This window comes from Diadema antillarum, unplaced genomic scaffold (genome assembly GCF_040938485.1).
Source record: "Diadema antillarum isolate AM-2024a unplaced genomic scaffold, OU_Dant_1.0 seq00001234_RagTag, whole genome shotgun sequence".
NCBI classification, from domain to species: Eukaryota; Metazoa; Echinodermata; class Echinoidea; order Diadematoida; family Diadematidae; genus Diadema; species Diadema antillarum.
The window spans coordinates 577,850-714,389 of NW_027272022.1; the positions used below are offsets into that span (position 1 = coordinate 577,850).

Sequence of the window (136,540 nt, forward strand, 5' to 3'; positions counted from 1 at the left end):
ACAATGGTCAGTTTGAACCAAAATTGCACAAATGGATAAGGACGTATAATTGGCGTGTAATATGAGGAACCCACTAAAAAGCAAAGCTTGTAGGATGTGGGTTCCAAAAATGTAACAGGCTTTTAGTACAGTATATCAATTTCAAAAGTGACGTAACATGCAAAAATACAAGATATCGAGAATATTATAAAGTTTACGGAATGCACAAAGTATAGTATTATGTTTTTGACTAAACCTATGGTTTAAATGCTATAAAAGTAGCAAGTTAATCAAACTACTGAAGTCATCCGAGCGAGGCATCATTTGAGTATGCAGACATTTCAAATGGTTACGGCAAAATAATTAAACATAGGATTTTAGAAAATGGGCTTTGAGATTTTGCTTAAAGGAACTTAAAGAACTTGATTGCAACCGAACCGAATCTAACTCATTCCAGAAAGAAGGGCCGGTCGATGTTATTGTCTTGAGGGCTAAAACTGTACGAACAGGGGAAAAATAATAGGATTCACTGTGTCTTGTAGGGTAAGTATGAATATCATTGTTTTTAACAAACATTGTGGAAAATATACATGGAAGATCACCAGTATTCAACTTATACATAAAAATTCCAACATGATACAAATACAAATCAGAAAGTTTTAACAGTTTACTTGAAACAAACAATTCATCAGTGTGATCAAAAAATTGTGCACGATTTATAATCCGCAAGGCCTTTTTCTGAATCAAAAATAACGAATCGATTTTAGTCTTTGAGCAATTCCCCCAGGCTAATATTCCGTAATTCAAATAAGGTAATAATAAAGTTGTATAAAGAGAATGCAATATTGGCTTTGGGAAGAGATATTTCAGTTTGTGAATGACTCCAACATTCTTGCACAACAATTTGCATAAATGATCAACATGTGCCTTCCATGAAAGGTTACTGTCAATATAAATACCTAAAAATTTTGTTGAATCTATTTGGTTTAACTGTAGACCGTTCACTAAAACTAAACCTGGAAGAGATTTTATTGTGTTACTGAAGACCATATAATTGGTCTTATTTATGTTAAGCGACAACTTATTTGCCTGAATCCACTCAAATACCAGCTTAAGTTCATTATTCAAAGAATCGAGCAAAACATACGGATCTGAGTGAGAATAAAAGAGACTAGTATCATCTGCGAACAGAAGAAAAGACAGCAGAGAGGATGAGTTCCGGAAGTCATTGATATATAAAATGAATAAAAGAGGACCTAAGAGGGAGCCCTGTGGAACACCACAACAAATCGAGTTTATTTCAGAGTCGTGAGTATTTATGGAAACAAATTGAGATCGACCGGTAAGATAACTTCTGAACCACTCCAAGGCCTTTCCACGAATACCGTAATGATTTAGTTTATACAAAAGAATTTCGTGATCTATTGTGTCAAAGGCCTTGGAGTAGTCCAGAAACAGACCGACTGTATGCGACTTTGAATCTATAGCTCTTACAACTTTCTCAACTAGTAGTAATATAGCATGGGTGGTTGCATGTTTTTTCCGAAATCCGAATTGATTATCAGCTAAAATATCACATTCGTTTACAAATTTGATTAAACGATTATAAACCACCTTCTCAAGTAATTTAGAAAAGGAGGACAGAAGCGATATAGGTCGATAATTTCCTAACTCATCCTCTCTGCCTTTCTTATAAATCGGGATAACTTTAGCAATTTTCATTTTAGTGGGAACAATACCTGTTAATAAAGATAAATTCAAAATGTGAACTAATGGTGATAGTATTTCATTTACAATACATTTCATAAGGTGATTAGAAATCCCATCATGACCTGTACTCTTTTTGGGGCTAAAAGAATTGACAATATCTACGACCTCTGTTTCAAGTACTGGGAGAAAAAATAAAGACTGTGGATTGGAATTAAGTAGATAAGAATGAAAGGGTCTGTGTACAGATGAAATGTTGCGGGCCAGATTCGGACCAATATTAACAAAAAAAGAGTTGAATGCTTCCGCAATTTCCACATCATCTGTTAAATTCTTCCCTTCACAAAGGATATTATCAATAATACCCTTATTTACACGTTTATGAATAACACTATTTATTACTTGCCAAGTTGATTTTGCATCTGACTTGTGCTGTTGAAACAAAGAACAAAAATAATCCTTTTTTGCTTTACGCAATAGGGACGTAAGAGTATTCCGATATTTAATGTACTTTGATTTATTCAAAGCTGTATTACATGATTTATATTTGTAAAACAGAGTATTTTTCCTATTTATGGATCTGAGTAAAGTTTTTGTTATCCAAGGTGAGCGCGGAACTGTTTTGTAGTTTCCTCTTTGATTTCTCAAAGGGAAATGCAAGTGATATAAAGGTACCAAAATATTCATAAATCTGTCATACGCTTCATTCGGATCATTAGAGTTAAAAACCTCATTCCAATCAATTTCGGATAAACTTTGTTTAAACAGCTGGATATTATGATCGGAGAACACCCGTGATTGCGATAAATTTTTACACACCTTTTGTTTATACGATTCAGGTATAGTAGAAATTGACGAAACAATAACGGGAAAATGATCTGATATGTCCGTAACAACGATACATTGATCGACATAATCATGGCTGTTTAAAAATATGTTATCGATCAGTGTTGCGGAAGCTCCAAATAATCTTGTGGGCTTGGTGATACAAGGAGTGAAAGAGGATGATACCATAGTATCAAAAAAATCACGTGTTTGTGGCTTACCATAATCAAGCAAGTCTAAATTAAAATCTCCCATTATATACACGTGTCTGTTGCGCAAATAGGGCGAATCTAAAATGATTTCTAAAGTTGAGATGAAATCAGAATGATCACAGTTTGGGGGCTTATAAATTTCTCCTATTAATACGTTTTTACCACCTGGCATACTTATATCAATAAAAATACTTTCAATGGAATCAGACATATAATTCAGCTGGGTTATCGTTTCAAATTTCAAATTGTTCTTCACATAAAATGCCACACCTCCACCTCGTTTACAAACTCTGTTATTTGTTACCAGTGTGTAACCATCTAATTGTATGAGGGAAGTGAAATTTTCAGCCATCCAAGTTTCACATAATCCCAGAACTGAAAGTTTTACATTCAAAGTGTCGAGAAATAATTGTAATTGATCAAAGTTTTTAATCAAACTCCTTATATTGTAATGCAAAACTGAGAAAGTATACTCCGCTCTGAAAGACTTAAGCTGTGCTACATGTTGCGGTAGAATATAACTAGATGTTGTTAGTTTCGGATGGAATGATGCGTCATGGCCATCATGAATGAGGTCAAGATCAGGCATATCATCATTAAGAGTATTGATATCATCAATACCGTTGGATACGTTACCTAACATTTTTAACAGACATACATGGGTAAGATAATTAGGTGGTGTAACATTGCTTGGAATCACCCTCAGAAGAGAATACAATAACATCAGAAATCACGGTTTGGTCAACCATTTCGTTACAATGTGAAATACATATATAAACGCACACAGTACAAGTATCGCATGGGTGCCTTGGCACCATCAGAGCCGTAGTGAAATGCACTCGACAGTATGCACATGTTCCAAAAGAGAAAGCATGAGAAAAATGCAACTTTGAACTATCAATGAACTGACTACTCGATTTCCACAAAAATAGACTCAGTATTAAGAATACAGTAGCTGAGAATACATATGACTTTTTAAAAAAGCCGAGGGCGAGAAGATTAAGGAATAGTAACCATTTGTTTGGTGTGACCGATAAAAACCTACAAAATTGGACTTGGGGGAAAATGGAGGGGAACCCCACCACCATCCGGTTCATTAACAAGACAACAATCACTATGTAAGGGAAAACGACTGGATAAGGTTTGAGCTGAGGAGACATGGCATAAAATTGAATGCTTAGTACATGATAAGTCGCATGATGCGTCGCACGGGTGACTTGGGAATACCAAAGCTCAAGTACAATGATCTCGACAAGACCTGATACAAAAAGGGAGGCATGAGAAAAATGTGGCGTACAACTTTCAATGTAATGAATTCTCGGTTTACACAGAAACAGACTCGGTGTTGTGTATACACTGACTAACGCTATGAATAAATGGAACAATATGATGAAAGCAAAAGCTACAGAATAATGGAACGGTAAACGCACATCTGGTGTGCCTGGTATAATGACGTAAACAGAACTACAGGACTAGAGTTGGGCTGGAATGAAATCCCACCACCACCAAGTTCATAACGTGGCACCAAACCACATACCAGAGGAATGCATTAATTTACATTCGCTTTCCGCTTGTTCTATACCCACGTATAAAGCATGTTCTGACATGAAAAAAAGAGAAAAGTCGGCAATGATATTCAGACAACAATTCGGCGCAGGATTTATACGAATACACAAACGCATGATTTTAATCACAAAATTTCTCTCGTGAAGGTGCCTATCAAATGCCAGCAAGCAAAAAAAAAAAAATAATAATAATAATAATAAAAAGCATGATACTGAACCAGGACTTAGATTATCATGATGAATTTACAACCAAATGAAAAATCAGATTTGTATTATTTACTACCATACACATTAGACAAGTTTAAGAGAACTAATCTCTGTATGGTTCCCATTTCCTCGTACCTTTCTCCTTGCAAAACAAGACTACGTCGGTGCCAACGACGGCTATCTTCGTTGACAGGTTTTTTTCCTTGCGAAGTGTGAACGCAGTGTTGGCGAGCTTGCTCCGTTTGGCTTTTAGGGCTGGAGGGAGATCAGATCGGACAGTGATCCTCTTTCCAGTGGAAGGCGTGTTTCCACCCGTCTTACCAGTTGATTCGAATGCCGTGAGCACGCGGTTTCGCTGAGTCATGTAGACGAATTTGGCGATGATCGGTGGGGGTCTGTCGTCTCCCTCGCGCTGCGGAAGTCGATGGACGTTCACAAGGCTGATGGCATCGGCGTCATCCTTGGGAATGCCGAGGTGAGTGAACGTGTGTCGAATAACCGCGTCGACATCCTCGTTAGCCGTGGTATTCACACCGTAGAAGAGGAGATTGGCCTTCCGCTGATAAATCTCGGCAGCCATGATCTTCTTTTCCAGGTCGGCAATTCTGGCTTGAAGCTTAGCTTCTACCTCCGGTATTTTGACGTTTTCAATCTCTAGGACTCTTGCCGAGTTGTCTTGCACAGCCACTTGTAGATCATTTACCTTCTGGTTGACCGCAGTTATGTCCGTATGCATTTGCTCGAGTTTGGCACACACTCTGGTTTCCGAATCCTTGAGTGAGCTCATGACATCAGCGAGTGTGAACGTGCCTTTGTCACCGGCTGCTGCAGTGGTGGCTGCGCGTTGCTGTGCAGGGCGTTGGTTATCGTTCGGCATGGCTGTTTGGTGAGATTTGCTTCTCAAGTTGTAGGAGTTTTCCATCAGAAGCGAGCAAAAATTTGGTTTCAAATGTTCTTACACCTGAAGTTGAAGTAAAGACAGTTCAGTAGATACGTTCAGTACATACGTTTGTAGTTGCTGGCTTCTCAAAGTTGGCGAAGAGCCAGTGGTGGTGGGAGAGCTCAAGACTCATGCGTCCTCCATGTTCGCGGTCGTTACGTCATCTTTGATATTTCATGATCTCTTTCGTAAATTTTTGGATCAGTGTCACTAATTGTTAAAGGAAGATTGCTGAAAGTTTTACATGCAATGTTAGATGGACTGTTTCGGATAAAAGAGTGTTTTGTTTTTCAAAAGATCCGAATTGATAACTAGCGTGGTTAGAGTTGATGGGGCAAGGTCATTCAACAGTTTAATATAGGTTAAGGCTTGCTTTCCTCTTCATTCCTCTTCTTTCCTTGAGTTGATCAACCTGTAGGGGAGAATAAAAGTTACCCTTTTTTAACGGATGTCAACACCTAGCATCATTAGGCATCTGTTCTTAATGACTTGCAATCGATTTAGTTGACCCTATTAACCAGTCCCCCAGATTACGATACAGTAGTCTAAATGGGGCTGAATTAGGGTTTTGTTAAACAATTGGGAGATATCCTCACCAATGTACTTTCTTATACGCTTGACTTCACGAAAGACTTTGAGCAATGTTGAGCGTTTTGCTTCTAACGTGTTCAATTTGTGGAGTTCAATATTGGGTCTTCATCGAGAATGACCTCAAGATGTGTGCATTCTGAAACTCTTTGCAGAGATGTATTTTGAATAACAAAATGAACATTCTAATAGAATTTCGCAAATTCATTTCAGATCCAATCAACCTAAACTTTATCTATAGATGTTTAACTATAATTTTTTTTACATGTGAACTACGTATAAAAGGTGGTTTTAGGCCATTGTTTATATCTTTTCAAACAAAACGGGCCATTCGAAGCAAAATATAAGCATGCATTTATAATCAACAAATAGGGAAAGTGCACATTTCTTAACAGAATTTTATAACAGGTTTATCATATGCGCAAAGTACATTTCACGCTATACAACTTGCAACTTCATTTTTTATGTCTGTAGAACATCACACTTCAGTGAAAACAAGGATGGGCAAAGAAATCTCTTTATTACTCAGTGTTAACTTTAGAAGTGGGAAAATGGCATGTTTCTGCAAGTTAAGTGGTTTTCTTTTAACGTGTTGTGTGAACATGTTAGCAAAGAGGAATGGACAGCATCAGAATTGGGGAAAAAATGTAAAAAATTCATTGACACCGGGTGCCTGGATGTTCGACCAGAGTTTTCTTTACTTTGCCATTTTGCCTTTGACCTGAGTTAATTTTTTTTTCTCACGTTTGATGAACTTTATCTGCTTACTCTATTAAATTCTACACGTACCATCTTCCACTCCAAACCCTGCATGGTACTACCTGGCACTCTATGCCAGCGAGGAGTCCTATCTAACAGCCAGAAAATACTTATCAAGATATTAAAGCTGTCGCAATTCCCACGCCCGAGAAGATCATCACCAATATTCCACATTGAGCGTTCCTTGCTCCGAGACTGTGAACTCTGTTTGAAGGTTTTCAATATTTTAGCTCCCTTTTTCATAATTTTGTTCACACACGTTTTGATATCCCATACGATGGCAGTGCATTTGCTCATGTCAATAATTAGCATAATACATTATCCCGAATTATTTTGGAATTCATCGGTTTTCCAAGAAGGAAGTACACTGATTCATATATATAACACATCGAGAACACCACGAACATCCTACGATAACCCAAGCAGACATGCGCATGTGCAAGGAATACCTGTTTTCGCGCTTGTTTCAGTTACCAACAAAGTACCGTGAATTAAATTTAAACTACTTTTCAAATTCTTTGGTGTACACTGATTGGCATGGGCAAGTTTTATGAATAAAGAATACATTTCGTTTAGGAAACAAAATATATATGGTACCAATTACACGCACCCATAAAACGCACTGGAATGACAATTTGAAATATAACAGAACCGACAGTCCATGCATTAAACACTCCAAATTGTTTATACCCAAGTGGTTCCATACTCATCTCTCCTGTTCTTCTTTTGCTTCAATGTCAAATACCAAAGCTTCACCGTGTATCATTCCAAAGTCATCAATATGTGAGCGGAAGATTCCTTTGTAAAGAGATATTTACAGCTTTATAAACAATTCACCAACTTCAGGATAAGGAAGAGAACTAGAATAATAATGATATGCAAAATACATTACAAGCCATAAGCATGAATATGCAAGTCAGTATGATTTCTGAGATATGGGGGTAATATTACACACAAGAAAACGCAGAGAGGTGACATGAATATCCCTTTTACACATAAATATTATAACATGGAAAATATGACTCGTGTCTTCAAGTTTAATAAATGTTTAAAAAAATTCACTATGTTTCAAGTGTATTTGAATAATAAGAATGTGGAATGAAACGCATTAATATTGCTGAAAATAAGTTCATTGACATCTGGTGCCTGGATGGCAGACCGTGGCTTCTTTCATACGGCCATTTTGTTTTTAACATGGATTCTTCCACATTCGATGAACTTTGTCTGCTAATACCAAAAATACTGCACGTAACCACGCCAAACCCTCCATGATACTGCCTGGCACTCGGTGATAATGATGAGTTATACAGCACGAAAATACTTTATCAAGATATTCAAGCTGTCAAAATTCCCACGCACGAGAAGTTCATCGCCAATATTCCACACAGAGCGTTCCTTGCTCTACGACTGTGAATCCTGTTGAAACATTTTCAGTATTTTAACTCCTTTTTTAAACATAATTTATGTCACACACGTTTTGATGTCCTATGATTACAGTGCATTTACTAATTTTATATATACATATATAAGTACATATTACTAATTAGCATAATCCATAAGTCTGAATTATTTTGGAATTCATCGGGTTTCCATTAATGAGTGCACGGATTCATTTGCAGGAATCATGCTACAGTTTTCAATTGCGTAAATGCATGCTACACATCGAGAACACCACGAACACCCTACGATAATCCAAGCAGACATGTGCGTGTGCAAGAAATACCTGTTTTCTCGCTTGTTTCAGTCCACGAACAAAATATCATGACGTGAATTGAATTGAAGTAACTTTTCGAATTCTTTGGTGTATTTGGGCACATCGATTAGGCTCACTGATCGAAGGTTTGTGAATGAAGTACTGTATACATTTCGTTCAGGAAACAAAATATATACCAAATTACACAATAACATGAACAGTCATAGTTATGATTTATTGTATCATGTCATGTCGAACGTGTGGGGGGATTCACCCTGCAAACGCTGCTTTTTAGCATTGCTCTTCATTTCCAGCGTTTCTGTATACTTACAATATTCTGTAAACTTATCTTTTATCATGCATTGTGATGTAATTCATGTATTCAATCTCGAGTCTGTAAAATATCTATGTGTTTCAGTCGGAAATGGGGAAAAAATGAATGAATGAATGAATGAATGAATGAATGAATGAATGAATGAATGAATGAATGACTAAATGAACACGTACCTACTTGAATGAAATTTGACATCTAACAGAACCTATATATATGCATCTAACAATTCAGATCGTTTAGACGCAAGTTTAGTGGTCTTGGTGGTTAATGACTTATCTCTCCTGTTCTTCTTTTGCTTCAATGTCAAATATCAAAACTTCACTGTGTATTATTACAAAATGTGAAGGGGAAATTCCTTTTTAAAGAAATATTTACAGCTTTATAGACAATTCACCAACTTCAGGATAAGGAAGAGAACTAGCATATGATATGCAAAATACATTACAAGCCATAAGCATGAATATGCAAGTTAGTATGATTTCTGTGAAATATTTCACACAAGAAAACGCAGAGAGGTGACATGAATATCCCTTTCGACATAGATATGGAAAATATGACTCGTGTCTTCAAGATTAATGAAAATAAAACAAATTCACTTAATTGGTTTCAAGTGCATTTGAATATTAAGAATGTGGAATGAAACGCATCAGTATTGCTGAAAATAAGTTCATTGACATCAGGTGCCTGGATGGCAGACCAAAGCTTCTTTCATGCCGCCATTTTGTTTTTCACATGGATTTTTCTACATTCGATGAACTTTGTCTGCTAACACCAAAAAAAAAAAAAAAAAAAAAAAAAAAAAATGCACGTAACGTATTCCACGCCTAACCCTCCATGATACTCAAACGATACTTATTTCATCAATCTTTGAGCAATTCTATTCTCTCGTCCCTTATCTGTACAATTATGTACTGCTCAACTCTTATGTAAGGATGGCTAAATGTTATTAGCATCATAAAGACATGTCTTCCTCAGAGAGTGGCTAATCATGATGCCATAAATGATTGCGAATATAATACAAATTGTCCTCAGTCTCTAATAGCGATAAGCCCTCGAACCAGCAATAATGCCGTCCCGAATTTGGGTTTGCGTGAGAAGGCTAGGCGGTCAAAGGCCTACTGCGCCACCAGTGACGACAATACATCGTATTGGTCTTTAAATGTACAGCAATTACTTACGCGGTGATAATGCAAGTGGGACTATTGATAGGTTCCGTTCATGGTTTGTACCATTTTACTGGTTGGCTACAAGTTGACTACAAGTCGAGCGCCCTATGTCAAGATACTTTTCTACTTGCAAAAATGTCAGACTATAAATTTGTAAAGACTGGCAAGCTGAAGTTGAAAGGAAGTTCGTCGGACCACAAATCGTGAGTATATACACTAAACGAAAGAGGCATTTAAAGGATGGGTCGTTGGCTTTTATCGTTGTTGCAGCAGATTGTTAACAACAGAGATTGTATTCACAGTAGTCCGACCTACTGAAATAAGCGTTAGTGCTTTTCATTTCCATCGAAATGATTCTGAATGCAGTACTCCAGTAGAGTAGCTAGCTGCGCATGCAAGGAATCTGTGAAATTGACATGGTGTCAAGCGAATATGAGATTGGTTTTTTTGTTTGTTTGTTTGTTTGTTTTTGTCGTTGCAAATTTGTGATTGACCAATTATTACCTCACGATTTGGTCCTTATTTGGTTTTTATTCATGGACATGGTAGGTATATTGCCTTTAAAAGTTTAGTTTATCTTCTCTTCTTCAAATATTCTTTACCGATGATGGCGATGGGAATGATGTTTCATCCACTTGTTTCATGCTTTTTTTGTGCTTGTGTTTATACTTATACATTTGATTACAGCTCAAAGAAACACAAGAAAAAGCGCAAGAGGGAACATGAAGAAGAAAGTTCAGAGAAGATGAAAGATGCCGAGAAGCATGGTAAGAAAAAGACATGATCAGTATTGATTAATGTAATGCAATTGCACAATTCACCAATAAATTCAATTTGATCACAACGGCATCTGGTCGGGCTATTTTAAGACCTAGATCTGTAGAGGGTCTACACTGTATATGCTATTGGCCTGCCCAGCTCCTGCAGACCACACAAGCTCCTAAATTCTGATTTCAGATTGTGATGGAGTTTGATAGTGTAATAGTGCAGTAAAATTGTTATACGAGGGAGAAAGTATCACTATCAGTGGACATGTAATGTGCTTTATGGTTATTCACTGCAAGTGTGAAGTATTTGTTGAGCAGAGAAACTTGTGTAGTATATGCAAACTGATACCATAGATTGCCCTCTGTTCCTTTTATGAAAGTGAAAATTATTTATTGTCACTACAGTGTATTTAAAGGGTATCATTCTCACCATTTCTGCTCTGTACATGTATACTTTATGAGGCATTTTTTTTTTAACAGATGAGATCCTTAGATTGATATATAAGATAGGATTGCCAGTTAGACCAAGTAGTATGATTTAATGTAGGGTTTGTGTTTCAAAAATGTTTAGAGTAAGAGTTATAACATCACTAGAGTAAATATTTTACACAAGGCAGTACCGGTAAACATGTGGAATTTTTCATCTTCTAAAAATACATATAAAGGGCTGTCCTTTTTTAGGTGGTGGGGGATGGCATATGAACATTATGTGAAATCAAATTTTGTGTCTTCGCTCCTTTTCATTCATGAGTGTCCAAGTTGTCATATTCCCTAATAATTATAAACTTGGAAAGTCAGATATTTTTATATATGTTTCAGAAACATTACAGAAAAGGATTTTTTCCTCTTTGATCTTCACTTTATGTAAACACATTTTGAAAGATAGATAACGAACTTTTTGAATGCAGATATACCATATAATTATCATCAATTATTGATATCAATTTGCATGCACTCGGACACACACAACAATGTATTGTAATCATATGTATCTCTCTCTCTGTCTTATAGTGTACATATATGAGATGACAAAGAGGAGAAGTAATGCATTTTCATGTCCAACAGTAATATTTTAGGCATGCAGGAATACAGTCAACTTTGCTTTAAAGGGATGGTACTGTTTTGGTTGAGAGAGGGCTTGAGATTTCCATTGTTTTTTATGATGATGTTTTGAGATAGTGAGTAACCTTTTATGAAATATGAAAGATCATATAATTCTCAGAGGAATTTAAAGTTTATTTGATGAAAGTTGGTTTTGAAATGGCTGAGATATCCAAAACGAACCAATCCTAATAAAAGGTGGGACCCACCTTTTATTAGGATTGCTTTGTCTCACTTTGTTTTTGGATATCTCAGCCACTTCAAAACCAATTTCATCAAATAAACTTTAAATTCCTCTTAGAATTGTATGCTTTTTGACATTTCATGAAGTGGTTTCTAAGTATCTTGCAAAATTAAAAGCTAAATTCTTACCTCAACCAATACTATACCATCCCTGTAAGTCGACCTCCCATAAGTGGAATAATTGCCTGAGTTGAAGGTCTGTTCAATTCTCTTCTTATTATTTGATTTTCATCCCTAATTCAAATTTTCTCTAGGTCAAAGTTATTTCTTCAGTCCAATTATGAGACTTAGGCAAGGTTGACTGTACAAGGTATACACTTTACACATCTTATATATATACATACACATTGTATACACACACACACATACACATAATATATTCCTGTTTAGAATCTTTCTTTCCACCTTGTCTGTGGACACTTTCATAAATATGATATGTATACATATACAGTGATACACATATGTGTGTGTGTGTGTGTGTGTGTGAGTGTTAGTGTGTTTAGAGAGAGAGAGAAAGAGAAAGAAAGGTGGTTGAAAGAAAGGTTGTGAATAGGAATTGATAAAAGACTCGCATATTGTGACCAATCCTTCATCTGACTGAATCTGCCACTCTGTTCTTTTGCTTCATAGGTGGCTGGTGGACTGTATCCTCATTTTCTGGGATCAAGGGTAACATTGCCATTGAAATGGGACCTAAGACATTCATCTACTCCATGGACAATGGCCTCCTTACTCTAGGGCCTCCTCACAAAACAGGTGACATTGCTTGTATACATCTTATGCTCTACTAGTAGATAGCGTGCTCTCATAGTATTACCTCCGTGAAGGGGAGGAGGTTATGTTTTCTTCAGTGTTTGTTTGTTTGTCCGTGTGCAAAATACTCAAAAAGTAGTGAACAGATTTGGATGTTGTTCTGCAACCTCATCTGATGAATTCTTCTCAGAGTACCCTTCTTAACTCTTTCAGTAGCAATGGCAACATGTTTATACACAAAGTCAATAGAATGTCAGTGAAAGTAAAGTGATGGTACTTCACACACTTTAAAGGACAAGTTCACCTTCATAGACATGTGGGTGAGTGAATACAGCAATATTAGTAAAACACATCAGTGAGAGTTTGAGAAAATCGGACAATCCGTTAAAAAGTTATGAATTTTTGAAGTTTCTGCTCAGTCACGGCTGGATGAAAAGACTGCTATAGCTTGTGATGTCACATGAGTACAACGATATAAAGAAAGAATAAAGAAAATTCAAGACATTTCCATTTTTCTCGCATTACAAAAGGACACTTGACTTCTCTCTTTCAGAAGGCAGGGGGAATAATATTACCCTTAACATACCTCAGTAGCAAGTTGAAGAAATGTGCACTTTATTCAAAAAGTAAAGTTTTGTGAAATTCTTTTTATTTTCCGTATATAGTTGTACACATGTGACATCATACACTGTAGTGGTCTTCTCTTTCAGCAGTGACTGCGCAGATACGTGTACTTAAAATATTCATAACTTTTGAACGTATTGTCCAATCTTCCTCAAACTTTCACTGATGTGTTCTACTAATATTGCTGCAGTCTCTCAATCCTTATGTATGAAGGTGAACTTGTCCTTTAACCCGTTGAGGACGAGTCCCGAGTATACTCGGGCAGGTGTCTATGGGAAATGCGTGTTGTAGCAAAATCAAACCGTCCTCAACGGGTTAAGGGTGTGTGCTGCAGCATTATCAGTTCACAGAAAAAAGCCCCCCAACTTGATTGAGTCATGCAGTTCAGTTTGAGTCATGCAGTCGGCATTTCAGAAATGTTGATTCATGCTTGAAAGAATTTCCCATTATGATTATTGAAATGTTTTAATGAGCTGAGAGGCAATTTTATCAATATGAGAAGTGGTCATATCACGATGGTGCTGTTCCAGTAAAAATTTACAAGCTACCTGTAAGAGTTCAGTTTGTCATGTGCATTATTAACCCAAGTAAATGAAAATTTCCTTATGTCTCTGAAACACATTTGCACCAACAATCTTGGTTGTTTTATGATTCAAGACTCAATAAGAGAAATTTGATTGATGACTTCCATCAAAAGTATAAAGCAAGCAGAATGACAGTGTAATTGGTGATAAGCTGACTTAAGAAGAACCTCTTTTATCAATCTCCACAGCTGAAGAGGGGCCTTCCCAACCAGAACAGCTGACAGCCATCCAGATATCTGAGAGCAAGGTGGCCTTTAAGACAGGATACGGCAAATATGTCTCAGTGGATGAAAAGAAGAGGGTAGTTGGGCGGTCCGAAGCCATGGGGCCAAGGGAACAGTTTGAACCCATCTTTCAAGATGTGAGTGTAGATAACAATACTGTACTTCTACTGCTGACCATGACTACTACGGTATAACCGCTATAACTACCACATCTGAAAAAGAATAGTTATACTTTGGAATGATAATGACGTAATAACCATTATAAAAATGACTGATTCTCATACTCCTACAGTGTACTTCTCCAGACTGCTAATGATAATAGTGATGTCTATGATAATGATGATAATTATGTACACAGTGAGACTGCCTGTCATATTTTCTAAATTATTACTGGCCCAACATTGAATGAAATAATTGAGCAAATATTGACAAATGTGTATTATCCTGAGGAGGTGCTTAGGAAACTAGTTTCAAATCTACAATTGAATTGTTTTTGTTTTTGTTTTGTTTTTGCTTGTTTTTTTTAATGCTTTTTAACACATTTTGTGACGTGGTAAGAACCATCAAAACTCAAACATATTGATTCTTTTCCAAGGTCTTTTTTTTTCCTGTTGAAAATGATTGTGAGCAATATGGTGTACCATGTTAATGAGTGCTTGTGATATGTTGTCTGTTTTTTGTTTTGTTTTGTTTTGTTTTTTGTTTTTTTTTTGGGGGGGGGGTTTGGGGTTTTTTTTTTGTTGGTTTTTCACTCAAATCTGTGATCACTCCTTTGATAATCTATCATTCCTGGGTTTGTGTTTCTCTGTTGTCTGCAGGGGAATCTGGCCATTCTTGGCTATAACAACTGCTTTGTTTCCTGTGACGACGAGGGAGACTTGGTTGCAACCAGTACAACTGCAGGGCTGGACGAGATGCTTGTTGTAAGATTTCATCTTTATGGCTCCTTTATTTCCTGCCACAATCAACATATTCCCTTTACATTTTAGACAATGAGAGGAAAGGTGAATTAGCAATTCAGTAGAATGGCTCCGAAAGCTTATTTTTCCATACCTACAATGTACTTTTGAAGTATATATGTGACCGTGCACCACAAAACGAACAAAAAGTCGCACACACTGATTTTGTGTGGAGACTGAAAATAGGTGAAATGGGTCAACTTAACCAATCTCGACTTTTTCATATTTTCTGAATGAGTAAGTCTTCTTCTACATTATGTTACAATTTGGGATCATAAAATGGGCAGGAAAGTGTGTTTTTTAGCAGTTTATCTTGAACTTTTTTGGTAGAATAGTGTGATTAGTTGTGTTTTTAGAGTCCCCTTTTCATTTCTGAAAAACCTTGAACACGCTCTTCACTTTATACTCAAATAACTTTTGAAAGGATGATGTTACTGCTTTGAAAGTTGGCATCAATTATGAACAGAATGTGTTGATACGGCACTCTCAATTTCAGTTCAATATGATAATCCCGTCATTGTTGTTTCTGTGGTGATTTACATCCTGTTTTTTGTCCCATTCGCTGCACAGCCAGCACGGCTTGGTACAGATTTAGCGCTCGAATAGACACTGCACTTCAGAGCCTCTTTTCTCAGTTCACACTTTTCCTGAGTGTGTGATTTCTTTCCAGTATTTAGATAGGTTAGGAGAGTCCATTTGATTTGAGTTATACATCATTTTAAAGCTTAAAGTCTGCTCTTTCAGAATATGGTCTTAACTAAAAATTCATGTCTGGCGACTTTTTGTTTGTTTTGTGATGCAGGGTCACATATGATTGTTTCTTTTTCATTTCCTTGAGATGAATGTATTTGAAATAAGTGGAATTTAGTGCAATGATTAATGTGTGAAATGATAAAGGGTAGTTCATCACTGGACACAAAAATTCAAAGGAATATACTGTTTGTAGATTCTGTTCAGTTGACCTCATTGTGCATCGATGAGATCTTTTCACAGAAATCAGTTGTGTCTGTGTTTACGTGAGCATATAATGAATGAAGAGTGCAAATAATTTTTTTACCACCTGCCTTGCTTTCTGACAAATTATGAATTTTAGAAATAGTTTTGTTTTTATCTTCTTTTAAACTGCTTGATGCTTTAAATGGATGTTTGAGTAACTTGCACATGTATCAATATTTCATATCGTTTCTGGTATTGTGATCTTAGATCAGGAGTGACGCTCCCTTGATCAAGAAGAAGAAAGATGACATTCCTGAGGAAGAGAAGGGTGATATGAGGTCATGTGAAGTTAGCTACGTGTAAGTAAATGCAGAGGAGCATCTTGGTCCATTGCTGTGACAGTCTGTATCATACACTATTGTCAAGGTGGATGCATTTTGAAGCTTGATTGTCATGCAAAATAGATATGCCTCCCCAAAAAAAAAAAGAGAAGAAGAAAAGGAAAAAACCTGCATTCGTGGTGATGATGATGTTTTGAGTAAAAATTCATAAACATCAGACCACTTTATGAAAACCTAGAGACCACTTGTTCATGTAGTTTTATTGTGGTCATGCACATTTAATTGTCATAAAAGATAATTTATTCCACTGTGGGATCCAGGTTCGAAGTATATGTGTGTGTGTGTGCATCTTTTTTTTTTATTTCTGATAGATGTGCTTACTTTGTATGTGAACAGTGCATACCAATATATGATGATACATACTCCAAGTGGGCTAACATGAGTGTGATTTTACGTACCACTATTGTTCTTAAGATTCTGAAAATGAGTGAAGTTTTTTTATTTGTGTTCCTATGGAGAAAGGGAATATTCTTATCATGATTCTCCCGATTAGTATGCTTGGAAGAGTATATGGTGAACTAGAGGAAGTTGAATCTGTTAGGGCTAGGGAAAATATTCACATTATCTGTCATATTTAACCATGTTTGCAAAGCATTAATTCATAGCTGGTGTGAAAAATGAGAAAGTTATCCTTTTATGGTATGTAAGAATCTCACCTTCTCAATGATCTATATGATTTTTTCTTTTCTTTTGTTTTTTGTCTTTTCTTCTTTTTTTTTTTGTCTTTTTTTTTTTTTTACTGCAGCAAAAAATTCCAGAGTTTCCAAGACCACAAAATGATTATCAATGAGACAGAGAGAAGCGGGCTGACGAAGGCGCGGGAGAAAGGAAGACTTCATGAAGCTTTGTTAGACAGGTGAGCAGAAATATGACCACTGATAGCCTTAAATGAGCCAGAGGCTTCAATGCTATATCACCTGAACTGCACAGGGAGTGTTGGATGGGATGGGATCGGGTCGGATGCAATGCGATGCAAAGTGTAGGAGAGATGGCAGCAAGAAAATTGAGCCAATATTTTATGTTTTCTATTGTATAATTCCAAAATTAAGAGAGCCACATGTTTTATAGGAATGAATTAATGATGAAATAATAGATGCTTCCTGGCTGGCTTTGTCTCTGGATTGGGATAAAATTTAGAGTTTGGAATCTGCTTAACCCAATGAGGACGAGTTCCGAGTATACTTGGGCAAGAGTCTATGGGAAATGTGTGTTGTAGCAAAATCAGCCTGGCCTCAACGGGTCAAAAACTAGAAATTTTTGTGTGCATTTTTCGCAAATTTTGCGAGAGCCAAGAGTTACTAAATTAAAATGCACACAAAAGTTCTTGCCTACACTATATGCATTGCATGATAGTGCAATTTGCTAAAATTTCTTGCCGCAAAAAAGGTCACCCTCTACAATTTGTGAAAATTTCATGCCGCAAAAATTTCATGCTTTAAAGCAATTGCTAAATTTTCTAGGTAGCTACATTGTAGGTAGCCTATTAGAAATGTTGCACATGCAAGACAGGACCCATTCAGGCTTAATAGTAATTATCATTTTACAGGGAGCATGGCACTGCCCAAGGCTTTACATTTTACTGCTGCAGTGAGTGCCAGCCATGCTTGGTCTCTTGTTATCTGAAATTACTGAGGGGGAAAAAAGCTAAATTGGCAGGCAGGGTTCTGGTGATGACTTACCTGTACCAGTTTGATTCAACTCCAAGCATGTAGGAAATATTTGAGGGTGGCAGACTTATCAAATTTCCTCTTACACAGCATTTATTAAATGAGCCTTTTACAGTAGTTAACTGTTATCGTCAATGTACAGGCAATGCAAGTGTGTGTTGAATTATACTAAAGAGCTTGTATAGATGTGTATTAATAGCAGTACATATTCATACACATCTGTGTATAGAAATATTTTTGTCGCACAAGTTCTTTGCAATGTCTGTCATCACAATCCTGAGTTCACTGATTTGACTGTTTGAACCTAGATTTTGTTTCATGTTTGCAACATCCTCTTCTCCACTGTCCATCTGATTAGGAGAGAGAAGATGAAGGCAGACCGGTACTGCAAATGACCATGCTTGACCCTCCGAGTGCATGCAGCTGGCCCTCTGCTAACCATCAGCACAGTTCTATCACCTTGTCAGTGCTGGACACCATCTTTCCGTAGACAGCGATCAAAACATTGACTCACTAGAAACGTTATTCCAGGCCAAGTGATAACTCTTGTCATTTGCTGAGGTGGTCAACTATCCAAAAAAAGAAGAGAGTGAGTTACAAAATCATCCAGCCCAGATGCTCAGGCATTGTAAGGGAGGGAAGTGGCATAGGTGTTCGAGCTTTTATTTTGCCTGGTTGCTACCACATACGAGTGTGATTGACACCTGATGCATATTACTGCAGGCTAATTAGAACCTCATGAAGCCTTGCTGTGCACAATTGTTCAAGGAAAACTTGTGTTTCAGTCAGCAGTCAACCCCTCATGTATAGTGTGTGAGGGTATATCGATACATTTAATTATATGGTTTAAATAGACATCTGTAAGATCTGATGGTATTGCCTGTAGAAAAGGTATTGAACAAATTTCATGTTGACTTGCGGCACTTTTACAAGCTACATTTGTATATCTTATGTTTGTGGTCAACAGACCATTTTAGATTATCTAAATGAAAGAATTCTTATATTTTTTGCAGGCCCTGGTGGTAACCTATTTATTTGCATTGTTTTTGTTGAATACACAATGCAATACTAGGAAGTCCAATTTACATGCAGTTACTGGTATAGCTATATTGGGCAAGTCATAACAAGCATGGTTTTTAGTAAGGAACAGATCTAGTATCTACAGGCATGTAACACAGACAGAAATTACTCTGTATGTAAAATATTCTGGTCTATTGCTCCACAAAGTAGGCAGAAACATAAAGCCTGCATGGATGTGGGAAGGTTGGCAGTCCTATACCAAGGCCTTGCTGCTACAATGAAGGTTAGGAGAAATTTGTTGTACCATTCATTGAGAATGTTAAGACGCTGATCTGTCACCCGTGGTGAGGGAAGTCCACCAGCTGAAGGTCAGATTTGGTGATGTACAGCATGAATCGAGAACAAGTGTTTGGCAATTTTCTCCATACAGACATTTCTCGTATCAATTTATCAAGAATTGATGGCATACATGTGTGCATGCGACTTCTGTTATCAAAGTCCTTGGGACGGGCAGTTTTCTTTCGTTATATCAAAATTTTGTTATGGCTAAACAGTAAAGTATAGTCAACCTTACCCAAATTGAATCTATTTGGACTAAAGAAATAGCTTTGACTATTCAAAGAGAAAATTCGACTTACAAGGGATTAAAATCAATCGAATATAAAGAGAAGGGACTTGAAAAAACCTTCTACATAGGCGAGGTCAACTTCAGCAAGGTTGACTGTAAGTAAAAAGATAAAGATGATGATTTTGGGAGGTGAATTTTTATTTTGTCTGAACAAGAATTTCATTGTAACCATGTTCGTTATAATGGGAGCTTAGTGCACTGTGCATGTACATTTTACAGATCTATTCCACTAAAGTCTTGGGGGGATGAAGTTTTGAATTTTGCACGATTATCGGCACTCCAAGGCAGATATGGATTCAGACCAAGCCGAGAACATGGCAGCAGAATGTGTAACTAGGAGAGTTGACTGCTTTAAGGGAGTACTGTATTAGTGTGTTTATCTCTTGCTGTGTGCCATTTTGTGACAGTAATCGGAATGAAATGTAAATGATTGTACATACACTGTCTCCTACTGAATTAAACATATTATTTTTAAAACATCAAACTGATTTTCAATCGTGACAGAGCTGTTTGGACTCATTTTCAGTAGATTTGTGTCAGCTTTGTAGATGCTCTTTGTGATAAAAGATACCGTATAAGCTGTTATCTTTGTGAATTTTGCGAATCACAGTCTGATCACGAATTTCACAACACACACAAATTTTGCATTGCGCTAGGGTAATACGTGTACCTGTAGTGCATTTACGATAACATTGTTAATTCACGAAAACAGCATCTTGCATAAATGTCTCTGGCCTCCTCATTTGCGAAAATACCTGTACGCGAAAATAACAGCTTATACAGTATTAGCTCAGTTTCATAAATGGTTATGTGGGTGTGAAGATGTATGAGGTGTGCTGGAGTACAGTGGAGCAGCTTAAGTTGGGCAGGCTGAATTGTTCTGTTGGGGAAAAAAAGTGGGAAAAACAAGGTAAATAATTGTGCGTTTTTTGTTGTTGTTGTTGTTTTTTTGCAATGAATACACCGAAATTACCTGTACGCGAAAATAACAGCTTATGAAGTTTTAGCTCAGTTTCATAAATGGTTATGTGGGTGTGAAAATGTATGAGGTGTGCGTGAGTACAGTGGAGCAGCTGTAAGTAGGGCAGGCTGAATTGTTTTGTTGGGGAAAAAAGCAGGAAAAACAAGGTGAAATTTCTTTTCTTGCAATGAATACACCTTGAAAATCAAAATTGTCATTTATTTCCTCTGATGTGAGGCCATAGAAGAGGACGACGACTTGGTGGATTCAAAATTCTATCTTGGGTGGCTTGTGGGAGGACATTTCAGCCTCAATATGGCTGCAGGAATATTTTCCAAGAAAGTGTGCTGTTGATAGTACATGAAGAATCTCTTGATTCTTGGTGTAATTTTAGTGTCACTGTTGTGTTGTGAGAATGGGGTTGGTAAGCTTTACAATGTACGAGACAGAGTGTGTTTGACAGCATTATACTAAATGTACATACTATATCATACTATCCATACACATGTAGCTGTGCGCATTTAGTAAACTTGAGTCGAAATTTTTTTAATCAAAATTTTGCCACAGCTTCAAAGACAATTGGATATATTAAATAATTTTTGGACTTTTGTTGTTATGCAATTTTTACTTCATTGTGATGGAACGTACTGTACTTATCCATGGATGCCTTCTTTATTTTGCTGTTGGTTTATTGTAGTTCAGATAGCCGAGGGCATGGCAATTTCACAAGGATGTTATTGTAAAGGCACAAATGTAGCAATCACTGAAAACACGAGTTGAATACTGCAAAAAGAGGAATGTTTGCGTGCATTCTAATTTTGCGAATTTCGCGAGTGCCAAAATTGGCGAAATTAAAATGCAGGTGAAATTCTTTGTCTACACTATATGCATTGAACGCCAGTGGCAATTCGCGAAAATTTCATGACGCGAATATATCATGTATTACAGTACATGAACAACCTATGAATTTACACTCGAGCTACTGCAAAATACACATGTATAAATTATACAGGTGTACACGTACCTGTACATTGCATACTGTACGAGCTGAAATTTTCGCGGTGGTTTTATTTTCGCGAATTTCGCATATCGCCTTTGAACCGCGAAAATAACAACATGCAAAAATAACAATGCACGAATAAGTTAAGTTCAGTTAGACCCTCGCAACTGCAAAATTAACAACACGCCAAAGTGTCCTCCAAGTAGCAATTCGCGTAAATATCTGTACGCGAAAATTTCAGCTCGTACAGTATGTACGTATTATTGTCTGGAGGTATGAAAAAAAAAAATCTCTGCAGAAGGCATCAGTTTGGAATCAGGGTGTGTGGGTGTGTGTATGTGTGTTTGTGTGTGTGTGTGTGGGGGGGGGGGGGGGTGTTTGACGTACAAGTTCACAAAAGAAGCACATCCTACATGCAACACCTTTCACTCTCATATAAACACTCCAAAACAAACGAAACAAACATACAGACTAAGATGGAGAGTGAGTGAGAGAAATGTATCAATCCTTCACTCTGCTAGGTCCATACACCATCTGCAAGGACTGACCTCTAACATATTTTGAAGTGAAAGCAATTACTGCTCCTGAGAAAGTCATTATGAAAGAAGATTGCCAAGATAATGCCTGGTCATTAGCAAATCATCAAGCACAATATGCAGCCTTTCAATAATTATCCCTTTAACAAGGACATGAAATGCATTGTAATAAGGTTTGTTTACATAGCATCCGACATTTTCATAAAGTAGACTGTGTTTACAGGGTGTGAAAACCGTAACCTTACCAATACCTTGGACAAGCTTCTCACAAGAAATTACGCACTGGTATCATTCACTGCACTTCCCACAAGTCACTTCTCAAGCAGCCTCGCGCTCACATGTCTTACGGGTATTTCAACAAGGCCCATGGACAATTTACACTGTACCTACATGCTTAAAGGATAACAACAGTCAACTCTGCATGAAGTTGAATCTGTACTGATTGGAGAAAAAGCTTTAGGCAATGCAAATGTATTTGACTTACATGATGCCATCAACATATACTTATCATATGTTTGTCTGCAAAATCATATCAACTCTGGGAAAAAATGATTTGCGCTACTTCTGTGTACATTATGCCAAGTTGACTGCTCCTGTCCACTGTACACTGTACAAAACTTTTCAAATATCGGCTGAGAACCAGAAGGGCATTTTGTTGTTGTTGCTGTTGTTGTGTTGTTGTTGTTGTTGTTGTTGTTGTTGTTGTTGTTGTTTTTTTTTTTTTTTGGGGGGGGGGCGGTGAGGAGTTATTGGTATCACATTGTAGAGCTTTATCTCCTCTTCATTATGGTGTCAATCTTGAATTATTTTCATTTTCAGTAAAATGATAAAAATCAAAACCACAAGGGCAATGTTTTACCCAATTTTTAGAACAATGTTCACAAACATATTTACTTTTGATTATAAAAGTAAAGTTTTTATTTCGTGAAAACTGACTGTTTGGTTTTTATTCATGCACATATCTTAAAGGAACTGTACAGTACTGGTTGAGGTGGGGATTCATGTTGTGAACATTCTTAAGTGAGATGAGAAACCTCTTATAAAATATGAAAGAGCATGTAGTTCTAAGAAGGATTCAACATTTATTTGATGAAAATTGGTTGTCAAATGGCTGAGATATCCAAAAAAGTGACAATAATAAAAGGTGACAGGCCACGCCTTTTATTAGGCTCTCTTTGTTTCACCTTGTTTTTGGATATCTCAGCCATTTCAAAACCGATTTTCATCAAATAAACTTTTGATACCCCTTAGAATTGCATGCTCGTTGACATCTCATAGAGTGGTTTCTGCATATCTCACAAAATGTTAAAAGCTAAATCCTCACCTCGACCAGAACTGTACACACCCTTTAAAATATGATAGGACCCTTCTGGTTCTCAGCTGACAATATGTTTCTTTCACGCTACTGCTCTCATTCCTCCAGTCAAAATCCATCAGGGCTTCCTCTTTCAGGCAGCTTCTACCATCTCCAAGAGTCATATAAAGACAACAACTAAAAAAAAGAAAAACACTGCCACGGTCAAGATATTACCAGGAGTGCTGCGTCAAAGACTGATTTATTGATAACCAGCTGACGAGGAGTGTTCTGACAGAGAAGTTGTAATGGTCAATTGCTACATTCTGTGTGTTGCTGTAAGAGGTCGGGGGTTTGTGGAGTGACACGGGACTGTCCAGTCTAGTCTTCACTGTCGACATTCACGGTCTGCAAGCCTGCACATAATGAAGACAGCAACAGGGAAAATGTGTAAGACAGTACGTACATAAACACCTCTGAAAGAAATGACTAACTGCATCATGAAAAACACATGTTCAAGACAGAGGGATAGCAATGCTTCTATGGGGGAGTACAAAAACAAGAACTATGCACATCTATCATTGACAACCTGATTGTGTGTGAAGTGTGTAGAAGTTTGTGATAGCACTATAAGGGTGAACTACTTTAGGGAGTATTTGATTGGACTTACAAACTTTTTAAACGTAATTTCATGTAACAATAAAGACATAAAAACAGCAGCACGCTAAATGAACAACATGTTCAGTTATAACAGAAAGTCAAACAAACGTGATTCTTTGGGATCTTCTTTCAAATGCACAAAATAAAGTGTGCCAGTTAAGATAACATATCGATGCGAAGAATTCTTAAGAGTGTGCAGCCCATATACAGTACAAAGGAAGTTTCTGCTTAGGGATTCTGTTTCCACGTTGCTAAATCATGTGTATAGTAGATAAAGGACTGAAGTTTTAACCACTTGTAAATTTTGGGCAGCTTCTCACAAAATGAATTTGAGGTGTGCAAACCCAACTTCCACTTTCAAAGTTACAGAATATATTTAATGGGGGAAATCAAAGCATTTCCTTAGCACTCATCAAACAATAATATGCAGTATTCTGAAAACCATAACTTCACTTTCGTTCTACACTTGAAATATTAGGACATGACATTCCACACAAACTTTCCTCCCATTTGTGTCCTCAAAATCTTATAAAAATTATCACTTAGATTAATGACACATCACGTCTTCACCGATCAATATAACCATTCAAGACTTCAAAGGGCATTTGTAAACTTTGTCTGAGCATGTGAACTCTGGAGCACGCAGTTACCTTTGAATGTGGCGACCTGTACATGTGTGACAAGGGTGTAGAGCTTGTGTGGGGAGTCCTCATCTTCGTTCCTCTTCCTGGCAAGCCTCACCCTGACCCTGTAGGGGACACTCCTACAGAGTTCCAGGAAAGATGGAGAAAGTGTAAACACATCATTATCCTGACCTCTGGCCTGATTGAGACACAATGATTTACTGACAATCAACATAATTTGATACAAGCTTAAATCTCACTCTTGGATCATCAGTCTGAAGCAGATACATTACAATGGCTTAAAAATCAATGTCATACAATATATCTCTACAAGACTGGCAAAAAACTTTATGCTTTGTTCAATTCTAAAGACAAACCACCACCAAACAGCTAGCTTTTGTATATCCTGGTATGTCATTAATACCCTGGCTATATGGCTATATGACATCATGTATTCAAATCAGTAATCGGTACAAATACACAGTCTGGAATGCCCTATCTACAAAGCTTTTATCATACTCATAGGGAGGGAAAACAGACTTACCTCACTCCCTGAGACCAAATGTGCTTGTTCAACCTGGTGTCGATCCTGACATCTTCCGTTCCCATCATCTTGGTGGCAAACTTGCGGATCTCCTTGATGGCACGTGGAGCCCTCCTCTTGAACGTTCTGAAAACAAAACAAACATTAATCTGACCATGATCCCATTGAATACATTCTACACTTTAGTCGGGCAATTGCCCACATGGTATTTAATAAGCAAAATACAATGCATGTATCTACATATCAAAATGCTTTTGAACAAGATCAGCCCCCCCCCCAAAAAAAAAACAACAACAACAACAACAACCAACCAACAAACACAGAATGAACACTTCAAAACAACACTATTTTATCTTCTGTCCTTACAACAGCTCACATTACCAACTTGATTCAACATGCCAGCTGTGCACTTTATCATGCCACATTATGTGGTCACAAAATACCTTAAATTTGTATTAAGACAAAACAAACAAGGAGGACAATATTTTCATTTGATAATGGATTTCACACTTACATGCCATGGATTCTCTTGTGAAGATGAACTGTGTAGTCACGAGTGACCACCTCATTAAGGGCAGATCGCCCCTTCTTCTTGTCAGATCCCTTCTTCGGCATCTGTAAGAGTCAAGAATTGAAATCAAAATTACAATTTTTTCAAAGAAAAATAAAAGTTGGTTGAGTGGGCTTACCACTTACAGGGACTGTACAGTACTGGTTGAGGTGGGGATTCATGTTTTGAAAATTCCTAAGTGAGATAATGAGAAACCTCTTGTGAAATATGAAAGAGTATATAATTTTAAGAAGGATTCAATGTTTATTTGATGAAAATTAGTTTTCAAATGGCTGAGATATCCAAAAAAGTGATAATAATAAAAGGCAACGGGCCACGCCTTTTATTAGGATCTCTTTGTTTCACCTTGTTTTTGGATATCTCAGCCATTTCAAACCGATTTTCATAAAACAAACTTTTGATATCCCTGGCATTGCATGCTCTTTGACATATCATAGAGTGGTTTCTGAATATCTTGCAAAACGTTAAAAGCTAAATCCTCACCTCGACCAGAACTGTAAACACCCTTTAAAACAGATTAGTGAGTTATGCTCTCTGACTTTTTAAATTTTACAAGCCAGGCAAGGAAGGAGTCAAGTCTCTATTGTCAGTAAACAGTGTTACATTTAGTACAAGTTTAATAGTAGTTGTACAAGCATGGTAGATCTATGGAGTAGATTCTATATTCTGAAACTTTTCTTAATGTCTTAGTAGTGGTAAGAGAAGTGCCAAGCTGGGTAATTACAAGTTGTATCTGGCAAAATTGTGAAATAGGCCACACACAGGGTTTTCTGGCGGCCCCCTTTGGCCACTAAAATCATTGACTTTGAAATATTGGTAGCCCCACAAAGAAATGTAGTGGAAAAGTAACAAGGAAATGTAACAATCTGCTTTGAATCTTAGTTGCCCAATCGGGCCACCAAAAGATATAAAATGTAGTGCTTCTTGAAAGTTTGGAAAGGCCACCGCCGATGTCTACCCGTGTTAGGATTAGGTTTATTATAGGGTTGCATCTAAAAGAAGTCCTTCTGGCTGCGTTCACATAGAAGTATACTATTCGGGTATTCGGGCTCGTTTTTCGAGGGCACGCGAATAGCTTGAATCGAACGATAGGATTTCCTCACACCGGTTCACATAAGAGGGCACTATTCGAAAGTACCGAATAGCTGCGAATAGTATAGCAAAGTGGGAATCGAGCTTGTTCGATTTTCTTGCAGCGTATACCGTCTCTCGTTTATGAAATAATGACAATTTTGGTCTGGATTTGCCCTTAGCAAAAATAAGCATGTACATAGACTGACATTCTGATGCAGTTTAGAAATTGTTAATAAGATTTGCTGGGATGTAGGAGGAAGAAATCCTCACTGCATGGGATGGTGAGTTGACGGTGCGGGTGATGGTGCACTCGGTGCCCAAATAGCGAATAGCGAATAGCGAATAGCGAATACCAGGGATGCCAGTTTTCCGGCAATAGCCGGAATTCCGGCTTTTTCATATTTTGGTGTCCAATTTCCGGCTTCGTGATATTATTTCCGTCTGTGTGGGAAAGCCGGAAAACATGAGTAAGAAACAAAGAAAGAAAGAAAGAAAAACGAAAAAATATGATCATCTAAATTTACGGGACATTCACTTTCACGATTTCCGTAGTATGTTTCGCATATACTTGGGCATGAGAATATCACAAAACGACTGTCATGCAAAACTAGCGTGATGTTGCTGCTGCTAGCTGGGCCATGGGACATGCAACACGTGCGATGATAGCGATCGAACAGTGTGTGGTGTTTCTATGCGATGTACTATGTGCGGTCGCGGTGCATGAATCATACACAGCGCTGAGACGGTGTGGTGAGTCTATTGAGTCAGCTGAACGAAGCAAAACTACATATTTTACGGCACTAGGACTTCTTTATTTTTGCTACAAATTCCTTTTTTTTTTTCTAGAATACGACCACATTATTGTCTGGAAAGCGTTATACCAGCACATGCGATCGCGATCGAACAACGTGTGGTGTTACTATACTGCGGTGCATGGATCATGCTGCGCTCTCGCTGTAGCTACAGCGCTGAGAGAGTATGGTGAGTTGATTGAGTCAGCTGAATGAAGCAAAACTACGGAGTTTACGGCACTAGGACTTCTTAATATTTTTGCTACAAATTCATTTCTCTGGATTAGATTTGAGGGAAGAAGAGCCCTCAGAAATGCTCAGATTGCACCAGAGAGCATCTAAGAACCCCAGAGCTTCCAGGGCCCTTGAGCGGGCCCTGGACCCCGGCCAAAGGGACTTCGCGCTTCGCGCTCGTGATGTGCGCTTTGCGCACATCAGTTTCGTTCACAAAAAAAAATTTCCGGCCCAGAGCAATTTGCCACTGGCATCCCTGGAATACTTCTATGTGAACGCAGCCTTAGAGAATAAAAGAATGAAAGAAAAGACAAAGGTCAAGTAGGAAAGACGAAATAGGGTAAGCCTACCAGTATATGGTCACCTACCGGACTTCAGATACTCATCACTAAATTTCGCCGTCAAAAATGCAGAATCAGCTCAACTTTTCAAAAACACGAGGATTAAGCCTAGTTGTGAGAGTCAGGGTTGCCGAAAAAGCGCTAATAATTGAGAACTACTGTATACGCTATAATTTTCGCGTACATAAATTTTCGCGAATTGCCGCCGTCACACATTTTCGCGAGTGGTTAAATTCGCGATTGGGGGACCAGAGAAAATATGAAGTGGCAAAGAAAGTGTGAATTTTCAACTTACTAGCAAATAAGAATGATACTAGTTATACACTGCATGAAAAAGACTTGCCAAACTCTGCAAACTAGTAAGTTAGAATTCAACATTTTTGAAGTGGTTAAGTCCATCGCGCTAGATTTCTGACAAGTGGTCCCCTTGCGATAATGGATTGGCTCTCTACAGTATTCGTAAGTAGACGTGGACATGCGTAAACAAGCTTAGCCAGTATGATCTGTTCGGTAAGCCGTGACATGGTATACTAGTACTGAAATGTTCGTATCATCAAGGCAAGGGATTCATTTTGGAAGGTAATATTTTCGCGTGTTGTTAATTTCGCGAATAGCTCCCGACTCGCGAAATTCGCGAAAATAAAACCCCCGCGAAATATATAGCGTATACAGTATGCCGTTCTATTGCGAGATTTCTTGCTTTGTAATATCGCAAGCTCAGAGTGTGATGGTATCCACAAAAACGCAAAAGAAAAACAAACTCTCTGTAAGTGCCAGAGCAGCACTTTCACTAAATGTACAGGGGTTGAATGCAAGAGTCGACTTGCCAGAATTCGGTCAACAATGGGTGCCGCAACGTCCCCGGTGCAATTTTGCACCAACAGGGTACGGCGCAGCACATTTTTCAGTGGCCTTGAACGCGCATTGACATTAGACATGTATACTTGTATTGCCTAACCGAATTCTGATCGCGTTGACCATATTCTGGGGGATTATCAAGGTGAAACATTTTGGGATTTGTGAAATTCTATGATCATGATGTATTTAACAAAATAAAAATTGAAATAAAAGAAATTTGATATTATCGTCTAGTTTGATAATATACTTTACTGCTGTAGATACAACTTTTTATGAATTATTATAGTTTATGAAATATTGCAAAAAAGCTTAAATGACCCTATACTGCATTTCGCGCAATCAGAAACTAGCGCGAAAATAAAAGCACGCGAATAGTTTTGCTTGCCACATGTTCCTGTGCGTGATGTCTTGATTCCGCGGAATTAAAAACACGCGAAACTCTTCTTACCCGGCCAAGCGCGAAAAATTAGTCTCGCGAAAATATCCACTTTTACAGTAGGGTAAGAGCACCAGTATTCGGTCAGCTACCGGTATTCGGTCACTTATCACTAGTCACCATCCAGTAAGTTCAACTGTCACAACACACGCAAATCACATCAATTCACATACTTGCACACTCATTCACAACAGAAAACTCCCGTAGCCCCCTCCAAAAATTCATCCAAAATCCCAAATTTTACCGTCAAAAGTGCAGAATCAGCGCTACTTTCAAAAAGCGTGGGCGGATAAGGCCCAGTTTTAAGAGTGCGGGTGGCCGAAAAAGCGAAAAAAATCGAGAAATCGGCCTTTCTCTCGCAGGATTTTTTGCTTATCACAAGCTTGGAGTGTGATGGTATCCTCAAAAACACAAAAGAAAAACAAAATTTCTGTACGTGCCGATACAGTGTCTCAATGTACAAGGGTCGAATGCAAGTGCCGAGTCCCCAGTATTCGGTCACCAACAGGCGCCGCAACGTCCCCGATGCAATTTTGCGGCAATAAGGTAGCGCGCGCGCGCGTTTTTCAGCTGCCTTAAACACGCATTGACTTTGAACGCGCATATCGCGTGACCGAATACTGGAGGCGGTGACCGTATACTGGGGAATTTTCAAGGTGATACATTTTGCGATTTTGTGAAAATCTGTGTGATATTTAACAAAATAAAAATTGAGATTAAAGAAATTTGATATATTTCACATACATTGCTGTAGACTTGATGTATGTATGTATTACTTAAGTATGAAAAATATTGCAAAAAATCTTAAGTGACCGAATACTGGGGATGTTACCCTACTGGGGGTTTGTACACCTATGTGCTAATGCCAAAGGCAATAGTGCCATACTATGTAAATTGGTCCCACCTCTGTGTGTCAATCACGCATAAACGCCAAGTTGAAGTAAGTTTATGCAAATTAACTACCGGTATCAAAATTCTATCTGATCACACAGAGTATCTATGAACACGATTGTACGAACCTAGGACGAGTAGATCCGGTTTCTAAGTGTAAGAAGTTAGAGCTCTAAATCTACTCAAGCAAACACTAACGAGTAACGTTAACTGTTAGCGACACTGCTCATGAAGCCTTGAAGGCAACTCTCAGTGCGAGTGTTCGCTACATACATGTGAAGGCCTAGTACCCCTGCAATGTGTACGCGTGGGACTACATAGCACTCCGCCTTTGCAAAGGTAAATGTGGTAGCTTTTTTGAGAGATTATTATTCATCAAGAACAAAGTAATCTTGTAAATAGAGTTAAATTTGTATGAGTAATATGTTTAACAATTTGATCTGGTGTAGAAAGCAGCTCTGCACTTCATAGCTGTCAATATCTCATGCACAAAACTCTCGACCATTCTTTGTAGAAAGGATACGTCGTAGAAGCATACAGAGGTTTACATGTAATGCTGATATTTCATAATTTAATTGTAAATTTCCTGTAATTTAAAATAACATGATGTTATTCATCACTCAGTAAAGTGTCATTTGAATGAAAGGAATGTCACAGAACAGCATTTTATCATGAGATCACACAGATTTCGTGCGATATTAGGGACAGTTTAGAAGCCTCTGTTACCTCGAAGATACAGGCAGGAAAAAAAGAGGTCGATAGAGGGCGCCAGACAGCCAAGTACGAGATTCCCATGCCCACTTGACCACCAGAATGTGATTTCAACGCGTGTCGCTCGCTTAATCCCAACACCAGGCATGGTGGTAAAATGCAGTAACTCCTATCGCATTATTATCATGTATGTAAACAAAATAAGACAAAAATCTATGTCTCAACACATTATATAATACAAGGCTCTGTGGTATATCATGCGTATCCTTACAAATTGTTTTATTTTGATTCAGTTACATGGGAGTACAGTTTTTTTCAGGCCCTATTTATTTATTTATTTATTTATTTATTTATTTATTTATTTACTTATTATTATTGTTATTATTGTTATTATTATTATTATTATTATTATTATTATCATTATTAATTGTTTTTATGTTTAAGATTTGCCAGCTATGAGCTTTTTTTTTTTTTTTTTTTTTTTTTTTTTTGGTAACACTGCTTTCAATAATAGTATCATTACATTTTTTTTTTTGGGGGGGGGGGTTGAATAGTCAATTTGCTTTTTTTTTTTCTTTTTCAACCTTCCCCTTTAATCTATGTCTGAGAAATGTCATTTCTTCCTAGCCCAGAAGGCTGTTTTCTGTTTACTGTGCAAATTCTTTAAGGATTTTTACCTGTTTGTCATAGTTTAAACACTAACCCTTTTTTTTTTCTGAAACAGCTGGATTTTTTCATTGCTTCTTGTCATTTGCTCAATTCAGCAGTTTGGGATTGTGGTATGCCACTGGCTTCATTGTACAGTTTTGTTGGCCTGGTTACCACCCGCTTCGAATTGTCATTAATGTTTGCAGAATGGTTTTTTGTTTTGTTTTGTGTTAATGGTTGTACGAAGGGGGGGGGAGGGGGTGATAGGATTCTTAATTTGGGGAGTGTGTGAGGGGAGGGTTGGGAGAGTAAAGGGATCTGTTTTGTAACTATGCCACTTTTTTTGGCGGTGTGATCATGAGTTTGTAAATTGTGATTTGATATCGTGAAATATACAAGGATTTTTACATAGTTTGCATTTTTATGCAAGAAATTTTAAAAAGTACAGTTATGAATATTTTATCATGATAATCAGTGGCACATAAATCTGTAACGCTGAATGCGTCTGGAAGGGATATAGGTTAGGGCGGTCCGCGGACTACAGTTATTATTTTAGTTAACTTGCCCAATGCCTGGCAGCCCTGTCAGCTGGTGCATTCAGTATTTGGGTATTTTTGTGTTGAATGTTTTGAGCTTTGTAATTGATTATGTATTGCATGTTTTCTGCCAAATTAGATAATAATAATAATAATATTGTTATCATTATTATCATTATTATTATTATCATTATCATTGTCACAAACCTATAGCAGCGAGAACAAATATTGTTTTAGCTGTAGATGTAGGCCTATGTTACAAATGTGTAATTTCTATTAAAAAAAATCATATAAAATATGATGAAGTTCCAGTAAATGCTGACAAAATTGTGTTCGTTCTGTCAGGTGGGTATAGGCCTGTTGCAATTCCTCCCCGTCACTCCCCCCCCCCCCCCCCACTGCCAGTTATACTCCGTAGTTCCCACAAACCTAACAACAGTAAGTTGTACAGTGGTACCAGAATTTGAAACCTAGGCCTATGTCTTTACTTGTAAAGTGCTTCTTTAGCGCAAGTGTGCGCGAGTTGTCAAGCTGTAACAACATGGAATCAGTCCTCTAGTTGCGGACAGTCACGTGACAGGTGATCCTGTTTTGGTCTAGATGGCTTTTAGGGTTCATGGTGGGGGGGGGGGGGGGGGGGGAGGCGCTAACAGCTAAGTGGGGTTTTTCTTGTTTATCTTAGTTTTTTTCGTTATTTTTTGATTCGCTGTTAGACCTCGTTTGAAACTGAATTGCTTCTCTTGAGGGTGACGCTTAGCAATTTTTTTACTCGACTTTTATCTCATGGTGAATCCCATATTATTATGATAATGTTGATGATGATGATGATAATAATGAAATAATAATAATGATAACAATAATGATGATAATAATAATCTTTTATTTTATGTAGCCTATATATATATATATATATATATATATATATATATAAATTATATATATATATATATATATATATATATATATATATATATTTGCACTGTACAATGGTGAAATATTCCTCTTCCAACCTTCTTGATGTAGTCCTACTAAATATATATATTTTTTCAGTTTTGTGCTTCTGTATGTACCCTGGTATGCACGTAATGTTGGAGTGGTTCAGGAATTAGGTACCTTACTAATCGCAGACAATTTGTTTATATCAATGGCCATACATCTGTTATGCACGATATCACTTGTGGTATACCGCAAGGAAGTTTACTTGGACCACTTTTATTTGTTCTCTATCAGTGATACAGAATTCGAGCATTCTTTCCTTTTTATTATTCGCTGTTGATTCAAATGTGTTTTATGTAGCTCTTATCGTGAGTTATTGATTGATACTTTGAATATCGAGTTGATTGAATCACTTTACTGCATAAGACCTATTATAATAACAAATTGTCAATTAATCTTCAAAATACTAGAATAACTCTTTGGAAAAATTATCCCGGAACATTTTCCTGGATAATATAGCCATAGCAGAAGTTTCCTCAATTAAATTTTTAGGTTTGTTTCTTGATAATAAGCTCACCTGGAATTTGCATATTGATTCAAGTTGCCATATTATTTCTAGAAATATCGGTGTAATCAATAAAGTTAAATGTTTTATTGTTTGTTTGTTTGTTTGTTTGTTTGGTTTATTTCTGCATTTTCGTTCTCCGAATACAATTGCAAATGAAAACAGAATGATACAGATAACATACAAATCAATACAAAAAAAAATATCATTTGCGAAACAACATCAGTCTGAAGTGACATATGAATCAAAATAACATAAAGGAAAAATCAATACATGACAGGGACCGTCATCATAAGCATAGCTTGACGTGGATGAGGCCCTATCTGAATTTGTGATACCAATGTAATACAACACCAATTGTATATGTACTCATAAAACTCTTAATCTTAATACACGAATTGGATATTATTGGATTTATTGATTCTTGTATTATCATTGTACATGTACATACATGTACATGTATAATGTACATACATTGTTGGAGCCATACATACACATAAACATCAGTTGTTAACAAAATGTTTTTTTCTTCATTGCCTTTACACAATGTACAACAGAAACGTATCAGCTATACAACTGTACAATGAATGATACAGTAACGCTACAGCTTAAACGTGGCTTAAATGTTATTTTCCCCAAAATGTTTTATTAATGTTATACTCTTCTTTGATTTTACCTTATTTGAATTATGGCATTCTCGCCTGGGGTAACACTAATATTCCTCGTATCTAGAAAGGATATTGTTATTACAGAAAAAAAGCTCTTCGTATTATTTGTAGAGAATCGTGGAGATGTCAAACTAATGACTTATTTCATCAAAACAATGTTTTAAAAATTAAGGATTTGTATTGTTTAAATTCAGGAAAGTTAAACTATAAAATAATTCCCTTCCTATTGTGTTTGATTCTATGTTTATTCAAAATGAAACTGTACATTCATGTGATCGATACATTAAATTTCATTTACCATTGCCTAGGACAATTTTTACAAAATCTATATTCTCCTTTGCCGGACCAAAATTCTGGCATTCCCTTGATAGCAACATAAAAGAAGCTCTAAGCTTTAACACCTTTACTTTTAAATCAAAGATTTTTTTATTATTATTAATATTCTTATATCACTGGGGACGTGTATCTTTGAAAGCCGCAAATTAAATTCATTGCTTTAACGTTTTTAACTTTGTGTGATTTATTTCAAAATCGTTGTGACACACTAATTATACAGTCCATATCTCGGTTATAGTCTCATGTGCTTTGGCATCGACCCTTGAACTCTTCCTCCTTTGCTCCTTTCCCTATCCTCCTCTTTCTGTTCCTTTTCTGTCCTTTGACCTCCTGTCTATTCTTTCCACGCGTATGTAAATAGAGAGCTGATTTGTTTCTGTCTGTGTGTGCGTTTGTGTGCGTATGATTTGTTTTATGTTCCCTCTTTTTCCCAAGCATATTATGTCTTATCATTTCATTTGATTATTACTACTATTTACTACTCACGAGGGGACTGCATTCTACAAGCTAGGCTTTTTAGCAGTCCCCTCCATTTCCAACTTTTTTTTTCTTTGTTACGATTCAGTTACAATTTCCCCATGCATTTCTTTATTTAAAAGTATGTTTGTTTCAATGTAAAAAAATGGCCTGCATTTAAATCTCATTTGAATATGCAAATGTCATATTGTGTACTTTCGTCGGAAATGAAATAAAATGAAATGAAATGAAATGAATATGATGATGTTTCATCACGGCATAGACGTATTTAATAATTCCTCTATGATAATAATCATCTGATAACTGCAAACATTTTTTTTTTAATTGACACGGGGAAACACTTGGTTTACACTAAACTGACAGGATAATGAACAAAATTACCTACATCAATGGGGTACAAGTGGTAAGATACCGGTCCCATAAGTGAAATTAACATACCGGTATAGCTAGACTTCAAGTGACCTCCACATTTTGAAAGACTTTTTAAAATATTGTATATCTTGTAATCAACCTAACTTCTTTATTTGCTGTCCATATATAAGAACGCCCTGCCGCTATGGTAACTGATAATATGATATTTTCTTTCTATTTGTTTGTTTTCCTTGATTATGTGTTAATTCTATTTCTAAATTGTATATCCGCACTGTAAAAACATCGGTGTTAGATTTAACACCATGGGTGTTAAATCTAACACCGATCAAACTTCAATAGAGGACCACACCCGCAGGTGTAGAAAATGTATTGTGACGGTGTTAAAAAGTGTTCGCCTGGCACTTCGTGGTGTTAATTTGACACTGATGTGGCTGATGATATTTTTGACACTGCGCTAGTTAATTCAATAATGACACCGCATGGTGTTGATTTGATATTGGTGGTGTTAATTTCAATGGTATAACACCCGTCCAGCTTCAATAGGGGACCACACCTACTGGTGTTACTGTGGTGTAAATATATTTACAGATTTTTTCAAAAATCAAGTACTTTATCGGAAAATTCTTTATCGTCTTGTTGAAGTTCAAAATTAACAAGAAGTGCAGTAACTAAGAAACTATTCAAAAAACAATTTTAAATTTTGAAATGACACCCGGAGGTGTTAATCTAACACCATGAATGAGCACCGGAAATTTAACACCAGCTCGGTGTTTCATATTTAACACCGGCCTTTTTGCAGTGCGTGGTTGAGTGCTGACGATGAAATGAATCTTAAATCGCCAAAGATGGAAATTAAAAGCGAATCAATATATCGGCCCCGTTAGTCATTGCGATTGTCAGTAATTGCACAGTGACTATATACGAACTTATAGTCGGTGTTAGTTACCACTGCACAAACAAGAAACACATTATTCTTGTGACTCATCATACAATTATTGCAGATCATGTTCGGAGAACGTTATTCTTTCGAGACTTCCCTTCAGCAGTTCAGGATTTTGCCTTTTCAAACGCCATAGTCGACGCCATCGTCATGGTAACGGGGTCATGTGCGTGACCTCAGCAAGACACTAAGCAAAGAAACAAGACTGATTGTCATTGAACGAGGTGCTCAGTACTTCTATGTATGCATTCAGTCAATATCAGTTCGGTGTTCATAAAGAGCGTCTGGTGCTATCTATTCTGCGTTTTATCCCAAACGGGAATGTGTGAGATCACTCCAAACGAGTTGTATACTTCTAAAGATATAAATACAAACCGAGGACGCAGTATCGACCGCGCCTTCGCGAAGGCAGGGGGTGCCAGAAACTTGTAACTTTTATGAACCCGTTTGTGGGTGGATCGATAGGAACAGGGTGATTCCTTTGGAAATCTTTACCAGCGCCATAAATCGACCGAATCCCATTCTCATTGCGAATAGATTTTCTTCCCCTCTGCCCGGTGGCACGGCAAGCGGTGGCTGCTAAGCCGATTCCGATCTATCGATCGTCGTGGCTATGAATAAAAGGTGTATACTCGACCAAAGAATTATTTATCGCGAAGGTATTCATCATTTTGTCTTGCGCGTTCAGTGGAGGTATGATGATAATGGGCATAGCAACACGAATTAAGACAGTTTGTTGAAGTGCTTGATGCGACAAGGGGCTTCCTCTTTATAAACTTTGTGTGCTCAGCAGAGAATGTGATATCAAAACCGAAAACTCTCCAGTATTGAAATCAACTGAAGAGCAACATAATAGTGATAATGAGAAGGTGAGTAGATTACCGTGCAACATTGTTGTATCTCAATATGATGGCTTGTCATTGATACTACACAACAGTACAGCCATTTATGAAAATTAATCTATCATTGCTATATATCTTGCTTTATACCGGTATAGGGCACAAACATGGGATTGTAATGGTTACTCCAGTTAGGGATTTGTGTTAGTTTGTCTTTTTATGTCGGTGTTTGAGTGACTTTTCTTTATTTGTTACTTTATTTGTTTTGCACGTGTGTGTGTGTTGTTTGTTTGTGTTCTGACCGATAGCAACACTTTGCGTTACGTTATGAGCAGTCTGGAAGAAAATTTTTAGGGAAGTCAGCAATAAAATTACCAAAGAATGAATGATTTCTGGTAGTGATCTGAATCCCGATTTTTTTTTTTAATGGTTCAGTATGAATACGAGATAAGGACATTTTTACAATTCTAGTGCGTGATTCGACCATCTCTGGCAAAAAAAAGAAAAAAAAAATAGGATAACCTCATAAGAAGTTCTGAAAAAAAAAGAAACTGTGAAGAGTTCAGTATATAGCGATATATGTATTACTTTTTTAAAGACTTCACACAGACGCTGTTAAGATTCTGCATATTATTATTATGGCGATCTAGACTTGATGATTGAATTCATGTTCATAATAGGGTTCCTGAGGGGGAAAAATGCCACAACGTCATATCGCATGACGCTAAGAGGGAAATGAGCTGTGTTCTCTGAGCACTGTATAGATGCTTTTGATTTGATATCGAAAAAATGCTCGGGATAGAATTAAAAGCTTTTTATAGGCTTCAAAATCGTAACTTACCTAAAAGAAGAAGAACTCAACAAACAGTTATTTGTAATTGATACAGATCCACGCAATGCACGCAAGTCAAGGGGTGACACACTGGTACGTCTCACATGCTATTACGTCCTTGTTGCTATGTGATATTGTTTATAAGCTCATATTCTTTCATACAGACCAAATAATAACTTGACGTAAAGACCTTGGCAAACACTACAGTATTTGTATGGGAATCTTCGTTTTGGGCCTAAGAATATACGTTTACACTGATATTAGTACGAGAGGACACGGATTACCCAATTGAACTTTAGAAGCCACTATAGCTTGGGCCTATTTGAGTTAATTCTATTTGCTTTTCTCTGATTCCTTCTGCAGCACAATTTGCCACGAAGACTTAAATAGAGTCCATAATGCGTCGTGTAATATCATGAGCTTTATTTACACTCTGCCTGTTCTTTACCATGCCTGTTTGAAAATGATATAATAAAATGGTGCAATTGCTGTCTCCGGATTACACGCTTTAAAGCAGGCACTCTTGAGAACGTGGTTCAAGTTTCAAGTTTCAAGTTTCAAGTTTATTTATTCATTTGTCTTTCTTCCAACAATAAGCAATATAACAATACATAACGATAACATTGACACTTTCTTTCAAGAGTATATAGGAACAACAACAACTAATACTAAAATTTTTGCAAATACATAAGTATATGATTACATGTACATGTGAAATGATAAAGAAAGGGTAACAAATATTTTGAGAAAGGCAAACGAGGAGACCTTAGTGAAGCATAGCTTGTGAGACAAGGTCCCTCGGTAATAAAAGAAAGAAAAAAATACATTGTGTATATATACATATATGTATACGTAGTGGGAAAAAAAAAACAAAAAATACACAATCTCAAACGAAAACAGGGAATAGACAAGGGAGGCTATGCGCAATGAGGTAAAGGGAGATTATTTACATAAAACAAGGGTAGGAATGAAGGGAGGGGGTGGAAAGGAAAGATAAAAAAGGGTTATGTGAGACGATAAAATACATACACAAACACACACACCCAACAAAAACAAAAACAAAACAAAAAAACAAAACAAACAAAACAAAACAAAACATAACAAAACAAAACAAAACATGACAAGAAGACAACTGGGTTTCAATGATATTGGGAATGTGTCAATGTCGTGTCTTTCTTTATTGTTTCACCTCTCTACCTCTAAGCTGTATTCACACTTTGTTGATGGATATTTTCTGATGGTTCTGATTGGGATAAACCCACTTGCAATAAACATGTACTGTATACCAAGACGAATTTTGCGGTCATAAAGATATAGGTTTGTTATGCAATGCATAACATAAAAACTTTAAATGCATATTTCTAAAATGAGTTTGCTTCGCATAATTATTTACAGGTCTTGTAACAGTGCTTAAATATATGTTTAGAAATAAGATTCATGGCTTGGTGGTGTAAATCACTTGGCATATACGTTCAGCCATTTGATGGTAGTGAATAAATAGGAACAACTAAAATTATATTCCCGATTTCCTTATCTATGAACGTGAGGAACAAGTCATAGGAATTGATACATAAAACCGGCTTTCTGGAAGAGCAACCTTTATTAATGGAAATGAGACTATCATTTGCTAATGTGGACAATATGAAGTAGGCTACACTGTCAACTTTTCATTCTTATACAGGTCCACGATGGGGGTATGATATTAATCAACAACTGAGCCAGACGGGCTATAAATTACGCAAGCAAGTGGTAGAATTCGAGGCAAGGGAGATGAATTCGTTGAGTGTTCAGCACCCAACGATGTCGACAATGACGCTGCAGCTGCCCCAGATCGACGAGAGGTCGGCCACGCGCTCTTCAAGGAGTAGAAGTCGATCTCGCCGACCGTACCCCGAGGTCGACTCGGGGGCGTACAGGGCGCACTTTCGGCGGTGGTGGGAGGACATCGGTAAAGAGCAGCATGACAGAAGTGAGTTCCTTTATTTTCTCTCTACCATCTCCCCTCTCTCCCGCCCTTTATACTGCTCTCCTCTTTTCTCCCCTCGTTCTCCCTCTCTTTTTTTCTCTTCTTTTTCTTGTTCGAGGACGATACATTGTCGACCATGGTCTCATTTGCGTGCATGCGTTGGGGGTCATGGCATGAGAAGAATTAAGCCATGAACACATTCAATGGTGTTTGGGTAAAGAATAAAGGCTGCGGTCATTTCAATCACTGGAATGCGAACAGTATTAAAATAAAGCTGTCACACGTATTTTGTGCTACCTACTGCTAATACAGTACTGTTTCGTATGATACTTCCCTAACAACAAAATTTAATGTTAGCGCTTCAGACATGATCAAAGCCCTATAAAGGCCTATGTCAATGAAGTTAATGAGACAACAAACAGGCGTTATCAAGCTCGCACTTTCAGTTTCTAAGTGTTAAAGCTTCGTAGACAGGACTATCTTTTGAATTTGAATGAAGTCCAAAGCTTTGACTAGCCATATCACAGTTGATAGTTGTTGTTTGTTTGTTCTTTTGCAAAATATTTCAAACTTTTAAGCTTTACGTTCATAATCCATTGCGATGTCCAAGATACGACTTGAATTACCAACGTCGTTATGAAAATTCATCATCTTGCGTTTACAAAGTTCGAGAAAGAAATGTAATGCGGACATCCTCACATTGGGTGAGATGGACTAAAACTTTGCCTCCTGTAATTAGCACTCCCCGTATCTATTATGATGTATAGTAGTTGAAAGTTCGTCAAAGGAGTGTAAAAATAATGACGTAATGATGACCTCAGAAATTATCACGAATAACCTAAATGTGATACCTTCTCCTCCCTCTCCTGCTTGGTATGCCAACCACCCAGAGGAAGACGCCATGGATACCATTGACAACCGGCTCTTGGAGGTACATGAGATGGTCACGCCTCGCAACGCAAAGGCGGGAACCATGGGCAGGCTCCAGACCCCTCTCAGGAACAAAGTCAGGGTGAGACAAGCGAGACAGACAAACAAACAGATAGACAGACATACAAACATATAGAGTGAGAAAATGAATACAGACAGGGATACTGATGATGATGATGATGATGGTGATGATGATGATGATAATAATAATGATAATGATGATGATAATGATGATGATAAGGATACTGATGATAATAATAATAATAATAATAACAACAATGATAATGATAATAACATTGCTAATATTACTATCATTGCCATTATTGTGTCTATTACTATCGTTCTTATTGATATAGTTACTACTATCATACTTCTACCATACTACTATACTATTATCACTATATATCACCATTATCAGAAATGATGGTGATAACAATAATGAAACTAAACCACTACTCCTCCTCCTGGTATTATGGATAACTTTTCGTTACAGCTGTGACAATGTCAATGTCGCTAGTAATTGATTATCGTTATCATTGGATAAGGAAACATCTATAAGAAATGACAATAATGTGAAGAAGATGTAGCTAATAGTAAAAGAGCGAGATGAAGGCGGAGGAGGAGGTGGAAGAGGAGGAGGAGGAGGAGGAAGAGGAGGAGGAGGAGGAGGAGGAGGGGGAATCAAACTGGACGGATGAGGGTCATTGCACTAATATCTTTGCGTGACTGATTGTTTGTTTTGCTATTTTTTTTTCCTTTCTCTTCCTCTCTCTGTCAGGAGTTCTCAATCATGACACCGGGTACCTTCAAACGCTTCAGGAGATCAGATCTACAAACAAAGGTATTGATGACTGCATTATTAATATTCATTAAAATCATTAAGCTCGTTAGGATTAACTCTTCTCTAATCACCATTCATTACCGCTACCGGGCTTTATTACCAAACTGTGACGGAACGTGATTCGAACGCTAAAGTTATCGTGCTTTGAATTGGAGTATATTCACATGCTTGAGTCAACGATATAATGCTTGTCAATGCAGGGAGGCGGGAACACTTATTTCTCCTCATCTACTTTCTTTTCGCGGTTTCACCCCCAACACACAGTTCCATCCTGCCGCCATGTTCCGCAACGCCATTAAGTTGGTGCTGATTGCTGTTACCATATATCGGCGAAGACGGAGGTAAGAAAACTGTAGAAAAAGTATAATCTGCATTGAATGTCTCTCGTAACGAAAAGTTATATCTATAACCTTTGAAAGAAACTAGGGGACTGCATTATAATAGTAGAAACGCTTCATGTTCATACCTTATCTTCTCGAGTGTTAAGCGATATCATGATGTTCCTTTATGCAGTAACTTAGAACAAGTATCGAAGGATCAGACAGTGATCCGAAACAGTTAAGAATGAAGATGGAATGATATTGCAAATTTCTCACATTGAAAATGAACAATCCGACAAACGTAACGATCATGAAAACCGAGCTATATTTCGATATTACTGTGTTATAACTCATATCACTGATGAAGCTGTACCTGGTAATCAACATTACGACAGTATTAGCTCAGTTATTGGTACCTCTGCCAGTACCATCAGCAAGTTTAGATAAAGAGTTCTCCAGACACATCCAAAAGTTGTATTTACCAGTGACAGTTTCGACGAATGCCAATGACGTGTTCAAGCATAGTGGTGATAATATCGTTCAAATTATTATGACAGCATATATTCACACAAACTTGGCTGATAAGATTAACTGAAGGATTTTTACTTTGTATTACATAACAACCAGCCTAAAAGAACCTTGTCATACGCGAATTCTGAGTTGTACACGTGTATATAAGCAATACAGAGACCGTTGACTGATTTTAGTTGTACGATAAATAATGTGAGAATATAATAAAGATTCTGGAATTAAAAAAAATCCAACAATTATACACAATCGGACAAAAAAAAAAGATCCTTTTTGCGATTATTCACCCATGCGTTTTGGTTGCTGGTTGCTGGTTTCAGAAGTGTGCACGGATATTTTGTTTTGTTTTATATATAATTGTTACATTTTCCAAAGTTTCTCGACCCAATATTTTAATGGAATAAGTAAACCCTAAAAGAAACGGTGCTTATGTCATTGACATTGATTAAGAAGCTCTGTCCATAATCTTGCATCTCTCTTTTATATATATCATAATAGGTATAACATTTATGACATTTTCCTAATACGTCTATTACACTTTGCTGCCATTTATTGTAGGTATGTCCAGACCGGGCCGGTACGTGGTCCGCTGGACTCGCACGTGCAGTCTGACGACTACGCCCACTCATGGATGAAGGCTAAAGCCTCGGGAAATACCAACAAAAACCCTACAAAAACAGTGGTCAGTTTCCCCTTTGGTTCATTAAATTGACCTCAAGGAAGACATATATACATTTGGCCTGCAACATATAGTTAAATAATGACGAAGTTCGATGACCTTCAAGTTTTTTTTTCAATGATGGAAGATTGAAAAAAAATAAGTGTGTCAATGACAGTAATGTAACCGTAACCAAAGTAGTTTATTGTTTACATCAAAGTGTATCATCCTATATAGGCCACCAGAAAATCTCAAATCGTCAAGGTGACCTATCTGTGGGGGCTGTTCATTTTAAAATGGATTCTCAGACGTTGTGTACGATGGATACTATACTATACCATATTTTCCGGCCAAAAACAACGGTCAGAGTTTTGTTGAATCAGTTCAAGATGAACAACGGCAGAATGAAGAATCTCATTTTCTGATAAGAACCAATCTTTATTATTTCATTACCTATTCCTGTTATATCAAAACTAATTAGTCAATATTTCGCCTCTTAGGCTATTCTGTTGCTTGACAAAAAAACCGAATTTTCATATTCCCATTAATCTTTGATGCAAGATGTAGATTTTAATGAAAGGTATTTCCTTTTGTGAAAGTGGATTTTTTTTTCTCTCTTCTTCTTGCAGATTGGTACTGAATTTCAGTGTCACTTCAGGACGCAGCCAAAATACAGAACACAAGAACAACTCGAAAGGGTATGATCAATGTGATTAAAGACAACTTACGTCGTCTGGTATTTGTTATATATCCTAAACACACAAGACACCGAGTTTCAACCATACAAGACAATCTGATAAAATATTCAATGGACAAGGGATAATTATCAATCATGCATATCTAGGCCCCCCAAAAAATCCACAGCGAAATCAAATATGACATTCTTTCACCTATATGCTAAAGGGAGTGCACCGAGTGTTTCCTGGAACTTTAGATCAAACAGATGACAGGAATTCGATATGAGGTCACTAAATATGTTTAAAAAGTATATAAGACACAACAACAATGGTATATTTACATATTTGTCTCTCCCATTTTTCCTTTTTCTTTTCAAACCAGAGCCACTACATTGAAATTTGATTCATAAAGGAGAAATGGTTACTCGAAAGCAATGGACTATGTGACCTTAAAAAACGACTGCAATTTAGATTCCAATTACCCCTAAACCGAAAGAAGTGATAATGATAGCACGAAATATCATATCAACGACGTCACTGATGTACATTCTAACATCGTTACCACAGCTTACGGTGATTTTAATGACAGCAATAGTTGAGATTAAAGTGTGATGATGATAATGACAATAATATCGATAGTATTGACAATAATAATATCAATAAATTATGATTACAATATCACGATGCAATCATCGAAATAATAATCAGATAATGATACTAATAAGAAATCAATATCAAAACCTTATTGCTGTTGGTGATAGCATTACATGCCTGTTACGTATAGCACCTGCTGTTTGCTATACGGTAGATCGCCCTAAAGCTGCGTACGATCAGGGCCTTCCAGATGTTCCCCACCAAGGTCGAGAGCGAGCTGTGCCGTCGAATCGGCTACGAGTGCTACGACGACGGGAGGGTCCTGGCCTACCAGGGGAGCAAGCCGCATCGATTCTACTACATCATATCGGGCCAAGGTGACAAATTAGCATCAAAGGAAGATCATGATGACAACAGAATTGATTAGTATTTCAAGGAAATATGTTTATCACTAACTATCACTAAAGTGGTACGAGATGTTATAACGATGATGGCAAAAAAGAGAAGAAAATTAATAACGATGATTGTGCTGCTGGCACTGATTGTTATGACTGTCAACAAAGAATAATGCTGGTACAGTGCTTACAGGAATAGCAATCATATCAATTTGAATGATAACTAAGTGAAATATTCCTTTATTATAGTCACGAAAGTGAAAGTATAAAGCAAAGAGACTGTGACAAATCATTTTTTTTTTCATTTTGTCCCCATTTTAAGTAGAGCTCAGTAATGTCATAGGCCCCTATAGTATTGAAATTTGTTAGCATTTAAGCATTCTTGACTATCATAACGCATATTGTAAACACCATTATCTAGCATCTGCTTTTTTTTTTTCTTTCTTTTTGTAATCTTGGAAAAAATAGTTCGGTTACTACGTACGTACAAACTACAAAGCGGGGAGGTGACAAAAGCACTGGGCACCTTGAAAAGAGGACATTTCACGCGGGTAAGCACAATTATCACTATAGTATCATATAATGTGTTGTGCGTGTGCGTGTGTGTGTGTGTGTGTGTGTGTGTGTGTGTGTGCGTGATGTTGAGCGTGCCTTCGAATTCATGCATTGGACATTAATCGGAGTTAACTCCAAGAACTTTTAATGACTTTATATTCAGTACATCACCTTTTCGAAACAAATTGTCAGCATTATTCGTATCAAAGTGTTCTCCTGTGAAATCATTCAAAGCCTCTACTTTCTAGACTGATCATTTTTTCTTTTTTTATACCTAGGAGTATGGAATTTTAGGGAGTTACCGAAGACGTTCGAGTCTCCCAAGTAGAAAAGAGATACATCATGTACATTGCTTCATTTCTCTTTTTTTAACTTCAAAATCAAGGTGGATAGCTTCTAACTATTTACTGCTTTTTACAATCTCTGATGAGTGTTTGTTGTGCCTAAATCTGTTGAGAATAATTATCACTCTCTCAGAACTTTGAGAGTGATAGACATTTAAAAAATGATATAAAAACAACAACAAGGCCAAAAACAGCAAACAGACAATCCCAAAGTCCTGCGTTGGTTTCAATGAATCACAGTATTTTTAAATGATTTTGTAAAGTCTGCACCAAAGCCATATCTGCACCAGGAATCACCGTGTTTGAATATATAGAGACATTGTCAAAAGCAAAACAAATACAAAAACCGGAGTTCCTGATTTCAATGAATTCACAGTGTCCCTGTATAATGGATCTCCTGCTAATTTTCGTGTCTTCATCTAGAATCTCCTTGTAGAGATTATTTCATTCCTATTCGGGCCTACATGAAAACGCGATATGTTTCCCCAAGTCTGCATCCAGGCTACCTGCCTTTCTTATAACACGGTTTTATGAACCATGACCGAGCAAGAATTGGACTACCTCCTTTCCTTTTTAAAGGCATAATTTACCATTTGCAGATGAAACAAACACCCAGCATTAGTGCTTCAAAATAGTTCTAAAATGTGCGTTAGGCATAGAAACAACCGATGTGAAAATTTGAACCAGTATAATCGATGTGATGTATTTTTAAACATGCAAACTGTGAACAATAGTTAGTAATAGTAACAATAAAAATGTTTCCAGACTAAACCGTCTACAGGTATGGTTTAATGAGAAAAATAGTGATATCTCCTTATATTCTAGGTTTTATTGCAAATATGTTATCCCGGTAGGATGTTTTGTGATACAACTGACCTGCACATATGCATCAAAAGATCTTGAATATTCTTTAAATCACTGCTCCCAAAGGTAAACAGGACCTTTAACCTACGTGGCACCTTATATCTGTTAAAGGATGTGTACAGTTCTGGTTGGGTTGGGATGAGAATTTAGCTTTTAACGTTTTGCGAGATATTCAGAAACCACTCTATGAGATGTCAAAGAGCATGCAGTTCTAAGGGGTATCAAAAGTTTATTCGATGAAAATCTGTTTTGAAATGGCTGAGATATCCCAAAACAAGGTGAAACAAAGATATCCTAATAAAGCTGTGCATGTCGCCTTTTATTATTAGCACTTTTTTGGATATCTCTGCCATTTGAAAACTAATTTTGATCAAATAAACGTTGAATCCTTCTTAAAATTACACGCTCTTTCATATTTCATAAGAGGCTTTTCATCATCTCACTTAGGAATGTTCAAAACATGAATCCATACCTCAACCAGTACTGTACAGTCCCTTTAATTTCAAAATAATATTCCCCATCTCTTGCAGCGGGAAGATTTAGAAAAGTGCGCCCCAAGCCAATGTCACATGGTGTGTAAAGGAAACCTGGAAGTCTTGATCCTGGAAATTGACGTGAGTTCACCAACAACGAAGAATTACCATTACCATGTTGTTTGAAATCATGGCATTGTATCTAGTTGATTAACACTTGAGCTAATTAATTTGAAATAATTGATTTTATTCCTAGTTCTTTCATTGTATTGCATATTCATTTGCATTTGTTTTCATCGGGTCACGGACATGGTGAAAAACTGCCTTTGTCTGAATCTTGTTGCGTGCTAAATAAACAAACGAAACGGAATGAAACGAAACGAAACCTCAAAATAGACAATAAAGATAAATCGCAACATAAACAACTAGTATATCAATGACGGATCGGTGTTTGCGTTGGTCTTATTCCAGCCAATTAATAAAGATGACTGGCTCAGTTGACTATGATGTATTGGGAAATTAAACACGAGGACCTGAAGTCTGGAGGGAACGCGAGAGAGAGAGAGAGAGAGAGAGAGAGAGAGAGGGAGGGAGAGATGGAGAGAGAAAGGAGGGAGCCATTGTAGACGAGGCCAAAATTATTGGAAGGGTAACATGAAATACGTTATTACATGGTCAACTCTCCCTTTAATCTGTATCTGGTCGACAGGATTGAGGGTTTACTTCCTATTGTAAGCCACGCGCTTGCAGCTCCATAGATAGATAATTTCGTAGAAGCAATTAAAAAACACATAAACAAGATAGTAATCAATACCCATCTCATGGAAGAAGCCGAGCTATTGTTAATTCTGTTAAGACAACATCTATTTGATTAATAGCAAAGTTTTAAAGTTGGGGCATTAGTGCAAGACTGAAACGACTTATTAGCTTATTTTGATCAATGAAACACAAGCACAAACTATGCTCCGGTCAGTTTGTGCCTTTTCATCTCAAAAACAACCAAAGAAGCAACGACTTGATATAGATAGAAATAATCAACAAATTATCATTCTTGTCATTAATATCGCAGGATTTCCTTTACCTCATTGATCCACCGGACCCCCCTCCACTCGGTTTCCTCAGGTAAGATATTTCTATAGTGTCATTTGATTGGTTATCTTTATGTTCACATATCTTTGGAAACTGCTGTTTTGTTAGATTTCATAATTTGCTGATAAAATTTGGTTACATTCCCTCTATACAGTATATTATAAAAATACATTCAGATTTCCACATTGATAATTTTCAATTATGATTAAACTGTCTGAATGCTATTTCAGGGTCTAAAGATATAACATTTTACCTGTATTTGGCAGAAAACCCCATTCAATTTGGTTAAGTGGGCAAAGAGAAATGTGGATTGTTGTAAACCATGTCATGGGTCTGTTTCTTCAAAGTTTAGCACTTGGATGCTCTTGGAACTGCATATTATATGTGTGAACACAATGAATAGAACTTGGAGGACAGGGATTCCTGACATGCTCTACAAAGATCCTCATTTCTCTTTGACCACTGAAGCAAATCGGATGTTGTTGTTGTTGTTGTTTTTTTTTTTTTGGTAAAGTGTGGGTAATGAATTATATTTTCATTTCATGAAACTGCATTTGAATTAAGTCACTATTTTTAAAGTTATCGTTGCGGAAGGTCCCGTTATAATTTTTTTTTTTTTTTTTGGGGGGGGGGGGACATAAGGTATGTTAACGTGAACGTCAAAGAGAAATTCCTCTTGTTTTGATGGCATCTTTAAAAATAATAATGATGTACTACTATACATGCAAGCCACTGATTTAAGAATATATATATCCACTGATATATTTGAGAGTCTACGACACGCCATTAGAATAATGGTGTGATATTGAAAGAGATCATAACATGTATGCTTTCGTAGGAGAATCTTGTTCGAGAGTTCCCCAGTTTAGGTGATGACACTGATTAAAATTGCTGCAATTTTCCTAAAGGTGTCGATTATGTAATAGTTGTATACATGTACCAGCTACATGAAAGAGAATACAAAAAGGGAGACGAAATATCAAGTGATTATCATTCACGCTGAGCGTATACGGTATAGCACTAATATAGGTTAAATATTGTTCTTTTCTTGAACAAGACAGTTTCAAGGGGAGAGGGTATACTACATACATAAACAACTACACCCATAGATAAATGTTCTGACACTATCTAAGCACTTATAAAATCATGCCAGGCATTAGATCCACTTTACTTTGTTTTTAGACACCCAAGATTTCAGAGAAAAGGCCATTAACAGGCCCATAACTAGAATTTTTCAGGGGGGGGGGGGGGGGTTAAAAAAAGACTTTAGCGAAATTTTTGGTGCCACTACCAGTCCTTTTTCATTTTTTTTCAAAAAGGGGGGGGGGGAGTTCCGCGAATCATTTTTTTCTTTTTATTTCTTGTATCTTTGGGGGCTGCTGGCAAACCCCCTGAACCCCCCCCCCCCCCCCTAGTTGCGGGCCTGATTAAATCGGAAGATAGGAAAATTTGGGCTGTGTGCATCAGGGAACTACAGAAACCTTGTTAGAATTGAAGTGGCGCAATGAGGCCTAAATTGCATGAGGGAAAATGTATGATATTATGCTTTTTGTTTGTTTTTAAAAGACCTTATAAGAATTGAATTGGTGCAATAAGACATAAATTGCATATGGAAAATATTATGTAATAATGTTTTTTAGTCTATGAGCATTTTATATAACCCGAAAGGATTTCAAAATTCTTCATTTCCTTGTAAAAAGATAATTATTGATTATCAACATTTTACAAGGATCGCTTTTCACTTGTTCACTTTTTATGTTCATGCTCGAACATGACGAATGTGTAAGACTGACCTGAAAATATTGTGAAAATTGAAAGATATTCTTTTATTACTTTGACAGCTGTCATTCGTGTTTATGTTTTGATAATGAAATTTCATTCAGTGTACAGTTGAAACAAGAAACATTGCTATCAAATGGGCTACAAAAAAATAAAATCGTATCGATCTCAACAGTGGCATGTTTTTGGTATAATGTTTATCGAGTTTGTGTTTTTTTTTTGTTTATCAACCAGGTCACTGCCAATGTTTCAGGATTTTCCTGTGGAGGAATTTCTCAACCATCCCGATGCAATACGTTCCAAATATTTCCCGTAAGTGAACTACACTCTAGTACCATTATATACCTTTCTCAAAATCTACTTTGGACTTTGATATCATATCATATTTTACAGATTCCTTGTGTTTACCTTGAGTTTCATATCCACGCGATGTCCAAATATCGTGCACGTTTATCACTGCTGATACATTAAATTTTCCTTCCGTTGTTTTCCACGATTATCATTGCGATGCAATAATACCAAATTAATTAAAGAATTAATCAACTTACGAGTCAATGAACAGATCGTAAATATCTACCTCAGGAAATAGCTGTGGAATATGAGAGTTGTGCATTGCTTGTTATCCTGTAATGCTTACAATCTCGAAGATTAATTGATGTAGATGACAAAAGCACTGTCAGTAATAATGTCTTGGAGTGTATTTACGACCTTCTCGTGCTTATGATGGGTCTGAAAAAAAAAAAATCCCATGGAAATGTACTTAAGATATTTGGAGTGGCAGGTTCCATAAAACGTAATCGAAAAAAAAGAGATTTTACAGAACTGTCAAGGCTCTATGAGTTCATTTTAAGGGATTACTAAGCAATATACAAGTATGAATTACCAAGTAGGGCCTAATTCAGAAATTCATTTGAGGTACTTGTCAATATTCATCACATGTGTTGACGTTGTCTGACACGTGCCAGACCCTCTTGTAAAGACGAAAATATAATGGGCAGTAACTATCAGAGGTAGCGTCTTCATACGATGTCAAGACGAACTCCCATTGATTTCTAGTTAATGATTAAAAATCATAAGAATCTTGGGGGCCAGACAAAGGTTTAAAACAATAATGATGATAATAAATTACAGCCCGCGCCTAGCATCAATGTGCCTTTATTTAGGTTTAAATTCAATCTGTTTAAAGGTCATATGCAAACTTAAAGCAAACACAATATGGTAATAGCATAATGGCCTATCAATATTGCCAAGAAGTTATTAGACGTAAATATTAAATGATGGAAGACAAGCGATTGTGTTAGTTATGAATCACTTTCATGAAAAATGTGCACATGGTTTCTACAGGCCGAACAAGATGGTGTGTGAGGACGCAAATCGCACCAAGTGGCTTTACCTCGTCATGTCGGTAAGTAGAAAAAGAGGGTGTAAGTTCAAGTGAATTAATGGAAGAGAAAAGGAGGAAACGGAAAGACTAGATGTATGGAGACGATTAGAGGGTAAAGGGAGGGCGGAGGAGGAAACTGTGGAAAAGTAGGAGACATTTAGAGGAAAGAGATAAACAGGAGGATGACGAAGAAGGGGGTTAGATGGGAAAGAGGAACAGAGAGAGTGAAAAGAACAGATGGAAGAGGAGAAGTAGTGGGAAGGAGAAGAAGATGAAAAGCGTAGATTGGTATAATAACAGAGATGGAATGTATTGGTGGGAGGATGGGAAGGAGAAGTGGAGGAGAAATAGAGGAAGAAAGTGGCGGGGAGTATAGGAGCTATAGGTGCAGAAAAAAATGTAGCAGAAGTGCGGGGGGGGGGGGGCAAGAAAAAAGACGGGAAGGTAGAGGGGAAATATTAGAAATACGGTGGGGAGGAAGAGGATGAGGAAAGGGGAAAGGAACAGGAAATGAGGATAAAGAGCAAAATGCGGGAGAAGGTAGGAGAGAGGGTGGCAGGTGCGAAGAGGAGTGGATGAGTGTACGTATAAGGCAAAGGAAAGAAATGGAGGGGCAGGAAGGGACAAATTGGATGATAAGGAGGAGCGAGGAGGAGGAAGGGGGAGGAGGATGACGAGAATGCAACAAGCTGGAGTTGGAGCAGGAAGGGGGGGGAGGGAGGACAGTAGTTGAGATGGAGATGGGAGGAGGGGAAAAGAGGAGGAGGGATTAAAGAGGAATATGCCAATGAAAGAAGCGTGATTGCCTCTGACAAGTTAGTAATTTGAGAACGTCATCTCACCGGTTTCTTCAGAAGGCTAATTATAATCTATTTATGTTTTGTTTATAGGGGGAATGTTACTGTCTACGCAAGCAGCTGATCACCAGTGATGATTTCAACAGTACTCAACCTCTCGTAGGCGGGGGTCCGCTGGGGGAGAACAAGCGTCAAAGGCGACCATCGCACGCAAACGGTACCCGCAGCCGACAAGCTGTAGACATTTTACAGCTCGGTGCTTCGCCCGAATCAATATTAAGAATTGAATGTCGATATTAATTACAAGCAGCGGGGCGGAATGTTTTAAGCAAAGCCGGGACCGACGATGAAAAAAAAAAAAAAAGACTCGACATTTTGAGTCCAAGTGGCACAGGATAAGTACCCCCTCTTCCCTGTACAGGTTGCTTGGTGTTACAGAGAATTAATTATTTACCAAAACTATTTGGAGTGGGTCATAAGGAAAGGGTGGAGGTAGAAACAGAACAAAGATAGACAACCAAGCAATACAGAATCAAGTCTCATAGACTTAGAAATGGAAATATATATATATATATATATATATATATATATATATATATATATATATATATTGCAGATAGCAAAACACAATGTTAATTGTTAATCAGAGAAAATCAATGTAATGACACAGTATACTGTTTTCATGCTTGTATTTCCTTTTCCTCTCCACAGAAATGATCGAATTAAGTATCGCTCGCTACGTAGCAAAACGACGGAGCAGTATATCACATTTACCTGAAGTAAGCAAACCATGTTTAATCATTTAATGTTTAATCTTCGCAGCAACTGCACAGAAAGAAATGTGAGAAAGAAATGATTCAACAAAAATTCATCAATTACAGCTATGAGCGCTTTAACAGCATCAAATGGTGATGCATTAGAATTTGCGCAAAAAAAAGAATTAACGTGTAGCTTCATCCTCATAAACATTTGTCATATCAAAGTGCAATATAATGCCTATCATAATCATTTCATACAAAATTATTCTAGTCTTAGCAATATGAAGACTAATGAAAGTTTGCTACCTTGAAGCCTTGTAACACCGTCTGTAAAATTATTGACTAGACCAAGCATATCATGATTTCTATTAAATTGTTATATCATGATGTCTTTCTTGTGGGTGCTGGGGGAGGGTAGGGAAGTGTCTATTTCGTTATTTGATGGACATCGTTATCACAAATCGCTATTTTGGTCGCTATTTAAATCGGTAGTCATGGTTATACAATACAATGCACTCCCGTTATGGCGAATACAGTTATAACGAAATTCTCGTTACAACGAAGTAAAAACTCAGGTCACCAAACTATCAAATATATATATATATATATATATATATATATATATATATATATATATATAAAATATATATATATATATATAAAATATACATATATGTATATATATATATATATATATATACATATATATATATATATATGTATATATGTATATTAATATATATATATACATATATATATATATATATGCATATATATATATATATATATATATATCTTTACACACTCAACACTTCGGTTATAACGAAATTTCGATAGAACGAAAGAAAACGGTCGGTCAGAATTCGTTAGAACAGGAGTGCACTGCATTAGAAGTGTTATGTAATCGAAACCGTTCCCATACTGATTATTCATAAATTGTTGCTTTGTTTTGTTTTGTATTGTTTTTGTAAGACGTTTTGATTTGACAATATGCTGTATAGATCCGTACGTCTCTGGCTGAAGATGTTTCTGAGAAGGGATCTGTCAACCCGCATGGCCAAACGATCGGTCTTCCCTCACTCTCGCGGGAAAATACCAGATCGATATCACCGGTAGGTACATACCAAAAATACTCCGGTTTTCATTTTCGATCTCTTTGTTACATCGCTAAATCCCCAGGCGATCCCAAAGAAAACTTCTTCCGGACTACTTTCTCAGCACTATTACTCATTAGACGTTCGAAAATTGAACGATTACCGCTGGGAAATTCTGTAAGGGGAAGAGGGGTAATAATTCTGGGATTTCTAGGTGTCTGCTTGTGAATAATGTTGCGAGGTTTATCTGGCCATTATTTTGGTGATTATCCACAGATGACTTTGCACGTGATGATTTCCACGTCGTCACTGTCCTCAAGAATTCAGTCATCTCCTGGAGTTCAATATATGCAAAGCAGTTTGCACCACTTTGAAACTTGAGCAAGCAGATTACACGAGACGATATGACCCTATTTGTCGAGGTAACACAGGAATTGCATTGGGGTTCTTGTGCAAAGCTGTACAAAATTGAATGGTACATTTTCTCTTCAGCTGTGTGTCGAGAATAGTAGTCACGCAAGCAGATTGGGTTTGAGGAAATCTATAAAAACCATTATCAAATGTCACCATATTTTATAATAAATGCGATCATGAAGTAGCTTGCCTGAAAGAGGCTGCAAAGTAAAATCAAGGGATTCATCGATGAGAGGCACTTTTTTGATAGGAAAAAAAGGCGATTTTTCATAAAATGATATAGGCCTAATCACTTGAGGGCGACGAGATCAAGTACCACTGAGACAGTCATTTCTCCTAGTCTGTAGAAAACTGAGAAAATTTGAATGTTCTGTGACGCTAAGGGCAGGAGGGGCTTTGGCATTTATAATTTGCATTTCCTTCATTTTTCATATTCTAGCACGGGAACTACGCCCATCGGACTAGTATGTCCTATGTAGACCTCCCTCCCCTTGCCCGCAGCGGCCTTCTCATGGACGAGCAAGAGGGACGTGTGTCACCCAATAGGCAGACGACGCATTCCCGCCAGCGAAGGAATAGCCTATTTCTCACTGAGCGAAGTCGCACGGACGCGTCGATAAGCCGAGCCAATACGAGGGAGCGAAGTCGGAGTTATCCCGCGGGAAAACGGCATCGGGACAGGAAGAGAGGCGTCGAGCAAAAGCGACCCGTCTTCCTACAGCTGGGGAAACTGCAATCGGGAGAGATATTTGTGAGTGTCCCTCGGGGTCTCTCACCCACCTTACCCTTGTTCAGTCGAATACATAGCTATATTTGTATCCACCTTCTCATTATATTTTGTCCCATTACTTCTAAAAGCATAACCGAATTTCGCTCTCTTTCTATTCTCTACTGTTTCTGATTTGCGTTTCATGTAGGCTACTACCAGTGAGACACCACGAGTGTTTTTGTTTTTGTTGTTGTCATTCCTGTTGTGAAAAATGACATTTTTAAAGGGTAGTCATCGGACACTTGATTTTATCTCTGTTTTCTCGATTTTTAGGGCTTGAACGAGGTCGCGGGAACATTACGCGTCGAGCCGTCAGGAGTCAGTGTGGTGAGTTTACACTAGCGGTCAGTTTTCAAATCTGTTAGTCACAATGAATCTCGTCGTATGTCAAGTAGGAGGGGAATATAATTGACAGTTGGCATTTAGGCCTATATTCTTAATAACTGTTAATTTTGTGCGCATGTGCATTTCTAGTAGATGGTCCCAATTTTAATTTTCTGAATTGTAGATATTTAGGTATAGATACGTGTATGTCCATTATACTACCTTGTTCGAAATGGTAATAATGTTATGTAATGATGAACTATAATTCTCAAGAACGAGACTAAAAAAATCCAAAACATGCAAAAGCCAAAAGCATTAATAAATAAAAGCATCCCAAAACACATTTTAGTACATAGAGCATCTGGAATAGCTCTGAATAGTGTTTGATTGCATGAAAATGCCCACATAAAACATAAGTATGTTAGGATATCAACACAACGCTTAATTCAACTTGTATCTGATATAAGGGCAAATGGTTTAACGGCAACATATAGATAATTTGACACCAGGTATTTGATATCCGCAAGTCTAAAGTCTATTCACATGTTTTCCCATCTATACTGCTCAGGTAAGTGGAGGAGCGGAAGTGATCGCGATCAGCAAGCGGTTCTTTCGCCAGCACGCCGGGGTGCTTACGCTGCTGAAGTTGGAGGGCATGGTAAGTATAACCCAGTGTTCAAAACTTAACGTCATTGTCGAAGCCCTAAATGATTTGGCATGCTCTCACCGCCTGCTCTCCAAGTCCAGGTGATACTATCTGACCTCAATAAACTTTTTGGAGTGTTCCTGAAGAAGGGTTTCTTGTCTTACCAGGCAAGGCTGATCCTTATACGTATAGATCACAGTCAAGGTTTCTTCGTTCCTTCAATAAAGTCACAGATGTTCCCCAGTCACTTTGCTAAGCACATTGTCCTTTCTCCGACCTTACTAATAAAATCATTGTATCAGTTTTCCACTGGTTTTTACACCCTCATAATTGCATTTGTCAGATCTTGCGACGAGTCCCTTTGTCCATAGTTCTGTGTCCTAACGAAATATTAATCCCGAAGGCTTCTCTCGATACCCAGACCTTGTTGGCGCCATTGTGCCACCTCTTGTTGGTTTTATACCAAGGCTAAGACAATTATGTAACTCTGCATTTTCTAAGTTATGAATATCATTATGTATACAATGATGATAATGAATGTAAAACCATACAATGTGCATATTAGATTGTGACGATCATCTTTGACATGTGTTTGACGTTTTTGACACATTCGATGCTTTTTATGCTACAGATTGGACCTTTTTTTTAAGACCCACCAAACGATATTTTGGAAGTTTTAACTTTTTTTTTTAGTCGAGTAAAGTACACTGTGCATGCATACTACACGAATGCCTGGGTCCCATATCATAAAGCTTGTTATCAGTAACAACTGCCACATTTTTATGACAAATTTTTCTCTCAGCCAATCACATGCAAGTATTTCAGTAGCTTATAACAACTATCTATCGTAACCAGTGGCTGATCCAGAGGGGGACGCATCGCGCTCCCTCTTTATTTGTAGTTGAAAAAAAGAAACAGAAAAAAAAAGAAATGAAACCCGGAAGTAGCGCCAGAAATATTGTCCCCCCCCCCCCCTTTACGGAATTCCTGAATCCTCCCCTGGTAACTTGTTATTGATAACAAGTTTTATGAAACGGGATCCTGATATTTTTTTTCTTCAGTTTTTGCTAACAGTGAAATGCTATATCGCCTATTGTTTCGACAGTTGCAGGAATTTGTGTCCGAGGAAGACGCCAAGGATCTGTTGGAGGATGAAGACACGTGGAAGAGGTACAAAAAGTCGATGATGGACATTTTGGCCACGAAAAAGGCCGAGAAAGCCAAAGACAAGAGAACGACTCGAATGAGACTAAACCCTCTGGCCACTACAGTATGATGACATCATCTCCCACGTGATGAACGCTATAGAATCTCTACAGGAAGATCCGTTTATAAAGGACGCAACTGTCGACAGCAGCCGGTTAATTAATGCCATGCTATTGGATACTGGATTTTTTGGAATGTTTAATTTCCTGCTTGTCAATCACGTCAGAACCAACAAGGTCGACTTATGGAAGCATGAAACCGGACATTTTGCAGCCTGCAGTCAGGCACGATACTCAGAATTCTGCGCCTGTCCATAATGCGCAAGATTCCTTCATTATGAATATTATAATTACCACACACATCATGCAACGCGATGTTCGGAGTGCCGGCATGGAGAAAGTTTTGATGATAAAGACACCAAATCGATACAAATTTTGTTATGAAACTTGAGCCGTGACACTGATTTTTCTCCTATCCTATAATGACCCAGCGTATCTAAACATAATAAGCATGATAATCAATTTTTAGAAAAATAACTTGCGTAATTCTGGTCAGAATGTATTAAGCAAAATATCTTAGGCTCTATGGGAGGCGTATAAAACTGAGCCCGTGCCTGACTGTCCTGTAAAATATGGCTTCTTAGTGACGTTAGTCGCATTTATAGGTTTCACCCCCTAACATAATGAAGGAAAACCGCTAGGCAGTGACTTGAAAATGTACTTGGCTATGACTGGAAGCTTTTTTTTTATCCGGAACAATGAACGAATTAAATATCATCTTGAAGAACAGGTAGACTTCATTGGAAACTTTAATAAGCTCTTCTTTATACCACTCACGCTATATGATAGCAAATCACCGTGTGACCATGATAAATGACCATGTTTGATTTTATGTCCGGACTATAACGTCAGTATGTCGATTAACATAAATCCGCAAGATAGTCATTACTTTCCCACACTTATCCTCCCACTTGCCACAGTCATAATATCAGATGTTCGTTATTTATTCTCATTCTTCGTTCTGTGAGTGTCAGCAGACTGATTGCATTCTTTGACAAGTGGAATATTTCATCAAATGTTTATTTCATGTCAGGACTTTCTTGATTTCATTCTGTTGTTTAAGCAAAATTAATGGAACTTATCTCCGGGATATCCACTTTCCCCATACCTTCACCCCTCCCCTCCCCTCCCCCTCCCCCCCCCCCCCCCCCCCTGCTCATGAGATGCATCATTATAACGATATAACAATATACAGCAATCATAGGAATTGCTATCACCATGATTAATTTACGAATCCGTTTCTGGAAGGGTACGAAACCGCAAATTAATCCTTTGAGTTTCATCCTTTGTTGCTTGCTGTTTTTTGTTTATTCTTTTACTTATTTATTTTTTATTGGGGGGAGTGGTCGTTTTATACATGCCATTGACACTAGGTTTTGATGGACAAACAGCAACTACACAACCATAATTCATAACATGTTGTCTGTCTCGGGTAAACCAAAAACAACAACAACAACAACAACAACAGCAACAACAACAACAACATTAAACAAAACTAAAACCAGTGCATAAATGATTCTGTATTTGAGGTCGAATGAAAAATGTCCCTAACTTACCAGTTACATCGTTGGAAGAGGTAGATGAAAAAAAAATCAGATGTTGAATATACTGGTGCGGAAAAAGCAAGAAATTAATGGTTCATTTGAGTGAAATCTAACATTTTTTTTAGTATAATATGAACTCTGAAAAAGTCATATTACCGAGAAGGCCACTAAGTTACGTCAAAACAGAAAGTCGAATTCTAATCACAGATTTTATCATTCCCGTTTTTTCGTCATTCCTTTCCCCTGTTCCAACAAAGAATGCTGTAATTTGTCTTTATTGTGGTTGGACTGTGTTAGTCACTGAAACGTGGTATGGTCAACACTGTAATGGGACTGACACATCCCGTGCAAATTCCAAGTGCTTTCCTATCCGAAACGTGTAAAGTGCAATGACTTTTCCATATTTTAATTATCGGCTGGGTAGTATTACCTTTCTACCATCTATACAATTCTTGAATATCTGTGCTGACGACATGACTGTGGTATGATAAGAATTGCTATATTTTCTATGTTTATGCCATAAAGTGGAGTTTGTACACTGGTCTACTCAGGATGCTGGCTTGTAATGTTTCCCCATTCGATATCAGAAACTTATCGACGTTATACCTTTGTTACTTTCTAGCAATTGCACGATTTATTATCTTATGTGATTTTCAATTAATATCTCGTTAGTACGTAATGATATGTTTCCAATGCCAAATACGTCAGAGAAAGTGAATGAATACCCAAGCCATTACTAACCTTTTATATTACTCAACATGCAGCTGAGCCTTGAGCTAGATACAAGTAATTCTAAAGCTTCATTAATTTTACCACTTCAGCATGTTCAGGGAGTTCCGTTCGCTGAGATTGAGTACTATCATCAACAGTTCTCAACAACTACTACATAATTGACTTCTCTTACTCAAGTTATTTGCAGTAAACCTTACAGCTTTGAAGAGATTTGAGAATGTAAAAATGGAAAAAAAATAAACATAGGAAATGAAAATGTCTGTGCAACATACATTAATTTTCACCCCAGAGCAAGATTTGCCTGTGATTTATGTTTCAATATCTACATGTGTAATTGGAATTCTGAAAACCGTCAAAAGGTGAGCGGACTTCTTAGTCTCATAAATCAAATTGAGTAGCAATTCGTTCCCTTTCGGCTGGGCCATTGATGAATCCAAAAAATTATAAACATAATACGCATTTTGTGCATTTCTAATGTCATATCATCATTATATTATTTTGTATTATGTCCTGAGGAAAAAAACAGCAACAAAGATCGTGTACTGAAGACACTCAAAAGTTTCACCTTGACATAGTGACGAGTATTAAATACTGCCAAAACCATTCCATGTACCGGTAGATAAAGTTTGTTATTATTAGAATATGGGAAGAACTAGGAACAGTGAGGAAAATGAGACAGAGAGAGAGAGAGAGAGAGAGAGAAACACACACACACACACACACACACACACGCACACACACAGACGGGGGAGGGAAGGGGAGAGAATATGGACGAATCCTTCTCGGTATTCATTATGCGAAATATTTTCCTTCGCTTGTGTGACATTACGTACGATGATATTACTAATGCTCGTCAGTCCTTTAAAATCTCAAAACTATACAACATTTTGTACGTGTATCATCTAAAGCTTCCACTATGTGATAGACATAGACTGTGGATGACCACTGAAATGTATGTTTGCTATTGCTTTCATTTCTTTTCTTTCTTTCTTTTTTGGCAATCTTCTCCGCACTTCAAACATGTCAGTTAATATGATATACATTTTTAACAGCCAGCAGCATAATGGACTCCAAAAATGAACACAAACAAGTACAAACACATTGAAATCGAACATTCCAATTCATAAAAATTGTTTATTATAATCAACATTACGTCCCTAAAAATCTGAATTCCTGTCGCGATACCCGTTAATATTCGTACCGCTTTCGCCACTTCTTCCGGAGCGGAGAATACAGGCAGAAAATCTGGTTCAGACCGTTTAAAGGGGGGTGGAGGTCTTTTGACGCGAACAGTCACTGGTGCTACTAAAAGTCAGAGATTGAAATTTGCAATATGGCATGGCATGGCATGGCGGATTAGTTATTCCATCTGCGCTCTGCGCTCTCGGATTACCCACCAAAGCGACTGTAAACATATTCAAATATATTCCGGCCCACAGCTCATCGTCCACAGTGCTCCTGTCCTCGTGCCGCCCGGGTGAAGCAGCAGTGGAGCTTTGCAATGATCGTACCTCACGGCATTCTTCAGTCATGGGTAATTACGGCCGTCGGTGATTGGAATGACTCCTGATATAGACAACCCCCTCCCCTGAGGGGGAGGTAAGAAAATGTTTCTTGAAGCAGAAAAAAAAAACCCACCATAATAATGTGTGCTGTGCGATGAAATCGGGAGTTTAACAGTTTAACAGGAGTAGAGTTTGTGTATTGTATGTCTTGGCGGACTGTTATAACATAATGTGAGAGAAAATCTTAATGGTTTAGGAAGACATTAATAGACACATAAATGGTTGGAGGGGGTTTCACTATTTGTAAACTTTGTTACGCTTACCTCTAACAGCAATTACAATTCAAATGAATTCATATTTACTTCATATCAAATTACTGAACTATCAAACAATACAATGATAATGATAATAATCTCGGGTAGCACCTTCCAAAAGCAGAGTGCTTGTCTATAGCAAGGTGCACCCTTTCTATACTCATTAATAAGATTATGACAATTAACGTGTATATGAACAAACAATATACATCACCAGATACGACATAGAATATCCTTGAATAACATTTAAACATATAGAATTAAAAAAAAAACTATGCCAGTACTCACTAAAATGTGGCTTTAAGTTCTCGCATCTAAAAGTCAGCAAATAGTTTTCGCAAACGCTGAACTTGTAAATTCAGGAATTATTAGTGAGTGTGCATTGATGTATCAGTGAATCACATTAGTTATTTTGTTTCTAACGGAGAATGGAGTTCAAGTGTATGTAACCGCACGCAGTACTCAACGAGAGCTGTGTTGCTTGACGAAGAGGCCAAAAAAGAAGAAAAAAGAAAAAGAAAGGGGGGGGGGGCGGGTAAGACTAGGGATAAGGAGCTTCGCAGAGGTATCCGTTGATGGAGTTGTCAGAAATGCACCCTGCATACTTATAATCGTAATGAGCGAAGTACAAGACGCTCTGCACTTGAGAATTGAATTTGAAATAATACGTGCTCCGACGACTTGACCGCTTCACGTTTATTTTCTATTTATCTTTTTGTTTTTGTGGTGGTTGACGTTGTGTCTTTTATTGCTGTTTTCTTTTATTGTTGTACTGTACTGGTCACCTACTTGGCACATCGTACCCAATGTCTGATTACATCCTCTGTTGACATGACTGCATGAGAGCCGGTTTTCTCAACACTTTGGTATACTTGGTTGCCGGATTTCCACAAGTTGTGTGGAAGATTTCTCGTAACAAAGTGAGATATATCACAAAGCTTTGCAGAAGGTCGACAGTCTGAGGACCGGTGTCGGATTGGGGGGGGGGGGGGGGTGGGGGGGGGGGGGAGGGGGAGATTTAGGGGGTTTAACCTCCCCACCTCCACCCCCACCTCCACCCCCACCCCCACCCCATCCCCATGTGTGCAGACCCACACAGTATGTTCCTAATAGTCTGTCTCAGGCTCAGCCCAACGGCCAAAGATTAATTGAAGAACTTTTTTGTTTTGTTTTGTTTTTTATTTTGCTTGTCATGACCCATCGCCATTGGGTCAGCCCACCTTAGCAAAAAGCTGAATCCACCTTTAAGGAATTGTGTACCATATCAGGAAACCAACGTCGGTTTACTTTGTCAGGCTTTCGTCGTGACGTGTGCAAAGTACAAACATAGGTACATGCATTTTGTACAGGGATACACTTTTTATATGAATGCATGTGTTATATGTGTCCTTATTTGCGGGGGTACAGAGAACGCGCGCGCACGCACACACACACACACACACACACACACACACGCACACACAAAGAGTACTACACTATTCGCTTTTATATTTCGGCATGCTTGTGGGCATAGAATACAACAGGACGAAGCAAATTTATGAGTGAGTATAGTATATACAATTAATATTACTACACTTGATAAAATTGTTCATGCTTAAAGCTATACCTATGGATTCTATGAATACATACAAATTCTTGTTATATATCAACATACAATTCTAGAATTTCTATGTACTCATACCCACTCAACTCATAGGTATATACATTTCATATGGTTTTACTGGTCACATCTGCTCACATCTTGCGATTGGAAATATTATCTAACATGTCTAAAGTGACTCCGTGTCGGTCCAATGGGATGACGCTACCTAGCTATACAATGGCGCCTCACCTGACTCGGAAAACAACAGCCACTAAAACAAGGATTCTAAAGGTTTCAACACTATCTCCGCCTTCCTCCCAACCGGTGCACTCCCCCCACCCCCCCCCCCCAAAAAAAAGTGTCTAACTATAATTTACGACAGTAATATCAACAGTAGTCATACCTTATTAACTACCTTATCAACAAGACATGCTCCCTGCTGGAGAGTATACCGGCCCTCAAAGTTTATTGGAGTAGGCAATCCTTCGTAAGCATATTTCTGTCATATATTTTATTGAAGCGTTGCGTGTCGTATTTTCAGCGTGCATTATAGTGTGTGTGTGTGTGTGTGTGTGTGTGTGTGTGTGCATGTGTGATAACTAGTGGATTTCTATTTGTGTCATTTTATAGTGCCCGCACATGTATTGAGTGTGTGTGTGTGTGTGTGTGTGTGTGTGTGTGTGTGTGTGTGATTGTGGGTGTGCTGGTGTAAGGCCATCGATATTGAATTATTTCGTGGAAGTAGACGAAATATGCAAGGTGCAACCCAAATGTGTAATGAGGAAGTGCATTCTAGATTACAGTTTCTCCAAGTGAATGGTGTATAGTAAGAAGTGGTCGAGAGGTAAATGTCCGTTGGTCGTAATTGTCGAAGGATTTTTTTTCCTTACAAGAGAGCCGCCATGTGTTTGTTAATGTGCGTCCGTATGTGTGCATGTATGTGTGTATTACTCTGTCTGTCTTTTTTTTTTTTGCTACCGCTTAGGGAAATTTGTTGTTGTTGTTGTTGTTTTGCAATTTTTTTCTCTATGAGGGGATTGCATTCTACAAGCTCTGCTTTTTAGCAGTCCCCTCCATTTCCAGCAATATCGTTTATGCATTTACCACAGTGACGTAACAGCTATTTGTATTCTCTGTTGATAATTTACCTATATTTTTCTTACAATGTTATTCTGTTCATCGCATTGTGGTACTGATTTCATGGCGTCTGTGTATATGAGCGTTTCTTTGGATTTCTTATTTGTTTGTTGGAAGTGAAATAAATCAACTTGAACTTGAACTTGAAGGATTTGATTTGAGGTAGTCAGGAGTTCCTTGGGACAGGGATGATGTGCGCGTAAAAAAGTGCGACCAATCAATTTGTAAAGTTTTGGTGACGCCATCGCTGGATAAGACAACTACATTTTGTGGACAACGATATAAAGAAAATGTAAAGAAATGTCAACATATTTTCAATTTCTAATAGCATAATGAAAGAGCACTTGACTTAACTCTTTTAAAAAGTAGGTGGAATAATAATGCCCTTAACATCACCATGCCAATAACAATTGGAAAAAGGAATATGCACTCAATTTTCATTTAAAAAAATTGTGGCATTCTCTTTATACCTTTTTTACGCCGTTTTCCATACGTGACGTCACAAACTGTAGCATAGCCCCCTCGTCCAGCGATTGCTGCACCGAAACTTTAGAAAACTTTTGAACGGATTGTTCGAGTTTCGTCAAACTGTCACCGATGTATTCAGCTGATATATGTATTGCTGCATTCACTCAATGCACTGTATAAATTATAAATATATATACACACTCAGCAAAAAAAGTAAGTTCCCCCCTTACATTTTTGGATATATCTCAAAAAGTCATTTAGGGATGTTCATAATTCGAACGGGAATGGATAGGGAATTTCATTACTTATAATATGAATGGCATATCATTGTCACCAGATATCATTATTGGTGTAAAAAATCGCACTTTATGTCAAAATGCAGGGGAAAAAAAGTTGCACTTTAGGCCATAGGGAGCATATTGTATACATTTCTTATGTAAGTTATCAAATGATCTTTTTAAATTGTGTAATACTTAGGAATTTCTTCAGGTACAATGTGCTTCCCTATTAAACAGATGTTATGTATACTTTTTGAAAAATAGGCCTTCTCAATATGAAAATATTGGTAGAAGCCATGTGATTTGCAATTCCAATTTAGGTTGATCACATTCATGTGCCTGTGGGCATTTTGCATCATGCCCTCAAGTTGTAGATCAGTTTGCTGAGGAAAATGGCATCGAACGTATGGAGTGGCCTGCAAGATCCCCTGACTGTAATCCAGTAGAGAATCTTTGGGATATCATTAAGTGGAAAGCGAGCAAGAAGGTGAAAGATGACACTTCACTGCAAGAATTTCAGCGCATCTTGAAGAGAGCATAAGCCAACATTGAGCAGCGCCAAGTACAAACTTTAGTTAACAGTATGAGGAGGAGATGGCGGCTGGTCATTGCGGGTGGTGGACATATCAATTATCAAATACTTCACTATATGCTCATGAAAAGAAGGAGATAGAGAAATATGCAATAACCCATGCTTAAATGTTCAGAATCATGAGTGATTGTTTGATTATTTGTGTTAAAGTCATTGCAAATCACTAAAGTGCAACTATTGTTTCTATGCATTTTGACATAAAATGCATTTTTCACAGCAATAATGATATCTGGTGGCCATGATTTGCCACTCATGTTATGAGTAATAAAATTCTTTATCCATTTCCGTTTGAATTATGAAAATCGGTTGAATACTTTTTGAGATATATCCACAAATGCTAGGGGGGAACTTACTTTTTTTGCTGAGTGTATATATAATATATATATATATATATATATATATATGCCCATATCCGTACCTAGTGCAGGTTTTGACAATAACTTTTTAATCTGGTGGCGCGTTCGGGCCACAAAACCTTATTCATTTGATAATTTCGGTGCCCTCAAAAAATGTAACAACAGGAAATAACAGGAAGTATTGAATTTTATTTCTATATTAGGTGCCCGATCGTGTCACTAAAACATAATAAAACCCTTGTGAAAATCCGATGGCCCGATATCAAGTTTTTGCGGCTCCGGGCCATCGGGCCACCTCTTAAGTCGAGCCCTGACTAAAGGCATAATCAAACATTATGATATTGCTCGTAAGCACATGAGATTACGCATGTCCCTATCGCTTGATTTCATCTTCAGCAGGCAACCGCTATTTCTACAACTACGATGTTCAAAGGTCGTGTAGATGGTTAATGATTAACCCAACGCCTTTGTTTGTACGAGAACGTTGAATAGGGCTTCCACGTGTTGGCCGTTGCACACAACAGGCACTTCCATTGATGCAGCGTAGAAGCATGTCTTGCAGTCTCGATGGAATTCGACCTTCGAGTATAGCTCACCAAGCAATCTTCCCGAAACATTGCTGTGGAATATATACTTGTGCAAGCTTTATCATTAACTTTGGTAAAGACAAAGTACAACAATATAATCCAAGGCTGCCGCCAAAAGTCAACAGCGCTTCAAAATCCTGTAATGGTCCTCTGAGTTAGTTGCCCTGGTAATGGCGAAATCAGTATGTTTCAAAACATTTTGCTCATAATAGTTTCATTCCGTCAGACTATTCGTTGCATCTTGCCATTATGCTGTGGTAAGCCTTACTCCTGTGTATTTCATCTTGTAGACAGGTAGTTTTTCGACATATTGCGATCACAAAGGGGATAGATGATCATGGAAACAAAATCTGGAGTCTCAACGTTCCCGTGGAAGAGGTACGTCGCCTACATTCTCGTGCTACTCGTGTGTGTTTGTATCGTGCTGAACGAACAAGTTTCCAAATCGCATCAAAGTGGTCCCTTGATCGCCCAAAAGGAATCCAGATTTCGTCTGCTATTTCGATATCCCGATGAAAAGGACATTGGGCCGGAAGTGACTCTCGTGACATCGAGAAGCGACGACCAGGCAAGAGAGAGTCTAGGTCAGGGAAAACCACACGACTACGATCGAACGATATCGGAAGAATCGTGGCAAGCAGCAGGCGGTGAGCCTCGTGGCAACGAACGCTCCGCAGCAAACGTCAACGATTACGAGGAATCGATCGCAGATATCTGGCAAGAGCAGGATGACAACCTAACTTGGCAGAAATACGAGGCTGAGTATCAGTCTCTGGAATGGATCACGAACGAGAAGGCATTTCAAGAATGGAGGTATGTAGTATCTGCCATTCCTATATTGGTGTTTCTGTTATTGTCTGTAGGTCTGTAGAACATAAATCAACATTTCCCTACACGCCTCATACCGTTTGTTTGATTAGCGATTTCCTTGCTCTGGACCTATAGGCATTCGATATTTGAAGTCTTTCACTCTGTACATTATCTTGGTTTCAAATATGAATCATATCAAGTTACTATTTTGATTCGTGGATGTATTCATCAATGATAAGATTAGAGGAGACAATTCAACAACGCCACCTGAACCACAACCAAGAGAAGTCATAAAAGTTACCATTAGCTCTTACAATACATAATTACAAGTATTAAGAGATTAAAGAGTCGGTTATTGGTCCGAGGTTATTGGGCCTCGTATTTGCATCATAATTATGTTTTGTTTTGCAGAACTGGTCTGGAGATGTATGGAGTAGATTCTCAGAAGAACTTTCTGGTCACGCACGATTCCGTGGGGCTGAAACAAGTTCTACCCTTCTATCTCACCAGAGAGCAAACGTACTCTGTAAGCGAGTACTTCCTGAAACTAATTCCAAAGGTATATAAGGTCTATTGTTTTGAAACAGTAATATTCCGTCTTCCTTTTGTAAGAAATTCCTGTCTGATAATAATGAGTGTGAAGTTGATATCTGTGTTAGTCTATCAAAGTTGTCTACTTTGGGAGATTAGCATTAAATCATTTACAATATTTCTGTATTCACTGTATATCTAAATTTAAAAAAAAAAAACCTCTACATCGACAAGAAAACATGTCAGCCATCGTATATTTGTTGTACGGCTCTGAAGACAATGAAAAAGAATGTCATTGATGAAATAATATGAATAATATGCTATACTTCTGACAAGTATTTAGAGGAAACGAAGAAAAAGTAAGCTTTTTCATATTTCCAGATAAGAGAGAATACAGCACTTGGCATTGATTCTTTATCGTGTAAATAATGCTTGCATACCGTTCAGAAGAAAGAAAGCGACTGTGTGGTTATAACGTCAATTCTTTGTCTGGTTCTCTTGTATGATAGGAAACGCCTTATATTGGTCCAACCCTGGGAAGGTGCGCGGTTGTCGGAAACAGTGGGATTTTGGAGAAGAGCGGTTGTGGAAGAGCTATCGACTCAGTCGATTACGTATTCAGGTTAAACATCAATACTCTGCGGAATCATTTAATCCATCCCATCCATAACTTCATTTTTTCGTTTATTTCCTTCTTCCTTCCTTCCTTTCATCCTTCCTTCCTTCCTTCATTCGTTATCTATTCATTAGCATGTTAATCGTCCATCTATCCATTGTTAATTCATCTTCATCGGTTCATTTATCTATTTAAGATTCCATGACTTAATTCATTTAATCTCTTCATTAGGTCAAACAATCATTCATTTGTTTATCCATTCATTCGTTCCTATTTTTATTAGTTCGTCCATTGGTTCATCCATTCAATCAGAGACGTTGCCACTTTCCAAGTCAATGAACCCATGTCATCTACATATATATCTATTCATTGTATGCCACAAACTGTAAAATGCTCGCGTAGTTAATGCCATGGGCATAAAATCTTGTGTCAATACACAAAATATGTGTCGTCGTAAAATAGAGCAGTGGAATAATAACAGATGTACGTATGCAAACAGACACATACAATGACACCGACATAATATTACAATGTACGTACGATTCTGCACATGCTAGATGAAAGAAAGATGAAAACTAATAGTTGTATATTCTGTATAGTAGAACCTGTGCGAAAAACACTAACCCGTTCAGGTGGCAAGTTTTATATGCTCGTTTTTCACAAATTTGCAACATTCCAGCAACAATATATACTTCAGGGCAAAAAGAGCTTAGATGTCGCTTCGGACGACGAGATAATGACACGAATCAGCTAATTGGAATCACAACAGTGGATAAACAAGAAAGCAAGAAGTAGAAAAGCAGTTGAAATAAGAATGTGATAAAACAGTGTACGTACACATACAGTACGTGGGCAAGGCACGATACGTTTTCGGGCACCGTCTGATTTCAGTGCAGTTATCAGTATTCACGTGACTTTGTACGTGTATTATGTACGTATATATATATATATATATATATATATATATATATATACACTGTAAAAACATCGGTGTTAGATTTAACACCGATCAAACTTCAATAAAGGACCACACCCACAGGTGTTAAAAATGCACTGTGATGGTGTTGACAAGTGTTCACCTGACACTTCGTGGTGTTAATTTGACACTGTACCTGGTGTTATTTTGACACTGTACTGGTGTTAATTCAAAAATGACACCACATGGTGTTGATTTGATATTTGTTGGTGTTAATATCAATGGTTTAACACCCGTCCAGCTTCAATAAGAGACCACACCAGCTGGTGTTACTTTGGTGTAAATTTATTTTCATATTTTTTCAAAAATCTAGTATTTCAATGTAAAATTCGTGATCGCCTTGTTTAAATCAAAAATCAACAAGAAGTGCAGTTACTAAGAAACTCTTCAAAAAACAGTTTTTTTTTTCTTTTTCCGTCTTTATTTTGCTTCTTCACAGATTAACAGATACAGAATTTTGACATTGCTGCATATATAAGTACCGTATAATGTTTTCTTTTTTGCAATGGTAAAAAAACAAATTGTAATACAATGCAAGGGGGAGGCTAAAAACTCCCTCATTTATACCAAAAACAAAGAACCGAGTCCACTCAGCTTGTTGGGCTCAGCCACAACCCCAACATATTCTCAGTCATGTTTCAGGGATGATTTAATCGTCCCTGCAAAACTTTCCATCCCCACTTGTCTACAGGCCGAACAAGCCAGTCCAAACAGAGTCTATAATCATATTGATCATGACAAGTGCAGAGGTTTGAAAATCTGAGTTAAAAATGTAATTGACTGTAATTAGAATTTAGGAATGTAACTGAGCCCAATTGCAAAAAACAGTTTAAAATTTGGAAATGACACCCAGAGGTGTTAATTTAACACCATAAACGAGCACCGAAAATTTAACACCAGCTCGGTGTTTACTATTTAACACCGGACTTTTTGCAGTGTATATATATATATATATATATATATATATAAACCAAATATCCTATGAACTTCTATTAAGGTCTATTTAGTTTCTCTGGTGTCAAACTGGACAAGAAACTTTCACAAACAATATACAATTCTACTCAAGAATGAAAAACATACTTAAGAAAATTAACACTGAGAATATAAGATTGAATGAAAACAGCCATCAAAGGATGTGAAATTATATTTACATTTAGACCGATCATATATATATATATATATGTATATATATGTATGTAATATGTATATATGAATGTGGTTGGGATTATGTGTATGTGCATCTACTCATACGTTTATGATGCTTAGCAACCTTGACTTTATTATAGAAGAGAACTCAATCACGTCTCACCCATACCGAGAAATATCGTGTCATTTCATTTTCGCATGGGTTCGCAAAGTTGATTACTACGTGCTAAATGTCAGCTGTCGAGCAGCACAAATCGCACAAGTCCACGAGCTCAGAAATGCAATAAGTGCTGCGGGAAGTTCACGTCTGTCTTGCCCGCGGGCACCGGCAGATGCACCCATTGTCCGTATTATACGCTTGGCCGTGACTCTTCCTGAGCGTATCATTCGCGAGAGGTGTTTACATTTTAGCTTTCAATGTTTATAAATGCGTGGGACTAAGACGTGGCACGTGGCGTCTTGACCTTCTCCCCCTTTCCCTTTCATCTCGTTATAGGAGGCAAAGACTTACCCTCATGTCAATGCGAGGTTTATTTTGTTTAAAGCATACCTAAATTATGGATGCCTTCCTCGTTGAAACCCACTGGGGAGTTAAATTTGGCTGGATCGCGCGGTGGGTTGGAAATGCCCTGTAGACGGGCACTGCATTTCGGACACTTTCCTAGCAAAAAGGATTTCTCTTCGTCGTGATTTTTGAACAACCGTGCTGTAGTAGATGCGGAGGAATATATTCGCAAAGTTCACTTCTTTTGCAACTCTTTCTCTGTTGTTATGGTTTTTCCCTTTCTTCACTTCATTGCAATTTTGCGCAATAGACCTGAAATGTCGAGAACAACCAAAATCTTTTATTACTTCACAAGTTAACGCCTACTAGTATTAGTCACATGCCTTGAGATTGCACAGTCTCGAGATCAGTGTAAATTGTTATGCTACCATATCTTATAATTCACAGATCAAACTGGAGATTATTCCGTTCGGATCCAGTAGAATGTATAAACATGAAGCATAGGTATATAACATTGGTATAGACACAATTACAATCTTTATCAACTATTTTCTATATCAACTGGAAAGCACTGCTTAATGTTGTTACGAAATATCAAGCGCAATTATACTACTCAGCGGTAGATGATCTAGCAGTTTGTGCTTGTCGTAAGATGATGACGGTAGTGATGTCCTTTTTATACATGTCCTTAATCCGCGGCGCCACTTTGACACACGGACAAGCAGGAAATAAACGTGGACCGGATTATGATGTTTATCTTTCAAGGGTCTCATCCTGTGTATATAAAAAAGTAGCCAACAAAGACTTTGGCTGCTTCCAAGGGAGGAGAGACCGAACACAAATATGGGAACGTATATATAGACCCTGAAATGACTGTGGAATAAAAAGATGCAGCGACTATGGTGCGATGGGGAAATGGTATAATTACCACAGAGGTGGAGGATTTTAAGAGACCCGGAAGTGTGTGGAGAAGGGTGGTGCGATTGAATCGATACATTCGAAAACCACACCTAACTCAGCCTGCTAGAATAGATTTATAGAGTATAATACTACATACGCCTACGAATAGAATCCCCATCAGCGAATTGTTATGTGTATCGAAGCGTACGCTTATCTGTAATGTTCGACTCCATTCAAGATTCTTCAGCTGTGTGTGTACTTACATAAAGATCAGTATAAAATTCGTTACGGGAATTCTCAAACATTTTCGCACTATTTTTGCAAAGAAAACAATTATGTTTACTGGACCCAGATACTGGAATGACCTCCCGCAATATATTACTTCTTCCTTATCCTTATTCACCTTCAAACGCAAACTAAAACGGCTATTACTTAGTGGATACACACTACCCGGCTCTTAGCAACATTTTTTTAATACCCCCAGTCTTTTGTCTTTGTCCGCAGCTCCAAGTTATTTAATGATACCGTTATAGCACTTTTTTTGTAAACACGGCGAAATATGTACAGTCTCGTTTAAGCGATACTAAAGTATTCATGTGGTTCGATAGTTCGTTCTTAATACTGATTTTGCACTGGTACAATTTAAGTTGGTCGAGATAAACATGTCTGTTCTCCGTATAATTTCATGCCTATAAATTCGGGAACCTACAGTTTTTGCAAGCATCATTGCTTTTATGTAGGCCCCATCATATTTCTGACATTGATTTGTGATATCCTCAGATGATAATGACCATTTATATTTGTGTGTAATGTTTGTTTGTCTTTTTTTTTCAAACATAAGATATGGTTGTATATATTTTGTACTTTTGTTTTATTGTCAATCATTTTGTAATCCCATCACTGAGAAAGTGGAAATATGAAATAAACTTGAAACTTGAAATATAGGCCTACGAATCTGGCTAGCGTTCCCATTGCACGAATTCCCACACTAACGGCTTTTTTAAAAGTGCTGCAAGAAACGAGGCTGTTGAACTTTTATGAAGGATTGAAGGGGAAATTCAGTCTAAATATAAGTTAGTATGGTAAGAAAGAGTAAAACATTACGAGTTCAATGGTATAATTTTGATGAAAATCGGATAAAAAAAGGAAGTTATGATATTTTGAAGTTTCGCTCTTTTTGAGGGAAACAGTTCTTGAACAGTCAATATGAATATGCAAATGGAAAAGTGAGCATGTCATCCCCTCACAACTTATCATATAATTTGTACATAAAATTTTGAAATTTCCAGTTTTTAATTCAAACACAATTGTGCCCGAAGCTCAAATCCTCGTATATCTAACTGATCACTATTCTGAAGTTATTCAACAAGGAATAACATCATGTTTCAGACTTCAATGACAGAAACATTGAATTTTCGTCATTTTTTTTGTACACGATCAATGGAAAATATTGTGATGATATTGCATGGTTTGTTCACTCATTTGCATACTTATATCCACTGTACAAGAACTGTTTTGCAGATATTAGCAAAACTTCAAAATGTCTTAACTTCCTTATTTTTCATCCGATTTCAGTCAAATTTTTACCGTTGAACTCGTAAGATTTTACTCTTTCTTATCAAATCAACTTATATTTGGACTGGATTTCCCCTTTAACTGAAAATAAACTGAAAATTATAGCCTTTCATTATGGAAAGCACGTTTACATCACGATATGGTAAGAATAAAGACTTGTAAAACCTTATTCATTCTTCATCTCCAAAGTTTCAAAACAGAATTGAGACTGTAGATATGCAGGTTTACTCTTCTGCAGTCAAATACATCTCTCAATAAATGTTCACATCGAGTTCATCTAAATTTCCTCTTTTTGTTTCACTAGATGCAACGTTCCGCCCTTGAAGGGTTACGAGGAGGACGTTGGATTGAAGACGAATCTAACCACCATGAATCCAAGCATGCTGGAGTTCGAGTTAGTATTATTTTCTCCTGTTTGATTCGGTCAACGAGGCCCATCCTCAAAACTCTTCCGGTTATGATCTTAACACTTCAAGAATATACATATTTTTCTCCATAAATTCTTATTAAAAGTACGACTGTTTCAAATTATGACCTGATGACTGTTAGTTTGTACACGCGCATATTACACAATAATCAATAATATTTGATGTGATATGATTGCATTTCAACTATACACTCGCAATTTCACCATTTTTTCAGATAAGTAAGATTTCTTTGTTTACCGTGCTAAACAGTTTGATAAAGATGACGAGAAGTTGTCAATGCAATTATCTGTCTTGGAGACAACAGTGATCTTATCATCCCGCCGTCAATTCAACACAAGCAGATAGCTCTCATAATCCAGGCCACATTATACTAATGATGCACAGGATAGAGTGTGTTAGTGAAGGTGCGGCGCGCTCGAGAGTATTGACAATGGTGCGACATGCACGAGGCGCAGCCGAGTGCATGTTTGCAACCGTTGTCAATACTCGAGAGTGAGCCGCACCTTCACTAACGCCACGAAATAATCCTGTGCATCATTAGTTTTATAAAATGGGTCGAAAACTAACAGCATTATTCACGTACCTTTGTGGGTCAATACCAGTCAGCTACATGTAGCACTCGCTCAAAAGTCAAGATGTCCGAAGATGTTCGTCCCAAACATTTACGCACGTCGCACTCGGAAATCCCGCACACTAAGTACTGTACGTACGTACGCCACGTACTGTTATGCACAAGAAAGGCCGCCGGCTGTTGTGGCAGCCCGCGGCCCGAACTAGAAGTTGTTTACAGGATTGACAGCGCGTATAGTAGCGCGTGACGCACTTGTAACAACTGATTGAGTGCGCACTGCTAGTGTAAAACATTGTGACGTACGTCAGGCCAGGGAGGTGGAAGAGAGACTCTTCTTAGTGCTTACCTGAAGAAAATAATGCACGCACACGTGACTCATTTCAGCGCTTCCAATTGGCTACATTCTTGAACCCATTTTATAAAATGACGATAATGCATGATGACGTTATACGAGCGTTTAGTGACCATAATGAGTTTAAATGTTTGTTACGTTACTCAAGCCAAGCTAATGAAAGCCATCTTTATTTGCATGTTGCTAAGTTCGCAGGGGTCAGCGTCCCTAGTACGTCACCACGACGAAGCCTACAACGTCGTCCTGGAGCCTTACAACGGGGTTCTGGCCCTACCCTGCTTCAGCCACATGTTCTTTCTACGTCTGTGCTTTAAAGCCATCAAGCAGTACTACCGCGAAAACGCCAATATGACGCTGATGCATCCCGAGCACTTCAACACCGTCTGGGATTTCTGGAAGGATAGAGGGATGATGAGTCTACCGTCGACAGGTGCATAGATCATAATTGCATCAGCATATGACATCCATATTTGAAAGAAGAAAACGTGGGTACATTCTACGTTTCACGTTGGGTAGGCGCGTGGCTTAAAAAAACAACAACAAATTGTGAAGAAGTATAGAAAATGTAATAAAAGGGTAGATATTAAAAGCTCGTGCCACAACATACACTATTAGTGTTGACGTCAGTACTCACATCTGATTGTTGGGTTTCACTAAGATTAATTGGTATCGTGGAAAGAGACCTTGTAAAGTTGCGAAGTTATTAGACCTGTTTATATAAGATTATGTCTCTATATGAGAGATTGTAAAGCAGGAAACCTTACTGAATTGGCTTAATTTGCCCGCAATGTTTTTTTTTAAGATTAAGAATTAATGGATGAGTGGATGAATGAATGAATTGATGGACGGATGAATGAATGAATAGATTAATGAGTTAACAAGCAAGGGAATAGATCACTGAAAACATGACCTTTTGGACATTCTGAAATAGGCTGTTATGGAGTCCATTTGGCCCTTTGTCCCAAAAGGACTGGTCACGGCACAAAATTAGTAGTCTTGTTGTACAGTTTTTTAAACTTTATATTGACAATGAATGTTCATATTAATCATATAGGGCTAGGGCTAATTGTGCAACGTCTTGAGCATACAGTCAGCTGCAACTGCTCGTCTGACAATGTCAATGTTGCGTTATCTCCAAAGTTATGTCTATCATAATTCATTGGTCTAGGATTCTACATTGTCAACGTAGCAGTCACGCTGTGTGACAAGGTGGACCTCTATGGTTTCTGGCCTTTCTTCAAGACCGGTCTGTCGGGGGCTGCCAAGGAATTGAGATACCACTACTATGAGGATGGTGCGTGGCGCCAGACGCATGACATGCTCGGGGAATTCAACCGCCTCTTCCAGCTGCACAAAGATGGGGCGTTGAGGATTCACATCGGGAAATGTGCGCGATGAATTTTCTCCCACTCCACCACTATGATCCTGTTCACCAGCCTGTATTATAGATATCCGCCTTGAAGGATGACGTAAGATTAAGTAAGGTTTACAGTGGATCCAACGAGAAAGGTGCGCATTTCTACTTGTGAGCACGAAACCAGTGGTGTTAAGAATACACTCGCGTCTTCCTTAAAGTAAGCTTAAAGTCAGCAACACACACAAAATGAAGAAACAAGTGGAATTATCGATTTCAGTATTATTGCTAATAAAACGGCCTCACTAGAGGCTTGAGAGGTATTGGTCTTCCGTTTCTCTCTCAGGATCAAAAGGGCATAACTCCGCACACAAGGTTATGGCACAGACCATGCGATTCAACACTCCAATATAGCTTCCGGGAAGAAGAAGAAGAGGAGGAAGAAGAAGAAGAAGAAGAAGAGGAAGAAGAAGAAGAAGAAGAAGTAGAAGAAGAAGAAAAGAAGAAGAAGAAGAAGAAGAAGAAGAAGAGGAAGAAGAAGAAGAAGAAGAAGAAGTAGAAGAAGAAGAAAAGAAGAAGAAGAAGAAGAAGAAGAAGAAGAAGAAGAAGTAGTAGTAGTAGTAGAAGAAACAGATTTTGATAAATGAAACATTGAATATTGCTTTGTTCTCCAAGAGGGCTGTAGGTGTTTATTTCTTTACTCCAATGGCTGTATATTGACTTCATATTGAAGTGAACTCCTGCCATTATCAAAGATCATGCGTTTCCGAGCCATATTTAGTTTTGTGAAAGAGAACATAATGCCCTCGCCCAGTAACGAGGCAATTAGGAAATTCGGTTTATCGAACCTTCGGTCTACAGGACTGTAACCGGTATATACCGTGATGTTGGCAGACAAAATCATGTTTCGGGCGCTTGTCAGGTCAGAACAACATCGGATTCCGTTCAATACTGTTTTAAGGTTAAAGGAGGAATTCGTGTGTATATGAGATACATGATATGATAATTTACCCAACATAGTGAACCCCTTGCTTCATTCTTTCAGATCAACTCCCTTTCCGTTGGTTTTTGCCTGTGTAATTCCACAAAGTACCTGATGTAATGGGCAAAATTTCCTGAAGGGATTTGTATGCATATGAGATATATGATATAATAATTTACCCAACGTAGTGAACCCAGTGCTTTGTGTTCCTTTTGGATCAACTCCCTTTCCGTTGGTTTTTGCCCATGTGATTTCACAAAGCACCTGATGTAATGAGAAAAATTTCCTGAAGGTTTAATTATATGCCATGCACAAATGCGAGCATTAATCCAGATGTCCTTTTCCATTCATGGATGCAAAGAGGAATGCGTATAATGTATAACTACATCTATATATATATATATATGTATATATATATATATATATATATATATATACACATACAGTGCGTATAAAAAAAAAACGCAACAAGATTTGACTTCAAATTTGTGAAGATTGTGTTGATTTTACACCAAAGTGAGCAGGGACATCTTAAAACCACATATCTCCTCTTTCCAATGACATCTTATTTATTCATACACGGTCATGGATGGCTGAGTAATCATTCTTTTTGGACAATCATTGGGTCAAATTGGACTTGGGACCAAGTTTAGGTACTGCAAGAATCAATGCACCTTATTAGAAATTAACTAAACAAATGGAATAATGAAATTAATTTTAATGATATTAATGATCACAATTAATGAAATTGATGAAATTAATGATCGTAACTTACCATCGTCTTTTTTCGGATACTAGTATCTCTTTTTAATATTATATTCCATGCCCCTCAACATGGCCACCATTCCTTTCCACACAGAGATTAGCTCTTTTCTGCATCTCACGCACAGCCCTGAGAATCATTGGGGATTGGTGGCGTAGAGCTTCAAACTCATCAGTGATTCTTTGTCTCAAAGTTGCAATGTCAGGTGGAGGGATAATGAACACTTTGCTCTTGAGATAACCCCAAAGAAAAAAGTCACAAGTCAGATCCAGAGATTCTGGTGGCCACTCCACATCATGATACAAGGCAATCACCCAATTTCCAAATACCTCAGCCAATCTGTTTCTTACTGCAACCAGTCGATGGGCTGGTGCGCCATCCTGTGCCCACCATATAGGCATCAGAACACATCCCTTTGTTGCACAGAAAAATTTTCCATTAATTAAGGAATCACATTTTCATTTGAAATTTGTAAGTATCCATTTCCATTCAGGTTGTTTTCAAAGAAGAAGCGGCCTAGGAGCAAACCGTTTCCACAAAGTCCAGCCCAGACATTCAGCTTTTCTCTACGAAATCGACGTCATAGGGGTATTAAATGCAGAAACTGAAACTTGGTCCCAAGTCCAATTTGACCCATTGTCCAAAAAGAATGATTACCCAGCCATCCATGATCGTGTAAGAATAAATAAGATATCATTGGAAAGAGGAGATATGTGGCTTTAAGATGTTGCTACTCACTTTGGTGTAAAAATAACACAATCTTCACAAATTCGAAATTAAATCTTGTTGCGTTTTTTTTTTTTGGATACGCACTGTATATCTGATTTTACCCAACATTTCAGTCCTGAGAAGTGAGGATGAAATTAAAAGGAAAGGTTTTTCCTCTCGTCGCTCATCATAGAAACATATATGCTACAATGTAGGCATATTATTGTTTGTGTACATCAAAACTGTAAATAGAATAAATTATCTATTTCCGCTTTTCAGTCTCTTCTCCAGCGCTTCGCTCTCTCACTGTCTACGTTTATCACTCCCACCGTGTCCATGCCAATAGTATTGCAACATAGACACCATGCGCAGGAGGCACTTCATAACATGAAATAAGTGTTGTTTTAAATGAAATTCTAGTACATGAATGTATGATATGATATTATTTTCGCGTTAAAAGTTATTCGTCATCTAAAGTTCATGAAGTTGCAGTGTTTTGCCGGGTACTTCCGTCTTCTTATGATCTCCAGCATCGTCCTTGGAAAGGTCATGTAGAAACTGTGCAGCCCTTTTTGGATAGTCTGATAATGCTGCCCCAGATCCCGATGATCGAACGAATATACCGCTTTGTGTGAGTGTGTGTGTGTGTGTTTGTGTGTGTGTGTGTGTGTGAGAGAGAGAGAGTGTGTGTGTGTGTGTTTGTGTGTGTGTGTGTGTTTGTGTGTGTGTGTGTGTGTGTGTGTGTGTGTGTATGTGTGTGTGTTTGTGTGTATTTATTCTTCCCAATCTCCTTTTTTTAATCTTGAAATTATCACCGCTTCATTTAAAGAGATCGCATAGTTTTGGTTGAGACCTCACTTCAGGTTTCTAACATTTTTTGGTGAGATAATGATAATGAGAGAATGAGATACCCTCCCATGAAATATGAAAGAGCATGCATAATTCCAAGAGGAATTCAAAGTTTATTCGATGAAAATTGCTTTTGAAATGGCTGAGATATCGAAAACAGAGCAATCATGATGAACTGTGGGACCCACCTTTTATTTGGATCGCTTTGTTTTACTTTGTCTTTTGATGTCTCTGCCATTCTAAAACCGATTTTCATCAAATAAACTTTGAATTCCTCTTAGAATGGTGTCCTCTGTAGGTCTACTATTTTATGAATAGTTTCTTGGTATCTCAGAAAAAGTTAGAAGCCCAATCCCCATCTCCACCAATATTATACTATCCCTTTAAAAGATCCTTTTAGTAACTCATTACAATTGTATCCCAGAGTTTCGTCTTGGGTAGGAAGAATCATGGGATGCCCGATACACTGTGAAGTGTGCACACTGAAAAGTTTTAAAAGTTAAATCTTTTAGCTTGTTGGCAGATCTTCAGGGGAAACATAATGGAACTGGCTTACAGCACACTCTGTTATTTTCACCGGCTTCGAGATTAAAATCTGTAAAATTGATGAAAAAATTATGGTATGACATTAAGTATAATTATCATTGTACTTCTCTGTACAATTGAAAGTAATCAGGTCTGCATATTCATTGCTTTCCGATTACATAATATTGCGTAATACTTATCGGGTTGACGTGTGTAATAACCTTAATTTGTTTTTGATTTCAGAAATTATCAAAGGTTCCGATACAATGTAAGAAGCTGCAAATTACAGCCTGGTAGTGAATCTATCGAAAAAAGGAGTATAATTCGCATGATTCAGTTTATGCAGGTATTTTCTCCCCCGTTTGATTGCAAAGTAATGGTCGGTTGTCAAGGCAACTCTAATCTCATTTTGTCTACGTCAAATGTTATGAAAGAAAGTATGAAATGATTGTGATGCATATAGCTAAGAAAATCCTATTTGTTTAGCAGTGCATTTTGAAGACCAGTCCCTTTTGAAGACAGACTTTCATGTCCTTTTTTCCTGCTTCTTCATCTTCTTCTATTACGGTGTTGTACTTGCATCTTCAGTTTTTTTTTTTTTTGCTTCGATTTAAAGCGCCTTGAGCATTTAATTGGAGTGGAGAATGGCGCTATAGAAATTGTATGTATGTATGTATTATTATTATAAGAATGAAAGTAACTGTATAGGTTCTATGTAAGCGGAGGCGAAGAATCGCTAGGTCGATCCATACGAATGTAGGCTGTATCATAACATCCTTAACGTGTTAGTGCACGTACTGCAACAGTTGCAGCAGCACAAATATGCCTACATATTAATACAGAGAGGATTAAAGGTAATGGTGATGATCAGGATGAAGATGAACAAACAAAAAGTATGCAGACGGAAAGAGGAGGGGGTAAGCTAATTAAGACACACTGTATGGGAGAGTGAAAAAAACATGTGAGCAGAGATGATGGGAGACTTATTGCTGCATGTTTTCTAGATTCAGTGAAAATATGATAATCTGATCAAACGGGTGAAAGAAAAATCTTCAGTTGTCGATATTAATTATTGACAAGGCTCATCTTGGACCCTTGATGTCTCCTTGTTTCCGACTGCCCATCTAGAAAACGATTTTCAATTTGCACTGAAAATTTATTAAATTTTCCTTTATATGGCGATAACAATAATAATAATTGCAGTGCTTATAGTGTATAGCGCACAACACAAAGTGATAATGTCCCTATGCGCTCAAGAAATGGAAATATTATATAAAAACATACAATTCCAATTACAGTAATGATATACGCATCCTTCACACGCCGGCAGATTGAATTTCCGCTTCTTTTTGTAACCTTCAGATTTCGTGTGTCTGAATAGCGGGCAGCAATTTAAAAATGTAATTTTAAAAAAAAATGAAATAGATTTAAATAGCGATATTATCAGTAACGTCATCTTACATAAGTGTATCTACTCTTCAGCAGCGACCAACGTGACTGTGTCTGATATGAGCAAATGGAAAAAGATAAACAAAATCTAACTTGAAAGATTATATTTTTCTTGGTCAGATTCTTTGGAAAATATCACGGTTCCGTTTTGTCAAATCTGGGGGGCATTTCATGAAGGAACTTGTCGGATGAAATATCTGACAAGTCAATTACATCCGACAAGTTTTGAGAAATTCTTTAGTCTGATTGGCTGATTTCTCTGAACTTGTCGGATATAATTGACTTGTCGGACATTTTATCCGACAAGTTCCTTCATGAAATGCCCCCCAGATTGGAGTTTCACCTTAAAAACCGCTCACACCAGCAATTTGCTCTCCTTCTGAGATTACGTGATCTTTACACCTAGCGTGATCTTTGAAGAAGGTAGTGCAAAGTTTGCTTAAACACGGCTCATGTCATTTCCGCCTTAGACAAATGTTAATTATCGTGTCAAATCAAATTGGTCGATGTTTTTGTTTCCCGATTTGCAAAATACAACGAAACAACTGATCGAGAGGCTAGTCAGTCGTTGCTGATTAACTCGTTCCGTGCCACTCTGATGTTTGAGCTCACACTGCGCTCTATGTAACCACACTCTCACACATGTTTATCAATCAAACAGCACGAATCCAATAGGTTTCTCTTAAGGTACGTTCGGTTATTACTGTCACACAGCAAAGAAGCATTAAAAAAATGATTCATAGCCTCCAAAATGTACACATGATATAATAAAAACACAAATCCAGGGGCTCAGATTACAGTATACTCCCGAAATATGATTCGGACATGCTGGTTAATGTTCGAAAAGATCACTTCAATTACGTGTCAAAGAGTTTCCTTTAATTTTTTTTTCGAGCGTAGAGTATCTGTCTACTTATCTTTGATTACCACACACAAAAACACACACACACACACACACACACACACACACACACACACACACACACACACACACCAGTATATATATATATACATATATATATATATATATATATATATATATATGTATATATGTATATATATATATATATATATATATATGTAATATATATATATATATATATATAATATACACATAGATATAAAAAAGATTACGAAGTAGGGTAGTAATGCATTTCAGTCAAACAGTGGTATTATATTCAAACCAAATTTTCGACGCATACACAGGTCTTCTTCAGGGTCGACATGAGCAATGTTAAATATTCATGGAGAAGACGTGCGTATGGGTCGAACATCTGGTTTGAATACCTAACACTGTTGGACCAAAATGCATTACTAGCCTACTTCGCCATCCTTTTTGTACTGGTACCAACACGCGGACTACAAACATCTTCATGTCTCGATTAGATATAGGATATAGATATAGATATTGGCGTTCCATGCCAAAAGACCCTGGTTCGATTCCCGGCGAAGACCAATCCGTCAACTCGTGCACTCCCCCTCCCCCCCCCCCAAAAAAAAAAAAAAAACAACAACAACAACAACAACAACAGCAACAACAACAACTGCCAAAAAAAAAAAACAGGAGGAACAGGAAAATGAATAATACAGTGTAATTTCAAAGCTATACGCACCGTTTTCTTTTTCTTTATATCTCACATACACAGACTATATGAAGAAATATTCTCATGACAATTTTCTCAAGAAAGCTGAAAGGATATATTTCAGGAGGTCCTGGAAATATAATTGCCTGAATGTCAAACTGCATATCTGTAAGTTATTGATAAATTTCGATAAGGTCACACACTATGCGAATAGATTCATTACTTGATGAGCCGAAATTCATCAATGACAAGTCATGAAATCACTTTATGTCGTTTTCGTGCGCATGAGTCATTCCGCAATATTCTGAAAGAGCCTTGCTCTTTATTGATCAGCGCCGTGCACGTTAAAAATGGAGATTGTGCGCTTTCCGCGAGAGCATCGTATATAGCATCAATTATGGATGGCTTGTTATATTAAATATCAGATAGTAGGGAGCATTCTTTTAAAATAGGACGACATTAAATGTTTTCACTTTGATCTAGCGACGAACAATGGTAGTTGCAGCTTCCCTTTTCATAAATATAACATGGCAGTTGTTGATAACTGATGAGTGATATTTATCAGACGTATTTTTGTATAGGATGTTTCTGCGTATGAGGCTTTATGCCAACCCCTCAAGGCAGGTGTCATGAATAAACAAGTGCAATTTTCCGTTTTTGCTTACTGACTATCTAGACGCTCTAGCTCTTTCATGATCTCGTTTCGTCCTTTCTAGGTAAATCAGTAGGGGAAGCAATCAAGCCCTGTTTCTATGTTGTCATTGCCTGTTCATTCGACGGGACCGTCGGCGTTTTATTGAGCGGGGAACAAATTGGTTTTATGTTCACTTGAGACGAGTTACCCTATCTCACTACATTGCACTCTTCATTCACTCTCAGCAGGCCCTACATCATCAGCGATATATATTTGCAGATATAGTCTCCGCCAGTGGGCTTTAATTGTTCGTGTGATGATAACGAGATAAATCATGGAGGCCGAGGAATAGGAAACTCAAACTGAAAGAATTCATGAATCAATAGATGACTAAGCAAAACAAAAGACATAAATTCACACATGATAATTATATAGGCCTATCATTTCACTGAGAGAACAATGAGATTGTATAATCCACAAAACGCAATCATCTAATTCCTATGGTTATACTCTTAGTATCGCCGATAGGTGAGTAAAGTAATGCCATTTAATCATGCTTCCGTATACTTACCTTTTTTGTTTTAAACTTATCCTTTATTTTGTATTACGATGAAATCTATGTATTTGATATCTGTAATATACTTATATGTTTCTGTTGGAAATGAAAAAAAAAATAAATGAATGAATAAATGAGTGAATTTATTGATCAAAAAAATGGAAAGGAAGCCGTCAGTGTATACTGAATGCATATGAACCGACCATTCCAATATCACGACCATTGACGAAATTATCGGAGCAAATCGATCTACACATGACTGTGTAAAAATCACATGTCGTCTAGACATCTCACAACATAAAAATATTGACTGCTCTGAGGGCATGGTTCAAACTATATTTGCCCAAACATGCCAAAGGTGATTTCTCACCGGCACTATGCCCCCGAGACGAAGTCTCGAGGCATAGCACTGTTGAGAAATAGCCGAAGGCATATGTAGTTTTATCCGTGGCCTGCAAAGAAGCAGTCTCTATTTGTTTTATATAACACACACCACTTGAATTAAGATATCTATGCTGAATTAAGGCATCGAAATGAAGTTGTGCTACCGACCAGAGAAATTACACGAGAAAGATACGCGCCCAAGACAATGCTTATACGCGCGTCTTGAAAAACCGCAAGCTGGCTGCCGGGCAGCTAGTACATAGCGAAAATGTTTTACAACACCTACCAAGAATTCAGCTATCTGCCCGTCACATGATTATGCAGCTAAAAGTTCCATATTGCCCGCTGTCGCTGTCAGTCGAGCAATTTTGTTTGAGTAAAATGGATATCGCAAGGCTGACGTCACCAAATCCAAAAGGAAAGTAAAACAAAGTGGTCGTAATAAAAGGTGGGACTCACCTTTTACTAAGACCATTTTGTTTTTGGATATCTCAGCCATTTCAAAACCGATTTTCATCAAATAAACTTTTAATTTCTCTTAGAATCGTATGCTTTTTTTATTGCATATATAAGTGGTTTCTTACTATCTTGCAAATAGTTACAACCTGAATCCCCATCTCAACCAGAATTTTACCATCCCTTTAAAGTTAAAACCACCTAGCCACACTTACACTTCTCTGTGATATGAAGACAAGAAAATGAATGCTGTATCAACTTGTTCTCTGTAAAAGGGACCCACTCGGAAATGGTGGGTACAATGGGTTAAATCATTAAACCGGTTGCACCTCTACCCTGTTATTTCTACACTGATCATCTGTCTGATCAGCTAAGAAAAATGAGTTTGTTTTGATTTTACATGTTATTTTCACGCATGTCATTCGTACTCTGTGAACGGATAACATCTTCGCACGAAATTCAGTAATACCGCAGAACTCGAGTGCTGCTAAGTTCAAGATATAATGTGCTATTCCGGCGTTACATCAAAGCTTGTGTTAAATATTAGCAAAGTCTCTCAGGCAGCATTTCATCATCAAAAAGCGACAACGCTTCCCGCGTATCATTTTCATTTCCGGTCTTCAACTCCTTGAACGATTTTCAATTACCTTCAGACAAAAAGGTTGCGCTTCTAGATATAAATGGGTTTCATGACAGCTAATAAATAGGGTAGTAGTTGTGAGCCATCGGCGAATTTAAGATAAATTGTTTTTCGTAGAACTCCCTCTCTTGTATTGCAAGTAATGAGGCCTGTTCCAAAAAAAAAAAAAAAAAGAGAGAGAGAGAGAAGAAGTAAGCATTGACTGTCTGAAGTACTGCGGGAGAGTTTCGGCCTGTTCTTCCGGCTATAATCTGGCTGACATCAGTTCATTGACCTCGCGTGAAGTCTCCTAGAATATTTCTTTTCTCATAAGCACTGTCCTGTAATCTACAGTTACACCACATCTCACGACTGATCCACGGTCGACGCTCCAGCCAAGAAAACAACAACAACAACAACAACAACAACAACATTCAACACCGACGTAATCATGATAACAACAACAATAAGCCGTAGGAATCTAATGGTAATCTCTATGTAGCAAACAAACGCATGAAAGAAGGGAAGTGTGTGATATTGAGGATTTGTAAAAGAATGCCATAAGACAAGATTATAGGGTCACCCTTGTGTTATTGTTCTCCGCATCACGTTGCAAAGACTGATTAAGAGTGGAATAATTTCGAAATTGCGGAAGGATGCATGTTTTCAGAATGGTGTTCATAAATCCATGCGTGCCTTTACAAAGGATGCAACAATATGGTTCTCTAGAGGAGAGGAAAGTCCGAACACACAAACCAGTTTACTTTCACAGCATTTTTTTTCTCTCTCTGTTTTGTTTTATTTTCTGAGTTATTATTTAGGAAATCATGGAAACTTTAATCACTTGGCTTGATTTATACATGTACGCGAAAATTATAATGATGGCATTCTCTAGCAACCCTCCAATTTGATGAATTATAATGTTAACCTATAACGAACGATCACTCAGACAATGTATCTACACGTATATTTCTACATCCATATCTATCAATCAATCAATCTATCTATCTATCTATCTATCTATCTATCTCCATCTATCTATCTATCTATCTATCTATCTATCTATCTATCTATCTATCTATCTATTTATATCTATCTATCTATCTATCTATTTATATCTATCTATCTATCTATTTATATCTATCTATCTATCTATCTCTATCTATCTATCTATCTCTATCTATCTATCTATCTATCTATCTATCTATCTATCTATCTATCTGTCTGTCTATCTATCTATCTATCTCTATCTATCTATCTCTATCTATCTATCTATCTCTATCTATCTATCTATCTCTATCTATCTATCTATCTATCTATCTATCTATCTGTCTGTCTATCTATCTATCTATCTCTATCTATCTATCGCTATCTATCTATCTATCTATCTATCTATCTATCTATCTGTCTGTCTTTCCGTCTTGGTTCCTATATTTGATCTTAAAAAAGTGATGTTCCACCTATACCATTGTGTATACAGTACATTACCTTCACCGTCCCGGAGTCGAAAAGCTGGCACAATATTGCTTGCATCTTTATATTTATGATCCTGCCAGCCTAGACACTCTAGGACTTACATGTTACATTGTTTATCATTGTATGTCGAGATAGTAAATAATGTTGGGGGGGGGGGGGGGGAGAGAGAGAGGGGGTAGGGGGGGGGGGGGGCTAGCTTGCTAGAGCGACCTCACACTAGATTACTTTAATATAATAGGCCAGGATCTTTCTGCATGCCTTATTGTTCATACACCTTAGACACCGTGGAGCTTAAAATCGTGGAATGAAAACCACACTTTTATTTTAGCCGGAGAATATTCTTCGTAACTAGAGTACAATCATTGCCTGTTAATGTTATCGCCTATTCGTCACTTCGGCATCCTTATATTTAGTCATTAAAGTTTTATGAGGTCTTGATTTCAGTGTTCATAATGGCGATGTTTACGATAACGTTGATGACAGTAATAGTAATAATCATAACAAAATAGTTTCATATACTGAGAGCATGTATATCCGTGGCCTCTTCAGGCTAAGTAGGGCCTATACACTATATTTCCAAGGGACAACACCAACAGAATGGGCAGAAATGTTTTGTCAAATAATGATCGTTGTAGGCAAACTACGAAAGAAAGGAGTACGCTTATGTACAGGTAGTTACTATCATGCTCACTCTGCACCACTATTAAAAAAAAATGGTGTATTTGAAGATTCATGATTTACATATCCTTCATACTGCAAAACTTGCTTTCTTTCTCTTCCGAAACGTATTACCTCTGCATATAACAGAAATGTTTAGTATAAACAGTTTAGTGTTCATCATCTACATCGGTATACATGTAATCATTTTTATTTGTTCAAAGCAAAATTCGGCTTACACAAAAAGATCTCTTCGCTTCAGCTTTCCCCTTGTTTGGAATTTCATACCAAGTGAGATACGTTCATGCTCAAACTTACGGTAATTAAAACAATCTCTCAAAAAGTCTCTCTTGCTTGAATACTGATTGTGTCATGTTTTCACATCTCTCCAAAAGTGTGGGATAATGATGTGATGTTCTGTATTATTTCGCATGTTTTAATGTAATTCGTCGTCTATAATCTCTCAGCCACCACCCTCTCTCTCTCCCTCCTCCTCTCTCTCTCTCTCTCTCTCTCTCTCTCTCTCTCTCTCTCTGTCTGATTACCCCTGACTTATTCAGCCCTGTTTTCCTCATGGGACCAATGTAAGGAAGGTGCCTAATGTTCCTCCGGTGGGCAATGCCTAAATAAGACAATACCCGATTCAAACTAACAATGATCGGTCAAAATCAATGTCATATGCATTGCACGATATATAGCCACTAGGAAATATACGCGTTTCGCTTGAACAAGTTTGCATAACGCAAACGCATTGTATGACTGCTACTGTGGAACACATGGGTGATGCTCGTTATTCCGAAGGTTCGTTGATCCAAGAAATGAAATAAGTTTCGTTATTCCGATGGTTCGTAATTCCGAACCACACAAACTTCCTATTCGTAGAGGTTTATTTTTCCTGAGGAAAAAAAAAAGGATTTGTTAATTCGAATATTAGTAGTTAGTAGTAGTTAAGTAGTTGTTCCGAAGGTTCGTTAATCTGAAAAAAAAAAAATAAGGTTAGTTATTGCGAAGGTTCGTGAATCCGAAACGGAATTAAGATTCATTAATTCGAAAATAAAATAAGATTTGTTAATCTGTGGCGTTTTCTCCCTTTGAGTAACTTCTTGTTTCTACGTCATGCATGGCATATCCTGATGATAATTTTGAAGAGGGGAAAGGTGCCATAGGAAGCAGAGAAGAGAAAGTACCTCTTTTCTCATCAATGACAACCACAGATTACGATTGCATTCCAGATCGTCAATGAGTATTCGTATCGTGTGTGTTTGTATGTGTGTATCAATACATGTGTGTGTGAGTGTGTGCGTAAGAGCGTGTGTGCGCGTGTCATCTTTGTATTTTGTCATTGGACATTATAGTTTTTGTCAAAACTCATTAAATGAGTCTTATTCATTTTCAGAATTATGATCCTCTTATTTTCGGATTAACGAACTTTCAGATTGATGAACCTCAAGATTAAGGAACTTTTTTGTGTGTTAACAACACCGTATTTTGTCACTGAATAAGGTTTGCTTCATTTTCGGAATCATGACCCTTATTATATTTTCGGGTTAACGAACCTTCAGACGAACGAATTATTTCTTTTTTGGATTACCGAAACTTCGGAATAACGAACTTTGGAATAACGAACTGTTCCAACTCCTAACTTTGAGGAAAACATTCTACTGTATTTGTTTGACATGGAATTTTTTGATGATAAGATTTCCTCTGTCTTAAATGCAGAAATAGAGAGTAGTTGCCCTTTCTGTGCCAAGGTAACTGGACAGTGCATGTGTACAAGGATATTGTTTATTTTTTGTGCCAATCAGCACTTAAAGAACAAAACGACTGATAACCCAAAATCGTTACCCGGCAAAATCATATTGAATCCCTTAAATCTACAGCTGCATCTCATCTTGATCATTGTGAAAAGGATCGTGACGTCATAAAAACGAATTTTGCCACAGACTAGGATTTTGAAATTACTAATGGTGGCAACAATGCCGCGTTATCCTTGCTCAATAATGATGTATGTAATGGATTGTGCCAGAAGCGATAAGCGGTTTTAATCCATTCTCTACGGCGACCGAGCGGATCCCGTGTATAGCCTATTGGGATTTCGAAATTTCGTAAGAAGTGGGGCACTGTATGTTGCGGCATACGCTTTGATCTATATAACAGATAGAAGGTAATATGCTGTCCCATTGTTTCCAAAAACACAATGATGAGGATGCATTTGCGTGTAAATGCGAACGAACCGGAAAAAGGGCAATTAACTGACTTACTTTTTTTTTGGAAATATGTTCAGGGTAATAATTAATTTTGGCATAATGGCATAAAGTTCTATGTTTTTCCACTCAGTAGTATTTCGTTCTCAAAAGGACCTCAATTCGTACCTTAATGATGTGTCAACACTCACACGAGATAGACAAAAAGTACCATTTGCTTCCCTTAATCCGCCGTCATTAAAAGCAATTATCGCCAAGTTATTAGTCGCTTGTCTTCCTATGCTTCCGACAAATCACACAAAACATCGATTCGGCGCACATAAAAGAAGACGAAGTAGAAATTGCGAGACGTTATTTTACTTTTCAAGGTTCAATCTCTCTCTCTCTCTCTCTACCAGTATGTCTCCCCCCCCCCCCCCCCCCCCCCCCCTCTCTCTCTCTCTCTCTCTCTCTCTCACGGTCGTTCGACGGTAAAAGGGTCTATCTTGAGAAATGTTACTTCGGAGAAAAACGGGTTTAAAATTTGGTGTATTTTTCATATTTCATTTTTTATATTTTCATAACACATAACACTCACAAGCCATTCTCTTTACAAATACAAGAGGCAGACATACAAATACACCAAACTTTAAACCCGTTTTTCTCCGAAGTAACATTTCTCAAGATAGACCCTTTTACCGTGAAACGGCCGCTCTCTCCTTCTTAGGGTGCGTTCATAAGATTTTGCGGGCCTAGAATCACTGTTTTGAAACACTGTTTTGAAACACTGTTTCAAATCACACTTTCGTCAGGAGAGCGTTTATAAGATTCTTTCTCCGAGCGTGTTGCTTTGGGGCTCTCGCTCAGACTGTGCCATTGCGCAACTCACTCTGCGCAGTTTTTCCTCGACAAGAGGTCAAACAGGGTGCGCGCAAGGCATTGTGACGTCACATAAACAGTGTTTGCGATCGCGGTTGCGTTTATAAGATTTTTGAAACACTGATTCTACAGAAACAACAAAAAAAAAGACATCACAAAAATCGTGATTTGGATGGATATTTCACCAACAAGAATGCTCTTCGCTTACAAAGTCATTACAGTATTACATTATTGCAACACAGGTCCTGGCCACCGGTCTACCAATCTTTCGTCTGATTCTTCCCCATGTTACTCTAACATGGCGTATAGAATCGTACATGAAATTACGATTATATCATAAGGTTTCGAGCCTGACACAAACAACAACGATTTTCATTTCATCTTCTACATATTTCACAATGACGCTGAATGCCGCGAACATCCATCTCACGTCATGTGCCCGTCATCTTCCAGGCAGTTTCCATGACAACCAATCCACAGAGTCTGTAGTGCACAATACAAGAGGAACTGTGACGATTCCGCTCATGTAGCATGTAGCCACTTTACACTTTTTAATATTTCCGTATACTCTTTGAAAATGAGGGGAAATATTATAAAGGACAACCAGAGCACCTGACTTGCTCCTTCTTTCTACCGCCATTTAGAGGTTCTATTTCACAACGGATATTTTCAGCATTCACTACACTGTAAAAACATCGGTGTTAGATTTAACACCATGGGTGTTAAATCTAACACCGATCAAACTTCAATAGAGGACCACACCCACAGGTGTAGAAAATGCACTGTGATGGTGTTGAAAAGTGTTCACCTGACACTTCGTGGTGTTAATTTGACACTGTACCTGGAGTTATTTTGACACTGTACTGGTGCTAATTCAAAAATGACACCACATGGTGTTGATTTGATATTTGTTGGTGTTAATATCAATGGTTTAACACCCGTCAAGCTTCAATAAGAGACCACACCAGCTGGTGTTACTGTGGTGTAAATTTATTTCCACATTTTTTCAAAAATCTAGTATTTTAATGTAAAATTCTTGATCGTCTTGTTTAGATTAAAAATCAACAAGAAGTGCAGTTACTAAGAAACTCTTCAAAAACAGATTTATATTTGGAAATGACACCCGGAGGTGTTAATTTAACACCATAAATGAGCACCGAAAATTTAACACCAGCTCGGTGTTCAATATTTAACACGGAACTTTTTGCAGTGTATTTCATTCACTATGAAGTGTTGTGGATTATATACGGTTGAATTTACTACCTGCATGACCTTTCAAACTGAAATTCAAATTGTATTTCTGGAAAGTGTTATTTTGTTATTTTAAACGAATGCAAGAAGCATCTATTCAAAATACCGTTTAGTTTCTTGTGCTTGGCACAATAACTTAATACGCCAGTGAGGGTACTATACTTGGTCCCATAATGAAATATGACATTCAGGGTAATTTTAGGGTGAGTGACGTCCATGGTGACGCCATTAAGGAAATGTTTTAAAGATGTGATACCATTTGGGGGTGCAAATTTAATGTACCGCGTGACGAGCCATTTCTACGAAATGGCGCCATATAACGCGGTTCGACGGGGTACCGCGTGCATCATGTGAAGACTTGAATGGTGCATGAAGTTATCAAAATGAAGGGAGAGGCCGCAGCTGATTACAGCAGGCTGCTCAGCTTGGTCTACACAGTACGGAAACAACGATATAATCAAGATTATGTACACACTCGATAACGTTTTCAGTGTCTGTTTATTATACTGTTGTGTAATCCAGCAGGAATCTTCTGAACCAAACAATGCATTACTAGTAATTACTGAAAAGAAAATACGTGCATGATTCATATAATTGTACTTCCTTCCAGAGGAAGAAATAAAAATCAGCCATCACAAAGTAAAAGCAATGAGTTAATCTTGTTTCACAGGTGAAGACACACATGGAGCAACCCGATGATCTTAAAAGAAAAAAAAGATGATACAGTAACAACAGCAAAGCCAAAGCGGAAACATAATATCTTTCTATTCTATAGTTCTTTTCTCAACAAGAAAAGTGACTGCAATGACGTAGTGTATCCATTATGAAAAATGATTGGATCGGTTTGTACAATGTAATATATCATATATCATACACAGAAATGTTGCAACTGTGCAGAATACAAATCAATACAAATCAATACAAATCTCCCACAAACACTTCTTTTTTTTTCTATTGGGAGAAGTGTAGGACACTCAACGATCTCAAGGAACTGTACAAAACATGAAAACGTATAAGAACAATTGCCGCAGACAAGTTTCAAAGATTACGTAAGAGAGAAGGCAGAATGAACGGACCACTTCTCCAACAGTGTAGTGATAATATGTGTCATCGTATCTAATTGGCACACACATTATTTCCGATATTACAAACTCACTCGTGTTTTACACAGTTGATGCGTGTCTCAGAAAAATCATCAAGAGTATGCATCTCGTCGATCAAACGCGTCAAAACAAACCTTGCTTGTACGGAAAGGTTAAAATTGGAGTACAGACCACAGTCATGAGGTAAGTGGATGGTAGGGGAGAAGGGTGCATGTGGGTTTTTGGTTATGTATTGTCAGTTGTTTGGGTTTTTATGAAAAGAAACAATGCGATATTGGTTTTGGGTATCGTAGACGAATTGAGGGAATTATCAAAAAGAGACAGAAAACGTCAAAACTATAGTTTAATACAATACGGCATCGTATTCTGTGATACTTCTCGAAAGAGATAAATGGAATCCTAATCAAGATATCATATGAAGTTACCAATGACCAAATATGAAACTAGATGCCGTTAAAGCATGAAAAAGAAACATATTATACAACAGAACCGTTACACCCTCCCTGGATGAACAAAGTGCCATGAACTCCTTAGATTACTTATAGTAGGCTAATCACTATCAATATGCGTTACAGGGTGAACAACGAATGTTTCAGCGATAGTACGGTCTGCGCATGCGCAGGAAACCTGAATATAATTATTTGGAGTTTTCGGTATAAAGAAAGTGCGTATGCGTAACTTGGTGCCAACTGATCTACTGGATTCTTACACAAAGATTTTTAAAAAATTAGGCTGGCAGATGAGAGATCCCCGCGGCAACGATAGATATCACGTGAGCAAAAAAAAATAAAATAAAATAAAATGAATACAAACGAATAAGACTGGCTAGCCGGGGAGAGAACATATTGGCAAAATAATCATGATAATGTAAGTAAAACTGCGGAGTATCTCTATCTTTTATTTGTAAGGATTTGGTCTTCTCATTCTGATTTTCGCTCACATTCCCGACATTCCCGACGAAAAACTTGAATGTGAAAAAAAAATAAAAAATCTAGTCTGAAAAAGATTTTTCGTCTGACTGACGTAGGGTAGTGTAATATTAGGGAGCTTTAGATTTTCGACGCACGGACGTTCAAAGGGAAAAAAAAAAACATGGTCTGAGCGTGCGCAGTAGCGCACGTCAAGCCACTGCGCACGCTCAATACATGTTTTTTTTTTCCCTCTGAACGTCCGCGCGTCTAAAATCTAAACCTCCCTATTGAGTAGACATGACGTACAGTAGCGTGAGGTTGCATAGACTCGTGCATAAACTGCGTACTTTTCGTCATGTGCTCTGCGCCAAAAGTACGTCGCAAAAATGGCAATTCTTTTTCGCGTACTCGCGTACCATTTTGCGTCACTTGACATATTGTTACGCAGGCTGGCATAGGCACGGCGTAGAGTTACGTAATCTCGGAGAAGTCGGTAAGCAACATTAGGCAACTCTACACAAGCTCGGTGACAGAGCACCGGATGCAGAAAATACGCAGTTCATAGGTAGGTCTCCTGCGGGCAAGTGTACGCAACACTACTCTACTGTACGCCGAGTTTTCACACCGGACCAGCGTAGAGTTGCGTACCTACTACGCCGAAATTGGCTGCTTACTCATGAAAGTCATTTTGACTGCAAATGACCGCAAAAATGAGAAAAAGAAGTGTTCGGGTAAATCCCCGGATCGAGCCTCACAGTTCGTCGGACTGGCGCAGAGTAGCGAACCGTAACGTAGACATTGTCGTATAGTAGCGCAGTGTTGCGTACTATTGCGAAGGCGCAGCGTACAGCAGCGTAGCGTTGTGTAGACTTGCGTATATACTGCTTATATTTGCGCCCTATGCTCTACACCAAAACTACGCAAAAAGACTAAACACGTTTATTTCTTCTTCTTCTTCTTCTTTTTTTTTTCTTTCTTTTTTTTTTTTTGGGGGGGGGGGGGGGGGCGTGTCCCGCGCCCCCCTCTGCGTTGCCTGGCATATTGTTATGTAAGCTGGCGTAGTATAGCGTAAGCTCGGCGTAGTCGGTACGCAACACTACGCAACTCTACGCAAGACCCGTGTGAAAGCTCCTGTACCAGCTTTAACTGCGCGTTTCCCTATACTTAATGCGATCGCTTGTTTCCTTCGGTTACTCACACTGCAGGTGCAGTGTTAATTATCAAATAACTGTACTTCCAATTACTTTTTATCCATACGAAGGTCACATTTTGACGTGACTTTTCTCTCTTTGTTATCAACTAAAACCAAGAGTAGGCAGGGTGGGAGAGAGGAATAACACTTAATAAGCCAATCATACAAAGACATCAGTAGGAAAGCAACACTAAGAAGTTAGATAGGACAGAACTATAGAGGACTGTCTGAATATGGACGATTGACTGAATATAGATAATTGACTGAAAATGAGACATTCATGGAACGGCATATAACAGTGACACATTCATATTTCTGAATCATGTATTATTTCGAAGCCCTTTCCTCTTTTGTTTGCAGGATATATATATATATATATATAGATATCCACTTTGGACCTTTGTAAAAGACTCAATGTTAGATAAGGTTGTTGCCCATTAATCAAATCAGAATGTTTACATACCTCTTCATTGGACGCCAGGTAAAATTCATTGCTTTAATAAACGAAAGTACTTATTATTATGGTGACACCATCCGTTTAAATTCTTCCTCGTATTTGTCATTAAGCATTTGCAACCGTTTCGTTACTTTCGATAAACTGCTTTTATAAAGGGAATGTTTCCTAAAAATTATTTGGTGATTCAGAAAATGACTGAAAGAAGAATGCAGTACACGTTTGGGAAAAGTAAGACAAACCATTCGAGATTATGATTATTGTAAGTTTATCTTGATAGAAATATAACCTCATCTTGATAAAAATATGATAACGGGAACAATATTCATAAACCTCTGAATTTCTCTCATATTTTCTTGTATAATTTTACTTTATGACGTCATGAATCGTTACTGATTCCCCATCTTAAGAGTGCATGTAGTACATTACTAATGCAACGAGGAGGAAAAAAAGGACATCTCATATCACTTTCATCTCAAACTTTTACTGTGTGTTTCACTTATCGTTCTGCACTTGCCAAATCAACACATCTGTTTGAGGGAAACAACCCTCTAAGAAAAACAATTCTCTCGCAAAGGCTATCTGTATATGGCAAGCCAACGCACCCATAAAGGTGATAAACTGGGTTTATTGCCCGAAAAACTTAATTCATCGCCGAAAAGTTTTCAGCGATAAACTATTCAAGTTTAAGTATTGAAAAACTAAGTTTATCACGACAAATTTAGTTTTTCGCTAGATTAACGTAATTTTCGCTCGATAAAAAGAGTTCTTCTAGAAAAACCTTTTCCGGCAATAAACTAAGTTTTGTTTTATGGGACACTTGGCTTGCCATATACGTATTTTAACGTTATAAGACATGAAATTTTGTTTTGTGTTAAAAATAAGCCAGAAAGTTGTTAGATGCGACTTTCGCACACAGTGGTGCGTAGCTGATCTTGAGTTGTGCTACCTAAAAACTTCATGGTACACGACTGCGCTGTGATATGTCTCTTCTTCCTCTTTTGCAAAAACGTCTGGTGAAATGCATACCGGTACCGCTGACTCATTATCGTATATATGATGGGATTGATGGCGCAGTTTATGTAGGCAAGTGCTCGTGCGGCGTAAACCAGACTGGTGAATACGTCCGTATCGATGAAGTTGTCTTCAGTGACGTTAAGCAATGACAGGATCTCGAAAGGAGCCAGGCAAGAGAAGAACGCGATTCCATTGATGACAAGCATGCGCGCGATCTGATCGCGCATGCGTGCGTCCGTCTCAGTTGTCCCGCCGGAATGACTTTTCAGGCGGTTCAGAGAGTCGTTCAATCCACCGACAATCTTTATATACATTGCAGAGTTTAGTACCATGGCTATGAAGAAAGGAATCGTCTGCATGCCGTTGGCGTACATCCTAATCCAGGGGTGTACAGCGGTGCAGATACCCCATGAGTCTGGCAAGTGCACCTTAAACCTTCCATTTGGCCAACGCAAACATATCTTTAAGAATACACTAGTTGAGGGGATCTGAGTTAAGGCTAGGCAGAGAGAAAGGATCCATGAAACCGAGACAAGAACATACGTCTTTTTCTTATTGAAAATGTATCGATTCTGTGGCGTGCATACGGCGCAATATCTTTCAATCGACACCAAGCTCACAAAGAACAATGCCGCGTAGTAAGAAGTATCGCTCACAAGGTAGATCCATACGCAGCCGCCGTTTTTGATCGGGGTATCGTCACCGTGTATGGGCGATTGTGAGTATCGATAAAGTTTCTCTACAGTTCCTGTCGTCAGAAATAATATATCTGCCAAGGCCAGGTTGATTAGATAGCAATTCGTAGAAGTGTGCATTCTCGGAACACGAGAGACAACGAAGATGAAGGCCAAGTTATCGACAACACCGATAGATATAATAAATGGGAGAAATCCGAGGGTGTAAATGACCTCCCCGGTGCTATATTTGTATCCTTCCGCGTCCTGCTCAGTTGTCACATTCTCGGTGAAGCTACACGCTGAAATATTGGTCTCCATTATCGAACGGAAGGGCGGTACACGTCGTCCTGTTGAAAATATAAAGTACAGCTTGTGAGTGATTTGGGATAGCTAAAGTATCATCACTTTGACAGAACCATGCTACTCTCAAACAGAAATGTAAAATATGCTCTCGTAAACTAAGTTTACAGATTGCACCTTTTGAGACCCTGGACTGTTAAAGGCAAGAGGGTGCTCGTGCATTTTCACGCCGGGCGTTCTTAATGAGAAAATCGTTCGTGCTGCCAAAAGCATGCAGCGTGCGAGACCATCTTCCGTGATGCAGTTTGTCAAGCTAAGTGCCAAGATGGATCATGCGTTCCGAAAAAGGATGGAGAGAGAGTGAAAAGTGAGTGATGCGACAGTTGTACCTGCGATACTCGAAATGAAGAGGGTATTGGATTACAGGCCAGGATTTGGGGTTACCTGAGTTTAGTGCTTTATAGTTAGCCACCTCGCGAGGATCTAAAATCTCATTCACTTTTCGTTTCGCCAGTAGTAGACGCGACAAGCTCCACGGAGTCTCGTATTTTTCTAGCAAACCAAGGCGCAGGATGTCATGAACTAATAGAGAGAGAAAAACAAACAAAACAACAGATGAAACTATTATTTATGACTGAACACCGCCAAGAAGGTCAAACTTCTTAGATATTGTATATAATATATACATATATATATATATATATATATATATATATATATATATATATATATATATATATATATATGGTAATGATTATGCAGTCATATTCAATGCAATGTGTATTAAACAGTTCAAACTGCTGCGTGTACTCATAGTTTTAAATCCAGTCTGGCTTTATAACGGCAGTAAGTTTGACACATGTTCTCATCTTTGATTTGCTTCACAGATTGTTCTTAATTTGATATCTTGTTCTTGCTCATAATTACAAAGCACATAAGGCAATGTAACTTACGGAATGATATAGGAACCAATCTAATTATTCTTACTGGTTATGACCCCATTTTACCTTGCTCATTGTTGCATGAGAGTCCTGGCAACACGTCGACCTGTAACACTGTAGCCATCACAAATGAAAGAAGCAAGCAAACATACACAAGCTAATAAAACATGAAATATTTTCAAAAGCTTGCAACAATTATGGCTTAGTAGAGAAGTAACCCCGAGGTAAAAGCTGGAAGGAAAAAACAACAGCAACAACAACCAAACAACCCGTCATCAAAGACTTTGAAAAAGGTTGGAAGAAATTTAGAAGGAATTATTTCGTATTTTGATCGTTTAGAAGCACGAGGATCTTATGCTACAGGTTCATTAGTGTACAGAAGTATAGGAAATGTTTGAAAACGAAAATATAAAGAATAGTCAGGGATATTATAATACACACAAAAAACAACAACTACACGATGCTCAAACTCTGTACAATTAAAGAGCGCAGAAGCATGCAGTACAATTTACCTAAAAAAGGCAGCTTCTTTCAATATGACATTACATCCGTATGCATTAGATATTCCTCGTGGTAAATCCTTCCTTGATGAAGATAGAATGCGAATTTTGACCTGGTCCATTTAATTGATCCTGTCTACGACAAAAGAAAGCGGGGAACTGTTCAAACAGAGAAAACATTGGTTAGAGAAGAAAAACCCCAGCTTGTCTTTGATACAGTCTTTTTTTTTCTTAAATCAAAGCATTCCTCAAACAAGCACGACTTTCGTCTTTCATCACGATCAATGCAATTATCGAACACAATGACGATGGTTTGTCGAATGCAAATGCTCTTGCTCCGTGATTGTTTGTATTCGGCCGTTGTACAATCTCCTCCAGATATCTGCTGTTACGCAAACTCATCTTTTCCTTTCCACTTGATGTACGACGAGCTTCCCGTTACTATCCTTTCCACGTGTTTACAGCCACGATATTGGGAATTAACAAAGCACACACGCAAACTAACAAACGCAAGTTCCACAAAACGATAAAAGAGCGCGAAAATTTGATTTTCAGTTGCTTTTAAAACATTGATCTATTTCCAATACATGCGACAGGATGGCGTAGTCCAATACCGACAGGTGGCTTCCCAGAATGTCGCTAAACACACGTAGCTTGAATCCTTTAGTAACAACACTCATCCATCCATGTTGTATAAGTTCAGATTGAAACGCATCGACAACAGTCCACCGAGCACGCCCGCTGAGTAAATGTTAGCAGCCACTCCAATCAGTTCGCAATCTACAATCCACTGAACGTTACTCCGCAGAACCAAGCGGACAATCATTCGGTCAAACTGGCAATTTCTTGAATTAAACCAGCACAAAGAGAGAGTCGGAGCGATGCGTGCAGTCAGTCTAAATTTCCCGTCGTCTAAACATTGAAATAAGGGAACACTCGTTCATGAAGGAAACATTGCTCATTCTGTCGAACACTGGGATCAATCAATTACATTCCTCGGCGCGCATGTACATACGAATTAAAAAAACAACAACAGCTTCATCATTTTGAGTACACTATGCACGTGAAAGAACACACACACACAAAAAAAAAACTCCTGTCGTATCATTCACCTGATGAGATCAATGCCTCAGAAGATCAATATCCCGTCAGCGTTCACGACTTCAACTGCACCCGAGACCAGGGACTAAATTCAAACAACCCTAGCTAGATCCATGATTTATGTTGGTAGTAATGCCTGTCATGAAGTAGCAGTTCAAAAGAAAATATCCGGATGGCGCCCTGGGTTAGATTCCGACGCCTCTCCAACGAGTCTCCTGAGGAAGAAAACTCATCGTCTCTTATCGCCAATCACGGTAAATGCTCGTTCGACGTCTGAATCTGTTCCTTTCGGTAACCAGCAGGGTGTCGCATCGGAAGCTATCTCACGTAGATAGCAAAGGTGTCGAAATTGCTCCCTTCTCTGCGATCATGGGTCATTTTCACTGCCAGACAAATTGAATTTTTATGACGTGAGGTTGCAAAATAAAAATGCGATAGCAGCTAGCGATTATGCTGCTATGAGAAACACAATGATAACACAACAGTAGCCGGTCTACGCCTGCAAACAGCAATCAATATCAAAGAGGTAGGCCCACGTCTCTGACATCGATTAAGATTTCTCAGTCATTAGTGTATTATCCGATTATTCCATGCTGCTACCCCTTTTAAGTCTCTTTCATCCAATCTTTCAGTTTCAACAGCTATCAGAGAGGGTGGTGTCCATGGCATAGTAAATGGAGATGGCAGCTTGGATGATGATTACGGCATAACAAGTCCATTTACGCAGATAGGTGCACATCCATAATCACACCTATACATAAAATACTTTGCCTCAGTGTCAATTTTATTGTCAACCCCTGCGGTTGTCACAGCTATGAAGAGTCATCTTAAGCCGGATTCCAAATATTCATGAAATCGTGTGTGTGCGCAGTTACCTGCTGGACGTCAATTACCGATCGAGTCAGTCGTGAAATGTTCAGGTAAGTGATGTATTTGCTTAGTTCCGCTTACATACAAACTCGACACACTAACATTAATCTGCGACGGTGAATATTAGAATATGTCCATAAAACGTATCTACCCAGGTTGCTACGCTGTGCTTTATTGGAAGACAGATATTGTTTGTCGATGCAAGACGTGCTTGTATTCGCCAAACAGAAGAAGTATGAAAACACCTGCCCTCGAGCACTTCTGGTAATTCAGCTCTCCCTCGGCTCCTAATGTCACTCGAACAATCCTAACAAATCACAACGGAGACAAAAAATGCTATATGGCCTAGGGGAGGTCTCCTGGCCGTAGACGGATAATAAGCTTGCCGTTTTATCATCCTTGTATCCTCAATGAGAAGTGAAAGGAAAATGCTTCAGAAATCGCTCACGTCTAATTGGCGCGGGCCACTACCGAGGATGCTCCACTAATTGTCGACGAAACCTCCTCTCAGCACGGAGTGACTTCTCACGTACTGCAGGCATCAGCGTTTGGCAGGAAGCTGAAGAGAGTATTGGAGGAGGAGGAGGGATGTAGTCACAACTCTGCGCTATTCAAGCAACCTCCCCCGCCGCCTGTCTACTCAATGAGTGTGTGCATGTCCAGGCCTCCGTGGGCCGTGTGATTCTTTTAAAGGCTCAATGAGTTCCTGTCAGTCCCTGACTCTACACGTCCTCGTCAAAATCTTGACAATCATTCGACGCTACAAGAAAAGAACAACAAACAATGTCACCTCACCTTCCGCCCCTCGTTTTGTTATTCTCTTTTCGTAACTGTCTATATCTACACAATCATATGCCTATCTTTTAATCCCTCTTCCTTTCTCGTTCCTCTCCCCTTCTCTCTCTCTCTCTTCTCTCTATGTGTCTGTGTCTTTCTCACACGGTAATTTCTTCTGCACTGTGTCTCTCGGTCGTCTGCGCTCCTTGCATATTTCTTTGACACCTGCCCTGGAAGTGAGCATGCGCACAGAGGTTTCATTTTCTCATCACTTTCCCCGTCACTGACTTCCACGACCTACTAATCAGTCAGCGGCAGAACATCCCCAGAGCAGACGGATTGATAAACGAGTTTGTCTTTTATAAACAATCCCTGTACATAATCAGCTCTCGTTTCTGGTGTGGGGACAATTACTTACACCTCTCTCACGTACTCCTCTTTCCACTCCCCCCCCCCCTTCCTTTCCCAATCTTTTTTACTCCTGAAAAGCATATTGGGATTGTTTCGCCTATGTATATTAGACTCCAAAACCATCAGAGTCAAACCTTATCGTGTGATGCGATATGCACCCAATTAGCATGATGACAAAACAAGCGACCTCGGTATCAAAAAAAGAAAGAAAGAAGAAGTCATTTTTGCCGATAACAATGAGCTGTGAACTTCCTCAGTCGCTGAATAAACTGTATATCTAGCCAATGTTACCATGGCGATTATTTTCATAGGTTCTCATCCACACCTCTGGAACAATCACGCAAACTAAATCTCCTCCTATTTTCCTTCCAACGGCTGCTTGACGGCGAATTACGTGAAATTCAGAGTTTTAAAAGTGAATACGAAAGGCAAACGCTCTATCGTGATTACTGTGCATTTCTACTACATGTATGCATGTACATGACACGCATGAGTGCACACAATTTTCTATCATTTCCAAATCGGTAATGATACAGAATGCTAAATGAGTGCACATATAAAAACTAATATCCACACACATCAACGCATTTATTTCTCTTGACCACTTGCACTATTATGACTGAAACATTCTTTCTAAGTGAAAACTTGAAATTGACCATCCCTAACTCATCCTTGCGCAAGTAAGGACTCGGGACAAAATGGATGAGCAGGAGCTCAATGATTAGGCTACCCCATAAAAAGTAATGATTATCGTAGCAGCAAAGCTATCACTTTATTACGTAATGACTGCTCTTATGTAAGTAATGTCGACTATCACATGTTTCAACATTATTCCGAAAACAAAACAAGAGAAGCCCCAAAAGACCGCTTTTGTAGTCTCAAGAACAGAAACATTGAAGAAAAATCTCCTTTTTTCATCGTGTGGAGTGGCGCCTCTCCGAAGACGTTTTAGGCATCTGCCATCAATTTGCGACAGTATTTTTAGATTGAGCCCGATTCAGCTGAGGTGGTATCCTGTTTCGCTTTACACATGCACACACGATTTGAATATTGCTTCCACACTACCTCTTAAAGACGACTGTCGATGTCGGGAAACACCTGGTCTTACAGGCGTACGTTTGCATTTACCGGTTTGCACATTGACTGAAAAGAATACTATTAAAGACCTGCACATTCTGTGATGACGCAGAACTCTATTAGTGCGCTGGAATGCTTCCGTCCAATTCAGTGCATCCCAACCTTCATGTTGATGTGCCATATCCTGTTACGGCACATTTTGGTGACTGCACATTTTGGTAAAAGAAATTTGTTACCAAAATGTGCCGATAGTGCACCTATACCTGACGGGATCAACTGTTACCAAAATGTGCAGTTAAAAGTGGATTTGCCTGCACATTTTGGACAATCAGCACATTTTGGTATCTGAACTAAAAAACCATGGATGGGCTTGAGAGTTATTATACAGTCAAGGAGTTAAGGTGATGTGGTCCTGCAGTAAAGACAGGCAAGACACTTTTTAGCTCACCCGAGCCGAAGGCTCGAATGAGCCATTGCGATCACTTTTCGTCAGCCGTCCGTCGTCCGTCGTCAGTTGACCGTCGTGCGTCGTGCGTCGTGCGTCGTGCGTCGTGCGTCGTGCATAAACTGTTTACATTTTCATCTTCTCTTTCAGAACCGGTGGACAGATTTCAACCAAACTTGGTGGGAATCATCCTTAGGGGGTAAGGACCCAAAGTTAATCATGTGGAGTATGTGCCCGGGGGGGGGGGGGGGCAGGGGGAGGGCCCCCAAGTGAAAAGGAGTAAACTTTAAAAATCTTCTTCTCCAAACCCAAAAGCAGTACAGTCTAGTATGTAGATACCTTTATGTATGAAGAATGTAGTTTGTTTATGGCAAGACCCAAGATGGCCCCCTTGGGCCCTAGAGGGGGTGAAAGTTTGAGGGGTAGGGGAAAGTGGGGAAAACACATTTTCGTCTTCTTCAGAACCAGTGGGCGAATTTCAATCAAACCTGGTGGGGATCATCCTTAAGGGGTTGGGTCCTAAGGTCGTTCATGTTGGGTATGTGGCCCCCATGGGGAGCCCCCTTCCCCCCCCCCCCCCCCCCCCCCCCCGGAGGGGAAATAGGTAGAGATTTGTGCTCCGGACCAAAAAGCATTACACTCAAGATATGTTGTAGGTGGATATCTTTATAGCTGAAGAATATAATTTGTTAATGAGAATACCTAGGGTATCCCCCTTGGAGACGGGGGGGGGGGGGGGCAAGGGGGATAACACATTTCATCTTCTTAAGAACCAGTGGGCGGATTTCAGACAATCAAACTTGGTGAGGATCATTCTTAGGGGGTAGGGTCCCAAAGTTGTAAGTAAGTGTGGGTCAAGTGCCCCCTCCCCCTCCCCCTGGGGGGGGGGGGGGGCAATGGAAAAGGCATATTTTATACATTTTAAGATACCTTTCTAGATGAGGAATGTAAACTGTTCATGGCAATATTTAGGATGGCCCCCTTGGGTCCCTAGAGGGGTAAAAGTTTGGAGGGGAACAAACAAGGGGGGTGGAGAGAATCACATTTCCATCTTCTTCTTCTTCTTTTCTTTGCATAAATTTGCATAATTAATGAATTTCAGAATTCTGTGTTGAACTCTGGTTGTCCCAACCAAGCCCTATCGGATCAAACAAGCAGAATCAAAACCCACTGCTAAATGTAGGAGAAGTATTAACATTTTCGTTAATTTCAATTCTGGGGAAAATGGCATGAATTTGCATTAGAAATGAATTTCAGAATTCTGTGTTGAAGTTTCAGAGCCTATCTCCATAAGTCAGGGCAATCAGAAACAAAATCGGCCCAGAAAAAATGACAGAGAGGAAGCAAATCTTATCATTTCGAGCACACATATACATACACATACACATACATACACACACACACACACACACGCACACACAGAAACACGCCGTTTCATAGTCCCCTTAGGCCACCGAACTCATTCGGTGGGGCCAAAAACCAACTGCTTTTACATTTTGTTTTTGTTATGATTTTGGAGGAATAGAAAGTTACCAAAATGTGCCGTCAATGTCCTGCACATTTTGATAAATTTACCAAAAGGTGCAGGTACCAAAATGTGCCGTAACATATCACTCGCTATAGAATGTATAATGTCAAATGTATGTAAACATTTCGGGATGGAAATAGAGGATGATGCAATGATGATAACGGTCAGTGCAATAAGATTATGTGGTATTTGTTGCGATATTTCCGTTGTGTAGAACGGTCTGGGTGCAACAATGAATAACAGAGTGAACCTCCTGAGGTATGATTATTTTGTTTTCTTTTTCTTTAATCTCAGCAGAGAATGACTTTAATGTACGTGTTTGTCATCTCGATATAGTATTATATACAATCAACTCACATCACCGCAAGCTGGTAAGGTACAAGGTATAAGGCATGAAGGCATTATGTCAGATCCAAGTCGTTTTGGCTGTCAAGAGGCGGAATGTGTTTTTGAAGTATTTACAAGAAAATTTTTATTAGTAGCATTACAAAGCAAAATGTTAATTAAAAACGATTAAATAAACACTGATATTTTAAAGTTGTCCTCGTTATTTATGTATCTAAATACAAAATCTTCGAGTACGATACCGAAAAATTCTACAATAACGGGCACGGTCAATCTACGTACTGTAGTTGCAACACATAGTACACACGAGCGCACGCACACTAACAACACACCAATACATGCATATATGTATACACACACACAAGAAGTCACTTCCACAAACTTTCATAAAAGTGATGAAGCGTGAAATACTTACATTGGAAAGTTTTAGCAACCAGAATGCACAATGTGGCAATGATACAAACACTCAGATTTGATAAATTCTAAGTGGAAAATTTGCAGTCAGCATGCATCTTTCTTTTCATTTTCTAACAGCATGTAGATTAGCACGCGCCACCATTATACATATATTCCATTAAGGTGTCTGTATGCCTCTGGTATAGCTCTTTCACGCCGCCGAACGAATGGCAAAACTTGATTAATGACAGTGTTTCTCCATTGGGACTAATCGCTCAAGACAGCGGCAATGACTGGAAATATGTATCACGACTATGATTTCAACGACTGTTCTAATTCTTGCAGTGCTTCCAACGGATAACCAAGAGATAATGTGTACCATCGTGAAGTAGCTAAAACCGAAATAAAAAGGATTGAATATATACTAAAATTAGATATTTCTTTTTCTTCAAATTTTTCAAGTGAGTCAGAATAGGATGCTGGTTCGAGGATGGGATGGGGTAGCTCGCTTCAAGCTAAAGAATCTCGTTAACATCTTTAACCTGCTTATTCTAGAGGGGACGCAAAGTGGGAGCGATGCAACAGGAAGAGATTTTATTAAGCATTCCTAGAGTTGCGATTTTCACATTATCTAACTACGGCAAACCTTATTCTCCTTTAGTTTTCGAGGCGCTAATGTTCTCTTTTTTTCCCCCAAGCACGCACTTGTGGATGAAATGGAAATGATGCACTTAACGGAAGACCAGTTTTGGTGCTGCATCTATATTATCCGTCACAGCTACCCTCTGGAGGAAAGGAAATTTGAATAAATGGAAAGGTATGCTACACGAAATGCATACTTCGAGGAAAAGTTGATGTCCAAATCGCCATTGAAAGGGCAAAAGGTTACAACTCTTATCAGATTGCTTGCAGCATATTCCAAAGAGAAGAAATGAAAAGCGATGAAATCATACAACCCATCCGCAGCACAAGGGAGAACGTCAACGTCACGACTTGCGGCCTATAATGGTCTCAACTGATCGCAATAATCCTGGCACCGGGTGGGACTATCTGCTCGGATGATGTTGTGCTGATGAAAAACTTCTACCGAAGAAAAGATGACATCGTTCTCCGGGCAGCATTTTAGCAACGTCTTAGTCATCATACATACGAACGCACATACATCTACATTTACACACATACATGCACACCGACAAACATTATACATAATACATAACATATATACACACATACATGCATGTACAGTTAACAACAAAATTATTCATACCCCTTTGAGTTTTGAGCAGATTTCTTACAAGTGAAGGAAGGAGTGATGGTGATTGGGTGTTAAAATTTTTACTCTTATTTGTCCTCTATAGATTGACATTAATTCCAGTTTCACCTCATTTGCATAACAATAGAAATGTTGAGATATAACACCCAATCACCAGCACTCAATCCTTTACTTGTAAGAAATCTGCTCAAAACCAAAAATTTCCCTGGGGTATGAATAATTTTGTTGTTAACTATGTATGTATACACTGTAAAAACATCGGTGTTAGATTTAACACCACGGGTGTTAAATCTAACACCGATCAAACTTCAATAAAGGACCACACCCACAGGTGTTAAAAATGCACTGTGATGGTGTTGAAAAGTGTTCACCTGACACTTCGTGGTGTTAATTTGACACTGTACCTGGTGTTATTTTGACACTGTACTGGTGTTAATTCAAAAATGACACCACATGGTGTTGATTTGATATTTGTTGGTGTTAATATCAATGGTTTAACACCCGTCCAGCTTCAATAAGAGACCACACCAGCTGGTGTTACTTTGGTGTAAATCTATTTTCACATTTTTTCAAAAATCTAGTATTTTAATGTAAAATTCTTGATCGTCTTGTTTAAATTAAAAATCAACAAGAAGTGCAGTTACTAAGAAACTCTTTAAAAAACAGTTCAAAATTTGGAAATGACACCCGGAGATGTTAATTTAACACCATAAAAGAGCACCGAAAATTTAACACCAGCTCGGTGTTCACTATTTAACACCGGACTTTTTGCAGTGTATATATATATATATATATATATATATATATATACATACATACACAAAAGCATAGAAAGACACACTTACATATTACACACAGGGCGAAAAAAAAGGGTTCACTCATATTTCTGAACAAACTATTGTCTACAATATATCCATGTGCTTTGAAACAATTTCAAATGGTCTAATTTGGTAACCATTGCCATTTTAACATGTGTTTAAGCACTGTTCACCAAAAAGGCCGTACTCAGAAAATATAAGGTTGACATGTTCTGATAAACTGAACAAACACGTCCATGGATTCTCGCGCAGTGTAAGGCCATTTATGTGAAATTGGTTGATCTGTCTCAACCACTGTCTCGCAAGAATTTCATCTGCCAATAAAGTCTGCTGTCCTCGGCGAGACGATGCCACTTCCTGTCTATACAATGACAAGTGACGAAGACACTGTTTGATTGCATGCATCACGCGTCATTTCGTCCAATCAACGAGAGGTCATATAATACTCGTTGTCCACCGGTTTCTATCCTGAACAGCACTAGGTTACAGATGGAAAAAAGAAAACACACCCCCAAAACAAGAAACGAAATACCTTTGGATCAGAAACTGTGTACTTTTAGACGACGAGTTTTGTAATAACGTTGACCGGAATGATCACTAGATCCGTCCTGTTGAACGTGAAACCCTTCTCTTTATTCAACTGTCTTAGAAGTGTCATGACAGTCGGACACAAAATAAGAAAAACTGTGAAATTTTAAGCTTCACGTATTCGTGACACAAAGTCACCATATCAATAGCAACCACATAATGCGAAGTTGAAAAGCCGAAAATGATATCACCTGTATTTTTTGTATCGCTTCGTTCACTAAAGAAAAACAAAATATGGAGATGACTTTGCTCGATAATATGCAAGCCTTTACCTCACCCCTTTAAAGTTCATCAATGCTACTTAAGTCAATGTGTAAGTCAGTTTATGTACAGCTGAAGACTGAGGCATCTTGTTCATAATATCATGACCCCATTTAATCGGATGCAAGGTGGTCTCGACCAATGTCATTACTTTGGGGTTGTTGCCGTTGTTGTTGTTTTCTCACACATGGAACATTAACCTTGATGGAAAGAACACAAATCTTTCACCGTGTGAAACACATTGTGAACAAAATGTGAAATCTCTTTACAGTGTTAAATTCGAGCGTTTTAACGTGTGTATCGTTTGAAGCGTGAAACAAAACATTCGTGCACACTCTGTGAAAACCCACACCCTAGTGTGAAATCATCTTCACACTGTTAAATTCAAGCGTCTTCACATAGGCGACTATGTCATGGGCACACTGTGTTCTTTTCAGTAGGGAAATGCCACAACATTCTTAGTTATGTCAAATCCTGATAAAAGTTCGCCGTTCTGTTTCTTGGATATCAAATTATCGGCTTATATAGCCATTCCTTGCAGTCACCCTAAATATCGAGTCGTTCGCTTTATAACCAAAACTGCAATAAAATAATAAATCCGCTCAGGTTGATTCGGCAATAGACCTTAAAATGTGCACTGAAAATGTCAACTTTGCTGACTTAGGTTTTGGGATGATTTTGTTCTGAAAGAGTTACCGACTTCCAATTCAATCCAATTCAATTCAATGGTTTATTTTTTTTTCAATCAAAGAAAAAAAAAATAGGGACAAGTTGTCTATATGACTTTCGTTCATAAGGACAGTTCATCGAACACAATTATAAAGTGCATGCACGAATGACGTTATAAAAAAGAAAAGAAACAGTGCACACTTCGTCATGATAAAAAAGAGTAATCATCCATCTTTCCATCTTGATTCAAAGAACTTTTTAAGTACTTATTATTTTTAGAAACAGAGAACTAAATATTAGAAGTACTTCTAAAAGATTTTGTCGACCCATCTATTTTCGATCTCAATTTGCTTTCTCCCTTGTTCAATCATTTCATTTCATTTATTTTCACTTACTAAAACATGCAACCCTAACCCTAACCATAGCCCTTACCCTAACCCTAACCCTAACCCTAAACCCTAACCCTGACCCTAGCCCTAACCCTAACCCTAACTCTAACCCTAACCCTAACCCTAACCCTAATTCGTGGTTCTGATATATAAAAAGTGTACAGTATAGAAATACCATAGAAACCTTTAAAAGCCCACATAGTCAGTCAGATATCAATACAAATACGCTGGTGTGACCTAATGTTCTTTTTCCACACACAATAAATAAGACATGGATATTAGCCTTAACTTTTAATCCCTTTTCTGAAAACTAGCATTCCTAGACATTTGATTTTCCGTCATTTATCTGGGTAAGTTAGAAACATCAAATTCGATGAATTATTTTTTTCACGACAATAATATTCTTCTAAAACTGAAAATGTCTTCTTTCATTAACTAACTCTGAGTACAAAATGAAAATCAGCCACAGAGAGTGTTTATTATTTTGTATTGCAAGATCGCATAATTGCGGAGAAGTGAAGTCAAAACAGGTTTTTCTGCGTATCGAGTCGCCGAAAAGCGGACAGGCGTCAGTCTTGTCAAAATTGTTAAATTTATCAACCTACTTATTCCGACATAATGGTAAGTTCCCCATTTATAGATAGAGGGAACCTTTTTCATGAACAAATTATTACCTTCTTTCTTTTGGCCCTGCAGCTGACGAGTTACTATAAATGGGTTCTGTCCAAGAAACAAAAATTAAATGAAGTGGAATCGCATCAACAACAAAAATCCACTCCAAACGTTGAAAGCGTGACGTTATCACGGTTTTAAAAAATGAGTTATTTAGGAGAATTACGGAGGAGCTGAGACGGAGCCGCCATGAAAGACGAGCCTTTAGGTGTTTTGTATGAGGATTATTAATGATAAGAAATAAACACGCATAATCATCGTAAAACTCTGACATGAAGGAAACTGTTGATAGTAACACACCTGATCCATTCTAGAGTCCGTCGAGTATACGACCGTATAACCTAATTGTTGCTGAATATATACATTGTACGTAAATAGGTTGCATCAGCTGCCGTAATCATTTCATTAGAATAATGTGATGCTGTTCGTCGAAAACGCAACCATTGCGATTTGATGGTCTAATTACACTCATCAATTCAAAATTTGCTGCGAAATAATTTCTTTGTTCTTGTTGAATATTAACAACTTTGAATCTAACTTTCTATCTTGTTTTAGTTAAAGACTTACATTCAATTGAAAAAAATAAATAAATTCAGCAGAGAAACAGGACATTTCCATGTTTTGCGAATCTTACAACCAGTCATAATAATTTACCAATAAAGAGCCATTGATGGAAAGTTTACTCAGCAACGGAAATAAATAACAATGGGATACATTTTGTTATTCCGAATGTATAGTATTAATCTGAAGGTTCTTAATCCGAAATGAACCTTTGTAAAATAAGTTTTTTATTCCGAAGGTTCGTCAATCGAAGACAAAAATAAGGCTATTTCAAATGTTCGTTATTATAGCATACACGTACCTGTTTTTTATTTTTCCTTTTTCGGATTAACAAACCTTTTGCATATTCTAAAGGAACATCATCTAAATAATGAATGACCAAGTGGCTCAAATGAAACATATATAATATAGATAAATGAATAAATACATTAATTTCCTGTCCTTGTTGTTGAATTTGTGCATATTTCTTATTAATTGTAATCATAAAGGATTCATAGATACACGTGTACCATAATCTAAACAAATGTAACATCAAACCACAGAAATGCATTTTCTTGAATTCAATGGGTAAAATTTGTTTAGACCCATGCTTTACTCAACAGGGCGGCAATTGGGTGAGTCAAAAGTTCTAACCAAGTCTGTAAGTTAAAGTTAACTACAATGTATATAATGGGAAGAGTGCAGTCAAAGCGCTTATTTATGACATAACTGACTATGACTATTCCATTTATGAACCATTTCTATATGCTGTACATGTGTATAATGTATGCATGTATTATGCATGCATTTTGTGAATAAAACAAATCAAATCAAAAAGAATGAAAAAGACAAAACGATGGAAACTATACAAGATGATTAGAGGTAGAGCAAGACAGTTTTTTTTTATTTATATCACAAGTTCTTTTTTTCCCACAACTTTCAAATGTTTTCAAATGCAATAAATTTATTCAGAAACAGAAACAAAACAAAACAATGTAAAAAAAGATATCGTGGTTATCTATTGAAATACATTAAACAATCAAGCAATATAGTTATTATCAAAAACAGCTCAAATGAAAAAGTGGGCGCCATTTGAAATCGCACTTAATAACAACTCATTTATACCGGTAGAAAAGTACCTCAGAACAGACACTCCCATGAAGCTCGTCCGTATCAGGGCAATTACCCCCGGCTAATCTATGGTTAGTGGTAAGGTTAGAGTAAAGATTACGGTTAGGGTTCGGAGTTTGAGTTAGGGTTAGGATTATGTTAAGGATTAGGATTGGGATAACGGCCAGGGGAAGGATCGGGTAAGGGTTAGGGTTAGGGTTTTTAGGGTTAGGGGTTAGGGTTAGGGTTAGGGTAATTGCCCGGGGGGGGGGGGGGGGGGATTGCCCGAGACCCGAAGCAGTCTCTAAACACATCGTATCATAAGGTAATAAGTAAAGAAATCTGGCTGAGGACAGTTATGTCCGGTGCAGTAACGTTTGTGATGCAGCAGCTTTATTTCTCACCGAAGGGAAGAGTCTATACGGCAGTCTATACACGTGCGTGTGTACGGTGATTGATTGAGGTGCGAACTCGTTTCGTTCCGATTTAATAACAGTGTGGATATTAAGAGAGGAAATAAATCAAGTGGTGATTTCGTTATAAAGACATTGAAAGAAGAGAGGAAAAAAGACGATTTAAGAATGACTGAAGGTAAGAAAAATCATGAGAAGAGGGGAATGAGATGGTACATAGCGGGAAGGTAAAGATGACGATGATAGTGAAGGACACAAAGAAGAAGAAGAAGGAGATGATGGAGGAGGAGAAGGAAGAGAGGAGGGAAGATGAAGGGACCGAGATGAAGAAGAAGAAAAAGAAGAAAAAGGGGAAAAGCGGAGCGATCAAGGGAATGGATGCGAAAAGAAAGAGTAGGAAGAGGAAGGAGGGCATACAATGCAATGAAGGTTAGTCTGCTTGATAATGTTGCGCACGCGTGAGCGGTGTGCCATTTTTTTTTGTGTTTGTGAATCTGTGTATGGGTAAATATAGGTTTTCCCGTTTATTTTCAAATTTTTTCGTTCAATTTGATAGATCAAATTCAGTTCAATTTCGTCCCGAGAAATCTGGAATATGTCATCAGTACTAGCTTCGAATTTGTCTTTTGTCGATCATTTTCGAGCAAAGTTTATTCAATTTAGTCATTTGTCACACATTCTCGTCATTTACATTTCAAATTCGTCCGTCATACTCGGTGCACACATAACAGCAAAGGCAATTTCGTCTTTTAGCGATTATTTCCGTTAAACTTTCCTTCAAATTCATCTCAAATATTTTCTGTTGTGATTTTTTCCCCGTTATTTCCTTTTTCCGGCAACCGTTCACTTTTTCCACATTTAGGAGTAACATACACACACGTGTACCCCATCCCCATACAAAAAAAAGACACACAGTATACACATACACATACACATACACACACACACCTTAATCAGAGTATACACACGGAGTTGTGTACTGTCACACAGTGATCCACGATTTCCAGGCACATATACATGATTAAAGACAGTTTCACATCATGTTTAGCCCGTTTTAAATATAAAAACAACCAAACATTATATTTTTCCCTTTTAACGTTGTGTGTGTGTGTGTGTGTGTGTGTGTGTGTGTGTGGGTGGGTGTGTGTGTGGGTGGGTGTGTGTTTGTGTGCGACTGTGTGTGCGTGTGTTTGTGTTTTTCTTGGGGGTGGGGTACACGTGTGTGTATTAGCATAACTATGGCAGATGACTAAATCGTTACGATCTCATGGAAAAAAAAAACCTGACGGAATAAATAATGGCGAATTATTGAATTGTAAGCGGGAGATAGTTGAATACTTTCATGGTTCATTATGCATGTATAACGTGACATTACTCGCTGTGTCCTCATTCACGCTTATGACTTCCTATAAACGACAATTTATTCATTCACGTTTCTTTCCTCGGAGCTTTCTCTCTCTCTCTTTTCCTGCGTAGTTTTACGTCATCCTGGCCCAGGCAACCCCCCTCCCCCCCCCCCCCCGCCTCCATCCCTAACTTGAGAAAGTACACGATGGTCTTCCGGCAAAAAGAAAAAAAAAAGTCGTTTCTCCACGAAAAAAAAAGATCTTGATTCTAGGTATTCCATCAAACATTCCCCGTTTCAAGGGTGCTTTAAATCAAGATCAAGCGCATCGCATTAACCTCCGCATCAATTCCCTGTAGGAGGATTTACAGTCTTTCAAAACTCGCTCCGGGGGAAAACAAAGAAAAAAGAAATGTTCGGAAGGTTTACGCAAGATTCATGCCACCCCCCCCCCCCCCCTCGCCATCTCCTTCCGTAATTTCTCGGAGAGGGTTTCCTCCAACGATCATTCTCCCTGCCACATTACCCTCCTTTTCACTTCCTCGTATCATTATTCTCTCCCAGTGTATACTACTTCTCTCTCCGACGACAATCTTCGCTGTGTATCTCATGCATTCAGCTTTCACGCAGTTTGACAGCTGTAGGCTCTACATTTTACTTCATTTATTTATTTATTCATTTATTTATCTGTGCATTTATTTATTTATTATTCATTTATTTATTTACTTACTATTTATCTTTTTACTTATTTGTTTATATATCTATGTATACATTTATTTATTTATTTATCTATCTATTTATTCATTCATTTATTTATTCATTTATCTATCTATCTATTTCGAGGGAGAAGAAGGGGGTAGACCTAATACTTTCTGGCTGTTTCTGCAGGTAAATTAAACGGTGCGTGAGTGCGTGGAACTACATGCATAGATGCCTACCTGTGGGTGAACACATATTATTTCTGCCTTTATCTATTCATTTTATACATTTCAGGCCCATGATAAACAATTATACATGACATATGACATTCATGTATACACAATATGATTACAGTAAATATTATTGCAGTATTCATACAGGCCCTACCTAGATTTGTGATCGGTCAAATTGGTACATTTACCACGTGGCACTCATTGATTTCATAATTCACGGTCATGAACTATATAATTATTATGTACTTTTTCATTCTCGCATCGGAATCGCGTGTTTAACAACTGGTGCATAATCATGAATCATTGCCATACTTTCATCATTGCTGTATAACAAAAATAGCACATGCGCTTTTATGCACTATTCTAGCCAATATGTTATACAACTGCACACAATAAAAATGATTAAAAGCCCTCGACCTACTTAAACTGCATTTGAACCGCTTATGAGTTTATCATGCATACTAATACTGTAATCCATGTATAGTGCATTCAAGATTATGTGCCACAAATACATATACTTACACGTGCATTCTTTGCATGACATGACAGAATATGATTATTGTAGCTGCTTAAAGTTTGCGAGTAGAAAGATACAAGACTCACAGAGTTCTGCGTATTCAAAATTGTTTGTGGTTCGTTATCAAGTTAGTGGTATTCATGGTCACAATTCTGCTTCTTCTTTTTTTCTTCTTCTTTTTTTTTGCATCGCTTGTTTGCTTGACAGTGAAGGCAGTGAACTGGTTGTTCAAATTAAATAAAGCAGCTAGACATCAAACTTCGTATTGCTATAGGCCTAATAATACTCCCGTCATCTAGGCTATGCCCAATTTATAAATGCATATACCGTGCATGTGTGTGTGTGTATGTGTGTGTGTGTGTGTGTGTGTGTGTGTGTGTGTTAGTTAATGTACTTACTCTATTCTCCCTCTTATATACAATAAAATTAGAGATGTATATTGTATATTAGAAATGCATGAACTCCTATCATGTAATTGAACTTAAATCCATGATTACCTCTAGAGCCTCTATGAATACCAGTGTCTGATTTCCCCCATCATGTATCTCTAGTCACACGCTACCTCTCTTTGCAAATAAACACTCAAATCCGTCCCAGTTCAAATCCACAGCACGACAATTTTCTCTTTAATATCCTTATGCAAGTGTAATTGCTTCTCCCATTTTAAAACCTGGTTTATCATCTCATCCATGTTAATAAGGGCACGTTCTCCAGTCATACGTTTGCTCATGAATGCAAGGTAATGTGCGGTAGGCTGTCTTTGGCTCTGATAGGGAATGTTAATGCAGCATAATCTGGCTTTGTGTGAAATTCAAAGGAGTTATACACTGTATACATGTACTAGGTGTTATAGAAAAAAAAAATTCCCACTATGGAACCTCAATACGATCATGCGATTCGAAAACTATACATCAGATACCACTGTCATTGATATGGGTAGGCTTAATAGCTGAATAGTGTACAGTTTAGTTGGAGGTGATTTGAATATGAGAGCTTGAATCAGTCTTGTTAAATCCATGATTAATTCTTAAGTTAAGTTCCAGATTTGGTCAAATTTGAACCCTCTGTACAAAATTGAACTTCACACAAGAATCAATGATGTGTATGTGAGTATGTGCTCACAATGACCCTGAATAGACATGAATACCACAAATACCACCTCTTCAGAGCTCTGCTGACTACTGGACTGTTGCTCCAAGGCACATGAATGTTTTATTAATTCATGATGGATTGTCCTGGGCACTGCTAGTCTGAATTCATGGTAAAGAGTAAAATGCATGCGTATGAAAAAAAAAAATAAGCACGTTTTCATGTGCTTGCATACAGTACATTTCAGGACGAGTAAAGACTAGCTGTAATAGTGGAATTTCTCATGAGTATGTAATAGAGTATTCAAACCCTGGCCACTGTTCAGGACCATTGTCTGGGTAATAACCACACACTCCCACACACACCATTTGACCCTATTGTGCAAAATCAAAGTTTTGTACAGAGGGTTGAAAATAGGGCAAAATCTGAAACCTAATTTAAAAATAAATCTTGAATTTAATGAAACTGATTTATGCTTTCATTTTTAAATTACCTCCAACAAAATTGTACACTATTCAGCTATTGCTCATATCAATGTCAGTGTTATCTGATTACGTGTACAAATGTATATAGTTTCTGAACTACATGTATTAAGGATCAAAAGTGGGAAATGTTTTTGTAACACCTAGTATGTATTGCGGGAAAGTAATACATGTACATTGTCTTCCTATAAAACATATTGTACGATGTAGGAAATAATGAAAAGAATCTCAAACCCTTAGCACTATTCTAACTGTGAATATACATGTACGTAACATTAAAAACTTGATAAAAGAAATCAATTTCTGATTAGCTTAATTTTGTTTTACATGACCACTTTGGGAACATTGCATGCTTATAAATCAGCAACCCTGAACCATTGGCTTTAAGTCCATTCCCAAAGTATATATAGGCAACAAGGATATTACAAGGTGCCTTGCCTCGGGGCACAACTGCCGAAATCATGGGACTTGAACCATTGACCTCAAGATTGATAGTCTGAGGTCCTATCCACTGCACCACAAACAGCTCCTCCATTATACATTATACCTCCCCGCAGTGCATTCAATAGACCTGACTGTCAAAGAACTCCACTGAACAATCATTTTCTCATTCTATCATGTTTCATTTTAATTCGAATAAGACAAAGTGCATTGTACACCTTAAGTCCAGATGACCATACAGTGTGACACACATTGTACATGTACCTACAGTCTCTGTGAATACAGCATACATTTTACAAATATAGTATAATTTATTCTTGGACATGGCATCTTCTGCATCATTGCTAGTCGTCAAAAAATAACCTTATCTACTATTGATCATGTCAACATGATAAGATCTACATTTTTCACCTTTCTTTGTACAAGCTGTAATAGTAACTATACTTGATTGTTCATGACAATTTTCAAATACATGTATAAACATTATAGCACAACCTGCAATCACTTTTTCACCCGCACATGTACTGTACACTGTATTTCAACTTCATAACACTATTTCAAAATCAGATCCATTCAATGAAAATATAAAAAAAACCAAACATACTTTTTTTTGTATGTATGAAAACGCAATTTCATCATTTCCTTCAATAAAGGATGTAGTACATGTATATGCCCAGCAGCAGATATACATGTACATTGTATAATAATTATGTCCACATACGTACCAATGCACGAATTGTTATACATAATGCATCCATAATGATGTATTTTGCACCACATGTGCTGTCAATAAAATCAGATAGTTGGTTCATTACAAATTATGACAATCTACTCCAGCATATGCATATTTCATTTTTTGAAGGCGTTCATGATTTACAGCCACATCAATCATGCCATCCATTTCAAAACAGTAATGGTTTTAACATAATGATGATGACGTTCGCAGCACAGTGTAACGAGTGAAAACAATCAGAGCAGCGTATTCATTGACACAGTATTCGCAGCTTTCCTCCCGATTTAAACAGCCATGATCATAAATTAGGGGTCAGAGAATTGTCACCCTAGATGGATGGGAATTCTATCTCCCCCTGATCAACAGCCCATTTAGTACATGGCACGCATTATGAATGAATCATTCTGAAAAGTGAATAGTCAGGGCACGGGAAAGGGTTACCCCCCCCCCCCCCCCCCCCCCAAAAAAAAAAAAAAAAAAAAAAAAAAAATCCCTGCGGTGAAATACAGCCAAATGATTCCATCAAGGAAGTCAAATCCCCCTATGACTACAGAGAACAGCCTTTAGGATTTTATGCTGGGAATCCATTGATATAGTCAGTGTGCTACACACATGTGTCTTGTGATAGCAGATGCCTATCTTGGGACGACTTTAAGCCATTGATCGCTGTGCACCAATAATACCAGAGACTGCAAGATTGATCCTGGATGAACTACACTGCAGATTTGAGTGTGCAGTACCACAGACAAGTTGCAATGGCTGCATTCTTCTGTTTTGATTCCTCTCTGATGTTGCACAGAAATGCTCTTCAACATCAAGTCACAGAGAATGATCTCGGCTTTCTACTAATGTGAATTTCACAAATAATAATAATAATAATAATAATTAGCATTTTTACCGTGCTTAATACATGGTTTCTAAGCGCCTTACACATATGATAATCATATCGAAACATAATCTTGCATATCATTCAACATAACTACAAACTCTACAATAATTTACATTACTTAATATATGCATGACATATTTTTTATGAATATATTTATGACAAATATGCATGTTTAACATAAAATTTATTTCTTTACCCAGTTTATACTTTCACAAATGTAAGAGGTGAGTCACCATTTTGAATATGTTTCTTTGGGACGGAAATAGTTCCATCAGGAAAGTACGGTATATAGAATGACAATGTATGTGATCAAATAACGTACATGGAAATATCTGTTACAGAAATAACTTAGTCATCTGATATGATGAACTTTGTTGAACAAAACTACATTGTAAGTGTGTGTGCTGTTCTCTGTCAAGAAGCATAGTATAGATCATGTAACAATGTCTGACTCCAGCCTTGGTCACATCTGAACACACTGCACACTCATCCTATTCAATCACAGGGGCGGACCAAGGAATACAAGTTTGTGTTTAAACACCTTTGTGAGCTTTGCTTGTGTCCATGTAATATGACCAAAAGTGCTCTGTTCATATTTCAGTTGTAATTGCACCCAAATTTGAACTTTGTGAGCAAAAGATTGATTAAATCCTGGGAGTTGGTACAGTACTGAGAAGAGCATCCATGAGCAACCAACCACAAGAGACAGAAAGGTGGCAGAAAAAAGTAAGGGGTAAAACACAATACATGTACTTGTACATATATTTCTGCTCATTTGGAAGAGAATTAAAAAAAATAGACTATTAGATACAAACAGACCATCACCTTCAGGACAAGGAAATATGCTCAAAATGATATAAACTGTATTTGCATTGTATTATTTCAGTAAACCAACTAATTTCATCTCTTTTTCTCTCCCTCTCTCACTCCCTCTTTCTCTAACTCCTCTCATTTGACTGGAAATGATGTCACAAGTAGCTCTTCGCTGAAATTTCTGTCAGAAGTTGAGAACAAAAATTACTTTCGTCAAGTATGACCCGGTAAAGAGGTACTCGGTGTTTGATTATAAAGTTTGGCCACAAGCACTACAGCATGACGAGGATATGAGGAAGCCAGTGACATTCGTTACAAGTTGAGTCTGTCCATGATCATCTGCTTGCAGTCGATGTTGGCGTACGTGACCAGCGCAAGGTGAGTCATGCCAGTGACTGACATGAGGAGGAGTGCTTTGATGGCATTCACACAGACTCCAAATCCAAAGAGGCTAGCAAAACAACAACAAGAGCAACAGAACTGGGTCAAAGTCAATGCCAGTGGTCGGAAAACGACCTACTTTTAAATCAGAAGTTTTGGCGTGCATGAAACTTTTGCAAAATTCGTGAGGAGCTGCTATCAGCGAAAATTGAATGCACACAAAAGTTTTTGTTTACACAATATATTGAATGCCAGTGGCAATTCACGAAAGTTTCATGCCACAAAAAAGGCTGCGGGCTCCAATTCGCAAAAGTTTTATGCAGCAAATGTCTCTGGTTTTAAGTACACTTGAAAAGCTTGGCATTAAGATGTCTGACAATCCCATCTAAAGCACACCATTCTGTATTTAACTTTTGAATATATTTCAGTGTACTTTGTATTACCTAAACATACTGAATATTGCATCTATAATCCACCCATGGTTACATTTCACAAGTAAAGGTATAATGATACTACATGAGACATACAGTATCCCATCCAAAGGGACTGCAATCTGTGATAATTCCAAGTTGATTTTGATCATTGTCATCTAACCCATGCAAAAGTTTTACTGCTATCTACAGCAACTGTTTGTAGAAACTTACATGTAACATCACACAAAATAAAAGAGATTTCACTTCTCTTATTTACTTATTTTTTACTTTTCTGTTTCAACGCATAAAACAGTGAAGTTTTGGAATGTTATCTTTACTAATAAAGACTGTCCCAAAAACTTATCAAGCCTGTCTCATTTCACACAAAATGAATGTAAATGATGTTGTTTTTGCATTGTTGCATGCTACAGAAGTCCAAACAGACTGGCATTGAAAGAAAGCAATACTAACACCTCTGACCTTGGTGCCATGGCTTAAAAATTAACAGGGGCACTGAACAGAAAACCTACAAAAATGAAACCATAATGACCCTGTACACTTCAGGGTGAGCCATGAAAAGATACACTCAAAATAGATTCACTTCGGACGTATTTTTGTCAAGAAATGTGAAGTGATCTTCCATAATGAAGTCACGTAAAAGAACTGATTTAAATGGAGCCAGATAGTGAAAATTATCACAAATGTGTCATGATATGAAGGGGCTTCTCCAGATATCTTGGAAGATGCACGTACCATCACGAGCCTTTTCATTCTTAATGGAAAACAAAGCCCAAATATAAATGTGGTTTGAGTGAAACCAGCAATATTAATAAAACAAATCAGTTAAAGTTAGAGGAAAACCAGAACAACCGGCTCAAAAGTTATTGATTTTAAAAATACAGTGCACTCCCATTATAACGAATGCGGTTATAGCAAAAATTTAGGCCGCAACATCATCCATTCTATGTATCTTTATTGTTTATTTGTTCGGTTATAACGAAATTTCGATACAACGAAAGAAAACTGCCGGTCCTGAGGACTTCATTATAACAGGAGTCCACTGTAATTGAAACTATATCTGGGTTTTCGTTTCCTTTAATTGAAATTCCCTGACAAGTAAAACTAGATAAAGAGGTAAAAAGACTGGGTACTATAATTATGTCACAGCAAGTGAGGTCATTTGCTACCAAAATAGTCCACTCCACCTGCGTCCTATAGCTATAGCACAGATGAGAAAGCATTCAAACTGATCATTACTCCATAACAAAGAAACCCTGAGATAATAATCAAACAGACTCTACATCATTAGAAACTGTCCTTACAGGAAGATGATGATGGGGAGATACAAATCTGTAGTGTTACTATTTGAGGACAAAGAATCAAATGAAACCAGAGGTGTATGTCATGCTGACTCTAGTTACAAAAGGATTCTGTTATCTCCCAGGGTTGAAGGAATTCATTAATACTAAATAGGGCATGTGTCTCAAGCGGATTGGGATCGGAAGAGCCAGAAGTGCCACTTGTGTTGGCATGAGAGGGGAATTTACATCAAATGTGTGGATTGAGTGGATGCTGAAATATTAGTAGTTCACAGCTATGAAGTTACAGGAAAATCAGACATCCTGATTAAAAGTTATGAGTTTCTAAAGTTTTTGTTAATTGAATTCATATGTAAACACTTGGCTAAGAAGATTCCAAAAATTTTGTGATGTCAGGATAGAGCAATGATAAAAAAATAAATCCACAAGATTTACTTTTTCATGAAAGTACACATTCCTTCCATTTGTTACTGACACATGTTAAAGGGACTGTACAGTTCTGGTTGAGGGGATGATTTATCTTTTAATGTTTTGCGAGATATTCAGAAACCACTCTGTGAGATGTCAAAGAGCATACAATTCTAAGGGGAATCAAAAGTTTATTGGATAAAAATCGGTTTTGAAATGACTGAGATATCTAAAAACAAGGTGAAACAAAGAGATCCTAATAAAAAGTGGCTCGCCTTTTACTATTATCGCTTTTTTTTTAATATCTCAGCCATATGAAAACCTATTCTCATCAAATAAAGGTTGAATCCTTCTTAAAATTACATGCTCTTTCATATTTCATAAGAGGTTCCTCATTATCTCACTTAGGAATGTTATAAACCTGAATCCTCCCCTCAACCAGTACTGTACAGTCCCTTTAAGGGTAAACTCATTGCCCCTGCTTTCTGACAGAGTTAAGTCACCTGCTCTCTCATTATGCTAGAAAAAATGATAACATACTGAATTAACTCTTTAGATTTCCTCTATATCATATTGTTCCCTTACTGTGGATCTACAGTGAACTGACTCTTCCTCAGACTTCATTGATGCAAATTAATTATCATTTCTGCAGTGGGTACTCACCGGCCTTTGACCTCCTGGATATAGCCACTGAAGTATCGGTAACGGCCGTACACATACACCAGTCCTGCTAAGCCTGCTGCCCCTGTAAGGACACAAAATAGCATAAATGTGTGAATGCACACAAATGATTAATATTTTACTAAGACATCTTGAATACTCATCAAACTGTTGCTTGAGCTCTGTCTTATTCCAATCTCATTTTTCATCACAGGGGCCACCTAAAGAACTGCCACGGAAAATCATTTTCCTCCAACCAGTTGCATTATTTATGCATATTACTAACAAAAGAGTGTCCCACTTGATATGGAAATGATATCATGAGATAATTGCTTCTAAGGATCTACGGGGCATTGCTTTGGCTTATGGCATCATGTACAATACTAATCAATAAAACTGAAAGGATGACCCTTCGAAGATTTACTCATGCTACCCTCTACCCATGTTAATACCTCAACTTACTTATTTACAGTTCTTAACTCTTGGGTAAAAAACTGCTTGATTGAAAAAGCAAAAAAAAAATCATGTTTGGAAAAAAAAAGAAGAAGAAGAAGAAGAACAACAAAATAACCAGGTCTGGTTAAAATATGCCATGTACTTTTATGGAGAAGATGAAAATGTCAAGCTTATCTTTCAGGCTTGACACCACACCACGTTGTTTGTCATCTCAAGTGATCTTTGACCTTGAGCTTTCTGCCACTACGAAGTTCGTTCAAAATAATTGTTTTCAAGTTATTTCTACACCATCTAACAACTTTAATGTGGTACATTGTTACAGCAAGGAATCTTACCCGGAATCTATGTACTGAATACTATACGAGCTGACATTTTCGCGTACAGATATTTTCGCGAATTGCTACTTGGAGGACATTTTCGCGTGTTGTTAATTTCGCGGTTGCGAGGGTCTAACTGAACTTACTCATTTGTGCGTTGTTATTTTCACGTGTTGTTATTTTCATGGTTCAAAGGCGAAACAAAACCACCGCGAAAATTTCAGCCCGTACAGTAATCTAGCATACCTTGATCAATTACTGAGAAAATTCAATGTACATTTTTTTTTTCTTCAGGCATGCTTACATGACCTGGATGAACAGATATAAGGGGGAACAGATGGACAGAAAGACAGTCTATAGATACACAATGTACACACTGACAGACAGATGGAAAGCACCCTACAGGGCAGAAGTATTACTGTATACAAAACATGATAGTAAATGCAGCATCACGTGAAGATAAAAAACTGAATGATATACTGTATACGCCATATATTTAGCGAAAAGGGATCACTTCCTGACAATTTTGCGAGTGGTTAAATTCGCGATTGTGGAGTACAGTATTGAACGGAGAAATGTATGGGTGTATGTCATATTCATGTTGGGATAAGATTGAATGATTTTTGTACATGAGAGAGTGAGAGAAAGACTCAAGCACATTATTGAAAGCGGACTGTAATTCATTTGAAAATTTATGGAAATCTGCCAAGCACTCAAATTTCTCCTTCTTCATGTGTATCTCCTTTTTATCATATGCAATAAATAAACAGACATAAAGACAGAAAAAATGAAAAAAACAAACAAACATACCAGGGTGGAAAAACAGTCCTGCAGCCCAGAGGACGGGGAAAAAGATGGGCGTAAACTCAACACAATTCTGCCTGCAAAGAAAATACAAGAAATGCTAATAAAACAATATCTTTTCATAGATCATTTTATGGCTTCTTTGATCTTTAGAATCCCCATCTTGGGGAAACGTGAAGGACTTCATACTAAATCTAATTGCATCCTGAAACACCTCCAACTGTGAAAAGCAAGTGTGACGATGCATACCACATTCTACCAATGCAAGGTACTTGTAGATAGACTTCACATCACAGGTTTCTCCATGGAGAAGCTCTATAAAGCTAATTACACTCTGTATTCATGGCTTCTATGGCTGATATCTATCACCAATATCCAGAGTCGATCTAATTTTACATTGCCCTCAAGGCCCGGAGTGTCAAACCTTGCAAAACTTTTGACAGAGAAATTTGTGGCAGCAGACAATTTGACGGCAGAGGGCACCAGACTGTGTCCTTCCTCTCTGGCAGAGAGAGCATTCTGATTGATGCTCTCAACTTACCATCATGCTTTAAAGAATACGCCTCACATTGTTGGTAATCAAAACCAAACCCATGCCTTGTTCCTTCAAATTACCGTAATTGCAGCCTGAGAGCAGTCAGCTTACAGGGCTACAGTATCTTGTTAACGACCAGTACCAGATTTTGATCAACCCTTGAAAATGTGATGTGATCTTTCATCGCAAGACTCGCCCTGATCACATAAATTAGACACCAGAATCAAACACACAAAAAAGCAAGATGTGGTGATTCACTCTGGTAGAATATAATAGACACCAAAATAAAAACAAAACAGAACAAAAAGCACGATGTAGTAATATGACGGGGAAAAAAGAGAGGAAGAAATCACATTATTTGCTTAAAGGCTTTAATAGTTTATCTATCTCTCGTCTGGATTTAAAAAAAATAAAACTGTTGATTTCAATTACTCAGTAGTCTGTAACTCCTGTGTTCTTCTAAAATCATTAGAACACCCAAAAAGTTTACATAACTTATTGCAATGGCAGCATTACCAAATGAACTTTTTAAGAAAACACATGGTTATCTTGCAAGCTCTTCCACACATGTAATCTCTAACCTATGGTCTCCTTCATGAGTTTATCTCATCTCGCACAGCAAAGAGAAAAATGATAAAAAAACAATCTCAAAGTCAATATTTCTTATCACAGTTAATTGTCTGAAATACTAAAGGTCTGAAAACACCAGAGGACTTCAACCTCATCATGTACAATGTAACGTCTGCTCTCATTTAGGAAGCCTTAGCCAGCACAGTGCTGTTGGAGATTTGAATTTCTACATAATTATACAAGCGTATATATTATGTTTGCTTCAAGTTTTCATAAATGACAGATAAGACTAGATGAGAATAGAATGTTACAGGTTTCATTGAAATTAGACACCAAATGCAAAAGTAATGTTATGTCAATATCTCATGTTTCCACCAAATACAAATATAATGCAAACCTGTAGCGGCAATGATGTCACCATCTCACAACTACCTCACCACATCTCATAAGCAATGAGATCAGAGGATTTTATCAGAAGTATCTAATCTACAATCATGGATAGTTAGATCTGAGAGACATTTGTGTGGATTGGCAAAGAGACTGCTCTAGAAGACCTCCCCATGAATAGATCATTAATACAGGCAAGGGTTAAACAACACTGACTATACCTATGTGACCATACATCACAAAACGAACAAAAAGTCGCATACACTGATTTTGTGTGAGGATTGAAAAGAGGTGAAATGGGTCAACCTAGCGGATCTTTACTTTTTTATATTTTCTGAAAGAGCAAGTCTTCTTCTACATTATGCTAAAATTTGGGATCATAAAACAGGCAGGAAAGTGTGTTTTTTGGCAGTTTATCTCAAACATCTTTTGGTAGAGTAGTGTGATAAGATGTGTCTTTAGAGTCCCCTTTTCATTTCTTAAAAAACCTTGTACACACTCTTCACTTTCAACTCGTAATAACTTTTGAAAGGATGCTGTTACTGCTTTGAAAGTTGACATTAATTATGGACAGAATGTGTTAATAAGGCTGCTCAATGTCAGTTTAATCTGATAATCCCTTCACTGTTGTTACTCCGGTGGTTTACGTCCTGTTTTTGTCTCATTCATCACACAGCCAGCACGGCTTGGTAAAGATTAAGCGCTTGAATAGACACTGCACTTCAGAGCCTCTTTTCTCAGTTCACACTTTCTGTGAGTGTGTGCATTCTTTCCAATATTTAGATAGGTTTAGGAGAGTCCATTTAATTTGAGTTATACATCATTTCAAAGCTTAAAGTCTGCTCTTTTAGAATATGCTCTTAAATAAAATTTTATGTCTGGCGACTTTGTGTGTGTTTTGTGGTGCAGGGTCACATACAAACTGTATTCAACTCAAAGTAAATTATTGCACAGGCTCTCTCAGACAAGGGACAAAAGGGAGGCAACATAGAAATACTCACAGTGCATTGCACAGGATGTTGCATAAATCTGATCAAAATCTAAAAGGCAGATACATGCATCACGATTACTTGCAGGCTTGGCAGACCTGAAAATGTGCCTCCATGCATCCTGCCTGTCAAAAGTACATTTCAGGGCTTTCTCTACAGACAAACACAATTTCAGCACATGACAGATTGATTGAAGAACTCACTGTGCTCGGTAATAGCGCATGAAGTTCTCGTCACCCTCTATCTTTGGGTAGGGCACCTTGTATTTCATCCTTGCCTTGCCCACCTGCCTAGCAAATGACGCTGCATGGAAAGAGAGAGAGACACACACACATAGAAGGCATGGAGTAGTTGCAATAATTATAAATGATATCAACAATCATATTTTAATCACCATCATCATACAGTGAAGCAATTAAAATTGATGACAAAAATGATCCCACTAAGTCATGACTATGGCTTCTACTAATTACTCTACTACACTACTACTAAAAGATTTAAAAGATCTATTTCATTGCAATTAGCTCTTTATGACCTATGTGCATTCCCACCATTGTTTTGGCCTTGCTTGACTAAGTGCATGTTTTGAACTTATTTTTGCACCTTTGATATTTGTGTCAGACGACAGACGTCAGACTGCATGACCTCACATGACCCTCAGCACATATCAGCAGGGCGGAAAAACACATTTATAAATAAAGACTAAAACCTACAAACATAATGCCTCCAGGAGGGGGGTGGCAGAGGCTGAGAAATGGCTTTTTTCAAATACCCTCTCGTTGTGGTAATATGTGGTGCATCGTTACTTTACTCGTATAAAGTCAGCAATCATAAAAAGAGGAATTCATACACGTAAAGCCAACTTTGGCAAAATAACCTTTACAGTTTTCTAAATCTTTATATTCAAAACATTTTACTTGTATCAAATGAAGTAGGTCAAATCAATTTAAAACATAACATCTGTCGAATTCATATGATCTGTCACAATCCTAAAAATCATTTTCACCGACATTAGACATGTATGAGTGGCTTTCATGATGACCCATCATATTTTATGTACTTATCCTATTTGTAAGACGGATGCACTGATAGAAAGTCTGGATTCAAGTCTATCACTACTCTTTACTCACCCAGCTGCCATGCATGCAGGAGGGAGGCAGCAGTCGGGAATAGGAGATCCTGTAAGCGCACCTGGGACATTTCTGAAGATACCGTGGATGCCGAGCTCAGAGAACCCAAGATGATGTGTATACACAAAGACTGGTGGGGAAGAAAAATCATTTTATTTACTGCACCAATTGCAAAAAAATTTAGATAGGGGCATTGTCTATGCTTTCTTCTTTTTTAAGTGACCCAAGAGAGAGAAAAATCAGGATACAGCTCTCCTATAAATGGTCTGTCTGCAGACTGTATGCCATGTACTACAACATGTGATTCTGGTCAGATGGATAAAAAAAAGTTACGACAACGAAGTGGTCATATTCTTATTGCAAACATCACAAAAGTTTGCATTGTTGAAGAACAAAGTCTTCCAACAACCTTATTTACAATGGTAAAAAAATCTCAGGGTTTTCTTAAAAAAGAATGAAGAACTAACCCCATGTCAAACCAGAATATGCTACATTTCTGTACTGGAAATAAAGGTTGGAATTTTTTTTTTTTTTTTTTGGGGGGGGGGGGGGTCTGAACAAATTTCCTGGAAATCGTTAATATCCTGTTTCCTCTTCCATAAATAACGAAGTTTCCAGTTTCATCTTTCTGAAGAAAGCTGAGCTCTGAATTAGTACGGATAACAAATGTCTTGAAACTACTATTGTCAGTGTGTAGGTTTACCTATAATCCCCATAATCCCTTGATTGTGTTACTATGGCATTCCTGCAGGACTGAGGCACAGTGCCACATCCGACATGACTTGCCAATTCAACTAAAAAACAAAACAAAACAAAACAAACTTGAAACATTAAAGAGTTACATTTTTCAAACACACATCTTATCTATAATTAAAAGTTAAAAAGCTAAAAGTAATGAGCCCAACATGGGTGGCGTTGCTTTATGAAATGACTCATGGGAACGACTTAGAATTAACTTCTTTGCATGAATTCCTCCAGTCACAAGAACTGCCAAAGTTTTAGAGTTGTCTACAAAGTGAAGTTTTGTTTTTTTTTACGAATAGTAGACAAAGTCACAGGATTACAATAATGGTTACACGCTAGTACGTTTGGTATGTACAAAACTGTATGTCAAGAAGAAAGCTCAGAGATAGGTTATGAAACAGAGCTAGGGGTTTCTCCAGTCTGAGAGGGAGATAGTGGAGTTGCAGCAAGATCCAAGAAGAGTGAGTCTGGTAAAGCATTCGGGTGGTGTTGCAGAACTGGTGAGATGTGTTTTCCATCGCTTTGGCCACTTGGTGAGGAAGCTGTCTATAAGGGTTTTGTACAGTAAGCATTCACCCACTAGGTGGGTCACTGTTTCAACAGTACAGCCACAAAGGCATCAAACTTGCAATGAATCAAAATAATTTTCAATGCAAAGGTCCTACAGATCTGTAGACAAGAACTTTTGCATGCATCTTACTTTTGCAATTCTTGGCAATTGTCTTGTGAAATGTGCAAAATTTAAATGCACCCTAACAATAGTTGCTGGTTTATCATTCCAGAGACCCACCTTTTGGTCTTACTATTCACTAACTGCGATACACAGCCCAAACGCCGAACGCAAAGCGTTCCCACAGTATAATTGTGTACAAGGAGAGCCCTGGGGTTAACTATTCACTCGAGTTCTACTCCATCAAGACCAGCTTAATGATTAATATGTTTAACCCTTTCTTTTGCAATTCCACTTCGAAAATCTTGCCTTGGACACAATCTGGTCTAGTTCTAAGGTTAGGACTTTTCTGTAGATTATGTCTGTTAAGTAGCCCAGCCGAGAAGTGAAGGCCTGATTTCACAGAGCATGCGAACGATTTGCGAAGGACGCAAATAGCAAAATCCAACATTCAGAAAAGTTTTTCTCCAAATGTGTTTTGACGATGAAGCTGAAAACCATTCTTGCGCAATTTGTTCAAAGTTCTCACGCCGTTAGTGCGAATGTCGTGTGTACCATTGCTAAAGTACAGCATGTTACGTACTCGAAGAACATGCCACGGAAATGCGAACTTAAATTTTTCCAATAATCATGGGAGAAATGTTTCCAAGGAGAGATGATAGCTGTCTTGAGTTGAAGTTTTTTCTCTTTCCTGCATTTCTCCTTTCTTTTCCTTTTATTTCTCTGTTGTGTGTGTGCCTACAGTTTTGTTGGTTTTTTTTTTCTGCGGACCTATACCTCCACTATGAAAATCATATGACTTTTTGAAGTTTCTCCCACACATAATCTCTAGTTTCAAATGTAATTTGTGCATACTTTAGAATTGTAAGTATATTGTGATTTTGTTTGGTAATATCGAACATTTCATTCTCTTTGCTGGTCTTTATTTCATTTTTTTTTTTTTTTACTATAGATGTCAATAGTTGTTTGACGTGTGGATGTATGCTACGATTTTGATTTGTAGAAAATGTAGAGCTTAAGGTCATACATCCCCCAAACATGCACTAAACGTTCGCAAAAATGTCTCAAAAGGTACGCTAACAGTTAGTGCATGGTTACATCGTAAAATGATCAGGAAACATCGGAGATTTCGCAAAACATACGTGAGACATTCTCCAAAGTTTCGTGTAGGCTTTAAAGACACTTTCAAGAACAAAACACGAGCTTATCCCAAGTGTGCAGAAAAGGTTCGCAAAAAATTTCAATTTTATTTTTTTTTTACATTCTCGCCGAAGTAAAAACGATAACTGGGAACAATTGACAACGCTTCCGAACCTCCGCATTCGTTTGGCGATCTTTTGCAGACTAAAAATACGAATTCTGGATTTGGCCATTCGTGTCCTTTGCAAATCGTTCGTGTGCTCCATGAAATCTGGCCTTTATCGGGTACAGTATTTGAATCATCCCCGAGATGGCGACAAGCCACCATGCGAGTGACATTGCCAAAACAACTACCGACTGTCCTCACACATTGCCCAATCCATTCATGAATTTGAAGTAAAATGAATGCTAAACAGCCCCTCAGAATCCGTGGAAAGCCTTATAAAAATATAAATGCCGCGTTTAATGTTGACCGACAAGTATGTCTAACTCCACGAAAAACTTCTCATTTATTAAATTATAGTACCTGGTAATGACATTTGCTGGGTCAGTTAAAGCTGACCCAGCAAATGTCATTACTATACCGGTAAATGAGAAGTTTTCCGCGGAATTAGACATGCATGTACTTGTCGGTCAACGTTTAATGATACTTGTAAGTGCAACCAGTTGTGTGAACCCTCCGATATTCCTACTAGCTAGATAGACCAGACGCCGTGTGTACAGCGACAGGGCTGTGTAGTTTACCCCTGGCCGGCTCTCGGCTAGCAAGCCGCTATCTAAGGCCGCTCGCTGTCGCTACAACTGACGAGGCATCCATCACGCGACGTCCTTGGCATCTCTGCCCAGGGTCCCACAATCACTGCCTGCACTAATCACAACGATCACACGACTAATGTGTAGCAATGTCAATGATTCCCTCACTCTCTAACAGTCACTACACGACAGGAAACGAGTATCTGATGGTATTATGCATCGAAAGAGGAGGAATTATGAGGGAAAAGTTTTTAAGGTAGGTGCTAAGATACGGACATAAAATTATTTAAAGGCAGTAAGTAACTCACCAACGGCTTGGTGTTGAGTGGGACACTATCTCATACCCATTGAGCAGCGTATTGCAGCGTGGCGCGAATAATACTAGTACTAGTAGTTGCGAGAAGTACGAAAGTGTGTTATCATACGCGGGGGCGAGACAACTCGACCTCATAACAACCCGACCCAAGACAGCTAAGTTTGCGATCGGACAACTCAACTCAGCTGATTTTTACACCTTGCAGCTTTTAGTGAGGGAACCCCCCCCCCCTTGTTTGTTTGTTTTTCCTTTGTTTTTGTTTTTGTTTTTGTTTTTTTTTTGGGGGGGGGGTAAGAAAAAGAGTTTTAACAAAGAAATGTTTTAGGCAAACATCTTGTCCACTGTCATCGGGAAGAAATTGATATGCTTTGCAGTTCTTTACTGACGGAAAATTGCAAATACAATTGTTTGTGAATTTCTGTTAAAAAAAAATTGTTGACAGTGATCGGTCATAAGTATTATCGATATCCCCTATCTTTATTTGGCCCTTTGTTATAGACAGTGCATGGAATTGTTTTGGCGAATCATTAGAAACATCGGTATAGAACACATAGAATAGTACGTTCAAAGCTTATGAACTTTTAAAGTTTCGGAACAGCAATCGCGGGACAAGCAGACTGCAACCATTCTTTTCTGATTTTCCTAAAAAATCAATTCGCTGATCATGTGTTCTGCTTCTCCACTCCACATAACTGGCCCCAGATATTTGGGTTTCATTTCCCTTTTTTGTTGTCAGGAAAATCCTCAATTTGTTTCTGTCGTCTGGCATATCACACTATAATTAAATCTTCAATCAACGAATCAATAAGCTTGAATATAAATGACTTAAAATTGATTTATTTTGTGACTTTGTGACAAAGGATGCGTGTGTTCCTTGAAAATCAGTTTTAAATCAACATCATTAATACTAGATATCCTTGCAAATAGTGATGTGTGCCGTAATATAGGCCTATAGTTACAGCATAGAATTATATATGGTATAGTTTTATATGACATAACTGTGTGCGGTCACTGAATTATGATACATGTTAGTTATGATATCAGCAGCAGGGCCCTGTTGCATAAAACCCTTACCGCTGGACTTATATACCGCTCCTTTCTAGCGGTAAGTCTTCAAATCAGCGGTAAATTTTATAATCCTTGATGCTGATGAGGCTGTGATGCCTAATTTTGACGGTAGTTACCATTGAAATTCAACGGTAAGTTTTATGCAACGGGCCCCAGATTATCTGTATGATTATAATTATATATATATGTAACGAGCTGAAAATAGGGGGCTTCCGAATAGGATGGGTATTATAAAGAAAATAATAAAAATTTAGAAGGTCAGGAAGAAGATAGGGCAATGCACAGGGTGAAGGAATAAAGGGAATAAAAGGGAAGGGAATAAGGTTCAGACAGCGGGCTTAGGGCATGGTAGGACAGTGTAGGGAATCAGATAAAGGGAATAAAGAAGAAGGACATTTGATAGACATCAGGTGATTTTTAAGGGAATAAAGAAATAGATAGGACCGGCAGGATGTTAGGAGTAGATGTTTGACGAGGAGTTGAGGTGTTTAACGAGAATATTGTGGTAGTGCGAGTTAAATTGGGAATCCTACTGGAGGAGTAAGTTAAAGGGCTCGTAGCGAAGCTAGGTTTTGTTTTATAAATATTAGAAGGAAGGGAGAGTGTCAGGTTGGGTTCGAAACGCAGGTAGGTTACGCAGGTGAGAGGAGAGGGTCAAGTTGGGGACAGGTAAGCGGATTGGTCGAAAGAGGGGTGTCAATAATTCAGGTGTGGGAAATTAATTAAAATGATTGGATAATGGAATTGTAGGAGGGATTTAAGGGTTAGTTTAAAAGCGCATGCATTGTAGGGAGGAGACAGATTTTTCAGAATTTTAGATTTTCAGGAGAATTTTGCACATTTCGAGATAGATTTCTGCAGACATTTCAAGACAATTTCCGGCACCCACTTTTGGGGGAAATTCCGCCAGATTTCTGCGCACATTTTGGGAGAGACTTCTGCGAGCAAATTCTTGCGAGAACTTTTGCCCGGCTCGAGAGAGAACTCTGTCAGATATTTAAGTTTAGCAAAGATGAAGTCCTCAGAGCAGCAGATTTGAAGATGTAGCCCGTTGGCATAATTTCTTTCTGAACGTTTGTGGGGAAAGACCGAGTTTGGCAACACACGGGTGGACTGAATTGAATTACAGTGGGATGTCGTCCTGAACAATGATTGATTTTTGCCAGACTATTTATTAATAGGAAGTGCCGTGGGCCGAACTTTAATTTTTGATGTGGGGAACGGCTTGCAATTCCGAATGACAATATAATTAGCGGAACACTCGGAATCTGATTCAAATGGGAACGCCTGTCCGTACCACTGTCCGACGAGTTGCCGTGTAAAAAGTGATCGTGAATTGTGCACAACCCCCACCCCTGATGCCCACTAATATCCCGATGAGGCCGAGGAACAAGTGAAGCGAAGCCCAGACAGCCAGATCGACGCAGCCGCATACCAGCCATCAGGGAGATGCTGCGACGAGCCGCCGGTGCGACGGAAGCGGTACGGGTCGAAGGCGACGAAGGCAGCCATCAGCAGTGTTGCCAGATGGTGATTTCGGGAACCAAAAAGGGTGAAATTTGGTGATTTTTGAAGTTGTTTGGTGACAAAATTTTAGCCTGGTAACCAAATCAAAATTTGGTGATTTTTGGTAACTTTTTGGTGATTTTTAGACCGATGAAAAATAATCACACTAATTGAAAACGAAAATGCATTTTGCCCAAAGTTTTCCCCTTTTTTACATATTTCCTTCAGAAACATAACATGTGCCCCTTTTTTTGTCACAGCGACACACACAAACACTCATAGTCATTATATCCATACACATCGTACACATTTTGCACTTAGTGTGTGTGTGACTACGGCGCGCCGAAAATTGCACCGAGACTCGCGCAGAGTGTTTGATAAAGGTTTATTGATATGATTTGTCTTGAAATTGAAGCCGTACCTACGCTTTTCCAAATTTGGTGATTTTTTATGGCTTTTGGTGATTTTTTACTAGCCTTTTGGTGATTTTCCTCTGTTTGGACCTGGCAACGCTGGCCATCAGCAGAGTTACATGTAGCGCCAGCGAAAAGGACTGAGCGAAGGAAGGACTTCCGTACACGACTGCAGTTATCCACGGACAATTTCCCCTCCCAATAAACCCCCCCCCCCCCCTTTTGCACTTGCACCCGAAGCTGTACGTAAGTACAATAACCGAGATGAGATTGTAATGCGCATGCCCAGTTAAATTGTGTAATAGTGTTTAAATCGCCAGTGTTAAGTAATCATTGATAGAAATTGATTGAACAAGAGGAGATTTTCCCCTTGAATAAAAGGCAATTAATTTTATGAATTTGATGTAACGTTTTCTTAATTTTTGTCCGTAAATTAACTTGACGAATTGCTGATGATGTGGCAGGTGTGTCTATTTATACGAGTGCACTAACCAAATCCCCTCGCGTCTTACAGACCGGGCGCGAGCCCAGCCATCCCCTGCCGCTGGTAGCCCCAGCCCAGGGCGGTGTGTTGGGTCGGGAGTAGAGGGTTAGATATATATATATATATATATATATATATGTGTGTGTGTGTGTGTGTGTGTGTGTAGAGAGATATGAGAAAGGAAGGAGAAATCGGTGCGTAGCTTTGACATCGTTATTCCTCTTA

The 136,540-nt window shown here is 38.0% G+C and overlaps 6 protein-coding genes across 6 annotated transcripts; 3 read left to right on the forward strand and 3 right to left on the reverse strand.

The window, feature by feature from the left end:
• The first annotated feature begins 10,045 nt into the window (after positions 1 to 10,045).
• LOC139745094 (protein FRG1-like) lies at positions 10,046 to 18,629 on the forward strand. The gene is made up of 8 exons (XM_071655514.1): positions 10,046 to 10,178; positions 10,663 to 10,742; positions 12,717 to 12,842; positions 14,236 to 14,408; positions 15,090 to 15,194; positions 16,434 to 16,525; positions 17,313 to 17,423; positions 18,593 to 18,629. Exons 1-8 carry the CDS (start codon positions 10,111 to 10,113, stop codon positions 18,627 to 18,629), a joined length of 792 nt encoding a protein of 263 aa, XP_071511615.1. The 5' UTR covers positions 10,046 to 10,110.
• A 5,277-nt stretch (positions 18,630 to 23,906) lies between these two features.
• Positions 23,907 to 31,447, reverse strand: LOC139745085 (large ribosomal subunit protein eL31-like). The gene is made up of 5 exons (XM_071655506.1): positions 31,423 to 31,447; positions 26,015 to 26,115; positions 25,501 to 25,626; positions 24,984 to 25,096; positions 23,907 to 24,089 (listed from the first exon to the last, which is right to left on the reverse strand). Exons 2-5 carry the CDS (start codon positions 26,113 to 26,115, stop codon positions 24,055 to 24,057), a joined length of 375 nt encoding a protein of 124 aa, XP_071511607.1. The 5' UTR covers positions 31,423 to 31,447; the 3' UTR covers positions 23,907 to 24,054.
• Positions 31,448 to 40,326: 8,879 nt separating this feature from the next.
• On the forward strand, positions 40,327 to 58,125 carry LOC139745086 (uncharacterized). Its single transcript, XM_071655507.1, has 19 exons — positions 40,327 to 40,525; positions 41,413 to 41,534; positions 42,231 to 42,293; positions 42,558 to 42,634; positions 43,700 to 43,823; positions 44,429 to 44,497; positions 45,285 to 45,447; positions 45,934 to 46,016; positions 47,759 to 47,842; positions 48,771 to 48,823; positions 50,804 to 50,881; positions 51,914 to 51,974; positions 52,844 to 52,967; positions 53,462 to 53,529; positions 54,510 to 54,620; positions 55,456 to 55,767; positions 56,059 to 56,112; positions 56,678 to 56,767; positions 57,861 to 58,125. Exons 1-19 carry the CDS (start codon positions 40,327 to 40,329, stop codon positions 58,029 to 58,031), a joined length of 2,106 nt encoding a protein of 701 aa, XP_071511608.1. The 3' UTR covers positions 58,032 to 58,125.
• Positions 58,126 to 67,089: 8,964 nt separating this feature from the next.
• On the forward strand, positions 67,090 to 77,336 carry LOC139745087 (alpha-N-acetylneuraminate alpha-2,8-sialyltransferase ST8SIA3-like). Its single transcript, XM_071655508.1, has 6 exons — positions 67,090 to 67,928; positions 68,337 to 68,484; positions 68,966 to 69,078; positions 74,479 to 74,568; positions 75,714 to 75,955; positions 76,694 to 77,336. The coding sequence occupies exons 1-6, from the start codon at positions 67,447 to 67,449 to the stop codon at positions 76,921 to 76,923; spliced, it is 1,305 nt and encodes a 434-aa protein (XP_071511609.1). The 5' UTR covers positions 67,090 to 67,446; the 3' UTR covers positions 76,924 to 77,336.
• A 20,053-nt stretch (positions 77,337 to 97,389) lies between these two features.
• Positions 97,390 to 98,505, reverse strand: LOC139745088 (neuropeptides capa receptor-like). The gene has a single exon (XM_071655509.1). The coding sequence runs from the start codon at positions 98,503 to 98,505 to the stop codon at positions 97,390 to 97,392; it is 1,116 nt and encodes a 371-aa protein (XP_071511610.1).
• Positions 98,506 to 120,240: 21,735 nt separating this feature from the next.
• LOC139745089 (microsomal glutathione S-transferase 2-like) lies at positions 120,241 to 129,346 on the reverse strand. Its single transcript, XM_071655510.1, has 5 exons — positions 129,222 to 129,346; positions 128,295 to 128,394; positions 125,617 to 125,687; positions 124,037 to 124,118; positions 120,241 to 121,303 (listed from the first exon to the last, which is right to left on the reverse strand). The coding sequence occupies exons 1-5, from the start codon at positions 129,289 to 129,291 to the stop codon at positions 121,165 to 121,167; spliced, it is 462 nt and encodes a 153-aa protein (XP_071511611.1). The 5' UTR covers positions 129,292 to 129,346; the 3' UTR covers positions 120,241 to 121,164.
• Positions 129,347 to 136,540: the final 7,194 nt, after the last annotated feature.

Coding starts and splice junctions, on each gene's coding strand:
- LOC139745094 (XM_071655514.1), top strand. CDS start 10,111: ATGTCAGACTATAAATTTGTAAAGACTGGCAAGCTGAAGTTGAAAGGA. Junction 10,179..10,662: donor AGTTCGTCGGACCACAAATC/GTGAGTATATAC, acceptor ATTTGATTACAG/CTCAAAGAAACACAAGAAAA. Junction 10,743..12,716: donor GAAAGATGCCGAGAAGCATG/GTAAGAAAAAGA, acceptor TTTGCTTCATAG/GTGGCTGGTGGACTGTATCC.
- LOC139745085 (XM_071655506.1), bottom strand. CDS start 26,115: ATGCCGAAGAAGGGATCTGACAAGAAGAAGGGGCGATCTGCCCTTAAT. Junction 25,097..25,500: donor ATTTGGTCTCAGGGAGTGAG/GTAAGTCTGTTT, acceptor GGAACTCTGTAG/GAGTGTCCCCTACAGGGTCA. Junction 24,090..24,983: donor ACAGGTCGCCACATTCAAAG/GTAACTGCGTGC, acceptor CATTATGTGCAG/GCTTGCAGACCGTGAATGTC.
- LOC139745086 (XM_071655507.1), top strand. CDS start 40,327: ATGAATTCGTTGAGTGTTCAGCACCCAACGATGTCGACAATGACGCTG. Junction 42,294..42,557: donor GATCAGATCTACAAACAAAG/GTATTGATGACT, acceptor CCCAACACACAG/TTCCATCCTGCCGCCATGTT. Junction 42,635..43,699: donor ATATATCGGCGAAGACGGAG/GTAAGAAAACTG, acceptor CATTTATTGTAG/GTATGTCCAGACCGGGCCGG.
- LOC139745087 (XM_071655508.1), top strand. CDS start 67,447: ATGATCATGGAAACAAAATCTGGAGTCTCAACGTTCCCGTGGAAGAGG. Junction 68,485..68,965: donor TCCTGAAACTAATTCCAAAG/GTATATAAGGTC, acceptor CTTGTATGATAG/GAAACGCCTTATATTGGTCC. Junction 74,569..75,713: donor CCAAGCATGCTGGAGTTCGA/GTTAGTATTATT, acceptor CATGTTGCTAAG/TTCGCAGGGGTCAGCGTCCC.
- LOC139745088 (XM_071655509.1), bottom strand. CDS start 98,505: ATGGAGACCAATATTTCAGCGTGTAGCTTCACCGAGAATGTGACAACT.
- LOC139745089 (XM_071655510.1), bottom strand. CDS start 129,291: ATGTCCCAGGTGCGCTTACAGGATCTCCTATTCCCGACTGCTGCCTCC. Junction 125,688..128,294: donor ATGCGCTATTACCGAGCACA/GTGAGTTCTTCA, acceptor TTTTCTTTGCAG/GCAGAATTGTGTTGAGTTTA. Junction 121,304..124,036: donor ATCCAGGAGGTCAAAGGCCG/GTGAGTACCCAC, acceptor TTGTTTTGCTAG/CCTCTTTGGATTTGGAGTCT.